This window comes from Coregonus clupeaformis, chromosome 33, assembly GCF_020615455.1.
Source record: "Coregonus clupeaformis isolate EN_2021a chromosome 33, ASM2061545v1, whole genome shotgun sequence".
NCBI classification, from domain to species: Eukaryota; Metazoa; Chordata; class Actinopteri; order Salmoniformes; family Salmonidae; genus Coregonus; species Coregonus clupeaformis.
Genome location: NC_059224.1, coordinates 10,438,470 through 10,561,847, shown reverse-complemented (window position 1 = coordinate 10,561,847; position 123,378 = coordinate 10,438,470). Strand labels below are relative to the sequence as shown.

Below are 123,378 nucleotides of genomic sequence, written 5' to 3'. Positions count from 1 at the left end.
TAGCCTACTCAAACACCCGGCTCAAACAGAGAGATGCTATGTTAGCTAGCTGGCTATGACTAGGTAAGCTTTTGGGTTTACTAATTTATTGCCACCGGGGCCCGTCTGTGTAACTGCTAAACTGTTACTGACTGTACGCTGTATTGGATGATTGTAGCGGGTTTACTAACATGTTAGTTCTATTAGCTATGTTGACTATGACATAATTTTAGCTAATATGGTGACAACGATGTAGGCTGTGTGTAGAGGTTAGCAGTTATGATATGGTTTGGCTTGGAAAGGTTTTATTGCCTGGTTACAGAAAGCTGATGTGTTGTGCATTGAAGTCCACAAGCGAACGGAAAAGGCGAGAGGAGGAGAGCAAGTGGATACGAGGAATACAACAAGCTGTTTGTATGTGGCTGCTATGAAAGGGAACTGTGTTTATGTGTGATCAGGAGTGTACTCATTCCACCGATTCTGTTGAAAAACCTTTCAAATGGAACAAAACGGAGACAAAAATACCTGGATTTGTCCAATAGAAACTCTTGTTTGCAACTGTTGGACTAATTATTACACACTAGATTAGCTAGATGCAGGCAAGAGTGTGCAAGGCGGTATTGAATGTGTCACTGTCTGTCACCTAAAAAACGTATCTCGACCTGTGTGCACCTATGTTCATAGGCTAGGTAGTAGCAACCTCATGATGAGTATAGGGAAGATTCGAGTATCATGTAGTTGCCTAAACCTATCGATATTATATTGAACTGGGTGAATAGAATATGAATGACAATCATCCAATACAGTGGCGATTTTAGCATATAAATCTTGGTGGGGCAAACTAAACAAAAAAAAATTGATGCATGCCAGCAAAGCCACCACACAACACAACACTAAACAATACATTAATTGCACTATAACGGTGATAAATGGTGCCTACAAACATAAAGGGGGCATACAAGCAGACAATGAAAGCTCTAACAATATTCGATGATGACATTTCTCTAAAACAGGCTATAGACTACATGTCCCCTTAACTCCTGAGTGGCGCAGTGGTCTAAGGCACTGCATCGCAGTGCTAACTGTGCCACTAGATCCTGGTTCGAATCCAGGCTCTGTCACAGCCGACCGGGAGACTCATGGGCGGCGCACAATTGGCCCAGCGTCGTCCAGGGTAGGGGAGAGAATGGCCGGCAGGGATGTAGCTCAGTTGATAGAGCATGGCGTTTGCAACGCCAGGGTTGTGGGTTTGATTCCCACGGGGGGCCAGTATAAAAAAATATATATATGTATTCACTAACTAACTGTAAGTCGCTCTGGATAAGAGCGTCTGCTAAATGACTTAAATGTAAATGTCCACCACCAAGTCAGAATAGTAGGCTAAGTTATGAGTGGGAAAGGGACCAAAGTATTAGGGTGAGGTACATGTGCTACTAACAACTTACAACACAACATACACTTAGTATTACTTTCTTAGCTACAGTATACATATCTCCCTGGCATATTACGTCATTTATGCAGCAGCATCCAATATATTATTGGACTCACCGTTGTGCTGTGCTCACTTGAACAGGAAGGTGGCACGGGGGTCCTTCTTGTGGGCAAATTTTGTCATGAAACTTTGTCATCAAAGTCTGGCATTCTCTGGATTGATGGTGCTTTCAACACAACTGGGAACTCAGAAAAAAGTTGAATCATGATGTCAGTGATCTTCAGGTCGGAGCTCTAGAATGAGGCCCGAGTTCCCTACTTGGAATTCCGAGTTGGATGACCGTTCAAAACGTATTTTCCCAGTCGGAGCTCGTTTTTTTCTGAGTTCCCAGTTGTCTTGAACTCACTGAAGTCTGAGATTTCACAGTTCTGAGTTTCCAGTTGTTGAACGCGGCAGAAGTCATGCTGGACTGACAGCATGTCCAATGTATTCAACCTTTTCTGGCCCATGGTGTTGCGTTTTAATGTTTATCCTTTTAAGCTTGGAAAAGAGACCCTTAAATCCAGACTTGGACCACACACCCTCTCCACCAAATATCAGGGGAATCAAAATAGTGATTGCTTTGCAACATTTGCAGTTAGCCACTGATTCCTTCCAGACCACTCATTGTTGAATTTGCGATTTCCAACCTGTTGTGTAATGTTTATGTAAAATGGCCGATGAGCACCGATATGTTTTATCTATAATTTCTCTTCACATGACAAGGATTGAAAAGGATTTGCCAGTAGATTGTCGACGTGATTCATGATGATGACTGCTTGTCTATCTTCCTAGCTAAGATTTTGAAAGTATGATGTTGACATGATCAGTCCAATCAAAGCTACGGTAGATATAGTGTGATTTGACGTCATTTTATCTGTGGCCAATGACCTTGATCCTTCTTGGATGGGCACTTCTAATGTAACTCTATGGCAGCACCCAAGGGGGCTTGAACTTTCGAGCTCTCTCTGTAGATTTTGTGGTGACGTAGTGTCCCAATGAGTGACAGAACACTGAGCCAATCACGGCGCAACTAGAGAAGCTTACCAACCCATACGCTCTGTATTTTCCGCTGGCTGCCCCTCCACCACAGATAGCACTGAGCTAGGCTGAAACACCTGCATTTTGGAGCTGCCTTACTCAAGAAAGCATCTTTGTATGCGGCTTTATTAACTCAATAAAACATTTTTTTACATTGTTTGCACACTGATATGTGACACGTGTTAATGCCAAAATAACATGCAAAACAGGCAAATGTTTTATTATTATCCAATATGCTGTAATAGAAATAAGGCATGCTCATAAAAAAATGTATCTTCCTCCCTCTTCTTAAACGGCACCAACCCCCGCTGCATTCTATACAAATGGTAGTGGTGCCTGTGCAATAAATGTGTAATTACCATTTGACCATTTGATCATGTAATTTCTCAAATAAATAAATAAATACCGTAAAGTGCTACCCACCAGTAAACAAGCCCTCCTCCAGTCTCCTCACTGTGGTTGCATCCCAAATGGCACCTTACACACTATATAACGCACTACCCTATGGGCTCTGGTCAAAACTAGTGCACTAAATAGGGAATAGGGTGTCATTTGGGATGCAGACGGTGCCATTTACAGCTTGGATGCTCCCTGCATCGTGACTGTGGGTCGTGATCACTTAAGCACAGTAAATGATAGGGTGTTGCTGTCTGAGTATGTGGTTTTCAGATACAGAGAATGACAGTTGTATGACTGAAGTATAACATATGTGTGACTGTGTGTAATGGGGTTGCGTGGTTGTAAAATAGATGGATTAAAATGTTGTGTATGGGGTGTGTGCGCGTGCGCATGCGTGTGTGATGAATGACAAGTGCACTCCCTGCAGTGCAACATTGCTGACTTCTTCCTTTCAGCAGCTCCTGTCTGGTACTGCATGCTGTGTATAGTCTACATCTAGGGTGTGAGCTAATTACACACATTCTTCTCCCCTTCTCTCTCTCTCTCTGACTGTCTGCCTGACTGTCTGTCTGATAGATACACCACCCAGTCATTTCCCAGTTTGTGCTGATGCTGATGGCTACTATGTAGTGTTTAAAGATTGTGATGATTTATAATAGAGATGTGTCTCATCCCAAACAGTACTGAGAATTGGCCTCTTCCCTAGAATCATATCTCCTTCAGTGTTTGGCATCCCCCATACGCTGTCTCCCACGGAATCTGTCATCTCATGCTCCCCCTCCCCATCCCTGGCTGATTTTTAATCCCACACACACTCAGAACCCACTCTGACTCTCTCAACATCTAACACTTTCCCTCCCTCATCTTCTGTACCCTCATCTTCTGTACCCTCATCTTCTGTACCCTCATCCTCCTATTATCTTTATTCTCTTTCTCTCCCCACCCCCCTCTCTCTCTCAGCTGTGGCGGATGCTGCAACCTCTCTCTCTCTCTCTCACTCTCTCTCTCTATTTCTCTCTCTATTTCTCTCTCTCTCTCTCCCTCTCCCTCTCTCTCTCCCTCTCTCTCCCTTTTGTTCTCTCTCTCTCCTCTCGCTCTCTCCCTCTCTCTCTCTCTCTCTCTCTCTCTCTCTCCCCCTCTCTCTCTCCCTATCCTTCTCTCCTTTCCTTTCGTTCTCTCTCTTCCTCTCTCTCTCGCTCTCTCTTTCTCTCCCTCCCTCTCCCGCCCTTTCTTTTTCTCTTCCTCCTCTCTTTCTCTCCCTCTATCTCTCTCCCCCGTATCTCTCTCTCTTTCTCTCCTCCTCTCTCTCTCTCCCCCTGTCTCTCCTGACTCCCCACCCATCCGTTGCTGACACAGTCTAGGCCCAGTTTAATAGTCAGCAGACCAAGCCTGGAGAAAAACATCACAAAGCCTGCCTGCCTGCCTGGCCTGCTAGCACTCATTCTCATTTACAGGGGCTATATCTGTCCCCTGAAATGTATTCAGGCTGTCCGTAGTAAGCAGGCCACAGCGACAGTCGCATCTGAGCAGCCCTTGTAGAAAAATAACCACTCAGAATTTAATGCAATCTAACAGAGCTGTTCTTACAGCCAGGGAGGGGCAGAGTGGGAGGGAGGGAGGAAGGTAGGGGGAGGAGGGAGATGGAAGGGGGGAGGTTTCAGAGAGAGAGATGCACGGAGGAGGGGTAGGAGGGAGGAGGGAGATGGAAGGGGGAGGTTTCAGAGAGAGAGATGCATGGAGGAGGGGAGGGAGGGAGAAGGGAGATGGAAGGGGGAGGCTTCAGAGAGAGAGATGCATGGAGGAGAGGTGGGAGGGGAGGTTTCAGAGAGAGATGCATGGAGGAGGGGAGGGAGGGAGGAGGGAGATGGAAGGGGGAGGTTTCAGAGAGAAAGATGCATGGAGGAGGGGAGGGAGGGAGGAGGGAGATGGAAGGGGGGAGGTTTCAGAGAGAGAGATGCATGGAGGAGGGGAGGGAGGGAGGAGGGAGATGGAAGGGGGAGGTTTCAGAGAGAGAGATGCATGGAGGAGGGGAGGGAGGGAGGAGGGAGATGGAAGGGAGAGGTTTCAGAGAGAGAGATGCATGGAGGAGGGGAGGGAGGGAGGAGGGAGATGGAAGGGGGAGGTTTCAGAGAGAGAGATGCATGGAGGAGGGGAGGGAGGGAGATGGAAGGGGGGAGGTTTAAGAGAGAAAGATGCATGGAGGAGGGGAGGGAGGGAGGAGGGAGATGGAAGGGGGAGGTTTCAGAGAGAAAGATGCATGGAGGAGGGGAGGGAGGGAGGAGGGAGATAGAAGGGGGGAGGTTTCAGAGAGAGATGCATGGAGGAGGGGAGGGAGGGAGGAGGGAGATGGAAGGGGGAGGTTTCAGAGAGAGAGATGCATGGAGGAGGGGAGGGAGGGAGATGGAAGGGGGAGGTTTAAGAGAGAAAGATGCAAGGAGGAGGGGAGGGAGGGAGGAGGGAGATGGAAGGGGGAGGTTTCAGAGAGAAAGATGCATGGAGGAGGGGAGGTAGGGAGGAGGGAGATGGAAGGGGGGAGGTTTCAGAGCGAGAGCTGCATGGAGGAGGGGAGGGAGGGAGGAGGGAGATAGAAGGGGGGAGGTTTCAGAGAGATGCATGGAGGAGGGGAGGGAGGGAGGGAGGGAGGAGGGAGATGGAAGGGGGGAGGTTTCAGAGAGAGATGCATGGAGGAGGGAGGGAGGGAGGAGGGAGGGAGGGAGGGAGGGAGGGAGGGAGGGAGGGAGGGAGGGAGGGAGGGAGGGAGGGAGGGAGGGAGATGGAAGGGGGGAGGTTTCAGAGAGAGAGATGCATGGAGGAGGGGAGGGAGGGAGGGAGGAGGGAGATGTAAGGGGGAGGTTTCAGAGAGAGAGATGCATGGAGGAGGGGAGGGAGGGAGGGAGGAGGGTTATGTAAGGACTGGGCTGTGCTGCTGCTATCGGAACACGAGACATTCTCCTACAGAGAGAAACAACAGTCCTCTAGAGACGAGAGAGAGAGGACAGAGAGAGAATGAGAGAGAAAGAGAAGACAGAGAGATAACAGAGAGAGAGAAATAGAGAGGAGAGAGAGAGGACCGAGAGAGGACAGAAAGAGAAAGAGAAGACAGAGAGATAACAGAGAGAGAAATAGAGAGGAGAGAGAGATGACTCAGAGAGAAAGAGAGAGAAAGAGGGAGGACAGAGAGAGGACAGAGAGAGGACAGAGAGAGAAAGAGAGAGAGAAAGAGAGAGGAAGAGAGAGGACAGAGAGAGAGAAAGAGAGAGAGAAAGAGGGAGAGGACAGAGAGAGAGAGAAAGAGAGAGGACAGAGAGATTGAAAGATAGAGGACAGAGAGAGAAATAGAGAGAGAGAGAGAGAGAGAGAGAGAGAGAGAGAGAGAGAGAGAGAGAGAGAGAGAGAGAGAGAGAGAGAGAGAGAGAGAGAGAGAAATGCACACATCAGGGGAATGTAAGAGAAGGAGAGACAGCAAGAGGATGAAAGAAAGAGATAGAGGGAAGGAGAGGAAAGATAGAAAGCCAGAGGAGAGAGAGAGAGGAAGATAGGATCATAGAGACTGCAAGAGAGGTATAGATGGAGAGAGGGAGTGTGTGTGTTAAAGAGAAAGAGTGAAATAAATTGAGTGAAATCGGTGTCTGTGGGGATGATAGGGGTTTTGCTCTGCAGCCCATTCTAAGCATCCTGCGTCTGTCTGTCTGCTAGGGTGGAGTCTGTGTGCTGTGTGAGGGACTGATGAAGGGCTCAGTCAGAAGAGGGGAGGAGAAGAGAGGATAAAAGAGGAGATGGAGAGAGAGAGTGGGAAAGAGCAAAGGAGGGGTAAAGAGACGGGGAGAAGAGTGAGAGATGAGAGGAGAGAGGAGTGGACAGGAGAGGAGAGGAAAGAGATGAGGGAAAAGAAGAGGGACGAGGCAATGAGCTGGCTAAGGTGAGGGAGGTGGCATGAATAACAGCACACCCACGATGGTGGGATGCGGAGGAGAGAGAAAGGAGGGCAGGGGAGAGGAGGGAGGGAGGGAGAGGGGTGGGGCTCCTGTAGCCTATACGCATAGGGAAACCACTGCATTCTCCTCTGTCTCTCTCTCTCTCACTCTCTCTCATTTTCTCAGTCACACGCAAGCAAGGTGCACCTTACAGGGTTCTTAGCTATGCTATACACCCTGTACTTAACCACTACTTAACATAGAAATTACCCTCCCGCAGGTTTATCAATGAAAGAGCCTGTCTATTTCCCTCTGCATAGCTAGAACTAGGACACCTCTCTCTCTCTCTCTCTCTCTCTCCCTCTCCCTCTTGCTCTCCCTCTCTCTGTGATGCTTTCCTACCAGAGCTGTTGTGATGGTGGTGGGGGGAGGAGAAAGACAAAGCTGAAGAGGGAAGGGAGGCTGAGTCACAGTCTACAGACAGACGATGCCTCCCAGGTCCCTCCAACCTTGGCCCTCCTCCCTATTCACATAACCACATCTGCTACCCACGATAACCCCCCGCCTCCCCTCCTCCCTCCCCCCCCGCCCCCGTCCTCCTCCATTCATTCTGTCTAAAAGTGTATACATCGCCTTTTAATTACGTGCCATGCCATGCCTCCGAATGACCTCTACTGTCAACTTAGCTTGTTGGTGGCGTGTAAATATTACGTGGGAAGGGATTGTGGAGTAAGATAAACACCACCACCTAGTGGGGGAGGTTGGGTCCTGCATGTGGAGATGGGCGTTGGTAGACTGCAGTTGTAAACATGGTTTAGGTTGAGCAGTCTGAGGTGTATTTTGTTGTTACATTTTCAGGTTACCATATGTGTGTGTTTATACGTGTACAGAGCATTGTGTACTGCTTTCTTGTTATTTTTCTACAACACAAAAACAGAATATCACCACGTTTATAAATCACTGGTTTTATTCTGAAGTATCTGAAACACACAAGGTCTCACACACACACACACACACACACACACACACACACACACACACACACACACACACACACACACAGTGGGCCAAATATGTGTATTAAAATGTGATTTAACACACACAGAATGAAGACCTATCATCTACAGTCCGTTGTTGGTTATAAGACCACACAACAGCCCATAGACTCCTATACTTCACTAAATCCTATTGTGAAGTATAGAGCTGTACTCTGGGTCACTCACTTACATAGCAACAGTACTCATAAAAGTCACTTGTATTATAGACAATTGATTTGAAACCCACTGAGGGATTGACTGACACCTCCGACACCGCTCTACGACATTCAGATCAAAAGCCTAAAAAAGGACAGTTCAAATGGGCCATGAGAGAGATATACGGACGTCATACTAGAATGGTAACAATGTGGCCAGCTGTCTGAATGACAGTCCCCTTAGCCTGATAAAAATTGCATTCCATCTATTGTACAGCCTTGAGGGGAGCCAGATCCTGCTTTAAGTGTATGAGGTTTGTCCATTTGGCCTAATATTGACATCCAGTATTTCCTCTAACATAGACCACAGCAGTCATTGTGTAAAGCTCTCGATTCACAGAGAGCTGTTGGGACTAGGGGTGATAGGGGGTTAGAGAATTGCTCAGCTAGGAGGTTAGAGTATTGCACAGCACCCACTCAGCTCTACCCAATGGAACTTCATGTGGATCTGAATGGATTGGATTGGTATATAAGCAATATGGTGAACATACTTAGCCCATCACAGGGCTAAGTGGAGCTATCACCAATTTCAATATTACAAAAAAAATAAACAGTCCAAATCCAAACCTCTCAGATCTACAAGAAATGCCCCCACCACCAAAGCAGGAAATGCCCCCACCACCAAAGCAGGAAATGCCCCCACCACCAAAGCAGGAAATGCCCCCACCACCAAAGCAGGAAATGCCCCCACCACCAAAGCAGAAAATGCCCCCACCACCAAAGCAAGAAATGCCCCCACCACCAAAGCAGGAAATGCCCCCACCACCAAAGCAGGAAATGCCCCCACCACCAAAGCAGGAAATGCCCCCACCACCAAAGCAGGAAATGCACCGGAATTTAGCAGCCAAACAAAAGTCATAACTCCTAGTTGTGGGGGTCCATTTGGGATTGGTAACAGGAGTCCTCTTCTCAGACCCTGGCTACATCACAAATGGCACCCTATTCCCTACATAGTGCACTACTCTATAGGAAATAGGGTGCCATTTCTCTTTAAAATCTCTTCACTGAGACGACGAGGCCATGTCTGCTGAGGTGTGTTAGAGAGAGAGAGAGAGAGAGAGAGAGAGAGAGAGAGAGAGAGAGAGAGAGTGAGAAAAACACTTGATAGGAAGGAAGGAAGGAATTGTGGTTAATTCAGAATGGTGATAGCTGTCTGTACCATAGCGACAGGCGTGGCTACATACAGAGCCTTATTGTAAACTATATTGAATAAAATATGTTTATAGTTATCTAATCAACAGTCTACAACACCTGCATCCAAAACTTGAATAAGCATAAAACATTTATGGAGGTTCTTCTCACTAGACATGTGGCTGACTGGACCATTCATGTAACTGTCTCATCAGGCCTGAGTCGACTACAGCACCTGCTTCCTGCTGGGTCCAGCCTTGGTGAACACGCCAAAGGAGAAGAACTCTGGAAACTGAGGAGCAGAAATATCAACCAATTAACTGGAAAATGTAGCTCATTAACTTAATGTCCAACACAGATCTTGTCTCTCTCCTCTGCCCTCCTTTCACTACCCTTAATTAGGCCAACCGACTGTGACTGTACATTTATTTTACAAGATTGGTAACCAAGCTACCTGATTAAGCTAATTACCACAGACATCTAATGTGGAGAAATACACTGTATGTGCCAATATGGGCTCTGGTCAAAAGTAGTGCACTATATACTGTAGGGAATAGGGTATTAGGGCCTGGTCAAAAGTAGTGCACTATGTAGAGTATAGGGTGCCATTTTGGGCACATTATGGACACACACCGTAATGAGGAACTTCCTTCTCGGGCCAAACTTCCCTAGGAACCAGAACAGCAGACCGCCACAGAACATTTTTATCAACCACCAGACGCCACCAACACCTACATGCACAGAGTCCTGGAACTGGGGACGGAGGAAAGGAGGGGGAAAGAAAGAAAGAGAGAGAGAGAGAGAGAGAGAGAGAGAGAGAGAGAGAGAGAGAGAGAGAGAGAGAGAGAGAGAGAGAGAGAGAGAGAGAGAGAGAGAGAGAGAGAGAGAGAGAGAGAGAGAGAGAGAGAGAGAGAGAGAGAGAGAGAGAGAGAAAAACATAGATGAATAACATTTAAGCTCCTGTAAGCTACTGGTGCCAGGTGAAAGGTAGAGTTAGGACACATCACAGGCATTATATTCCCTAGTGCAGTATTGTTGTCCAGAACCAGTGTTGAGAAACCCCACAGACATAATGAGGAGAAAGATGATGAATCACCTGAAACTGCTGAATGACTCATTATCTCTCTCCACATAAAGAAAAACAGGGGTTGTTTACAAACTTTTTTTCTCTCCACATTGGATGTTTGTGAGTAAATGAGGCTTCACCAGAAACAATAGTTTCATCTGAAGCTAGTAATTGGAAGAAAATGTGGACAGTCACTGTTGCTTGACCTAATTAGCTGTAGTGAAAGCAGGGAAGGGGAGAGAGATTAAGATACTGAGGTAGACTATGGACATAACAGGAGTTATACCTATAATATAATAATAAGATATGCCATTTAGCGGACACTTTTATCCAAAGTGTCTTACAGTCATGCGTGCATACATTTTACATACTGGTGGTACCCGGGAATCAAACCCACTATCCTGGTGCTACAAGCACCATGCTCGACCAACTGAGCTACAGAGGACCACGTACCTAAGTGGATACAGTATGCAGCAGCAGATGTGCTTGAACAGTGGGCTTGGTATTGAGCAGTAGATGTGCTTGAACAGTGGGCTTGGTATTGAGCAGTAGATGTGCTTGAACAGTGGGCTTGGTATTGAGCAGTAGATGGGCTTGAACAGTGGACTTGGTATTGAGCAGTAGATGTGCTTGAACAGTGGGCTTGGTATTGAGCAGTAGATGGGCTTGAACAGTGGGCTTGGTATTGAGCAGTAGATGGGCTTGAACAGTGGGCTTGGTATTGAGCAGTAGATGGGCTTAAACAGTGGGCTTGGTATTGAGCAGTAGATGGGCTTGAACAGTGGGCTTGGTATTGAGCAGTAGATGGGCTTGAACAGTGGGCTTGGTATTGAGCAGTAGATGGGCTTGAACAGTGGGCTCGGTATTGAGCGGGTTGGGTAGGCTAGCCATGAGGGATAAAATACTGGGCAAAGAAGGGGTTGCCTGGGTACCAGTCAATTTCTGCTTTGGCAAAACTGGTCAAAACAGCTACTCATCAGCAAGACAACAATGTAGCATTATTGAGTAATTGAATGCAAGCAGACACAGTCAGGTCCAGAGGGTCAAGATTTGTTGTTGTGTTACATCCTTATGGTGACTCCTCCTCATACAGGAAGCGCTGGGATCTCCTGACCACCGATGGGTCTAAGCCCATGAAGGGTATGGCATACTGGACACAGCGTACACAACAGCGTACACACACACATACATACATACATACATACATACACACACACACACAAACACACACACATACATACATACACACACACACACACACACACAGTCATTGTACTTCCAAATACACTCTCGATTGCACCATCAGCATCCCACAGAATTCAACACAGACAGATGCCATTAACTAATTTCATCTATACTGATAATCTAGTCCTCTAAATCCACTTCAGCATTGCCAAGAACCGACTGTCCCATTCCAATAAAATGCAATTACTTTGAATGGGAATGCATTGAACACAGACAGTCTGTACATCAGAGATCTGCCAATACCTCTTCTTGACTTTGGAGAAGTCAAGGGGTCTGAATACTTTCCGAAGGCACTGTAGTGCACTACTTTTGGCCAGATTACTTTTAACCAGACTATGTTACATAAAGCTCCTACTATCCTTGTCTTTGTGAAGTGCAATGCCTTTCATAGACAGTAATAAAACTAGGTTGGTGTTAGAGGCTATCAAACCGATCAAATGTATAAAGCCCTTTTTATATCAGCAGATGTCACAAAGTGCTTATACAGAAACCCAGCCTAAAACCCTAAACAGCAAGCAATGCAGATGTAGAAGCACGGTTGATAGGAAAAACTCCCTAGAAAAAAAATAAAAATAAAAATAAATTGGTCATTTAGCAGACGCTCTTATCCAGAGCGACTTACAGGAGCAATTAGGGTTAAGTGCCTTGCTCAAGGGCACATCGACAGATTTTTCACCTAGTCGGCTTGGGGATTAGAACCAGCGACCTTTCGGTTACTGGTACAACGCTCTTAACCACTAAGCTACCTGCCGCCCCAGGAACCAAGGAAGAAATCTAGAAAGGAACCAGGCTCTGAGGGCTAGTAAAGGCAGCTAATAGAACCATAAAAACAGACAGTTAATATGATGGTGTTATATAACGATACTCTACCTGAGGTTCTCCACTGATGTCTATACAGGCCTTGACCACTGACTCACCATAGAACCTGTACTAGGGAGACAAGAAAAAGGGACTCAATAAGATTTGGTGTCAATAGGGGTATTGGCGTATGTGTGTGGCCCAGCCCCCGAAGTGACTCTCACCAATTGTGTGCAAGGATTATTCTGTGTTGTGTTAGGAATTCAGCCTTCTCTGTGTTGATTTCACCAACCCCCATTGTTCTGTTGTTTTTATAGGTCTGTAGGTCTGATATCTGATTGGAGGTTAACTTTACACTAATACTATTGGTCAACAGCTCAGATTTTGAATGCAAACAACTCAGATGTTATGAAAGGGTCTTGGGTTCAGTCTTAGGTTCATTGCCTCTTTCTCTTTTGTGTGTGTGTGTGTGCATGTGTGTGTGTGTGTGTGTGCATGTGTGTGTGTGTGTGCATGCATGCGTAAGTCATCAACTCATCATCACCTTATCAAAAGTCAAAAGTATACCATCATCTCCCTATATAATTCCCATATCTTTGCTTTTGCCAACATATTATTATGGTCCATACATACTGATAGAGCAGAGTCTATTGTACTGTACTGCAGTACCCAGGACACAGCTCCACAGTCAGCATATTCCTAACAAGCTTAATGCGCAGTGACAGTTTTCCAATTATATCATTGGGGACAAGAGTACCTTGGGAGTCTGGACGAATGACAACTCATGCCCACAGTTGTGAGAGGCCAGCCAACCTTCTCCTTCCTCCCAGGTCTCAACAACAACAACACTCATTATAACTGGCCCCACACAGTTGAGAACAACCAGTCCTTGTTGGCACATGATGGCCAATGAGTCTGCTTCGGAAACATCAGCCATGATTATTTCAACTTCAGTCCTTTAATAACTCTGGCTTACCTGGAAACTGAGATCAAAGTTGTGCTGAATGCATGCATTGGTTAAAACTCACACATTTATAATGAATCATAGTAGCTTAATTACATTTTGAAATAGGCATTTAGACTGATCATACAGTTTGGAAATATTTGCATTAATTGACCAGTTTGCACTATTAAGTCACAAGGCAGTGGGATCAGTCCTAACTCATACAGTGATTGGTTTATTCATTCATTCATTCAGACTTAGTCATTATAAATCACATACAGCTATGACACCAACTGGGATTAAACTGCAGCAGGCACCTAGTTAAATATTGAGACACGTGTTTAAATGTCAAGTTCAGCAGTGTTGTTGTTTGCACGTAGAGAACAACTACTGTGTGTGCATCCAGCATATGCCTAGTCGTTTGAAGGTAACTGATACTGTTGCCGCTGTAAATCATTAGATAGTAGCCTAGTCAAACCATGCTTTACATTACATCTTTATTTTACTGGCAGCAGGCAGTATACACTTGCTTCTCTTTTCTGGTTAGGCTAGTGGGGGATGGTTCAGAACTCCCTCCAGCCACTGTCTGCTCTGCCCGGCCGAGGCCCATTTCAGAGACCCGCTGGGTCCTTCGGCGGCGCCCCTGGCCTCTTCCACCACAAACTGCCTGATAAAACCAGAGGCTCCGAATATGATAATGTTGTCAGGGCTGGTAACGGTTACAGTCACCATTGTGCACTAATGCCCGTTTACTGTAGGCTAGTTTACTCAGTGCAACGTGTAAATGGACCTGGGGAAGGGCAGACTACTGTAAAACACCCCTAGTGTTACTAAGGCTATCTGAAATAACTCAAACATTGTCTGAAAACATATAAGCTATGCAGCAATCTTGTTTGAGTCGACTGAGCTGTAGTCCAATGCTTAATAGTATGCAGTATAATTAATAATAATATTTCTAGATTCATAGTGGCTGGTTTGGTTTCATGGTTTACTGAGACATCTTGTGACCAGTTGGTGATATTACATCACAGTGTGTAGGCTACAACGTTGCACAACTCATGCCAGTGAGAACAGTAAAATAACATCAACATACCAAGTTTCCTTGATATAATTTATATTCCATTGAGAAAACAAGTCAACAAAAATACTGCAACATATAAACATGGATTGTATGATGCAACACAATAGTAAACAACATAGAGTGAAAATTAGAGGCAGCATTCATTGACATTACTCAACCACAGCCATTTAGAGAGCACAGAGAGAGAGAAATAAGACTTTGACCAAAGACACCAATGCCAGAGGCAATGGATAGAACAGAAGTCTGGGACATTCCAATGATAAACTGTGACTTCCTGTCTGATCTCCATCAAACACAGATGTGTGTGCTCTCTGTGCTGTCTGAACCAACGACGCACTGGGTTTAGCTCAGGGTTCTCCAACTCTGGTCCTGGAGAGCTACTGTGTGTGCAGGATTTTGAACCAGCCCTGCAGTATCGTCTTCAGATCGGACCACAGTTAGCAGAATCAGGTGTTACTGCTGGGCTGGAATGAAAGCCTGCACACCCACTAGATCTCCGGGTACTGATTTGGAGATCCTTGACATACAGTAGATAAAAGCAAACAAAGTCTATTCACAAAAGCAAGGGAATGGATTTGTATTGAATACATTAAAATAGACTCCGAATAAAATGCAAATAAAGGACATTAGTGCCTGAGATGTTGAGTAATCTGTACAGTACTGAATGTCATGACTACATTAAAATGCATTGACCTTTGTTCATATTGTCATACCAAGAGCCATACATACAGTATCGGTCATGCATATTTGTATTGATATCGTTACTCGGTGATCAGCAAATTACTTTACAATGTGCCAATTCCAGAGAGCCATCCTTCACAAATGAGGACTTTGGTTTGCAGTGGTCAACAACCATGAGTTCCTTAAGAGGAATGTAAGAGTCATTCTAAACCCGTCTCCACATACAAAAACATCTGCAAAATGTATAACATGTAGGCTACATTTGACAAGTCAAGGAGTCGAGGCGTTTTTTAATAGCCTACTGTACCCCAAGTTTTACCATGAGGCTCTCAAATGCAGATAAACATCTTTACTGTTTATCTGAATTGTATCTGTTTTTCAGATGAACATCTTTACAAATTCAGATAAACATATTTTCTCATTAAAAATTCCAACTGGAATATACTGGTAACTACCAAAATAAAGGAAACACTTGAGTAAATGAGGGATACAAACTATATTGACAGCAGGTGCTTCCACACAGGTGTGGTTCCTGAGTTAATTAAGCAATTAACATCCCATCATGCTCAGGGTCATGTATAAAAATGCCCAGTTGCCCATTATTTTGGGGTCTCAATGACGTTGAAAGATGGGTCTCAAAGGAGCATAGGGGGTTTAAAGTGTGTCTGTGTGTGTGTGTGTGTGTGTGGCTGTGTGTGTGTGTGTGTGTGGCTGTGTGTGTGTGTGTGTGTGTGTGGCTGTGTGTGTTTCTGTGTGTGTGTGTGTGTGTGGCTGTGTGTGTGTGTGTGTGTGTGTGTGGCTGTGTGTGTTTCTGTGTGTGTGTGTGTGTGTGGCTGTGTGTGTGTGTGGCTGTGTGTGTGTGTGTGTGTGTCTGTGTGTGTGTGTGTGTGTGAGTGTATGTGGCTGTGTGTGTGTGTGTGGCTGTGTGTGTGTGTGTGTGTGTGTGTGTGTGTGTGTGTGTGTGTGTGTGTGTGTGTGTGTGTGTGTGTGTGTGTGTGTGTGTGTGTCTGTCACAGTCTCCAGATCTCAACCAAATTGAACATGTGAGATTCTGGAGTGTTTTCCACCACCATCAACAAAACACCAAATTATGGAATTTCTCGTGGAAGATTGGTGTCGCATTCTTCCAACAGAGCTCCAGACACTTGTAGAATCTATGCCAATGTGTATTGAAGCTGTTCTGGTGGCTTGTGGTGGCCCAATGCCCTATTAAGACATTAAGACACTTTATGTTGTTGTTTCCTTTATTTTGGCAGTTACCTGTACTTTACAATGCTATGTTTTGTTCCTCAGTGGTTTTGGGAGGTCTTTTGCGCGGCGTCCATCTTGAGGTTAAAAACAAGAGGTTAAAAACAAGATGGGAAGCAGTGTTCTGGAAACAGTTTGGTCTCTATCTGAAATGTCAGTCGTTAAAAATGTCTGTAACTGTGTCTCCTGTTGGGTCAATGATCATAAGCCCGTTCAGTCTCTATTTCAGGCTCTTCCCCAAAGCATCAATGACCTTATGACCTTCTTCAATTCATACTGAGACATTGTCAAGTCCTCCCTCTTGTTCCAGTCTCAGAGCAGTTCAAACAGTATATAATACACTTCTATGCCCTGGCTAGGACAGCACTGGGAGCCTGTGTCTGACTTCACCTAAACCATTCTCTTCAACCAGTAGTGTGTGACCAGTCTTACACTATATCCTTGCTTATCTTCCACCCAGGGTTTCATAAGAGTCCATAGACTGCTACAGTAGGTAGGCTTCTGTATGTTTAGTCCATAGACTGCTACAGTAGGTAGGCTTCTGTATGTTTAGTCCATAGACTGCTACAGTAGGTAGGCTTCTGTATGTTTAGTCCATAGACTGCTACAGTGGGCTAATGAGTCTATATCGTCTGCAGCAGTAGGTAACTGACTATATGTCCTGACTGCATGTCCTGACTGCAGCAGTAACTGACTGTATGTCCTGACTGCAGCAGTAACTGACTGTATGTCCTGACTGCAGCAGTAACTGACTATATGTCCTGACTGCAGCAGTAACTGACTGTATGTCCTGATTGCAGCAGTAACTGACAGTTTTATTTATTTTATTTATTTAACCTTTATTTAACTAGGCAAGTCAGTTAAGGACAAATTCTTATTTACAATGACGGCCTACACCGGCCAAACCCGGACGACGCTGGGCCAATTGTGCGCTGCCCTATGGGACTTCCAATCACGGCCGGTTGTGATACAGCCTGGTATCGAACCAGGGGGTCTGTAGTGACGCCTCAAGCACTGAGATGCAGTGCCTTAGACCGCTGCGCCACTCGGGAGCCAGGACTGTATGTCCTGACTGCAGCAGTAAGTGACAGTATGTCCTGACTGCAGCAGTAGACTAAGTCCTGACTATGATCGTATGGGCAGCCAGTGTTTGAGCCTGTCCAGGAAGCGTTGTATGTGCACAACGTAAAAGTCTACATTGTGAGAGAAGTCAATGCAGATGCTACTGTATGTATCCACTAGGGTGCAGTACAGAGCTGTCCCGCCCAGACTGATCACCACGGTTACCAGGCACAACAACAGCAGGATCAAAAACGAGTCTACGCCCACCTCGTCTGCACAGAGAAAAAAAAATACAGATTAATATTTTGAACAAGATAATGGTACATGGTGCAGATGGTAAACACAGATAATGGTACGTGGTGCAGATGGTAAACACAGATAATGGTATGGGGGGGGGGGGGGTTGCATGTCTCTTGCACGCCAGGGTTATGGGTTCGATTCCCACGGGGGACCAGTATGAAAATGTATTCACTCACTACTGTAAGTCGCTCTGGATAAGAGCGTCTGCTAAAATGTGTGTGTGTGAAGACAGAGGTTGTTTTTGGGCTGATCCTACCTGGCTCCATGCCATCCTCTGGCTCGCTGAAGCGCACCTTGCGTTTGGAGTTCTGTTTGGCTGCATCGGGACCCTCGGGGGGCAGGCCATCTAACGACGCCCTCCTCCTCTTTAGAATGGACACCAGGCCATCTGGTGAGGAGCTCTGGAGGGGAGCAGAGTGGTGGGAATGAGTGGTATTATTACAGGGAATAGATGGAAAATCCCAGGCTATATCTGAAATGGCACCATGTTCACTATATTGACCAGGTCAAAAGTAGTGCTCTGTATTGGAAATAACGCCACCTAGAGGTGAAATTAATTGTATGTTTGCACAACAAACTGCAATGATGCACAGATGTAGGATCTTTATTTGATCACCCTGTTGTTGCAGGAAATGCAAACTGTATTCGAGGTTTAAAAAAGCTTCTAATATTTTGTAATTTCAGGACGTCATTGTCCAAACCATTGTCTGATTTATTTAGGAGGACCTGTATGTGAGCTATTTGTTCTACAGGCGTCTGTTGTGGCCCTTTAATGACATCATAGCCTCTGTGTCCTGTCCTCAAATCTCACAGAGTTCCACCCATGGCCACGTCGCTTGGTGTAGCTCAGCACATGGAATGAAGTAACAAACACAGCCAATTCCGATTACAGACCCAGCTCCTCTACCAAGACTTCTCCGGGCTCCCTTGAGCCTGTCCAGGGCTGTGTGTCAATCCAAAATGTGTGTCCCCTCCCAAACAAGACAGAGAAAGAAAGACAGAGAAAGAAAGACAGAGACAGAGACAGAGAAAGAGAAAGAGACAGAGAAAGAGACAGAGAAAGAGACAGAGAGCGAGAGCGAGAGCGAGAGCGAGAGCGAGAGAGAGAGAGAGAGAACGAGAGAAGATAACTGAGAGAGAGAGATAAGGCGGTAAACATGAGGCCGTTAATGTTATGAGGCCGTTAATGTCTCTATCACAGTGTTTTCTCACCTCCTCCACTTGAGACAGTTTGACCAGGTCTTTGGCTGAGGCTTGGGGAACCCCCGCTGGCCACTCCACCACCTGCACCTCCTCTTCTGGACTCTCCTCAAACACCTCCTCTTCATCCACCCCTTGCCCTTCCTCCGCCATCTCTTCCTTTCCTCGCTCTCCCTCCTCCGCTCCTCCCTCCTCCTCAGCCATGTCAGGGACAGCTGATGACGTGGTCTGCTCAACATCCTCCTCACTCTGTCTCACAGGGTTGTTGACTCTGACTGCAGACAAGAGAAGTGTTGCTTAAAGCACGGACACACCAGTAGCATTTGCCAGCCAAGAGTACTCAGCACCTCTGAACAGAGTGTCGGACGTAATTTGCAAACCGAGTGCAAACCGGTTCTACATGTAGAATCGAACGAAAATGTAATCAGTCAGACGGCCACCGGCAGGGTGGTCCTTAAAACACACCGCGCCGAACGAACAGTGAACGAACAGCAGATGAAGAGCAGATGAACAGCAGATGGACATTCGGTGTGGTGTGTGTGATCCATCACCTGGCTTCACCATAGATAGACACACACTAACACACACTAATAGTAGATATAGCTGAGACAGTATGGAAGCATCATCTGGCATCAGATTCCATATTATGAGCCCTTATCGATTAGAACCAAACTTCCAGTGAACAAAGTGGACGATATCATCAACCTCAAGTGGCCATTCTATAATATTGATTTAGGAATTCATCTGATGGGTTTTGTGTTGACCTTTTCCATGGTGGGATGGTGACCTTTCTCTCTCTCTCCCATCACACTGCCCCCTGGTGTTGTGGCTGTCTTTCAGCACCGTGTCTGCCATGCTCTGGAAAAAAACAGATCTGTCATGAATGCCATGTCACAAAAACACTAATCTTATGTGATGGACTAAGAAACATGATCAAAAGGGTGGTGTGTAGTGCTATGTATTTTCTTACCATTTCCGCACTAAGCATTGGTCTATTACGGGGGAGGGAGAGAGAGAGAGGGAGAGGGAGAGGGAGAGGGAGAGGAGAGGAGAGGAGAGGAGAGGAGAGGTCAGATTGGGTAAATTGATGTTTTGAAGCCATTTTATTTTAAAATGTTAAAGCTAAATCAATCTACATCAAATTGCCACAAGCTACTGGGTCGTTCAACCAATTAGGTGCCTTTTGAGTAGTTTAATCTTACTGTAAATCAGCCATAAATCCCCTTGTGACAGGGGGAATGGACACTTGTTGTGTGCAACAGGGAGGGGCAATTGAATGCATGCTTCACCCCCCAATTTTTTTTTTAAACATTTCTAGACTTTCTATCTTTGGGTAACCAAAAAAAGAGTAGAACCTGCTCACCTGCTTTTACACTATGATTTGACTATTAGATGTTCAATGTTTTTTTTGAAAAAAACATCGAAAATGAATAGTTTCACGATATTAAAAAGGAAGTTCAGTTCACGTAACAGGGTTGAACTTAAAATGAGGGACAGGTTGTTGTTTTTTTCCTTAAAATGAATCACTAATCACATGAAATAAATAATAATCTTCAGAAATGACTAGGGCTTTATAATATTGGTGAAAACTTAGGGTTAGGGTTACATGGGTTAAAATCTTCCTCGAAGTCACAGGGGATGCACAGAGGGACAATTGTAGCAAGTCTTCATTGATATTCAAAATCAGATTTATTGAATTTTCCATGTGGTCTATTTTAAAAGGACACTTCATTTAATAATACAGGCTTTCAAAATGTTATATTTGTGCACAATTTCTACTTGAAGTACCAAAGGGACGCAAAAGGCACTCATTTAGTGGAACGACCCTACTAACATACCAAGAGACATGGGCGGGGTTCTGTGACTGAAAACATATCTGAGTCTAAAGCTTAGTAGAGTAAGTAAGGAGAAATATTTGATAATTAAATGAGCGTTAGTTAATTAAGGTGTTGTTTCATGTCTAGAGTAGAATGCTTATGTTCAAAGTTCAAACATAGGGTATGATCTCACATATTATGACTTTAGCTAATAAATCATGTTTTAATTAAAATATGCATTTAAATGCAGACAGTGTTTGTTGTTCAAATTCCTTTGATCCCCATATGGAGAGTTACTATTGTGGGTGGTGACAGAATGTGACAAACTAAAGTAAATAGGCATGCTTTGCTTTCCCGTCTACTGCCACAATCAGTACCGTTGCTGCAACTAACTGTCCAAGTGATTGTGCATTTAGTCCCAGTTCTAGAACAGCACTATGCTACATCAGTATGTCATGGTCCACCAGTATCTATCTCACCTCTGGTGCGTCCTGCAGATCTGTCGCAGCATCTCTATGTTCTCCTGTCCAATGCTGTTGGTCTCAGCTTGGGAGGGGCTGTCTGCTGCTCTGTTACGCTCTCTCCACTGGCTCTCTGGAAGCACACAGGTTAAGATTAACACACACACACACACACACACACACACAGACACATACACACACACAGTGGAATTGGAAGAATGACATGGTTATATTTAGTAAGTCATGGGTTCAGGACTTCAGGCTGCAGTGACAGAACAGATGTGTGGAGTAGAGTGCAGTACCCCAGTCCTCCTGCAGGGCAGCGAGGTTGGACAGGAGGCGCTCATGGTACAGTTTCTCCAGCTGCAGGAACTGCACCGCCCACTGGTCTGATAACCATTAGCAGTTAAGGAAACCAGACACCCCAACAGCCAATAACAGCTGTCTCTGAAGCTGTCAACTCTGGGATTCAAAAGACAGGATCATATTAACAAAATTCTGACAAATATATACAGCATCTGGTGTTTTGAAGATGACATCACTGAGCTGCCACACTTGTGCGAAAACCACAGAATTCAGATAAAATGGATGACGCTATAAACAAATACTGGAATTTTGAAGCTACTCCAGGGCATGTTCTGCTGCTCAAGAAAAAATATATATGACCAGAATATGTACAGTACCAGTCAAAAGCTTGGACACACCTACTCATTCAAGGGTTTTTCTTTATTTTTACTATTTTCTACATTGTAGAATAATAGTGAAGACATCAAAACTATGAAATAACACATATGGAATCAAGTAGTAACCAAAAAAATGTTAAACAAATCCAAATATATTTGAGATTTGAGATTCTTCAAATAGCCACCCTTTGCCTTGATGACAGCTTTGCACACTCTTGGCATTCTCTCAACCAGCTTCACCTGGAATGCTTTTCCAACAGTCTTGAAGGAGTTCCCACATATGCTGAGCACTTGTTGGCTGCTTTTCCTTCACTCTGCCGTCCGACTCATCCCAAACCATCTCAATTGGGTTGAGGTCGGGGGATTGTGGAGGCCAGGTCATCTGATGCAGCACTCCATCACTCTCCTTCTTGGTAAAATAGCCCTTATACAGCCCGGAGGTGTGTTGGGTCATTATCCTGTTGAAAAACAAATGATAGTCCCACTACGCCCAAACCAGATGGGATGGCGAATCGCTGCAGAATGCTGTGGTAGCCATGCTGGTTAGGTGTGCCTTGAATTCTAAATAAATCACAAACAGTATCACCAGCAAAGCACCCCCACATCATAACACCTCCTCCTCCATGCTTTACGGTGGGCACTACACATGCGGAGATCATCTGTTCACCCACACCGCGTCTCACAAAGACACGGCGGTTTGAACCAAACATCTCCAATTTGGACTCCAGACCAAAGGACACATTTCCACCGGTCTAATGTCTATTGCTCGTGTTTCTTGGCCCAAGCAGGTCTCTTCTTTATCCTCTGCAGCAGAGGTAACTCTGAGTCTTCCATTCCTGTGGCAGTCCTCCTGAGAGCCAGTTTTGTTCATTGCGCTTGATGATTTTTGCGACTGCACTTGAAGAAACTTTCAAAGTTCTTGACATTTTCCATATTGACTGACCTTCATGTCTTAAAGTAATGATGGACTGTCATTTCTCTTTGCTTATTTGAGCTGTTCTTGCCATAATATGGACTTGGTCTTTCACCAAATAGGGCTATCTTCTGTATACCCCCCCTACCTTGTCACATCACAACTGATTGGGTCAAATGCATTAAGAAGGAAAAAGAATCCACAAATTAACTTTTAAGAAGGCACACCTGTTAATTGAAATGCATTCCAGGTGACTACCTCATGAAGCTGGTTGAGAGAATGCCAAGAGTGTGCAAAGCTGTCATCAAGGCAAAGGGTGGCTATTTGAAGAATCTCAAATATAAAATATATTTTGATTTGTTTAACACTTTTTTGGTTACTACATGATTCCATATGTGTTATTTCATAGTTTTGATGTCTTCACTATTATTATACAATGTAAAAAATTGTTAATATAAAGAAAAGCCCTTGAATGAGTAGGTGTCCAAACTTTTGACCGGTAGTGTACTTTACTATTTTGCAGTTGACTGTGTTTTACTCTGTGTGTGTGTGTGTGTGTGTGTGTGTGTGTGTGTGTGTGTGTGTGTGTGTGTGTGTGTGTGTGTGTGTGTGTGTGTGTGAGATTCTTATTTCAATGGGAATGAATTGGATTACTTCCAGTAGAACACATTTCTCTCCCCCCAACTTCCACACCCAATCCTCCCAAAAATCACCCACCACTATGGTTGCATCTTAGGGAATAGGGTGCCATTTGACATGCACCCTATGTCTCTGGACACAGCCACACCCACACACAATTATCTCTATACCAAGGGGCCCAGTTACTATGGTAACATCACAAACAGAGTGACAGAGTAGACTCCAGCTAGTAGACTCCAGAGGAAACTGCAAGGGACCAAGGGAAATCCACCCATGACAGAACAGGCCAAATACTAACAACCTCGCCACACAAGAAAATACCCCACCTATAGAAACTCGGAAACTAAACATTCATATTCCTCTCTGCCCAGCACACCTGGAAACACTTAATCTCGGTTACCCAGAGGTCAAATTCTCTCGCGAAAGTTTGTCATTTCCTATTTTACTTCTGGGGGAAATGCCGTTAACAATTGTGATTACCTTTGTGCAAAGGAAGGAAGCGAAGTCTCCTCCCTCTAAAATGGAAATTCTAGGACAAACCCCTCCCTTCTGCTAATTTCACCGGTGTTCATAATGGCCAAACCCCTCCCTTCTGCTAATTTCACCTGTGTTCATAATGGCCAAAAGGGGAAATTTTTGTTTTCATGAATTTTTACGATACAGCCAATTTTGACTTTGTGTCTGTGGAATCTAGTGGAAACCATTTATCATCCACATCTGCTTGAAAACCTCTGCACAAGCACCGCCTTCGCCCAATCCTGATTCGTTCAAATAATCAATTAATAAAACCCAAAATCAGGAACTGCTGCTGCTCGTAATCACATAATTCTATGTGAGCCTTGACAGATTCTCGCCGTTTCGTCTGTCCTCAAGAATCTGTCCACGAGAGATTAAGAAACACTGCAAAAACACTGTTTTACTTTCCTTCAGTCAGTCCCCACAGTGGCACCACAGTCCCCAAAGCTTCGAAAGAAAAACACTGCTATTCAACAGCTCTATTAAAACAAAAGACAAAGTGGAGATAAGTATTAGCAATAAGTGATGGAAAGGATACAGTCCTCATCCAGGGAGTAGGCCTCTGCTATCTGTGAAGAACAAGACAGAGACAGAGACAGAGAGACAGAGAGAGAGAGAGACAGAGAGAGAGAGAGAGAGAGAGAGAGACAGAGAGAGAGAGAGAGAGAGAGCGAGCGAGCGAGAGAGAGCGAGCGAGCGAGAGAGAGAGAGAGAGAGAGAGCGAGCGAGAGAGAGAGAATAAAAACATTACAAACCGACCTGCTTATTCTGTTACTTGGATCACTCACTCAGAATCAGACTTCAGTACTGTATGCCAGGGCCTTACTTAAAAAGAGAATGTGTTCTCAATATCTTACATAAATGAAATACATTAACTAGAAAGGTTACTTTAGAAAGTAATTAATTGAATTGAATTAGAACGGTTTTTGCTGAAGAAAAATGGTGTGCTTGCTTTAGCTGCAGACTAGAATAGATATTCTCGTGCTTGGAAATAAAGTATAGGAAAGTATAGGGGGAAAAGACTCAAGGTGGGACTCAGATGTCACGAGGTGAATAACAAGCCACTGTGTCTCAGTTTCACTTATAACATGACGCACAGCAGAACTCAAAACAACTCTGCCCGCCCCTGCCTCAACTCTGTAGAGCGACACACATACTCAAGATGCCATGACATTTCCTATAGAGGTCAATGCCTGTTTACAAGGAGTTTACTTCTCTTGGCCAGTTATTCTGCCAATGCTCCACTGATTGTACCAGTTTGATCACAGAGCAACCCTTTCTTCTGTATCAGTGTATAAGGGGCCCATCCCAAATGGCACCCTGTTCCCTGTATAGTGCGCAACTTTTGACCAGGGCCCATATGGAATGGCCATATGTAGGGAATAGGGTGCCATTTAGGATGCAGCCTCAGTGTATCAGTGTTGCCTGTCCTTTCTTGGGGCGTCTAAATCATAGCTGGCTCTTTGTTCCATGATGACCAGAATTGGCAAAGAAACAAAAACAACTACAAGGCTATTACAGAACTATGAGGGCCAACGCTGTAACAGAATAAGATTAGAAAAGTGTACAGATAAGGGGCATCAAAGAGTATCTGAAATAAATCCCACTGAGAATCTTTTAAAAATGCACTAGTCTTTTCCTACCGGCACTGACTTTGCTGATAACTACTTTACTGAGGGAAAATGTGCTTACTACGATGATATGTTGTTGTCTCACCTAGCTATCTAAAGAGTAATGCACTAATGTAGTCATCTGCTAAATGACTAAAATGTCAAATGTAATGATTACAATTCTTAAAGCTTGATTTTGCTCCCTACAAATGAAAAGAAACCAGAAGGGAAAGGCAAGATGTTTCAGAGGCAAAACATTGGTGACAGAAGAGGATGATACAAAACACAATCAGCCAATCCACAGAGGACCAATCCACAGAGGACTTCTGCTTGTGAGGGTGAAAACACACACACACACACACACACACACACCTGGTGTAGAGACTGTGGCAGCAGTGTGTGGTCATTGTGTTCTCCCAGAGACTGTAGTGAGGCTAGCAGGTCAGGGCTGGGGCCTGGGGGGCCTCTGGGGCCACTTCCTGAAAGCACACACAATGTCATGTGCAATACACAGTTGATGAATAGAGATGTAGTAGAATTAATAGGTGTAACATTTTAAAAGGCATGTAGTAGAATGTATGGGTGTAACATTTTAAAAGGCATGTAGTAGAATATATGGGTGTAACATTTTAAAAGGCATGTAGTAGAATATATGGGTGTAACATTTTAAAAGGCATGTAGTAGAATGTATGGGTGTAACATTTTAAAAGGCATGTAGTAGAATATATGGGTGTAACATTTTAAAAAGGCGTGTCGTAGAATGTATGGGTTTAACATTTTAAAATAATCTGTTAGATGTAACATTTTGAGGCTACTCTTAAGGTCTTATCATGGCAGCCATAAAGAGTAAGGACAATCTAGTGCTCTAGTCGCAAAGATCAAATTTGTGCTTGTCTTTTGAAACAGCTTAGGTAGGTGACGCAAACATACTACACTGTAAATACAGTGCATTCAGAAAATATTCAGACCCCTTGACTTTTTCCACATTTTGTTACATAAAAGCCTTATTCTAAAATTGATTAAATTGTTTTTTTCCCTCATCAATCTACAAACAATAGCCCATAATGACAATGCAAAAACAGGTTTTAGACATTTTTGCACATTTATTACAAATAAAACGGAAATATTACATTTACATAAGTATTCAGACCCTTTACTCAGTACTTTGTTGAAGCACCTTTGGCAGCGATTACAGCCTCAATTCTTCTTGGGTATGACACTACAAGCTTGGCACACCTGTATTTGGGGAGTTTCTTCCATTCCTCTCTGCAGATCCTCTCAAGCTCTGTCAGGTTGGATGGGGAGCGTTGCTGCACAGCTATTTTCAGGTCTTTCCAGAGATGTTCAATTGGGTTCAAGTCCGGGCTCTGGCTGGGCCACTCAAGGACATTCAGAGACTTGTCCCGAAGCCAGTCCTGCGTTGTCTTGGCTGTGTGCTTAGGGTTGTCCTGTTGGAAGGTGAACATTTGCCCCCAGTCTGAGGTCCTGAGCGCTCTGGAGCAGGTTTTCATCAAGGATCTCTCTGTACTTTGCTTTGTTCATCTTTGCCTCAATCCTGACTAGTCTCCCAGTCCCTGCCGCTGAAAAACATCCCCACAGCATGATGCTGCCAGCACCATGTTTCACCGTAGGGATGGTGCCAGGTTTCGTCCAGACGTGACTCTTGGCATTCAGGCCAAAGAGTTCAATCTTGGTTTCATCAGACCAGAAAAACTTGTTTCTCATGGTCAGAGTCTTTAGGTGCCTTTTGGCAAACTCCAAGCGGGCTGTCATGTGCCTTTAACTGAGGAGTGGCTTCCGTCTGGCCACTCTACCATAAAGGCGTGATTGGTGGAGTGCTGCAGAGATGGTTGTCCTTCTGGAAGTTTCTCCCATCTCCACAGAGGAACTCTAGAGTTCTGTCAGAGTGACCATCAGGTTCTTGGTCACCTACCTGACCAAGGCCCTTCTCCCCAGATTGTTCAGTTTGGCCGGGTGGCCAGCTCTATAATGAGTCTTGGTGGTTCCAAACTTCTTCCATTTAAGAATGATGTAGGCCACTGTGTTCTTGGGGACCTTCAATGCTGCAGACATTTTTTGGTACCCTTCCCCAGATCTGTACCTCGACACAATCCTGTCTCAGAGCTCTACGGACAATTCCTTCGACCTCATGGCTTGGTTTTTGCTCTGACATGCACTGTCAACTGTGGGACTTATTATAGACAGGTGTGTGCCTTTCCAAATCATGTGCAATCAATTGAATTTACCACAGGTGGACTCCAATCAAGTTGTAGAAACATCTCAAGCATGATCAATGGAAACAGGATTCACCTGAGCTCAATTTCAAGTCTGACAGCAAAGGGTCTGAATACTTACGTAAATAAGTTATTTCTGTTTTTTATTTGTAATACATTTGCTAACATTTCTTAAAACCTGTTTTCGCTTTGTTATTATGGGGTATTGTGTGTAGATTGCTGAGGATTATTATTTTTTAAATCCATTTTAGAATAAGGCTGTAAGGTAACAAAATGTGGAAAAAGTCAAGGGGTGTGAATACTTTCCGAAGGCACTGTATGTCCCGTATAATACACATACAGTACTGAAGGAGACGTGTGCTATGTGCTGAGTGCTGTAGGCTACCTGAGGCAGTCCCAGTGTTGTTTCTCTCCTCTCTCTGAGTCGTCTCAGTGAGACGTGTGCTATGTGCTGAGTGCTGTAGGCTACCTGAGGCAGTCCCAGTGTTGTTTCTCTCCTCTCTCTGAGTCGTCTCAGTGTCTGAGTCTCTGGAGGGGCTGGTACTCTTGCTGCCCATCCTCTCCTCCACACTGTTATTCTCCTCCAACTCAGTGGTTCCCAAGCGATGGGTCGGGGCCCACAGGAGGGCCGTGGCAGGCTGCTTTAGGGTTACCACTTACTAGGATTGGATTATGGCTAGAGACATTGATTTGGTTTAGGATAACTCTATGAAAAACTCCAAAAGCTTTACGTCAGCTTAATAAAATGTATGATCCAATGTTCTAGGTTTACCAGCTTGTTGTTGTTGTTGTTGTTGTTGCAGTTGGGAAAGTATGAGTAGAAGGTTGAATCATCAGTGAGTGGATAAGGTCTATTAATCCATCTCTTTGTAGTCTGGTATTCTTGTTTGGGGTTGTTTGGGGCTCTCCCTCAAAAACCCTCGAGCAGGTCACCAAGGAGCTTCTTCCTCTCCTCTTCAATACCCTGCTGGATATAAACACATTGTATAGCGTTAGTATCAGCGTGTCTTTCCAAGCCAGGGATAAAATGCATTATTTTTTCACTGACTGCACTCCTCCTTGAGTTAGTGAGAAAACAGAATGTGAAGAAGAGTGGTACTGAAATTATAGTTATTTTGCTGAGTGAATCTTTTCAGATATAACTCTTTGTGTTACAAGCCTGAACTCCAGGGGGCCCCAACATAAACAAATCAATCTTGGTTCGGGGCCACCTGGAGGTCGGGAGCCCACCAGATTGCATATGAACACGTCATAAGCAATGGCAAAATGTGTAGAATCGCAGGGAATTAGCTTTAAAACTGCACAAATGTCTCTCCTTCCCCATGGCAAAATGTGTAGAAACACACACACAAAGAGAGAGAGAGAGAGAGAGAGAGAGAGAGAGAGAGAGAGAGAGAGAGAGAGAGAGAGAGAGAGAGAGAGAGAGAGAGAGAGAGAGAGAGAGAGAGAGAGAGAGAGAGAGAGAGAGAGAGAGAGAGAGAGAGAGAGAGAGAGCGAGCGAGAGAGAGAGAGAGAGAAACAGAGAGAAATAGAGAGAAACAGAGAGCGAGAGAGAGAGAAACAGAGACAGAGACAGAGACAGAGACAGAGACAGAGACAGAGACAGACAGAGAGAGAGAGAGAGAGAGAGGAGGTAAGCCAGTTGACACAGTGTTTAATAAACACAACCACATCATAAGACCTAGCCTACATTTAAGCATGAATGAATGACCAGGTGACAAAACTCACAGGAAATGTGCACACGTTGCTCAGCCATGTTTGTATCATCCAACCTGAAACTGACAGACTATTGATTAGAATGAACCTTTTTGGTATATAGAATAGAGTAATGTGCTTATGTAACAGAAATGCTGTCATTTCAGAGGTCTATTTGGTCTTACTCAGATCTCTTTCTTGTGGTCATGCTTACTTTTATTTTTGACGTTTACAGGTCATTGTATTTAAATGAAGGCTACTTTATGTTGCCAACAAATAGTGAAGAATTGATGCTGAAGCTGATGCGTTCTGCTTTCAAGTGCGTGTTCTGCTCAGTGTAGTCAAAGGGATCAGTCCAAGCCTTTCATGTTTTATCAATTCATTTAAATACTGTAGAAGTCTACACAGTAACAGCAATAAACAGGATTCATGCGCTACAATATCGCAATTTACAGCATACATTTTCACCTAATAAACAATTTCATGTTTATTATTCAGGAATGAAGAGCAAACATTTCAGGCTAGTCTAATAAAATTAGCAGAATCAAAAAGCCATTAATACAATATTTAGGCTATAGCTTTATATGCTAACATGCTGTCATCATAATAATATACCCGAAGAGCACTCAATGGTAACAACAGTAAAAACTGTGGTAGGCTACCCCATCACGCTGATGTATCCATACTCACACATTCAATAATGTCCCAAGGTAGACAGAAGATTCGTGGGTGACAATCAGCGGAACGGTCATCAACTGTCATACAGCTCAATCCCTTCTATTCTGAACGCGATGTTGTAAATGCACTTGATGATATAATCGTGAGTGGCACCGTGGGTAGTGATTTTTATAATCTGTCAACTAAAGTGATGCTCTCTGCGGATCCATGGTTGTTTACGATCTAATCCGGGCATTTTCTGTGTTGCAGTCAGCCCCTCGTTGCAAAATATATCATTTTATTGTCCAACGGAGGCAATGGGGCCATCTTCTGGCTGAACTCTTATATCGCTCACCGAGTGGCCTGCAGTTACTGTAACTAGAGGAAGTTATTTATATGGGCTGGTATGTGTTGTTTTTTTGCCCAGTTTTTACAAAATATGGGAAAGTATTGTGTAAAAGGCATCTCCTTCTTAGAAACAGATGTTTTCAAATATCTATTAGAGAGCTTTGGTATCATTCTCATGGAAAGCTTATTCAATATCTGACACTTGATATTGCACTGGTGTATCATCAGTATAGTAACTGAGTCGGTGTTCTTCTAGCCTACTCCCATATGTATGTGCTTGAAACCTCTGGGGGTCCTTGGGGCCCTCTGTGCAGGTTTCCATTACAATTAAATGGTTAAAATGTATTTGAAGAATCCCATGGATAACTTGCTATTTAAAAAGACGCATAGCCTTTGTCTGTGTATATGTAGACAATATTTCTATAATTGGTGATTCAAAGTGTGAAATCCAACAGTCACAGTGTAGAGAGATACGTTGAGAATCCTTTGTGACAAAGTGGTGACACATCCAACACAGGCAGCGCAGTAATATTAACCCTTTGAATGTCCTCTTCATACTGTATGTCTGTCCTTTCTAGAAAGAGTTGCCCTGTTCACATCTGCATTGTTATCTTCATGGGGATTTCAAATTAGTCCTAAATGATGGTAAAGTAGAGTAGAAAGAGGGAAAGGTTGGAACAGGGAGTGATCTCTGTGTGTGTGTGTGTGTGTGTGTGTGTGTGTGTGTGTGTGTGTGTGTGTGTGTGTGTGTGTGTGTGTGTGTGTGTGTGTGTGTGTGTGTGTGTGTGTGTGTGTGTGTGTGTAATGAGTCTGACTTTGTAATGGGCTACCTTTAGAAGTGAACTCCGGCTGACTGGGCATCCTCATTACCTTCCCACTGGAAAACATCCGTGGCGACAGCAGCTAACGTCTAAGCTGTTGCATCATGTTACAATAATGTACCTTAAAGGCCCAGTCCAGACAAAAAACATGATGTTCCTGTGTTTTATATCTATTTCCACACTATGAGGTTGGAATAATACTATGAAATTGTGAAAATTATGAAAATACCCCTTTAGTGTGAGAGCTGTTTGAAAAGACGCCTGAAATGTCAGCCTGTTTTGGTGGGATGGCATTTTGAGGTAAATTAGTTAATAGACCAATAAGAAAGATAGTTCCAAACCTCTCTGCCAATAAAAGCTAGTTTTCAGTTTTCCTCTCTCCACTCAGACCACTCCCAGACAGTCCTAGCAAAATTCTTGCTTGAGAAATTGCTCTTTGCTAAAAATCTAATCACATTCTGCAAATACAACAGAGCCCCACAGTGGAGTTCATAAGACCCATAAAACCTAGTGGTCAAACAGGGAAATGGTTCCAATCATTTTTTCACCATTCATTTTTCCCATAGGGAATTTTTGAAACACTTAAAATAAGGTCTGTGTTTCGTGTAGGCTTACCCTGGCGTGACGTTTTGATAACCATGTAAATCTTTCTCAGACAAGATTACTTTTATCAATATATTCGGCTCTATTTACTCTCAGATTCAAAAAATGCTAATTAGCAGCAGAATAGACATCATGCAAAACTACAAATCCCTGCAAGCTCCTGCACATCATCTCTAGCTGACAACTTTGCTAAGAGGTCAATGTAAAACTTGCACAAGACAGTTCACAGAATTGTCAATTGAAAGAAATGTTGCCAATTTATTCATTACTAAATTTCGCTACCATTAGATAGTTAATCCAGAGATTCTTACCTTTGCCTCGATTCGGCAGTCTAGTCCAGATCCTCATGGCTTTTGTAGTTCTTTATGATAGCCACATTAGCAGCTAATTAGCATTTCATTTTGGGGGGTTAAATACAGGCGAATATATTGATAAAAGTTACTTGTCCTAGAGAGATTTACATGGTTATCAAAACGTCACGCCTAAATAAAAAAGGAAATAGTAACACAATAAAAACAATAACGAGGCTATATACAAGAAGTACCAGTACAGAGTCAATGTGCAGGGGTACGAGGTAGTTGAGGTAATATGTACAGTACCAGTCAAAAGTTTGGACACACCTAATAAATGTACTTGTTAAAAGTTTGTGCGTGATGACGTAGTGCACATCAAAATAACTTTTGCGGTTAAATTCCCATAAAAACTTAAATGGCTTTCCATCTTATTTTCAACTCTAATGATGGTTTTGTCACAAAAAAAATTTGTGTTATATTGCGCACGGGTTCCCAAACTTTTGCAGTTTTAAAGCTCATTATCATTCAATTGTACACATTTTTCCATGTCTAATGTGTATTCATGTGATATTTGAGTGACTCAAACATTACAACAAAATCTATGGGCTATAATTCCTAGCTAAAAAACGTTAGCTGACATGGGCTAGTTGATCTGGACATTTCTGACAAGTTATAAATAGCTCTCTAAGGTTCACAGAATTGTCAATTGAAAGAAATGTTGCCAATTTATTCATTACTAAATTTCGCTAACATTAGATAGTTAATCCAGAGATTCTTACCTTTGCCTCGATTCGGCAGTCTAGTCCAGATCTTCATGGCATTTGTAGTTCTTTATGATAGCCACATTAGCAGCTAATTAGCATTTCATTTTGGGGGGTTAAATACAGGCGAATATATTGATAAAAGTTACCTTGTCCTAGAGAGATTTACATGGTTATCAAAACGTCACGCCTAAATAAAAAAGGAAATAGTAACACAATAAAAACAATAACGAGGCTATATACAAGAAGTACCAGTACAGAGTCAATGTGCAGGGGTACGAGGTAGTTGAGGTAATATGTACAGTACCAGTCAAAAGTTTGGACACACCTACTCATTCAAGGGTTTTTCTTTATTTTTACTATTTTCTACATTGTAGAATAATAGTGAAGACATCAAAACTATGAAATAACACATATGGAATCATGTAGTAACCAATAAAGTGTTAAACAAATCAAAATATATTTTATATTTGAGATTCTTCAAATAGCCACCATTTGCCTTGATGACAGCTTTGCACACTCTTGGCATTCTCTCAATCAGCTTCACCTGGAATGCTTTTCCAACAGTCTTGAAGGAGTTCCCACATATGCTGAGCACTTGTTGGCTGCTTTTCCTTCACTCTGCCGTCCGACTCATACTAAACCTCAATTTGGTTGAGGTCGGGGGATTGTGGAGGCCAGGTCATCTGATGCAGCACTCCATCACTCCCCTTCTTGGTAAAATAGCCCGTACACAGCCTGGAGGTGTGTTGGGTTATTGTCCTGTTGAAAAACAAATGATAGTCCCACTAAGCCCAAACCAGATGGGATGGCATATCGCTGCAGAATGCTGTGGTAGCCATGCTGGTTAAGTGTGCCTTGAATTCTAAATAAATCCCAGACAGTGTCACCAGCAAAGCACCCACACACCATAGCACCTCCTCCACCATGCTTTACTACACATGCGGAGATCATCCGTTCACCCACACCGCGTCTCACAAAGACATAGCGGTTGGAACCAAAAATCTCCAATTTGGACTCCAGACCAAAGGACCCATTTCCACTGGTCTAATGTCCATTGCTCGTGTTTCTTGGCCCAAGCAGGTCTCTTCTTCTTATTGGTGTCCTTTAGTAGTGGTTTCTTTGCAGGAATTTGACCATGAAGGCCTGATTCACAAAGTCCCCTCTGAACAGTTGATGTTGAGATGTGTCTGTTACTTGAACTCTGTGAAGCATTTATTTGGGCTGCAATTTCTGAGGCTGGTAACTCTAATTAACTTATCTCTGCAGCAGAGGTAACTCTGGGTCTTCCATTCCTGTGGCGGTCCTCATGAGAGCCGTTTCATCATAGCACTTGATGTTTTTTGCGACTGCACTTGAAGGAACTTTCAAAGTTCTTGACATTTTCCGTATTGACTGATCTTCATGTCTTAAAGTAATGATGGACTGTTTTTTCTCTTTTCTTATTTGAGCTGTTCTTGCCATAGTATGGACTTGGTCTTTTACTAAATAGGGCTGTCTTCTGTATACCCCCCCACCTTGTCACAGCACAACTGATTGGCTCAAACGCATTAAGAAGGAAATAAATTCCACAAATTAACTATTTGGCTATTTGAAGAATCTGAAATATTACTTTTATTTGGATTTGTTTAACACGTTTTGGGGTACTACATGATTCAATATGTGTTATTTCATAGTTTTGATGTCTTCACTATTATTCTACAATGTAAAAAAATAATAATAATAAAGAAAAACCCTTGAATGAGTAGATGTGTCCAAACTTTTGACTTGTAATGTATGTTTCCAGTTATTTTTTTGTTGACATTTAGGAAGTTTGCATAGAAAATATGTGTGAAAATTGCCTGCTAGGGTGCGTTTCCATTTAACTATCTATCGTTAAAAACAGCTTGATGTAATGACGTCACAACTAAAAAGAATTTTTTTTTTAGCAAAAACCTAGTGTCGAATAAAAATGTTGTTGTTGTTTAGGCAAATTGTGCATTAATAAATTGACGACAGCCTGTATGCCCTCCCACCTATCTGTTTCATGTCTCAGATAGTCTGCGAAAGCCAGCATGGATTGAATGAAATAATTATCATGTGCCAACGTATCGCCACGGGCTGTGCCATGGTGAAACTTGCTCTCCTGTAGATCTAAAATAATTGGATGGTGAAACTTGCCAGCCAACCAGAAAAGCAAGCCGAAGCAATTCAGGCATTTTTAAAAGTCAGGACAATCCTTGTCCTGCAAAGAAACATTATTTTTATAGTTGAAAAAATAGATTTTGCAAGCAGTAGGCATTTAGAATTCAATGTGGAGTGGAGTTTATAGTTATGTGATGACATCATGTGCCCCTAGTACCTTTAAAAGTATTTGGCAATAATCATTTATTCGAATAAAAATTGGTCCCAATAAAGAAAGTTAAACAAAAGAAAAATCCACCACTGTCAAACGGGTAAAAATGTTGTCAGTAGCTAGGTTTTCCATCCAATTGAATATTCAAAAATTCGCATAAATAAAATATGCGCATATTCCCACCAGAGATGTTTCCAATAAATGTACTTGTTAAAAGTTTGTGCGTGATGACGTAGTGCACATCAAAATAACTTTTGCGGTTAAATTCCCATAAAAACTTAAATGGCTTTCCATCTTATTTTCAACTCTACTGATGGTTTTGTCACAAAACATTTTTGTGTTATATTGCGCACGGGTTCCCCAAACTTTTGCTGTTTTAAAGCTCATTATCATTCAATTGTATAAATTTTTCCATGTCTAATGTGTATTCATGTGATATTTGAGTGACTCAAATATTACAACAAAATCTATGGGCTATAATACCTAGCTAAAAAACGTTAGCTGACATGGGCTAGTTGATCTGGACATTTCTGACAAGTTATAAATAGCTCTCTAAGGTATAGTATGCAATGACTGACATGACAAGGGGAAAAACTGATGATTCACTACCCAACTTCGAAATTGCAACTTTCAAGAGTAAGACTGAGTTTCTTTTTATGATGTTTGGGGACCACTGATTTAGTGAATGTGCCCACTCTGGTATTGGCACGTGCGCTCTAGCCAACAACTCGCAGATATAGTGCAGGTATAGCCTACAAACATGATGACATTATTATGGACAAAAGAGTGAGATTATTTTAATTTGTCAAACGGCAGCCAATCAATGATCATCATGTCACCAGAATAAGACCCTCGATATTTACTGTAAAGGATCAACTCATCACCAGCTTGCATTTTCACCACCCTGTGAAGTTCATCATAATCTATTTAATCTGTAGCCCAATACACTGCATGGTTTCCCGTCGTAGTTGGAGGACGACACACCATATCATCGCGTGACAAGTTTACTTGGATATGATGGTTATTATATCAATATTTGCACATAAAGGCGAAACGCCTTATTATACATTGACATAATAACCATGATTAAAACCGCCATTTCTCGCCTAATTAATTTTACCGCCGACACAAAAAGATCCCGCCATGTCGAACGAACAAATTGTCTGTCAGCATTTATAAAATTGTACAGATACTTTCTGTTTCCATCACAGCTGTCGTGATTTTTTTTATATGGTGTGACTTTACTCACATAAGAACTGTTGATGGAAGCGTGGTCAATCTTTAGAAAATGTATCCTTTATCTGCCGTTTCCGTTAGGGTAACGTGGGGTAACTACTCCGAATTTGGGAAAAACGCCCCTTTTCTAAGAACAACATTTCATAAAAGAAAAGTGTAAACTCTAGCCACTTATTTCCCTTCATAGTTTATTTGCCTAAGCATTACCATCATCCACATAACTATTTTTTTTTTTTACCAAACTCTGCTTTTTTTGTGCCAGCAATTGGACATTGTTCTTAGGGTAACGTAGGGTAACGTGGGGTAACCAGCCACGTCACCCTACACATCCCACGTTACCCTACACACCACACGTTACCCTACACATGTTGCAATGTTTTTTTGTTGCAACATTGCTTTTGTCAAATAAACATGGGTCAATGGAAACCTGCCTACTGCTACTCTTGTTTACTGTGGTAGTGTTTTGTCACCCTTCTCCAACTAGCGTTTAAAACAGTAGTCTGTGTTGGCATTAATAACACATCAGCATGCCGTGCCAAGCTTCCAGCTCTCACACAAAGCCATTAGACTCAGCTGAATGAACAAAGCACAAAGGGGTACACAACCACCTTAGAACAGTTTAAACTTTGGCATGAAAGTTGTAGGATACAGTACATAGCAATACCATAATAAAATGCAGAGAAATATGAAGACCTGTAGCTTATAAAGAGTTGACATACAACATGCTGATGCTGTAAATAGGATTCATAAAACAAACATCATGGAGTGTGTGTCGGAGGAGGCTGGTGGGGGGAGCTATAGGAGGACAGGCTCAGTGTAATGGCTGGATTGGATTCAATGGAATGGAGTCTAACATGTTGCTTCCATGTGTTTGATGGATTTGGTACCATTCCATTGATTCCATTCCAGCCATTACAATGAGCCTGTCCTCCTATAGCGCCTCCCACCAGCCTCCTCTGGTGTGTGTGTTTCATCCAGGTGAAGCTGTGGTATATGTATCAGTGAGTCATTGTGATTAGTTGGAGTGTCTGTTGGAGTGTCTTGAGCTGATCTATCAACAAAACAATGAATATTGATCTGTATGAGTCAGAACATACATCATTGAGAGTGAGTGCTCTGTGGACTTCGAAGATGTTGATTTCCCTCCCTCTTCTTCATGAGAAGTCCACACTGAGTGATACTTCTCACTACTGAAATTCAGATAAGCACCAAAAAAAGATTGTCAAAACTTTTCTATGACGGTGCTAATCCATCATGTTCTCTCTCTCATCTATTAAGAATGGGAACCAAATTACACAAAATGAACTCTAAATTTCCATGAATCCTTGCTGCTGTTCCATCCGACGACATCTCCTCGCTTGCCGGCGCTTGGTGGCAACGTCGAAGCATGTGACCATCATGACGTTGGCCTTACAGAGGTTGACCCTGCTCTCCAGCTTTGCCGTAACCACCTCCAAGGCTTCCAGGTGCTCCAGAGAGTCCACCTCAAACGTCTGCCACAGGTCAACTACAGAAACACAACATGAGGTTAATTTAGCTAGCCATCATCTCAAAATAACACGAACTACGGAGGCCCCTGAGGATCAATATTAGCCACATAACATAACATTCCCTTACAAACACACCAGACAAGCACAGGAGAGAAGAAGAGGTTTAAGGGCCACAGTAGGATGGAATATTCTATCTATTAGACTGATTCTATGGCAATACCAAGAGTCAATGCAACGGTTGCTGAAAAGACGGTTTTGTACGGTTGCTATTGCTTTGGTCATTAATGAAAAGATGAATGTTCACACACCTTGTAGTGTAAGTCCAGTTGCTAAGAGAAATAAACGGACTAGTTAATTAATGTCTGATGAATCTATAGAAAACACCCACACTCCTGGTTCCATTTCCCTGGCTCCAGCCTAAGGTTCTGTTTGGCCAGCTCCAGCTCTGTCTTCAGGCTGTTGTACTTGGCTCTCACCGCCTCCACCCTCTGCTGACGGTGCTCTAGGAACTTGAGTTTGGCACTGAAGCAAGCTATCCCCTGTTAACAGCAACACAGCCATTTAAGGGCAAGGTGAGCTTCAGCTAAATATCAGATTCAACTCAGAGAAGAGTTTCCTCACAACAACAAACCTAAGTATTCTGGATGTGTCCCAAATGGCACCCTATTCCTAATACATAGTGCACTACTTTTGAACAGAGCGCTATGGGCCCTGGTCAACATTTTTCACTATATACACTGCCAGTCAAAAGTTTGTACACACCTACTCATTCAAGGGTTATTCTTTATTTTTACTATTTTTTGCATTGTAGAATATTACTGAAGTCATCAAAACTATGAAAGAACACATATGGAATCATGTAGTAACCAAAAAAAGTGTTAAACAGATTTGAGATTCTTCAAATAGCCACCCTTTGCCTTGATGACAGCTTTGCACACTCTTGGCATTCTCTCAACCAGTTTCATGAGGTAGTAACCTGGAATGCTTTTCAATTAACAGGTGTGCCTTCTTAAAAATTAATTTGTGGACTTTCTTTCCTTCTTAATGTGTTTGAGCCAATCAGTTGTGTTGTGACAAGGTAGGGGGGTATACAGAAGATAGCCCTATTTGGTAAAGGATCAAGTCCATATTATGGCAAGAACAGCTCAAATAAGCAAAGAGAAACAACAGTCCATCATTACTTTAAGACATTAAGGTCAGTCAATACAGAACATTTCAAGAACTTTGAAAGTTTCTTCAAGTGTAGCCACAAAAACCATCAAGCGCTATGCTGAAACTGGCTCTCATGAGGACCGCCACAGGAATGGAAGACCCAGAGTTACCTCTGCTGCAGAGGATAAGTTCATTAGAGTTACCTCAGAAATTGTAGCCCAAATAAATGCTTCACAGAGTTCAAGTAACAGACACATCTCAACATCAACTGTTCAGAGGAGACTGTGTGAATCAGGCCTTCATGGTCGAATTGCTGCAAAGAAACCACTACTAAAGGACACCAATAAGAAGAAGAGACTTGTTTGGGCCAAGAAACATGAGCAATGGACATTATACCGGTGGAAATGTGACATTTGGTCTGGAGTCCAAATTGGACATTTTTGGTTCCAACCGCCGTGTCTTTGTGAGACGCATGTGGATGAACGGATGATCTCTGCATGTGTATTTCCCACCATTAAGCATGGAGGAGGAGGTGTTATGGTGTGGGGGTGCTTTGCTGGTGACACTGTCTGTAATTTATTTAGAAATCAAGGCACACTTAACCAGCATCTCTACCACAGCATTCTGCAGCAATACGCCGTCCCATCTGGTTGGGCTTAGTGGGAATATCATTTGTTTTTCTACAGGACAATGACCCAACACACCTACAGGCTATGTAAGGGCTATTTGAGCAAGAAGGAGAGTGATGGAGTGCTGCATCAGATGACCTGGCCTCCACAATCCCCCGACCGCAACCAAATTGAGGTTTGGGATGAGTCAGATGGCAGAGTAAAGGAAAAGCAGCCAACAAGTGCTCAGCATATGTGGGAACTCCTTCAAGACTGTTGGAAAAGCATTCCAGGTGAAGCTGGTTGAGAGAATGCCAAGAGTGTGCAAAGCTGTCATCAAGGCAAAGGGTGGCTATTTGAAGAATCTCAAATATAAAATATATTATGATTTGTTTAACACTTTTTTGGTTACTACATGATTCCACATGTGTTATTTCATAGTTTTGATGTCTTCACTATTATTATACAATGTAGAAAATAGTAAATATAAAGAAAAACCCTTGAATGAGTAGGTGTGTCCAAACTTTTGACTGGTACTGTACAGGGAATCTTCTGACTGCAAATAGTAAATAATTATATGTATTTATGAATGTATTTATGCACAGTATGTACAGTGCCTTCAGAAAGTATTCATACCCCTTGACTTATTCCACAATTTGTTGTGTTACAGCTTGAATTCAAAGTTGATTAAATTGATTTGTTTTCTCACCCATCTACACACAATACCCCATAATGACAAAGTGAAAACATTTGTTTTGACATTTTTGCTAATTTATTGAAAATGAAATACAGAAATATCTAATTTACATATGTATTCACACCCCTGAGTCAATACTTTGTAGCAGCACCTTTGGCAGTGATTACAGCTATGAGTTTGAGGAGAACACAGATGCCATCTGTAAAAATGGACAGCAGCAGCTTTTTTTTCCTGAGAAATATTAACTATTTTAATGTCATCAAGAAAATGATAACACTGTTTTACAGGAGTTTTATTGACTACATATTGATGTTCTCAATGGTGGCCTGGTTTGGCCATCTTAATGTTTGCAACAAAAATAGGTTGGACAGGGTGGTTAAGGTGGCCAGCAAGGTCATCGGGGTGCAACAGGCACAGCTCTTAGTGACATTCAGAAAGCAAGTGGTGAGGAGAGCTAACAGTATCCTAGACTGTCCTGATCACCCCCTCCTTGACCATTTTGCGCTTCTCCCCTCAGGTCGTCGTTTTAGACTTCCCAAACTCAATAGCAACAGATACAAGAACTATTTTATCCCACAGGCCATAAACTTTCTGAATCTGCACGTGAAATGAAATAATGTCTAGTTATTGCTGCAATGCTCCTTTTATTGATTTTAAGATTGTAACCGATCTCATTATTTTATGTTATGTGTATATCGGTTCTATGTTTGTCACTGTCAAGGGGTGTGAATACTTTCTGAATGCACTGAATGTAGTGCACATGGAGATTATGTACAGTGCCTTGCAAAAGTATTCATCCCACTTGGCGTTTTTCCTATTTTGTTGCATTACAACCTGTAATTTAAATTTATTTTTATTTGGAGTTCATGTAATGGACATACACAAACTAGTCCAAATTGGTGAAGTGAAAATAAAAAAATAACTTATTTCTACATTTCTAAAAAATAAATAAAGGAAAAGTGGTGCGTGCATATGTATTCACCCCCTTTGCTATAAAGCCCCTAAATAAGATCTGGTGCAACCAATTACCTTCAGAAGTCACATAATTAGTTAAATAAAGTCCACCTGTGTGCAATCTAAGTGTCACATGATCTGTCACATGATCTCAGTGTATATACACCTGTTCTGAAAGGCCCCAGACTGCAACATAAAAAAATATCAGAAACTTTGAACATCCCACGGAGCACCATTAAATCCATTATTAAAAAAATGGAAAGAATATGGCACCACAACAAACCTGCCAAGAGAGGGCCGCCCACCAAAACTCACAGACCAGGCAAGGAGGGCATTAATCAGAGAGGCAATAAAGAGACCAAAGATAACCCTGAAGGAGCTGCAACGCTCCACAGTGGAGATTGGAGTATCTGTCCATAGGACCACTTTAAGCCGTACACTCCACAGAGCTGGGCTTTACGGAAGAGTGGCCAGAAAAAAGCCATTGCTTAAAGAAAAAAATAAGCAAACACGTTTGGTGTTCGCCAAAAGGCATGTGGGAGACTCCCCAAACATATGGAAGAAGGTACTCTGGTCAGATGAGACTAAAATTGAGCTTTTTGGCCATCAAGGAAAACGCTATGTCTGGCGCAAACAAAACACCTCTCATCACCCTGAGAACACCATCCCCACAGTGAAGCATGGTGGTGGCAGCATCATGCTGTGGGGATGTTTTTCATCGGCAGGGACTGGGAAACTGGTCAGAATTGAAGGAATGATGGATGACGCTAACTACAGGGAAATTCTTGAGGGAATCCTGTTTCAGTCTTCCAGAAATTTGAGACTGGGACGGAGGTTCACCTTCCAGCTGAACAATGACCCTAAGCATACTGCTAAAGCAACACTCGAGTGGTTTAAGGGGGAAACATTTAAACAGTGGCGCTGGCCGATAGAGGGCGCTAGGCGCCGCCCCCTTAAATAAAATTATTTTAAAAAATAAAAAAATAAAAAATAATAATAATAATAATAATAAAAACATCAGTATGTCAATATTTGTGTGTTTGAAATATGGAATGCACACAGTAATATGTGTAAGATATGATAGAAAATCATATTCGCAACCTTTCCTCTGCCTGTCAAACGCCTCGTCAGCTCTGGGCGATACAGAAAGTGCCCCGAGGAGGCGGGTCTACGTAGCAGTTAAGCCAATTGCTAATTTAAGATATGAATGTATGACATAAAATGTAGTCAATAAGCGATCTTAAATCGAATCCAAGGAGGGGCGATTATTTTACCGCCCCCAAGCTCGCTCCCCTGATAAAATAAGGACCGGGGTCCAGTGACGCCATTTTTACTAGACAACAATGGCGAACGCAAACGTTACTCCTCCAAGACCCAACCCTAACTCGGTGAAATCTCTCCTCCAAGATCCGTTTGAGAGGAGAACTTTGTCAGAGAAAGTTCGGGTGAAAGAGCTGGGCCCAGATCAACCTGACCTCTCAATCAGACAGCAGGCTAGCGAGAAAGGGAAGCAGTATATGCGCGGCTTCTCCCGTAGCTGGTACACCAGGAAGGCTTGGCTAGCTGGGTGCACTGATGCTAATGCTTTATTTTGCTTTCCGTGCTTGCTTTTTAAAACGACGGGGTCAGATTCAGCATGGACAGGTACCGGAGTGAGGGATATGAAGCACCTGTCAGAGAAGGTAAAGAAACATGAGAACACCAGGGCACACATGGACAACTCTGTAAAGCTAGCTGTATTAGGAAGGGTGAACATTGCTACGCAGCTGGATGACGGCCACAGGATTGCGGTGAGGAAACACAATGAGGAGGTGGATAAAAACAGGCACATTCTATCCAAAATTATCGATTGTGTGAAGTTCTGTGGGGCTTTTGAGTTGGCCTTGCGTGGGCACGAGGAGACTGACTCCTCAGACAACCCCGGCATTTTCCGGGGCTTAGTGGATTTTGTTGCCTCCCTCGACAGTGTGCTGGAGGAGCACCTGAAGACAGCTACCGTTTTTAAGGGCACGTCAAAGACGATACAGAACGAGCTGTTGGACTGTATGCTGTCAATGCTTAAGGATTACATCCTGGAGGAAGTAAAGAGTGCTGATTTTATCGCTATTCAGCTGACGAGACGACTGACGTTTCCACCCACTGCCAGTTGGTGCTTGTGTGAGTGATTATCATAGAGCCGTCACAATTATATTTGTTTTTAGTATTTTAAAAGGAAAGAGAAGACACAATCAGGCGTTGATAATAATGCAGGAAGAGTACTACACAGTTTGTAATAATTATTCAGGTGTCCACCAGGTCAATTTCTAGAAGAGGCCTAGTTGTTATTGAATATTAACTTTATTGCTAAGTGAACAGCAGAACAAAATTATGTTGCATCCCTCTCACAAATGTAATAGAAAAAGGCTTTAAAACGTAATAACATCAGTTAATTATGTACATCACAGGTTAAAAGCAGTTACTAGACATAGTTTGTGTGTATATACACACTGTCTGTCTGTCTGTCTGTCTGTCTGTCTGTCTATATATATATATAAGTCACTGGTTGTGTGTTGAGGGGGAATTACAGTGAGTTAAGAAGTCTGATTGCAAGTTATCAAATTAAACTTTATTTTTGGACCCAGGGCCTCAATTCCCCTCTTTGTGTGGGGACAGCGCATCTGACGAGCAGCAACAGCCCATCAAGCGACGGAGGATGCTGGGACCGGGAGAACAACAGAGGTTGGCTATAGAGGTAAGTTGTGATGTAATTGTCAGTGTTTCCCACCTAGAACTTTTTTTCAGGCCTGGTAGTATGTAGCCAAAACCCTGAACAATCAGCACCTTGGTAATCATATACTTGAGTTGGACATAGGCATGTGTCAGTCAGGATCACTTGCATCAAAATAGCTTAATTGCAAATTAAAGCTGATGATGTATCTTTTACAGGTATGTGATACCATCCTGAGTCATGCCAAAGAGAGGTTCTCCTTCACCCAGCACCTCATCAGCGCAACACTATTGCACGGAGAGTTGTTCCCACAACACAGTGTGAAGTTCCCCGATACAGCGCTTGAAACAACCGTGGAGGCGTACCCCATGTTGAACAAGGCCAAGCTCAAAACCAAACTGTCCCTCATCTATGAGAACAGTGAGTTCAAGGCTTGTAGTGGTGCAGTGCCCCTGTACCAGTTCTTCATGGAGAACAACCTTCAGAGCACTTTCACAGAGACTGCCAGCCTCCTCAAGATCCTCATCACCACACCCATGACAACTGCTGAGTCAGAAAGGTGCTTCTCTACACTGAAAAGGATCAAGACCTTCCCTGAGAAACAGCATGACACAGGATCGCCTGAACGCTCTGGCCATGCTCTCCATGGAGAAGAAACTTGTCAGGGACATTCCTGACTTTAATCAAAGGGTCATTGAGAGGTTTGCCACTCAGAAGGACAGACGGGCAAAATTCCTGTACAAATAAGATGACAGACACACACACACAGAGCAGCTCTGGCCGCATGTTTCTTTGTATATAGTTGACCTTAGCATAAAAAATCCAGTTATATATGGTACTCTAGAAAGTCTTAATAGTGTCTTTGCTAATATTACTGTATATATGTTGTTTTGTATCAATTAATTGTTGCAGTTCTGGAGCACATTAACAATTAGTCACATTTAGTATGATCATAAAATACTGTATGCTATTCTTCCAGTCAAAGGTTTGAGTTCATCCACTTGATATCCATTTCTATATTATACATCCTTTCATACAGTGTAAGATTTCCTATAAACTTTATAATAATTTCATGTTATTGTCCACTTTCCACTCTGTTCTGACAGCATGCCTGTTGCGTTGCCTGTTTACTACCAATGGTGAAAAGTTCACTTTAAATGCAAATGAAAGGCTTGGGTTTGTGTAATATGTTTTTGTGTAAGAATGCCTCAACTTTTTAATATTGGCATTAAATAATTACTGAATGTTTCACTGAGCACTGCTGTCCTGCAGTTTGTGTTAAAATATATCGCGATGGTTACAGGAAAAAAAAGTATGGCACAGCCCCCACCGAGAATATTTTCACCAGCCGCCACTGCATTTAAAATGTCTTGGAATGGCCTAGTCAAAGCCCAGACCTCAATCCAATTGAGAATCTGTGGTATGACTTAAAAATCGCTGTACACCAGCGGAACCCATCCAACTTGAAGGGAGCTGGAGCAGTTTTGCCTTGAAGAATGGGAAAAAATCTCAGTGGCTAGATGTGCCAAGCTTATAGAGACATACCCCAAGAGACATGCAGCTGTAATTGCTGCAAAAGGTGGCTCTACAAAGTATTGACTTTGGGAGGGGGTGAATAGTTATGCACGCTCCAGTTTTCTGTTTTGTTGTCTTATTTCTTGTTTGTTTCACAATAAAACATATTTTGCATCTTCAAAGTGTTAGGCATGTTGTGTAAATCAAATGATACAAACCCCCAAAAAATCAATTTTAATTCCAGGTTGTAAGGCAACAAAATAGGAAAAATGCCAAGGGGGGTGAATACTTTCGCAAGCCACTATCGTGGTCAAAAAGTGGAAGAAAAGTGATCATCGACTTGAAAATGAAGATTATGGGCTTCATTTAATTCAACACATTAGCTATTTTTCCAATAGTCAAATTAACTCAGATGGGTTTTGGGTACTGTATAAAAACCTACAAGGACTACCAGGGCAACCCCTCTCACAGGTATGGTTTCACTTTTCAGAATTAGAAGTGTGTGGGTTTAAAGGACGTCGCGCTGCTTGCTTAAAGGCGCTGCATGGTCAATCTGCTGTCTACAGTCGTGGTCAAAAGTTTTGAGAATGACACAAGTATTGGTCTTCACAAAGTTCGCTGCTTCAGTGTTATGAGATATTTTTGTCAGATGTTACTATGGTATACTGAAGTATAATTACAAGCATTCCATAAGTGTCAAAGGCTTTTATTGACAATTACATTAAGTTTATGCAAAGAGTCAATATTTGCAGTGTTGACCCTTCTTTTTCAAGACCTCTGCAATCCGCCCTGGCATGCTGTCAATTAACTTCTGGGCCACATCCTTACTGATGGCAGCCCATTCTTGCATAATCAATGCTTGGAGTTTGTCAGAATTTGTGGGTTTTTGTTTGTCCACCCGCCTCTTGAGGATTGACCACAAGTTCTCAATGGGATTAAGGTCTGGGGAGTTTCCTGGCCATGGACCCAAAATGTCAATGTTTTGTTCCCGAGCCACTTAGTTATCACTTTTGCCTTATGGTAAGGTGCTCCATCATGCTGGAAAAGGCATTGGTCATCACCAAACTGTTCTTGGATGGTTGGGAGAAGTTGCTCTCGGAGGATGTGTTGGTACCATTCTTTATTCATGGCTGTGTTCTTAGGCAAAATTGTGAGTGAGCCCACTCCCTTGGCTGAGAAGCAACCCCACACATGAAGGGTCTCAGGATGCTTTACTGTTGGCATGACACAGGACTGATGGTAGCGCTCACCTTGTCTTCTCCGGACAAGCTTTTTTCCGGATGCCCCAAACAATCGGAAAGGGGATTCATCAGAGAAAATGACTGTAACCCTGTCCTCAGCAGTCCAATCCCTGTACCTTTTGCAGAATATCAGTCTGTCCCTGATGTTTTTCCTGGAGAGAAGTGGCTTCTTTGCTGCCCTTCTTGACACCAGGCCATCCTCCAAAAGTCTTTGCCTCACTGTGCGAGCAAAGGCACTCACACCTGCCTGCTGCCATTCCTGAGCAAGCTCTGCACTGGTGGTGCCCCGATCCCGCAGCTGAATCAACTTTAGGAGACGGTCCTGGCTGGACTTTCTTGGGCGCCCTGACGCCTTCTTCACAACAATTGAACCTCTCTCCTTTAAGTTCTTGATGATCCGATAAATGGTTGATTTAGGTGCAATCTTACTAGCAGCAATATCTTTGCCTGTGAAGCCCTTTTTGTGCAAAGCAATGATGACGGCACGTGTTTCCTTGCAGGTAACCATGGTTAACAGAGGAAGAACAATGATTTCAAGCACCACCCTCCTTTTAAAGCTTCCAGTCTGTTATTCTAACTCAATCAGCATGACAGAGTGATCTCCAGCCTTGTCCTCGTCAACACTCTCACCTGTGTTAACGAGAGAATCACTGACATGATGGCAGCTGGTCCTTTTGTGGCAGGGCTGAAATGCAGTGGAAATGTTTTTTTGGGATTAAGTTCATTTTCATGGCAAAGAGGGACTTTGCAATTAATTGCAATTCATCTGATCACTCTTCATGACATTCTGGTATATGCAAATTGCCATCATCAAAACTGAGGCAGCAGACTTTGTGAAAATTAGTATTTGTGTCATTCTCAAAACTTTTGACCACGACTGTACATGGTAGTATCATTTAATGCATTGTACGTTTGCCATTGTGCTTGAGTTGTGTTTGGCTATTTATGTGTTTGTACACAAACTCAAGAAAATCCCTGTTTTCCCCTGATAAACTAAACATGTATCCAAGCCTATCCTAAAACACCAACACTGACATCTCGTCCCCTCACCTGTTTTCCTGCTCCTCCTCTCCTCTGCAGCCTCTCCACGTCGTCTATCTCATAAACCTTGATCTCGTAGGCCTCTGGGATGCCACTCTCTACCCAGCGAGACCTGGGGCCACTGGCTGACCTCCTCAGAGACAGGGACGTGTCATGGGACAGACGCCGCGGGTGGGAGCCTGCAGGTCAGGTAGAATGGAATAGAATGGAGTACAGATGTAGGATCTTAATTGGACCTGTATTGTCGCAGCAAAATAATCCTGCAGCAACAGGATTTGAATGTTTAGTCCATATTGTTGCTTGTCAGTGGTTAGGCTATTAGCTGGTCAAAATGAGGCTACATGAAAAGTGGAATACAGTTAATATAAGTGCAGGTTTTCAGTGAATTTACAGTATGTAAATCACGAAGCTCATCTGCATTTCCTGCGGTGCAGGAAACTTCTCAGCAACAAGTGATCAAATTAAGATCCTATATCTGTACAGTAGAGTCGAGTAGACTTGAGTAGAGTAGAGTAGTGTAGAGTACAGTAGAGTAGAGTAGAGTAGAGTAGAGTCATGTAGAGTAGAGTAGTGTAGAGTAGAGTAGAGTAGAGTAGAGTAGAGTAGAGTAGAGTAGAGTAGAGTAGAGTAGTGTAGAGTAGAGTAGAGTAGTGTAGAGTAGAGTAGTGTAGAGTAGAGTAGAGTAGAGTAGAGTAGTGGTGTAGTGTAGAGTAGTGTAGAGTAGTGTAGTGTAGTGTAGAGTAGAGTAGAGTACAGTAGTGTAGAGTAGAGTAGAGTAGAGTAGAGTAGTGTAGAGTAGAGTAGAGTAGAGTAGAGTAGAGTAGAGTAGAGTAGAGTAGTGTAGAGTACAGTAGAGTAGAGTACTTTAGAGCCAGAGGAGGCAGGAGACAAATACCCCAATAAGCCCCACTAATATCTAAGAGTAATACTTTCACTTGGCAATTCAAGCACTTTTCTCATTGGGCTCATTTAAAATGATGGCAAATAAAAGGACAGGAAATAGTAATAGTAATCTGTGTAACAGCAATGAATGACATAAAACGCTAATTTTTCTGTCACAGGCATTACAACTCTGAAAACGTGAGTTGCACACATATCTTTTCGTCACTTTTTTGCACATGAGTGTTTTTAATGTTGTTAACACAGAGGACCTTGTTTACTACATCTGCACCTGTCTACAGCTCACACCTGATATTTTAACACAGCACAAAACGCTAAGCGGAAAATGGAAAACATGAATCAGGCACTTGTATCTACAGCGACTTACAATATGATCAGTGGGCGAAACTGGTTGAAATTACATAATTATCACGTCATTTCAACCAGTTTTGTCCAGCTTTGCTCACTCGGTGTGCATTCAACTAAGGAATTACCCAGATCAGATCTTACCGTTGCTACTCCTCCTCTTGGGGTTCCTCCCACTATGGGCCACACTGATAATAGAACAGTCTCTGTTGGATGTGCTGCTACCTGTGGCCTCGCTGTCCCTTACCATGCTCTCATAGCCACTGCTCACCACGCTGTTCCTATTGTTCAATAACGCAGTCTTCCCCATGGCTGGGGGCAGCTCCCCGCTCAACACGCTAGTGACATCACTGGCGTGCCCGCTGAGGTGGTTGGGCCTGCGAGGGGCGGTCATCCTGGCATAGGGCGAGGGTACAGGGTGAACAGGGTGAGCCTCTCCCATGGATCTACAGGTAACTCCAGCCGCTGCCGCCATCTTGTCTAGATCTAGTCCTCCGGAGGCCCCGCCAGAGGCGGAGGGCTCTCTGCCGATCTGGAGCAGCTCTAAGATGCGCCCATTGATGACCCGGACGGGGGACTTTGGTGCGAGGCGCGGTGGTGGGGTCTGAGGCGAGGGGGTCTGGTTACGGCTTAGAGACTGAGTGGACCAGGGTGGACTTTGCTCAGGACTCTTCCCATCAGGGGACAGACTGGTATTCCTGTTGATGGACTGACAGACCTCCTTGAGAGAAAAGCGGAGGTTCTTGGTACTGGGGATGGATATCCGGCGGGCCTTAGAGCTGGCCGTCATCAGTTTCCCCACTGCAGAGAGCTTAGACCGGCTGGATCTTGGAGACTGGAGGGCTGTGTTGGGGTCAGTTATAAAGGTTGACCTGCTGGTTTTGGGAGAATGGGCTGTGTTGGGGGTGTTGTTATCTGTCAAGGGAATGGACCTAGGGGCCCTCCTGGGGCTCCTGCTGGCCCAGGGTAGGGTGGGGTGGCTGGACTCCCATTCACAACTCTTGGACCCCTTGGAGCTCACAGAGGACAGGCTACTGCCTCGGTCCAGAGTGTGGCGCGCCAGCGGTATTCTACCTAAAGAGTTGGTCCTGCTAGCCAACTGCTCTAGTTTAGCACTGAACAGCCTATTGCTTTCCTCTACGGAGGATTTCAGCTTCCCGCTATCATGTCTAACACTCAGAGTGGATGGCATGGGCTCCAAAGGCGAACTACTGGCTGTGCTGAGAGGACTGTTACTAGTTCTCTGTCTCTGAGTATGCTGCGCCAGGCTGTACTTCCGAGCTGGTGAGAAGGGGAGAGGGACGCTCTCCCTGGCCCAGGAGAAGATCCCCTGCCTGGCTGAGGACGGCCTCCTCTCCAGGGTCACCCTGGGACTACCAGGGGTGGATGATGTAACGTCTGGTTCCTTATATGTATACTCCTCTCTCATCAGACCGTAGCTCTCCTGCTTGTTGATATTATACCAGCCTCTTGGTAGACTGGCTGTTCTGTGTCGTGTAACTGCAGGGTAACCAGGGATACAGTTCTCTGGTGTATTCCTGCTGCTTTCATTACAGTCCCCAGACAGCTTTGGAGTAATTAGGGAAGAGGGAACAGGTAGGACTCTGTCATGACAGGTGAGGGAACAGGTGGTAACGTCCCTTCGTCTGGGATAGCTCCTGTCTGCTTGGTTACCACCCCTCCCACTGGCCCTATTCTCTGATGACATCATCTCATAGCAACCGGCCTCCTTCCAGGCATGTGTGTCACATGATGCTGTATCACTAGTTTGACCCAGGAAAGACATCAACACGCTCTCGTTGGTCTTCCTCTCATGATTCCTTTCATTTCCTTTTAGATTATCTTTCTTCTCAGGTTCAGCTGAAGCATCCACTCGCATGGAGAGAGTGTTAGAAACCTCTCTGGGATGAGACCCCTCCACATCACTACCCCTACTAACATCAGCGAACGAGGGGTTTATAAAGGAGGGCAAGAATCTGTTCTCCACCCTGTAAAGAGAAGACATGGCCTTGGGTTTGGTGTTGACTTCCACAGCCATGGTCTTAGTGGTATTAGCATGGTCCATGGCCTTGGGTTTGGTGTTGACTTCCACAGCCATGGCCTTAGTGGTATTAGCATGGTCCATGGCCTTGATAGTGGAGTCTGTAGTAGAAGCTGGATCTTCACTGAAGTTACTGATAATCCTGATGGGAAGGGAACCCAGTACAGACCCTGAAGAAGCTTGGCCAGAGGAGGAGTGGGCATCCCTGATATTGATGATGTTCCTCGCCCGGCCTCTACTCTCCAGAGCCCCACTGATGGTCACCTCCTCTGCCATGGTTAACACTAGCTCGTCCTGACCCATCTGGCCCAACGGCTGCTGGACCGTCACCGTGATGGTTGCCGTCATATCCTTTAGGTCTAACTCTGTGGTGGACAGCTGTGGAAGCTGGGGAAGGATCATCTCTCCTAGGAGAACACTGGTAGCCAAGGAGGAGGTGGTGGAGGAGGAGGGGGAGAAGAGGGATGGAGCGCGAGAGGGGGATATCGGGGAGCTCTTGCCCGTTGGAGAGGTCCTGGTCTTGGGTTGCAGCCAGTCATTCCTCCCTGGGTATCCAGCTGGCTCCAGAGACAGGGGAAGAGGAAACAGAGGAAGAGGAGGATGTGAGCTTGGCACAGGGCTGATCTGAGAGTAGATTTCATGGTGCTGTGGTAGATCGCTGTACTCAGGGGGGTTGCCCTGGCTCAGGCTCTGGCAGACTGGATGTAAACTGATAGAGCCACAGGGGTATGGTTGGTCCTCGTTGGAGCTGGCTGCACTGCCCTCCTCACAGTCATACAGACCAGAGTCCTCTCTCTGAAAACTGTCGACCGGAAGACTGCCATCTGTCACCAAGCTCTCTTTCTCAGCCACAATGGAAAACTCACTACACTTCAAATCCATATTCAGTGGTTTAAAGAAAGAGGTATTCTCCCCAGTCTCAGGTAGGCCTGAGCAATCTTGGGGGACTGGAGGGGACTCAGTTGTGGCAGAAGGTTCTTTTAAGGATGATTTAGTAACTGTCTTGCTCCCATCAATGCACCCGAGTCTCTCCTGCAGCTCGGCGAATGTGTCACAATTAACACTGAAGTCCCTCACACACTGGCCCACAAGTTGTTCTTGGATTATGCTCTCACTCCCCTTCCTTTCTCCTTCCGGTCTGGGCATGATGTTTAGAAGGTGCAGCAGTAGCTCTTGCTGTAGAGCAGAAAGCTCAGCCTCTGATTCCTCTTCAGCCTTATGCTGGTGTAGAGAGGGGATGATGGGGGTAAACTCCGGCTGGCCCTGACCCTGCTGGTACAGCTCCGTACCAGGCTGCTGGACAGAGCCATCGGGGTTGATGTGAATGACCGTGTCACAGGACTGGTCATCTAGCAGGTCACCACTGAGCCTGAGCTGGGGCAGGTCACTGAGGTCAGAGTCTACAACACTGGTGGAGTGGTCATCTAGCAGGTCACTGAGGTCAGAGTCTACAGCACTGGTGGAGTGGAATGCTCTGAGAGAGAAGAGACGACTCCCTCCACTCCTCTCTCTACTCAGGCTTCTACCACTGGGAGAGCAGGTCATTGAATGCTGGGGGAGGGGGAGAGAGAGAGAGAGAGAGAGAGAGAGAGAGAGAGAGAGAGAGAGAGAGAGAGAGAGAGAGAGAGAGAGAGAGAGAGAGAGAGAGAGAGAGAGAGAGAGAGAGAGAGAGAGAGAGAGAGAGAGAGAGAGAGAGAGAGAGAGAGAGAGAGAGTGTTAATTTTTTATTTTCTATTTCACTTTTGTTTATTATCTATTTCACTTGCTTTGGCAATGTAAACATATGTTGCCCATGCCAATAAAGCCCCTTAAATTGAAATTGAATTGAGAGAGAGAGAGGGAGAGGGAGAGGGACGGACAGAGAGAGAGCGAGCGAGAGAGAGAGAGAGAGGGGGGGGAGTAAAGTTAGTGATTCCTTTTTGCCCATTCAAAAATAAAATGGGCAAAATTGCTACTAAGCTTTAGAACACCCAAGGTTCATTAAATAATACTTCAGGGCACCATTTTCACCAAATAATTTTATGGTAAGAAATCTATAATTCAGTAGATGATTGGTGGGGGAGAGAAAATCTGTCATAGTGATAACATTTTGCCTCCTCAGAAAAATGTTCTGCTAAACTGTTAAATTGTCTACTAAGAGTTAGGCCACCCAAGGTTAATTGAATAATACTTTTGGCACCATTCTTGGCACCATGGTAAGAAATCTCTAATTCAGTCATTTACATACTTTTGCCTTCTTCTGTGTCCTACGAATGAGTGAGGCGATCTGGACAGTGGACAGTGTCTCTGAGCAGTGTTCTGGTGAGTCAGTCACATGGGCCAGCACGGTCGTACGACAGTTAATATTACCCAGAGACTCCTGTAGCAGCATGGTCACTTTACTGTCCCTGTGGTGAGCACAAAATAAAACCATCATCGTCATTACCATCATCATCACCAACATCCTCATCACCATCATACATTATACATAAAGAATACAATTATAGTATATACCAGTATTATACATACAATTTCATTATCTACTGCATGAATCAATCATTTCCTGTTTCATTGCAATGTAATACAATCAATGTTATAGTCTCCAGTATCTAACCTGTTGGGGATGTTTTTGTTTCCATTGTTGAGTAGGGCCAGGATAACACTGCCCAGCTCTGACTCAGGACATCCAATTCTGCTGTCACTGGTTCTACTGGACCCGTTTATACTGTCAGCCAGGTCTATCATAATCAACCTGCTATGACCCCCTGGTACTGAGAGAGGAGAGGAGAGAAAATGAAATACAGGAAACAACGGGGGAAAAGACTGAGATCGTCAGAGAGAATAGTTGAGAATTGAACAAAGAAAATAATAAAAATAAATCCAAGCTATTCCAAGTATTCTTGGAAAACAAATTAGGTACAGTTTATTCAGTCAGCCGTATGCAAATTAAATCTCCAGATGCGTATTAGTTGGATAGTTTACTCACAAGTCCGTAGGGGGACACATACAGTTCAAGTTACGCACAGGTCACTGACCAATAAGCAAATAAATAAATAACTAAGAATGTGTTACTGTCTTGAAAAAGGTCTCTGAACGAAATGTTTACACATTAAAGGGAGGTAGCATAAACGTAGCCACATGTAACATATGGATTTGCATTAGTATGCGCATCAAAAGTTCAATGCAAAATTACACCTAACTTTCAATTTTTTCGAGTTATTATATAAAAACGATCAGTCATGTCGGTAAATGTTTTTCCGGGGTATGATGTAATATGGAGGACCCGGCAAGCCAGCCTATTCCCTATAATGTAAACTCCAACAGAAATAACTTCAAATATATAACTTCAAATTAAACCAAATTGGTTTCAATGTAAGTTTCAGCCAACTTACAAGCAAATACTTTATGAATGTATTGTTACAAATCAACTCTGAGTTAGCCAACATAGCCAACTAGCCTGCTAATGTTAGCCCTACTAGCCTGCTAACGTTATCCCTACCAGCCTGCTAATGTTACGTTAGCAGTGCATGAGTCAGACAGTTGCTATCAACACCTAGCTTACAGCTACATTAAAGTAAACCAACGTTTTGGAAATACATAACACCATCTAACGAGTTATCAAAGAATGTTAGCTATATAGAGTTATCTTAGCCAGCAAGCTAGCCAGCCAGCTAAAGTTAGCTATTTAGCCAACTAGCAGAGCTGCCAACTCTCACGCTTTCGCCGTGTGACACACGTTTTTGCCTGTTTTCACACGCACTCATGCCACACATCCAATTTCTCACGCAAAGAAAATCGGCCGAGACTCGTTTGTTCCTTTTTTCAAACTCCTCGACGGTAGATGGCGCTGATGAGCGCCACTGAACCATATGCACTGCACCCCGAAGTTAGCGACAGAAGAAGAGATACCATTGCCGCGAAAGTCAACAGTAAAAGAAACGGTCACTACCTCAAGAAGTCTGATAAGAAGCTGAGCTGAGACTAGGTATGTAACAATGAAATGTCGTCCAATTGAGTACTCACTCTCTTAAACTTTAAATCTTGAAAGAAATTATTTGTTTGTGCGTGTGAACATGATTTAGTGTGGTGAATGTAAACTCAGCTGATTTCGAACAGGTAAGATGTATTCCAAAGAATTTAACATAAATACAGGAAATGTGTGCAATAGAAGTAGGTATGTTTTTGTAACTGAGTGTAGAGTTATTAAACCAACATGACCATTTGAATTGTTTAAGGTTTCAAAGATGTCCCGTAAGAGACCTTTGCCAGGACAAAAGTGAAACCTTTTATTTTATTTAAAGAACCAGCCAAGTGAGAAAAGACAGACAAACACACTGACAGAACAGCCAGAACGATTGATAGAAACGACAGGACAACAGACAGAGGAGCAACACAAAGGACAGAGAGAGCAGGAGACAGGACAGACTGACAAACAAGCAGAGGAGCAACAGACAGGACAAATAGAACAACCAACAGGGCAGATGGATGAAGACACAGAGGGACAGACAGAAGAGACCTCCCCAATCCAACAGCAGGGCCAGAAGAGTCGTGCTCTGGCTGGAGCAGCAACATATAGATCCATTTTCAAAAATGAGTGGACCTCTTCATGGCCATTTATTACCAGAGGGAGCCTCAACACGCACTACTGGTGTGCAGTCTGCCGTATTGAAAACTCATGTTGCCACCAGGGTGTGACAGATGTAGTGCGCCATATAAAAAGCAAAGGCCACCAAGATAAGCAACGAGCTCTCCTGTCCACAGCCACAATATCCCAATATGCAATGGCCGTTCCATCTGTTGGGGGTATGTCTGCACAAGAGGTTAAGGTATGATATGTGTAATGATTCTGTCAAGGTTCAGTCAAGAGTTTTGTGTTCTAGTTGATCACGGTAAAGTCATGGTTGATAGTTTTGACTAATTTGTGGTTTGTATTTCAGTGTAGTACAGTCCAGTTTTCTTAATTTGAGATCTTAGTTGAATGTGTTTTTTACCTGTGCCTTATTATCGCAGGCATCTATTTTAAATAAACTATGGTCTTTTTGGGAGGATTAATAATTTTTAATTTCTTACAGACAAGAAGGGCTGAGGTCAAAATGACAGCTGGGTTGGTAGTTCACAACGTCCCCCTAGCCTTTGCGGACCACCTGGGGCCTCTCCTAAAAGAATGTTTCGGAGATTCGAAGACAGCGCAGGAGTCCAGGTGTGCCAGGACTAAGTCATCCTGCATTACCAATGAAGCACTCGCACCATATTTCACACAGGAGCTTGTGAAGGAGATGAAAAAAGCCCCGTATACCCTTGTTACGGATGGGTCGAATGACACTGGTATTTCACAAACTATTTGAGATTTTTCTCCTCTGCAAAACATGTGCTTTGTGTATTTTTAAACATCTAATAACATGAACATCTGTATGATTCTAACTTGTCATTTTAGGAGTGGAAAAGATGAACCCGCTTACTGTCCGGAGTACATGGAGGTCCTCCTGCATATCTCGGTCCGTTGGCTAAGCCTTGAACGTTGTGTGACCAGGATCCTGAGGCTGTATGAACCTCTGGCCAGCTACTACAAATCTGCTAGTATGATCATCAATTTTCAATTTCATTATGCAGCAACTACATGGATTGTTAGTCACATACTTGTATTAATGACAACCTCTTGTTTTGTGTTATTTATTGATTGATTCAAGATGAAAATCAGGCCAGGTTCAAGAGACTTGTGCAGACATTCACTGACCCCATGACAGAAGTGTACCTGCTGTTCTTCCAAGCCACGGTACCAACTTTCACTTCTTTCAACTTGCTGCTTCAGAGAGAGCAGTCATCAATATTTTTGTTACATGATGAGGTGGGATTGGATTTTGCTGTTTTTTTCCATTCTGTGTTTCTTGCTGATATCTGCAGGGATCCTCTAAAACAGGTTTCACCTACTATTTTTGTAAATGTCTGTTATAGATGGTGAAATTCGTACGCAAGCTATGTTCCAAGTTTATGGTTCCAGCAGCTCTGCAGTGCCATGAGGAGCCTTGTGAAATTGCCTTTAAAGAAAAGGCAAACCATTTACCAGGTTAGTATTTGACTATTATTATGATCAAACACTGTGATATGTGATATTTAGCCTTGTACCTTATACCGATATGCTGTATCTGTGACAGGAAGAAAGTTGAACATTGGGTTCACAACCAGGGCTAAACTTAACAGATTACTCGACGAGGGTGACATCACACCACAGCAGGTGGATTCATTCCATGAAGCTGTGTTGTGTTTCCTGACAAGTGCTGTGGACTATGCACTTTAGAAGCTGCCACTGGAAGAGCCACTGATCAAGCACGCACAATTTGTAGATGTACGGCAGAGGGCTGAAAGTGACATCGAAGATGTCCTGTACTTTGTTGAAAGGTTAGTTTTTTTTCTCTAATTATTGTCTATCATCTTAGCTAAAATACCCTGTGTTTTATGATGAGGTGTGTTCACTCCTAAACTGCACATTAGATATTCTTATGTGGCTTCTCCTCAAAGATGTGTATGAACTGCTGCTGGTTGATGACTATATACCTAAAACGTAACAACTTGTAACTCTACTTTCATAAATAGGTTTTCCCATCTCCTCCCATACCATGGGCCAGAGGAGCATGACCTTCTGGGTGAGGAGTTTCTAAATTATCAGACCATGCCAATGATATCCCTGCAGGACTAAACTGAAATGGAAAGCTTCTGGGCTGAAATGGCAACCCGGAAGCATAAGGTAAACATTTTTTCATTTTTTGTCTTTCCTTTTGGCAGGTGTGGCTTGGCTACATCTGTTGCTTAAAATTGTTGCATGCATATACAGTGGGGAGAACAAGTATTTGATACACTGCCGATTTTGCAGGTTTTCCTACTTACAAAGCATGTAGAGGTCTGTAATTTGTATCATAGGTACACTTCAACTGTGAGAGATGGAATCTAAAACAAAAATCCAGAAAATCACATTGTATGATTTTTAAGTAATTAATTTGCATTTTATTGCATTTTATTGCATGACATAAGTATTTGATCACCTACCAACCAGTAAGAATTCTGGCTCTCACAGACCTGTTAGTTTTTCTTTAGAAAGCCCTCCTGTTCTCCACTCATTACCTGTATTAACTGCACTTGTTTGAACTCGTTACCTGTATAAAAGAGACCTGTCCACACACTCAATCAAACAGACTCCAACCTCTCCACAATGGCCAAGACCAGAGAGCTGTGTAAGGACATCAGGGATAAAAGTGTAGACCTGCACAAGGCTGGGATGGGCTACAGGACAATAGGCAAGCAGCTTGGTGAGAAGGCAACAACTGTTGGCGCAATTATTAGAAAATGGAAGAAGTTCAAGATGACGGTCAATCACCCTCGGTCTGGTGCTCCATGCAAGATCTCACCTCGTGGGGCATCAATGATCATGAGGAAGGTGAGGGCTCAGCCCAGAACTACACGGCAGGACCTGGTCAATGACCTGAAGAGAGCTGGGACCACAGTCTCAAAGAAAACCATTAGTAACACACTACACCGTCATGGATTAAAATCCTGCAGCGCACGCAAGGTCCCCCTGCTCAAGCCAGTGCATGTCCAGGCCCGTCTGAAGTTTGCCAATGACCATCTGGATGATCCAGAGGAGGAATGGGAGAAGGTCATGTGGTCTGATGAGACAAAAATATAGCTTTTTGGTCTAAACTCCACTCACCGTGTTTGGAGGAAGAAGAAGGATGAGTACAACCCCAAGAACACCATCCCAACCGTGAAGCATGGAGGTGGAAACATCATTCTTTGGGGATGCTTTTCTGCAAAAGGGACAGGACGACTGCACCTTATTGAGGGGAGGATGGATGGGGCCATGTATCGCGAGATCTTGGCCAACAACCTCCTTCCCTCAGTTAGAGCATTGAAGATGGGTCGTGGCTGGGTCTTCCAGCATGACAACGACCAGAAACACAAAGCCAGGGCAACTAAGGAGTGGCTCCGTAAGAAGCATCTCAAGGTCCTGGAGTGGCCTAGCCAGTCTCCAGACCTGAACCCAATAGAAAATCTTTGGAGGGAGCTGAAAGTCCGTATTGCCCAGCGACAGCCCCGAAACCTGAAGGATCTTGAGAAGGTCTGTATGGAGGAGTGGGCCAAAATCCCTGCTGCAGTGTGTGCAAACCTGGTCAAGACCTACAGGAAACGTATGATCTCTGTAATTGCAAACAAAGGTTTCTGTACCAAATATTAAGTTCTGCTTTTCTGATGTATCAAATACTTATGTCATGCAATAAAATGCAAATTAATTACTTAAAAATCATACAATGTGATTTTCTGGATTTTTGTTTTAGATTCCGTCTCTCACAGTTGAAGTGTACCTATGATAAAAATTACAGACCTCTACATGCTTTGTAAGTAGGAAAACCTGCAAAATTGGCAGTGTATCAAATACTTGTTCTCCCCACTGTATGTGTCATGCATGTTGCAAATGATGCATGTTTTTATCTGAACTTTGTTAATGGATCAACCTACAGTATACTTACAGTATTAATCAATCAAAAATCAAGGTATGTTTTTCCATTGTGTTTTGGTGCATTTTCCATAGGTGACAGGAGCCAAAGAATTCGAGAGGCTTGCTGCCGTCGCCAAGCTTTTCCTGGTGTTGCCCCATGCAAAGGCAGATGCTGAGAGGGTGTTTTCAGTTGTGGGACTGAACAAAACCAGGAGAAGAAACAGCCTAGCAATGGATGGCACCCTGTCCTCAATAATGACCATAAAGATGGCCAATCTGGAGCCCTGCTTCAAATGGGAGCCCCCCTCCGATATCATCAAGGCCTCCAAGAAGGCCACAGGCCAGTATAACCATGCTGACAGATCATAGACAAGAGGCTCATTTGAGATGAGCCAGGTCTGCGCAGAATCGATCACCGGCGATCACCGCCCAATGCATGCTGGTTAGGTTTGTGTCCGACTTGATCCCGACTTTCTCGGACGTCATGCACACGTGGGCAACGATAACCTCATGAGATCAAGGCGGCCGCAGTTCTGAGACGCAGGCAGTGCAATTGCTTTTCACCGACTGCAGGACCCAGGCGGACCCAGGACAAAATCTCACTCCAAGGTTTTTTGAAAAGTTGGCAGGTATGAACTAGCTATTAGCCTAGCCAGCCTAGCCAATCACCACAGTTATGTTACCAGCTAGAACACAACTAACACAACACAACTAAAACATAACCGCAGATTAAAAGCAAAGAGAGAGGAGAGATTGACAGCTAGGGCCCATCCAGCTGAGTTAGCTACCAAAGCGAGGGGGAAGTGAAGGCGGGCGCTTCACCAGGAATCAGGGAAATCCAGCACTTGGTCTGGAATGTAATTACATGCTAGCATGGCTAGTGGCTAACGTTAGCCAGCTTGAGCTAGCTACCGAGCTAGCATACGAATTTGGTAGCACAGCGTAGATCCTCCATATGGCATTGAGAAATAGTGCATTGTGGGTAGTTTAGAAAATATCCATAAATAAGTTATTAAATATGTAATAACCCAAAAACATAACTATGTTTGTACTTATAGGTAACCAGATCGTGACTGCAACTAAGTTACTAAGTCTTTGACCACACTGTGTTGTTACATTGGTGAGTAAAAACTCCTACCCTTTAAATGAAGCAACATGCAAAGTTAATAATGTGTGCATCCCAAATGGAACCCTATTCACTATGTAGTGCACTAGTTTCAATCAGAGCCCTATGGCCTCTGGTCAAAAGCAGTGCACTATATAGGGAATAGGGTGTAACCATAGTTTGTGCAGGAGTTCTCTTTTCTACAATGTAGAGAAATAGAAACCTTTGGCGCCGCCCTCTGCGAGCTGCTGTTGGACGTGCAGAGTAAAGAACATATGGGAGCCGCTGCAGGAGGACAATGGTGTGCTGATGTCACTGCGAGTTACGCTGTTCGGGCCGTTGGCACGGTGACGTGATGCGATGGCTACATCCAGGAGGAAAGCAGCTTTCTCTGCGTTGGGGGCAGAAACCACATTGGTGTGCTGAAGCTGCAGGGAAGGAAGACAACATGGCATGTTTTATTTTATTTTATTATTTAGATTTAAAAATATATATACAGTGGGGAGAACAAGTATTTGATACACTGCCGATTTTGCAGGTTTTCCTACTTACAAAGCATGTAGAGGTCTGTAATTTTTATCATAGGTACACTTCAACTGTGAGAGACGGAATCTAAAACAAAAATCCAGAAAATCACATTGTATGATTTTTAAGTAATTAATTTGCATTTTATTGCATGACATAAGTATTTGATCACCTACCAACCAGTAAGAATTCCGGCTCTCACAGACCTGTTAGTTTTTCTTTAAGAAGCCCTCCTGTTCTCCACTCATTACCTGTATTAACTGCACCTGTTTGAACTCGTTACCTGTATAAAAGACACCTGTCCACACACTCAATCAAACAGATTCCAACCTCTCCACAATGGCCAAGACCAGAGAGCTGTGTAAGGACATCAGGGATAAAATTGTAGACCTGCACAAGGCTGGGATGGGCTACAGGACAATAGGCAAGCAGCTTGGTGAGAAGGCAACAACTGTTGGTGCAATTATTAGAAAATGGAAGAAGTTCAAGATGACGGTCAATCACCCTCGGTCTGGGGGTCCATGCAAGATCTCACCTCATGGGGCATCAATGATCATGAGGAAGGTGAGGGATCAGCCCAGAACTACACGGCAGGACCTGGTCAATGACCTGAAGAGAGCTGGGACCACAGTCTCAAAGAAAACCATTAGTAACACACTACGCCGTCATGGATTAAAATCCTGCAGCGCACGCAAGGTCCCCCTGCTCAAGCCAGCGCATGTCCAGGCCCGTCTGAAGTTTGCCAATGACCATCTGGATGATCCAGAGGAGGAATGGGAGAAGGTCATGTGGTCTGATGAGACAAAAATAGAGCTTTTTGGTCTAAACTCCACTCGCCGTATTTGGAGGAAGAAGAAGGATAAGTACAACCCCAAGAACACCATCCCAACCGTGATGCATGAAAGTGGAAACATCATTCTTTGTGGATGCTTTTCTGCAAAGGGGACAGGACGACTGCACCATATTGAGGGGAGGATGGATGGGGCCATGTATCGCGATATCTTGGCCAACAACCTCCTTCCCTCAGTAAGAGCATTGTAGATGGGTCGAGGCTTTGTCTTCCAGCATGACAATGACCCGAAACACACATCCAGGGCAACTAAGGAGTGGCTCCGTAAGAAGCATCTCAAGGTCCTGGAGTGGCCTAGCCAGTCTCCAGACCTGAACCCAATAGAAAATCTTTGGAGGGAGCTGAAAGTCCGTATTGCCCAGCGACAGCCCCGAAACATGATGGATCTGGAGAAGGTCTGTATGGAGGAGTGGGCCAAAATCCCTGCTGCAGTGTGTGCAAACATGATCAAGACCTACAGGAAACATATGATCTCTGTAATTGCAAACAAAGGTTTCTGTACCAAATATTAAGTTCTGCTTTTCGGATGTATCAAATACTTATGTCATGCAATAAAATGCTAATTAATTACTTAAAAATCATACAATGTGATTTTCTGGATTTTTGTTTTAGATTCCGTCTCTCACAGTTGAAGTGTACCTATGATAAAAATTACAGACCGCTACATGCTTTGTAAGTAGGAAAACCTGCAAAATTGGCAGTGTATCAAATACTTGTTCTCCCCACTGTATATACAGTACCAGTCAAAAGTTTGGACACACCTACTCATTCAAGGGTTTTTCTTTATTTTTACTATTTTCTACATTGTAGAATACATTTACATTTATTATCAAGAGCGACATACAGTTAGTGAGTGCACACATTTTCATACTGGTCCCCGTGGGAAACGAACCCACAACCCTGGCGTTGCAAACGCCATGCTCTACCAACTGAGCTACATGGGACTAATAATAGTGAAGAGATAAAATCTATGAAATAAGACATATGGAATCATGTAGTAACCAAAAAAGTGTTAAACAAATCAAAATATATTTTAGATTTTAGATTCTTCAAATAGCCACCCTTTGCCTTGATGACAGCTTTGCACACTCTTGGCATCCTCTCAAACAGCTTCATGAGGTAGTCACCTGGAATGCATTTCAATTAACAGGTGTGCCTTGTTAAAAGTTAATTTGTGGAATTTCTTTCCTTCTTAATGCGTTTGAGCCAATCAGTTGTGTTGTGACAAGGTAGGGGTGGTATACAGAAGATAGCCCTATTTGGTAAAAGACCAAGTCCATACTATGGCAAGAACAGCTCAAATAAGAAAAGAAACAACAGTCCATCATTACTTTAAGACATGAAGGTAAATCTGGAAAATTTCAAGACGTTTCTTCAAGCGCAGTCGCAAAAACCATCAAGCGCTATGATGAAACTGGCTCTCATGAGGACCGCCACGGGAAAGGAAGACCCAGAGTTACCTCTGCTGCAGAGGATAAGTTAATTAGAGTTAATTGCACCTCAGATTGCAGCCCAAATAAATGCTTTACAGAGTTCAAGTAACAGACACATCTCAACATCAACTGTTCAGAGGAGACTGCATAAATCAGACCTTCATGGTTGAATTGCTGCAAATAAACCACTACTAAAGGACACCAATAAGAAGAAGAGACCTGCTTGGGCCAAGAAACATGAGCAATGGACATTAGACGGGTGGAAATCTGTCCTTTGGTCTGATGAGTCCAAATTGGAGATTTTTGGTTCAAACCGCCGTGTCTTTGTGAGACGCAGAGTAGGTGAACGGATGATCCCCGCATGTGTGAAGTATGGAGGAGGAGGTGTGATGGTGTGGGGGTGCTTTGCTGGTGACACTGTCTGTGATTTATTTAGAATTCAAGGCACACTTAACCAGCATGGCTACCACAGCATTCTGCAGCGATACACCATCCCATCTGGTTTGCGCTTAGTGGGAATATCATTTGTTTTTCAACAGGACAATGACCCAACACACCTCCAGGCTGTGTAAGGGCTATTTGACCAAGAAGGAGAGTGATGGAGTGCTGCATCATATGACTTGGCCTCCACAATCACCCGACCTCAACCCAATTGAGATGGTTTGGGATGAGTTGGACTGCAGAGTGAAGGAAAAGCAGCCAACAAGTGCTCAGCATATGTGGGAACTCCTTCAAGACATTTACATTTTAGTCATTTAGCAGATGCTCTTATCCAGAGCGACTTACAGTTAGTGAGTGCATACATATTTTTTTCATACTGGCCCCCCATGGGAATCGAACCCACAACCCTGGTGTTGCAAGTGCCATGCTCTACCAACTGAGCTACATGGGACCTATCATGAAGACTGTTGGAAAAGCATTCCAGGTGAAGCTGGTTGAGAGAATGCCAAGAGTGTGCAAAGCTGTCATCAAGGCAAAGGGTGGCTACTTTGAAGAATCTAAAATATAAAGTATAAAATATATTATGATTTGTTTAACACTTTTTTGGTTACTTCATGATTCCATATGTGTTATTTCATAGTTTAGATGTCTTCACTATTATTCTACAATATAGAAAATAGTAAAAATAAAGAAAAACCCTTGACTGAGTAGGTGTGTCCAAACTTATGACTGGTACTGTATATATTATGACAGAACAAAAAGGATGTGCCTTCAGAATGTATTCTCACCCCTTGATCTTTTCAACATGTTGTTTTGTTACAGCCTGAATTTAACATTTATTACATTTAGATTTTGTGTCAATGGCCTACAAATAATAACCCAAAATGTCAAAGTGGAATTATGTTTTTAGACATTTTTACAAATTAATTAAAAATGAAAAGCTGAAATGTCTTGAGTCAATAAGTATTCAACCCATTTGTTATGGCAAGTCTAAATAAGTTCAGGAGTAAAACTTTACTTAACAAGTCACACAATAAGTTGTATGGACTCTTATTGTAATAACTGTGTTTAACATGGTTTTTGAATGACTACCTGTTACCCCACACATACAATATTCTATAAGGTCCCTCAGTTGAGCAGTGATTTTCAAACACAGATTCAACCACAAATACCAGGTTGGTTTTCCAATGCCTCGCAAAGAAGGGCACCTATTGGTTGATGGGTTAAACATTTTAAAAAGCAGACACTGAATATCCCTTTGAGCATGATGAAGTAATCAATTACACTTTGGATGGTGTAGCAATACACCCAGTCACTACAAAGATACAGGCGTCCTTCCTAACTCAGTTGCCAGAGAGGAAGGAAACCGCTCAGGGATTTCACCATGAGGCCAATGGTGACTTTAAAACAGTTACCAAGTTTAATGGGTGTGATAAGAGAAAACTGAGGATAGATCAACAACATTGTAGTTACTCCACAATCGTAACCTAAATGACAGGGTGAAAAGAAGGAAGCCTGTACAGAATAAATATATTCCAAAACATGCATCCTGTTTGCAACAAGGCACTAAAGTAAAACTGCAAAAAATGTGGCAAAGAAATTAACTTTATGTCCTGAATACAAAGCGTTATGTTTGGGGCAAATCCAACACAACACATCCCTGAGTACCACTCTTCATATTTTCAAGCATGGTGGTGGCTGCATCATGTTATAGGTATGCTTGTCATTGGCAAGGACTAGAGAACAGACCTAAGCACAGGCAAAGTCCTAGGGGAAACCTGGCTCAGTCTGCTTTCCAACAGACACTGGTAGACAAATGTACCTTTCAGCAGGACAACCTAAAACACAAGGCCAAATACACACTGGAGATGCTTTCCAAGACGACATTAAATGTTCCTGAGTGCTGTCACGGTTTCGGCCGAGGCTGCCTCTCTCCCTTGTTCGGGCAGGCTTCGGCGTTCGTCGTCTCCGGAATTCTAGCTGCCACCGTTCTATGTTCTGTGTTTCCTGTTTGATTAGTTTTGTCTGTTAGCCACACCTGTTTTGTGTTAGGTCTCATTATGCACCCTATTTAGTTCCCTGTTTGTGTGTATAGTGTTGTGTGTAATTGTCGCTTGTCAGATGGTTGCGTAGCTGTGTTATTTTTCCAGTACGCCAGTATTAGTAGTGTCCTCCTCTGTTTAGGAGAGTTTTGCGCACTGTGTTTTCGTGCGATCGTGTGTTGACGCCTGTGCGCGTCTGTTTGGCCTCCTGCCGTTTGTGGATTATTTTGCATAGTAAAGTCTTGTTGGACTGTACCTCTGCTTCTGCGCCTGATTCCCCACCACACCATCACTACATCGTTGACAGAATTACACACCTTAAACATGGAATCAGCGGGAGCCGAAGCAGCGCCGACGAGACTGGAGGTCCAGGTTCGGGAGCAACAGGAACAGATCCTCCAGATGGGAACCGCCCTGCAGGAGGTAATCACCACGCTCCGAGGCTGGGGCGCACCTCCAACACCTTCCTCACCGCCAGCCCAGCCAGCACCATCGGCCAGCCTGCCCATTCCAGCGCCAGAACACCGAGGGATCCGACTCGCTCTCCCGAGGGCCTACGACGGAACCGCGGCTGGGTGTCAGGGATTCCTCCTCCAGGTGGAGTTGTACCTGGCCACCGTACACCCGGCACCCTCGGGGCATGAGAGCGTGTCTGCCCTGATATCCTGCCTGTCCGGGAAGGCGTTGGAATGGGCCAACGCGGAGTGGAGGAAGATCGACGCCGCGAGTATCACCTACGACGAGTTCTCCCGCCGCTTTAGGGCGGTGTTCGACCATCCCCGGAGGGGAAAGCGGCGGGGAGCGTCTGGTCTTCCTCCGGCAGGGGAGGAGGAGTGCTCAGGAATTCGCGCTTGAATTCCGTACTCTAGCGGCTGATGCAGGGTGGAATGAGCGGGCCCTCGTCGATATATATCGATGTAGCCTAAGAGAGGACGTCCGTAGGGAGCTGGCCTGTAGGGACACCAGTCTCTCTTTCGACCAGCTGGTCGACATGTCAATCAGGTTAGATAACCTATTGGCCACCCGCGGACGTCCTGAGGGGGTCCGTCCATTTCACCCTCCAGCGCATCCGAGCCGTGTCCTATGGAGCTCGGGGGCGCTGGCGCTAGAGATAGGAGGAGTCGGCAGGTGAGGGGGTCCATCCACTGCACCAACTGTGGTCGGGGAGGACACACCGCGGCTAGGTGCTGGGGATGGCCTCCTCGGGGAGATGACGACAGGTCCCGCACTGGGGATTCCCTCCAGGTGAGTAGGCGCCCCACTCACCCAGAGCTCACTGTTGCCCATTTTTGTATGCCTGTGCGTTTTCCGCAGGTGGCACCTCAGTATAAGGCGCTGGTAGATTCAGGCGCGGCTGGGAATTTTATTGATAAGAAGTTTTGTTTAGAGTTAGGGTTTCCCCTTCTCCCTGTTGATGTTCCTTTTCCCGTTCACGCCCTAGATAGTCGTCCGTTGGGTACGGGCTTAATCAGGGAGGTCACGGCGCCACTTAGGATGTGTGCGCAGGGGAGTCATCAGGAGATAATTCAACTGTTTCTGATTGACTCTCCTGCGTATCCGGTGGTGCTGGGCATGCCCTGGTTAAGTACCCATAACCCCGTTATTTCGTGGCAGGAGAGGGCTCTGATGGAGTGGTCTGCTCAGTGTGTGGGTAGATGTTTGGGCGTTTCCATAGGGGCTACCTCGGTGGAGAGTCCAAACCAGGTGCCCGCATTGCACATTCCACCTGAGTATGGGGATTTGGCTATTGCGTTTAGTAAGGCGAGGGCGACGCGGTTGCCACCCCATAGGCAGGGGGATTGTGCGATAGACCTTCAGGCAGGAGCTGCGCTCCCACGGAGTCATGTGTATCCTCTGTCTCAGGAGGAGAAGAAAGCTATGGAGGTTTACATAGACGAATCACTGAGACAAGGATACATACGGCCGTCCACTTCCCCCGCGTCCTCGAGTTTCTTTTTCGTGAAGAAGAAGGATGGGGGTTTGCGTCCGTGCATCGATTACCGTGGTCTCAATCAGATTACGGTGAAGTATAGTTATCCACTCCCGCTGATTGCGACCATGACTGAGTCGTTGCATGGGGCGCGTTTCTTCACGAAATTAGATCTCAGGAGCGCGTACAACTTGGTGCGCATCAGGAAGGATGATGAATGGAAAACAGCCTTTAGTACCACCTCGGGCCATTACGAGTATCTAGTCATGCCATACGGGTTGATGAATGCTCCGTCAGTTTTCCAATCATTCGTGGATGAGATCTTCAGGGACATGCAGGGACAGGGAGTCGTGGTGTACATAGATGACATTCTCGTGTACTCACCTACCCGTGTCGAGCATGTGGCCCTGGTGCGCAGGGTGTTGCGGAGGCTGGTGGAGCACGACCTGTATGTGAAGGCAGAGAAGTGTCTGTTTTTCCAGGAGTCGATTTCCTTTTTGGGGTATCAGTTGTCTGCGTCAGGGGTGAAGATGGAGGTAGACCGAGTGTCAGCCGTGCGTAATTGGCAAACACCAACCACTGTGAAAGAGGTGCAGCAGTTTTTGGGGTTTGCGAATTACTACCGGAGGTTTATCCGGGGTTTTGGGCAAGTGGCAGCTCCCATCACGTCTCTCTTAAAGGGGGGCCCGGTGCGTCTGCAGTGGTCAGTCGAGGCGGACAGGGCGTTTGAGAAGCTGAAGGACCTGTTCACCTCGGCTCCGGTGCTGGCGCATCCGGATCCCTCTTTACCATTTCAGGTAGAGGTGGACGCGTCTGAGGCCGGTATTGGCGCCGTGCTTTCCCAACGGTCAGGCGCGCCACCTAAACTCCGCCCCTGTGCCTTCTATTCCAAGAAGCTCAGCCCGGCGGAGCGAAATTATGACGTAGGGGACAGGGAGCTGTTAGCTGTGGTACAGGCCCTTAAGGTGTGGAGGCACTGGCTTGAGGGGGCTCAACACCCTTTCCTCATTTTGACGGACCACCGTAACCTGGAGTACATCCGGGCAGCGAGGAGGCTGAACCCTCGACAGGCTAGATGGAGTATGTTTTTGACCCGTTTCTCTTTTAAGATCACCTACATCCCTGGGTCACAAAACGGTAAGGCAGATGCGCTGTCTCGGCGGTATGACGGGGAGGAGAGGTCCGTGGAGCCCACTCCCATACTGCCGGAGTCGTGTCTAGTGGCACCGGTGGTGTGGGAGCTCGATTCTGAGCTCGAGCGGGCATTACGCACCGACCCTAATCCACCACAATGCCCGGAGGGTCGGAAGTATGTTCCGCTCGAGTGTCGGGATCGATTGATCTATTGGGCTCACACGTCACCCTCCTCTGGACATCCGGGTATCGGCCGGACAGTGCACTGTCTTAGTGCCAAATATTGGTGGCCCACGTTGGCCAGGGATGTGAGGGTTTATGTTTCCTCCTGCTCGGTGTGCGCCCAGTGTAAGGCGCCTAGACATCTGCCTAGGGGTAAGTTACTGCCCCTGCCCGTTCCACAACGACCATGGTCCCACCTCTCGGTGGATTTTATAACTGACCTTCCCCTCTCTCAAGGGAATACTACACTCCTGGTCGTTGTGGACCGGTTCTCTAAGGCCTGTCGTTTGCTCCCCATGCCGGGTCTTCCTACTGCCCTACAGACCGCCGAAGCACTATTCACTCATGTGTTCCGGCACTACGGGGTGCCCGAGGACATTGTGGCTGACCGGGGTCCCCAATTCACCTCCAGAGTCTGGAGAGCTTTTATGGAGCGGTTGGGGGTCTCGGTGAGCCTCACCTCGGGTTACCACCCGGAGAGTAATGGGCAGGTGGAACGCATAAACCAGGATGTGGGCAGGTTTCTCAGAACATACTGCCGGGACCGGCCGGAGGAGTGGGCGAGATATGTGCCCTGGGCCGAGATGGCACAGAACTCTCTCCGCCACTCCTCCACCCAACTAACCCCTTTTCAGTGTGTTTTAGGGTACCAGCCGGTTCTGGCACCATGGCATGAGAGCCAGATCGAGGCCCCCGCTGTGGATGAGTGGGTGCGGCGCTCGGAGGAGACGTGGAACGCTGCACACGTCCATCTGCAGCGTGCCATACGTCGACAGAAGACGAGCGCCGACCTACACCGCAGTGAGGGGCCTGTGTACGCACCTGGAGATCGAGTCTGGCTCTCTGCCAGAAACCTGCCCCTCCGCCTGCCCTGTCGGAAACTGGGTCGGCGGTTTGTAGGGCCATTTAAAGTCCTGAGAAGGTTGAACGAGGTTTGTTATAGATTACAGTTACCAGTGGAGTATAAGTGTATTAACCCCTCGTTCCATGTGTCCCTTCTCAGGCCGGTGGTAGCGGGCCCACTCCAAGAACATGAGATCTTGGAGACTCCTCCGCCCCCGTTGGACATCGAGGGGGCACCGGCGTACACCGTGAGATCCATCTTGGATTCTAGACGTCGGAGGGGGGGTCTTCAGTATCTAGTGGAGTGGGAGGGGTACGGTCCGGAGGAGCGGTGCTGGGTGCCGAGGAGAGACATTTTGGACCCGTCGCTCCTGACGGAATTCCATCGGGGGTATCCAACGCGCCCTGCGCCGCGGCCTCCGGGTCGTCCCCAAGGCCGGAGTCGGCGCGCGTCTGGAGCCGCGCGTCAAGGGGGGGGTACTGTCACGGTTTCGGCCGAGGCTGCCTCTCTCCCTTGTTCGGGCAGGCTTCGGCGTTCGTCGTCTCCGGAATTCTAGCTGCCACCGTTCTATGTTCTGTGTTTCCTGTTTGATTAGTTTTGTCTGTTAGCCACACCTGTTTTGTGTTAGGTCTCATTATGCACCCTATTTAGTTCCCTGTTTGTGTGTATAGTGTTGTGTGTAATTGTCGCTTGTCAGATGGTTGCGTAGCTGTGTTATTTTTCCAGTACGCCAGTATTAGTAGTGTCCTCCTCTGTTTAGGAGAGTTTTGCGCACTGTGTTTTCGTGCGATCGTGTGTTGACGCCTGTGCGCGTCTGTTTGGCCTCCTGCCGTTTGTGGATTATTTTGCATAGTAAAGTCTTGTTGGACTGTACCTCTGCTTCTGCGCCTGATTCCCCACCACACCATCACTACATCGTTGACAAGTGCCTAGTTACAGTTTTGACTTTAATCTGCTTGAAATTCTATGGCAAGACTTGAAAATGGCAGTCTAGCAATGATTTTTTTGCAAATACTTACAATCCAGATGTGCAAAGCTCTTAGAGACTTACCCAGAAAGACTCACAGCTGTAATCGCTGACGAAGGTGATTCTAACATGTATTGACTCAGTGGTGTGAATACTTATCTAAATGAGATATTTCTGCATTTCCTTTTCAGTAAATTTGCAAAGATTTCTTAAACATGTTTTCACTTTGTGATTATGGGGTATTGTGTGTAGATGGGTGAGAAAAAAATATATTTAATCCATTTTGAATTCTGGCTGTAACACAACAAAATGTGGAATAAGTCAAGGGGTATGAATATTTTCTGAAGGCACTGTATGTAGAGAGGGAGAGAGGGGGATAGAGGAACTCTAGCACAGAATCCGGCCCTGCACAGCATGAATTGTAATATTAAATGTTGTTCAATGTGACAATGCCAATGTCATTATGTAACTGGGACTATGTAGCGTAAATACGTTAACTCCCACTACCTGGCTTTTTTGACAATACATCTGAATAAGGGATGAACTAGTGTATTTAGTTCATGACTGGGGCATTAACAAACAAAACACAGTCATTATACAAGATACCCTTAGTGTGACATGACACCTTAGTGGCATACTGTATGTAGTGATAACAGTGTAACTACAGCAGCACATGTTTTTCAATGTTCTTAAGACCTGGGGCTTCATTACGAAAATGTACTTATGCACAGATTTCACACTAATGCTGCACATAGAAAAGTTAAATGCAGAACTGACGATTCCATGTTCAGCATAACAAAGACTCAAGTCTGTTCTATAAGCGTTTCAAATTTCTATCTGACCTGAACAGTCCACAACAATAATACCATCGATCATAATTTACCTGCATTCCATAGATGGGGTCCCCATAGAAATATAGGTCTGCTGGTGGGCTGTCCTGGAGGTTGCCTGACAGTAAGTCCCTGATGACCTCGTCCTCCCCACAGACCTCCATAGCAGAGACAGACACAGCCAGGCTGGCCCCAGTCCTCTCCCTCCTCCTCTCCATGTGACTGTAGAACCAGGAGATGGCACAGGGGATGACCCCTAGACTCTGGCTACTGCTATCACTACCCATCATGGTGTGGGACTTCTCTGTTAAATACAGCAATAAGGCACACACAACACAGTCAGTTTGGGTTCTCTCTCTCTCCCTGCGTGTGTGTGTGTGTGTATGTGCGTGTGTGTGCGCGCGCGTGCGTGTATGTGTGTAAGTGTGTTTGTGTGTGTGTGTGCAGCACGCATGTGTGTGCGTGAGAGAGAGAGACAGAGAGAGAGAGAAAGCGAGAGCATCTTGGGAAACAACTTGTGGGAAGGGGGGCAGGGGTCAGAGTTGGTCTAATACCATGTTTCTTAAGACGAACATGATCTAATTACACAAATCACAACAGGCTCATTGGAACTGGCAGTATTTACAGTACTAGAGACCTTCAACTGCACTGCCATCCAGCATCATATTATGTCCCCATTGTACAGTTAACTTGGAGGACAGAGGGGTTGGAAAGGGCAGATTTCCCCCAAATTAAGGTTCTAACTAAGCAGTGTTAATTGTCCTCACCCAAAACAGTCAAAATACAGTCCTCTGAAATGGCAGTATTTACAGAACATATTTAATAATAATAATAATAATATGCAATTTAGCAGACGCTTTTATCCAAAGTGACTTACAGTCATGTGTGCATAAATTTTTACGTATGGGTGGTCCCGGGGATCGAACCCACTACCCTGGCGTTACAAGCGCCATGCTCTACCAATTGAGCTACAGAAGACCACAATATTTCCCTGATTTTCAGAAGAAAATGTATTAATAATAACATATTGGATTTACAAACAGCACTTTACATTGTATACCACTGTCACTTATTAGCAGACCCTTATCCTCCTCCATTACACTCATTGAAAAAAGATGCCACTTAAATCAAAAAGGGTTCTTCCCTGATGCCCACAACGAACACTTTCGGAGCTTTTTTATGTAGTTTATTTATTCAGGGAAATCCCATTGAGACAATGCTCTCATTCCCAATGGTGCTCTGATCACAACAACCAATACAATGTAAAATAAAACAGAAATCAATATAAAACACAACATTTATGAAAAACAGTTACAATCCTCAGCTACTAGGTTAACACCCTAACACCCTAATTGAGATTAATTAGACTATCCTTACAAACAGGTCACCAGCTGAAGAAAAATGGTCATTAAAAGCACCACAAGTGTCCATTTTGTCTAGTATGGGACTAGAGGCTGTCAAAACCTGCTGGGGCAAAGAGGGGGTGGAGTTTTGTTTAAAAGATTTGACCACTTTCCAGAAATAAGATGGATTACCACCACTCTCTGATACACAATTCAAGAAATATGTTGATTTTGCTTTTCTAACAAGAGATAGACATCTATTTCTCAAGTGTCTGAAGGACCAATAAGACGTAGAATCAGTGAGCACGGTTAGATGCACACAATAATGCGATATTGTGGATAGTCAGATTAATATAATAGTTTGTTTAAAACGTTTACATGCTTTGCAAGAACGATTTCCCTAATAATCGTGTTTACATGGAAACATCTGAAATCTGGCTACTGATGGGACTTTTTATCAATGTAAATCACCAATCAAAACAAACGTTCTACCACAGTGACTATGTTATTTTTGCGAAGACTATTTGAGATGCGTTCTTTCAGTTTTTCTGAACTCACTTCACTCACGCATAAGAGGGAAGCTTGCGCTACCTGGTGCTGGCACATGTGCAGATCAAATATACCGCTGGAACGCTGATTAAGCTGTTTACATGTCCTAATGATGTGAAAGAATGCTTAGAAAACAAGCTGTTTAAATCAGCGTATGCTTACTTCAATTATGACCTGACGCCGATTAAGATAAACAGAGTAAGGTGTTTACATGACTAATGCCATATTCGGCCTTCTGCCATAATCAGGATAATATCAAATTATTAGTGTGCATGTAAATTTACTCAGTCAGTCTTGCTTTTAGCCCAAGCTACATTTCTTTCCTGTAATTTCACAGACAACTCATGCGTGAACCAAGGATTAGATCTGTCTTCACCCTTAGCATTTTGTGCAGCGCATGTTTATCTGCAACAGAGTTAAACAGGGATATAAAACAATAGGGCCTGATCCGAGTCAGTGATAGTTGACACAACCCACCAGTCACTCAACCTCAGCTCAGACAGAACATTTTGCTCATTAAAAGATTTATCTTTATAATAATGCATGAGCGAGATTTAGGTATCTTAACATCTCATATGCAGGCAACTGGAGAATGGTCACTGAACTCATTGGAAAATATCCCATTGACTGTAAACTTATGAGGGGTATTTGTTTGAATAATTTTTCGGGTTGTTTAAAGTTGGATTTAGCATAGTTAGACAGCAGGTCAGACAATTTGTTAAGAGCACATAAGGAGACTGAGGAAGGGCGATAAATTCCCATTAGTGTCAAATGGGCATTATTACCAAGGCCCACGTTTGGGACTAGACATTCAAATTGCTTAGGGACAGAGGTGGTACTGGATACAGGGGTCCCCTGTAGCTCAGTTGGTGGAGCATGGCGCTTGCAACGCCAGGGTTGTGGGTTCGTTTTCCACGGGGGGCCAGTATGAAAAATGTATGCACTCACTAACTGTAAGTCGCTCTGGATAAGAGCGTCTGCTAAATGACAAAAAAATTTAAAATACAGAAACATTCAACGTTTTTGTTCGTTTTGGACTTCGCTGAGGGGTTTTTCGGCTGTTCGGGGACACAACATTTTTTCTGGAGGCAAGCCAAAGTTCGGAGCCGAAGTCTATGCCCCTTCGTCGGTGATTGGTCAACAGTAGGGATTCTTCAATAATGTTTTTGTTGTCATGCACGAGAGACGACTTGTTTTCATGCAATTTTTTTCATAGAAAAATAGTGCACCAAACATCTTATGTAGTCAGATGTAAAATTGCGTGACTAAGATCTCTTTGGCAAAAACAGATTTCTTGAGTTATCTTAGATTAATTCTGACTATTTTGAGGAAGTCTATACTGTCTTTGGCGTCTCAAAATGGAAAAACAGTACTATTGACGCTTTTTTCTCATTTTTCAAGCGAAGTTATTTTAAAGGAGTATGCGAGCACACTCGTTAGGTTCGGCTAGCAGAGTTCGGCTAGATTCCAGACGAATTGAGAATTGATTTAGTCCATTATTCATTGCAGAGGTTCATTCTGCGGAGGGAGAGAGAAAGATATCCCCTGGCAGCCGACCAGCCGCCATCTACACCACCTGACTAATTCAATCTGATTTATGGCTAGTGACGTCATGTGTAGTAGAAAGAGAGGGGGTTTATTTATTTGTGTAACACTGACAATCGTCTATTAAAAGCCTCCTCCTGCTTGACAAAATATTTTTGGTCTCGCCTCGTCGTGTTGACATGTTTCACGTGCGAAACATAGGTGGAAGAAGCTGGAAAACACTTGGGATTCATTATGGATGAATCTCCCGCTTTTACTTGTTGAAGAGGTGGAAGATGAACGAAATGGAAGAAGGGATAAATGAAGGAAGAGAGAATGGATGGGAACACCTCCATGTCACCACTGCTCCCAAAGGGAAGTGAGGGATAAAGGGAGATGGATGAAGCACCTCCCATGCCACCGCTCATAGGAAATAGATGGATGGAAGGGATGTATGAAAGAGATGGATCTGTTCCTTATGTAAAAGGGGTTGTGGTAATACCATCCTCCATATGAGGGTTGGCCATCCTGGCCACATACAGTCATTACTTACCCACTTCACCATGTCCAAAACACAGAATGCAGCCGTCTGCCCCGTTGACCACAGAACAGATGACGTCAGGCAGAATACCTACACACACCTCCGCCTGGAAGAGACAAAAAGGAGGGTGAAAAAATGAGAAAAGGAGGGTGAATCCATCCATCCACCTTAGCATTTAACCTGCTGTTAAAAACACAAATAAAACAAAAGTTGAGAAGAATGAATTAATAAAATGCTCTGGCTTAATGTGTCCGATCCATCAAACAACACTAACCCACAATGCTAGGAAAGGGAAGAGGCTGAGAGTCTACGACATAGCGATGGCTATCTGGAAACTGCATTTAATGTCCCTTCAGTTTTCAGGTCAGCAGACAGAGATAACAAACCAACTGTACTGTACTGTATCCACGGACCTGGGTTGACTCTGAGGGGTAGGCTGCGTCAAAGACATATGTCTTAGAGGGACCCATGGCTGCCCCAGCGTGTGTCGGTGTAGAGTTTGAGTGTAGCTGTTGATTGTGGTTGGTAGCTGGGTCCATCATGGTGACCCTTCTTTTAGCTGTGTCCACTCTGAGAATGGGTGGCTGGGGCTGGGAAGGGGGTACGGAGGAAGAGGGGCAGACTCGCAGCACCACTTTGACCTGTAGGGAGAGATTAAACCCGATGGTGAAGATTTGTCAAGTTCTTTTTCGGTGGGACGGTTGGGAGCTGGGATGAATGGATGTTGGGCAGAGGAGGGAAATGATGGACCTACTGTATGCATGAAGTTCTGTCGCCTGACTTTCTCTCCGTCGTAAAAGCTAAAAGAGTACTTAAAGAGGCAAGCAGCAGCTGTTGCATCCATTTTTGGACTTGTAAATTAATGATATGTACCCATTGATTCTTGAAGTATATACTGTAACTTATAAATGCCTCATGAGCTTAGTTCAACTGTTGTACCCCATCAGAACCCAAAATATAAGCTTGTTTTACTTCAATGTTTGTAAACAAATAACATGGTTCAAACTATCATTTTGATATCATGGATGGTCAGTCCTTGCATCTATAGCTCTGTCTTTGAATTTGAGAGTGGTTACATTTTTCCAGCGCCATCCCTCCACTTTCTCCTGAAACAGTGGTGGGGAGGACTCTTTGCTATTGTTTCAACTACTGATTGCCGCTTTAAATATTCCATATGGGAAAAACATCAGAAAACCGATAGAACCAAAAAGGCATAAAAATCCATGCATTATTAAATAATCTAAATCCTAAACAATAATGCCTAAAGCATCAGATGTGATTGTAGAATAGTCAAAGCAGCTGTCAATATGGGTCACAGGGAGGATCTGAAAAAGTGATCGTTATTAAAGCAGGTTGGAAATGACAGACACAGCAGTTGCTTTATACCTTGCCAGTCTCCCAGCTTTCCGGATTGTATTCGCTTCTATCCCCTGCTATTTATATGTTTCCTTTGAAAAGGTGTAAGAAGACGTTAAGCTAAACGTAAAAGGGATTTAGCACGGCTAGGCATCTGAGGAGAGATTTCGAACGTCACGTATACTGGTGAATTGTATGAAATACGAAGGCAGCATACTTCTACAGCTCTGGACCCCTGCTGTTCACGAGATGGTATCTCTTTTATACTAACTTTGTTAAAAGAGAATTAGTATGTAGAGGAAAACCTGTACAGATGAAAGCAAAGTGTCTGTCACTCTGACTTCGACACCCATAGAGTAGTGGTAGAGAGGACAGAACTGGATTAACGGTTCATATAGGCTACACATTGGTGGTGGATGAGGTGAGTTTATGTACTATAAAGCATTGAGATCCTATAATTCGGTGACGTGATTCTATTTGTAATTGTATGCTCTAAAGTGTGAAAATAACTTTCAGCGTCTGTAAAAGCACTACATAACTCCAATCAATGATCAATTATTATTAATTCATTAGGCTATATCCTATATATCCTGAGTAAGAATGCTACGTTAACAGATTTCCACAGGTCCAGAGATTAACTCAGGAACATGGTGTATTTAAAGGCTCTGGGAGGTTTTATGTTCAGTTAGCTAAGACCCCAACAGCCACTTCACTAAGATCCCTCTGTGGTCTGACTCTGCACATGGACAGGAACAGAACCTCACAGAACCACTATATGAAGACAATGAACCACATAATAATGCTAAATGAATTTAACTGAACTTATAAAACCTGTAGCGGGTGATTTGGACGGAGTCAGGCGCAGGAGGTTAATACACAGAATAAATGGTTTATTCGGCAGATACAGCAGTATGCAGCAATGCGTAAAACACTACAGTGCGGTATAACGGCGCACTGGAGAAAAACAAAACACAGGGGTGAATATCCCGGCGATACCATACAATAAAGCTCCACCGAGATATCATCACCTCTACAGGAAAACAATCACACACAAAGACGTGGGGCAGAGGGAACACTTATACAGGTACTGATGAGGGGATATAAACCAGTTGTGTGTAAAAACAAGACAAAACAAATGGAATTATGAGATGAGGAGCGGCAGTGGCTAGAAGGCCGGTGACGACGAGCGCCGAAGCCTGCCCGAACAAGGAGAGGAGGCAGCTTCAGAGGAATTCGTGACAGTACTCCCCCCTTGACTTGCAGCTCCAGCAGCGCGCCGACACCGGCCTCGGGGACGGCCAGGAGGACGCGGAGCAGGGCGAGCCGGATGGCGACGGTGGAAATTCCGCAACAGGGAGGGATCGAGGACATCCCTCACCGGGACCCAGCACCGCTCCTCCGGACCGTACCCCTCCCACTCCACGAGGTACTGAAGGCCCCCTACCCGACTCCTTGAATCCAGGATGGAATGGACGGAGTATGCCGGGGCCCCCTCGATGTCCAGAGGGGGTGGACGACCTCCCGCACCTCAGACTACTGGAGCAGACCAGCCACCACCGGCCTAAGGAGAGACACGTGAAACGAGGGGTTAATACGGTAATCAGGAGGGAGTAGTAACCTATACGTATACTCGTTTACTCTCCTCAGGACTTTGAACGGCCCCATAAACCGCAGGCTCAGCTTCCGGCAGGGCAGGCGGATCACCCGGTACAAAGACCGGGGCTTCACTGCGGTGGCGGTCATCATTGGCCTTCTTGCGATGCACGGCACGCTGGAGGTGGACGTGGGCAGCATTCCACGTCTCCTCCGTGCGCTGAAACCAGTCATCCACCGCAGGAGCTTTGGTCTGGCTCTGATGCCACGGTGCCAGAACTGGCTGATGACCTAAAACACATTGAAATGGAGATAGGTTAGTGGAGGAGTGGCGGAGAGAGTTCTGGGCATATTCGGCCCATGGCAAGAACACCGACCACTCCCCCGGCCGGTCCTAGCAGTAGGACCGCAGGAACCTACCCACATCCTGATTCACCCATTCCACCTGCCCATTAGATAAGGGGTGAAACGCAGAGGTCAGGCTGACCGAGACCCCCAGACGTTCCATGAACGCCTTTCAGACCCTGGACGTAAACTGGGGCCCCAGTCAGACACTATGTCCTCTGGCACCCCGTAGTAACAGAAGATGTGAGTAAACAGGGCTTCCGCAGTTTGCAGGGCCGTGGGGAGACCGGGCAGAGGAAGGAGATGGCAGGCTTTAGAAAAGCGGTCCACAATGACCAGGATGGTGGTGTTACCCTGAGAGAGGGGAAGATCAGTTAGGTAGACAATTGATAAGTGGGACCATGGCCGTTGTGGAACTGGTTAGGGATGTAACTTACCTGCTGGAAGGTGCCTAGGTGGCTTACTCTGGGCACACACCGAGCAGGTGGAGACATACACCCTCACGTCCTTAGCCAAGGTAGGCCACCAGTACTTCCCGGTCAGGCAGCGCACTGTACGGCCGATGCCTGGGTGACCAGAGGAGGGGGACGTGTGTGCCCAATAGATAAGACGATCACAGACAATAGATGTCATGTACCGCAGCCCAGCTCGGCACTGAGTTGGAGATGGCTCTGTGCGTAATGCCCGCTATATGTCCGCGTCCACGGCCCACACTACCAGCAACTCTGCCTAGAAGGTCAGCATCCCGGAGTCACCACTTCACTGTTGACGTTGTGACTGGTGTTTTGCGGGTACAATTTAATGAAGCTGCCAGTTGAGGACCTGTGAGGCATCTGTTTCTCAAACTAGACACATGTATTTGTCCTCTTGCTCAGTTGTGCACCGGGGCCTCCCACTCCTCTTTCTATTCTGGTTAGAGCCAGTGTGCGCTGTTCTGTGAAGGGAATAGTACGCAGAGTTGTACGAGATCTTCAGTTTCTTGGCAATTTCTCGCATGGAATAGCCTTCATTACTCAGAACGAGTTACTCAGACGAGTTTCAGAAGAAAGTTATTTGTTTCTGGCCATTTTGAGCCTGTAATCGAACCCACAATTGCCGATGCTCCAGATACTCAACTAGTCTCAAGAAGGCCTGTTTAAACAGTTTTCAGCTGTGCTAACACAATTGCAAAAGGGTTTTCTAATTATCAATTAGCCTTTTAAAATGATAAACTTGGATTAGCAAACACAACATGCCATTGGAACACAGGACTGATGGTTGCTGATAATGGGCCTCTGTATGCCTATGTAGATATTCCATAAAAAATCTGCCGTTTCCAGCTACAATAGCCATCTACAACATTAACAATGTCTACACTGTATTTCTGATCTATTTTATTTTATTTTAATGGACAAAAAAATTGCTTTTCTTTCGAAAACAAGGACATTTCTAAGTGACCCCAAACTTTTCAACGGTAGTGTACATACAGTGCCTTCGTAAAGTATTCAGACCCTTTTACTTTTTCCAATTTTTTTTACGTTACAGCCTTATTCTAAAATGGATTAAATCAAAAGAAATCCTCAGCAATCTACACACAATACCCCATAATGACAAAGCGAAAAAAGGTTTTTAGAAATGTTTGCAAATGTATAGAAAATAAAATAATAAAATACCTTATTTACATAAGTATTTAGACCCTTTGCTATGAGTCTCGAAATTGAGCTCAGGTGCATCCTGTTTCCATTGATCATCCTTGAGATGTTTCTACAACCTGATTGGAGTCCACCTGTGGTAAATTCAATTGATTTAACATGATTTGGAAAGGCACACACCTGTCTATAAAAGGTTCCACAGTTGACAGTGCATGTCAGAGCAAAAACCAAACCATGAGATCGAAGGAATTATCCGTAGAGCTCCGAGACAGGATTGTGTCGAGGCACAGCTCTGGGGAAGGGTACCAAAACATTTCTGCAGCATTGAAGGTCCCCAAGAACACAGTGGCCTCCATCAATTCTTAAATGGAAGAAGTTTGGAACCACCAAGACTCTTCCTAGAGCTGGCCGCCCGGCCAATCTGAGCAATCGGGGGAGAAGGGCCTTGGTCAGGGAGGTGACCAAGAACCCGATGGTCACTCTGACAGAGCTCTAGAGTTCCTCTGTGGAGATGGGAGAACCTTCCAGAAGGACAACCATCTCTGCAGCACTCCACCAATCAGGCCTTTATGGTAGAGTGGCCAGACGGAAGCCACTCCTCAGTAAAAAGGCATATGACAGCCCTCTTGGAGTTTGTCAAAAAGCACCTAAAGACTCTCAGACCATGAGAAACAAGATTCTCTGGATTGATGAAACCAAGATTGAACTCTATGTCCTGAATGCAAAGCGTCACGTCTGGAGGAAACCTGGCACCATCCCTACGGTGAAGCATGGTGGTGGCAGCATCATGCTGTGGTGATGTTTTTCAGCAGCAGGAACTGGGAGACTAGTCAAGATCAAGGCAAAGATGAACAGAGCAAAGTAGAGAGAGATCCTTGATGAAAACCTGCTCCAGAGCGCTCAGAACCTCAGACTGGGGTGAAGGTTCACCTTCCAACAGGACAACGACCCTAAGCACACAGCCAAGACAACGCAGGAGTGGCTTCGGGACAAGTCTCAATGTCATTGAGTGGCCCAGCCAGAGCCCGGACTTGCACCCGTTCGAACATCTCTAGAGAGACCTGAAAATAGCTGTGCAGAAACGCTCCCCATCCAACCTGACAGAGCTTAAGAGGATCTGCAGAGAAGAATGGGAGAAACTTCCAAAATACAGGTTTGCCAAGCTTGTAGCGTCATACCCAAGAAGACTCGTTGCTGTAATCAGCGCCAAAGGTGCTTCAACAAAGTACTGAGTAAACGGTCTGAATACTTATGTAAATGTTCTATTTCCATTTTTTATATTTAATAAATTAGCAAACATTTCTAATAACCTGTTTTTGCTTAGTTATTATGGGGTATTGTGATGGGATGGGATGGGATGGGATGAGATGGGATGGGATGAGATGAGATGGGATGGGATGAGATGGGATTAGATGTGATGGGATGAGATGGCGCCCTGGCCTGTTATCTGTAACTCTAGACTAGCCGCAGCAGACCAATTTCCTCTACAGCAATGGCTATACCCCAGAGGGGGAGGGCAGAAACCGAAAGGGCATCAGCACCACATTATAGCATATGATGTTAACATTATAAGTGGTGATATAGAAACTTCTTCACTCCCCCACACAGCCACTCGCTTTATGACTCTGGAAACACTTCTAAGCAAATGGTTGTGGGAGAACTATTTATTTATTAATTTGTTTGTTTATTTATTAAATGTTTTATTTAAACATGCATTTTAACATTTATTTAGTCAGGAAAGTAATTGAGAACAAATTATATTTTACAATAATGACCTGGTTGGTCAAGACTGAAGTAAACCATTGAGTACAGTTGGTTACCTTGCTAACATTAGGTGCATCTTTGACTCTGTTGGCAGCTTGAAGGAGGCAGGTGGGGATTGGGGGTGGAGACCTTTGGATGATGCCCCTGTAGCAGGTGGTGTAATGGGGGCGAGGACCCACGGGAGAGGGGGCGGACCTTTGGCCCTTCCTCCTCGACGTCAGGTTCATTTTCTGGGCTGCCCTGTGGAAAGACAGGATGTGGACCTTTCAAAAACACAGTAGGTACATTCTCAATGATGATTGAGAAACAGATTGATTGAGAAACAGATTAATTATGTAAGATTTGTTTTAATCATTCATTTAAAAGCTACCTGAAGGAACCCATGTCTACTCTGTAGACATCTAACTGACCAGCTTTACACATACAGTACCTGACCAGAAAGGACAAGGTTGCAGGAGTCATTGGACTGCTCTGAACCGGCACAGTCTCACTCTGTCCCTCTGAGAACTCCTCTGAAAACTGTGGAGAGAAGGAGAAGGATCATCTTTAGGTTTAGAATATCCATAGCCTGGCGGTCCTGTCTGTTTGGGCTAGTAGCCAACTCCTCTTTGAGTTTGTTCAATGTCATGCCAAAGTATGGCTTCACAATGATAGAAGAATTGGCTGGTATGGGACCAGGCTAGATTAGTCAGAAGGTTAAAATTGGCATTTTGCCTAATACCAACCGAGACTGAATAAAAGCTCACAGAGTAGAACTAAGGCAATTAGACCAAGAGTGGCTCATCAGTGGTTCATCTGTAGATGTGGGGCATTAGGATGAAAGCACATTGGGTTAATGGGACATTCATCATATAGCTCTACATATAGACTAGTAGTGTCACACATGGGACATATAGATAGGTTGAATTGAGACATGACTCAGACATTCAGACTCAGTGCCCCTACTGAACATACTCTGAACGTACTGCATCTCACTATTACACAGCACATACTCCCGAGGCAGAGGATGTGTGTGAAGAGTCCCACTCTGAACTCAATGCTGCTTTCCCTTCCCTCCAGCCCTGGTGTGTGTGTGTGTCTGTGTGTGTATGTGTGTGTATGTGTGTGTGTGTGTGTGTGTGTGTGTGTGTTACATTGACAGGAAGCTGTGGCCTTCTCTCTACTCCCTGTATGTGTTCATATGAAGTCTTGGCTGAGAGCGAAAATGACAGCCAGAGACTTGTTTTATAGTGGCCCCCTCTGCAGCTCTACTGTCTCATCAATGTTTCAGCTTTCTAGGGCAAGATAACAACCATGTTCTCCTCTCTCTACTGCTCCTGGAGACATCCAGCCATGTAATACCAATTAGAGCCATGACGGACCCTGGGGCATGACTGACATGTGGAATGAGATGGGGGGGGTTGGAGGGTGCAGGGTAAAGTTAAGTTCTTCCACTACTCTTCTTTTTTGTTTTATACCCCTCCCCAATGAACTGATGGAGATATAGGCTGAGTCCCAAATGGTACTCTATTCCCTATATAGTACACTATTTTTGACCAGAGCCCTACCATAGAGCGGTCAAAAGTAGTGCGCTAAATAGGGAATAGGGTGCCATTTGGGAAGCATGCATAGATACAGTATAAGCATCTCTGTCTGAACAAGCTACTGTAGCCTACTAAAGGCCCCTCAAATGCTTTCCATCCATCCACTCCCGTCCTGGCTGTATTAACCGGCTAGCACTGTGGGGGTTATAGTACTGCATAATGAATATTTCACCAGTCGTTTTTATATGAGCCGGCTGGATCTAATTGGGGCTGATTGGACGCCATAAATCACATGACTGACAGTGACAACACTCTCTATAAGAGTATCCTTTTAATCCTCCTCTCCTCTCCCCTCCTCTCCTCTCCTCTCTTCTACTCTCCCCTTCACTCCTCTTCCCTCCTCTCCTCTTCCCTCCTCTCCTCTTCCCTCCTCTTCCCTCCTCTCCTCTTCCCTCCTCTCCTCTTCCCTGCTCTCCTCTCCTCTCTACTCCTCTTCTCTTCCCTCCTCTCCTCTCTCCTCCTCTTCCCTCTTCTTCCCTCCTCCTCCCTCCTCTCCTCTTCCCTCCTCTCCTCTCCTCTCCTCCCTCCTCTCCTCTTCCCTCCTCTCCTCTCCTCCTCTTCCCTCCTCTCCTCATCCCTCCTCTCCTCCTCCCTCCAGTCCTCCTCTCCTCTTCCCTCCTCTCCTCCTCCCTCCTCTCCTCATCCCTCCTCTCCTCTTCCATCCTCTCCTCTTCCATCTTCTCCTCTCCTCCTCCTCCTCCTCTCCTCATCCCTCCTCCTCTCATTTCCTCATCTTGTCTCTCCTCCTCTCCTCTCCCCCCTTTCCTCTCCGCTCATCTCCTCTCCTCTCCTCTCCTCTCGTTTCTCATCTCCTCTCCTCTCCACTCCTCTCATTTCCTCCTCTTGTTTCTCCTCTCCTTTCCTCTCCTCCTAATCACAGGCTGACAGTGACAACACTTTCTATAAGAGCATTATCTCCTCAGGCCTTACAGATAGCTAAGTCCATAAAAGGATGTGCAAGCAGGGGATGTGCCATGATCTACTCTGTTACAGCATTCTGAAAGTATTCAGATCCCTTTACATTTTCCACATTTTGTTACGCTACAGCCTTATTCTAAAATGGATTAAATTACTTGTTTTCCTCATCAATCTACACACAATACCCCATAATGACAAAGCAAAAACAGGTTTTTAGAAATTTTAGCAAATGTATTAAAAACAGAAATAATATATCTATCTGCAGCATTAAAGGTACTCAACAATACAGTGGCCTCCATCATTCTTAAATGGAAGAAGTTTGGAACAACCAAGCCTCTTCCTAGAGCTGGCCGCCTGGCCAAACAGAGCAATTGGTGGAGAAGGGCCTTGGTCAGGGAGGTGACCAAGAACCCGATGGTCACTCTGATAGAGCTCCGGAGTTCCTCTGTGGAGATGGGAGAACCATCCAGAAGGACAACCATCTCTGCAGCACTCCACCAATCAGGCCTTTATGGTAGAGTGGGCAAATGGATTCCACTCCTCAGTAAAAGGCACATGACAGCCCACTTGGAGTTTGCCAAAAGGCACCTAATTTATACATTAGCAACATTTTCTAAAAACCTGTTTTTGCTTTGTCATTATGGGGTATTGTGTGTAGATTGATGAGGAAAGAAAAACAATTTAATACATTTTAGAATAAGGCTGTAATGTAACAGAATGTGGAAAAAGTCAAGGGGTCTGAATACTTTTTAAATGTGCTGTAAGTCATATTAACGGCGGATACTACAGTCGTCAGAGCAATGTCTTGATATACAGCTTTTAGATGTACAGTACCCTTACCTGGTAGAGGATGTGTCATGACATTGTCTTGCAATGGTTGATATAGCCTCCATTATAATCCATAATAATGAAAGCTACAACCATATCAGAGCAATGTCATGATATACAGCTTATAGGCTTTAGATGTAGACTGTAGAGTACCTGGTAGGGGAAGATTGGGACTCCGTTATTGCTTGACATTGATATGGAGGAGGCCAGGTGCTGCTGCTCCTCAACCCATCTATCAATCCTGGAGGAGGGCTTCAAGACCCTCTTAGGGTGTGTCTTGGGGGAGTTTTGGGTCCTGCTGGAGGCTGAGAGGTGGGGGTTTGGTGCTACTGTGTTGAAGGTGGTGGATCCAGATCCAGGGGAGGGCTTGGCAGGGGTGCTCTGGCTCCTGGAAAAGGCTGAGAGGTGGGGGCTAGACTGTGCTGTTTTGGTGGAGATGGATCCAGGAAGGGGCTTGGCGATAGGTGGAGTGGCCCACTTGGCACGCTCCTCCCTGGCTAGGATCAGGTGGATGGCCTCCTGCTTCAGCTGGATCAGGTGGGCACCACAGACGTCACAGCCACTCTGCTCCTCCTCCACAGCCCAGTTGCCTATGGTAGTGCTGTGGGCTTGAAGGTTGTCGTGGAGATAGGCTGACAAGGTTGAATCCTATAGAGTGAACGTAAAAGGGATATATAATATGGTTCTATGCATCGAGTCTAATTAAATCACAAAAATAACCCAACACAGTGAATTACAAAAGTGGAAAACGTTGATAATTGATCACCATTGAAGACTGACATTGAGGAAACTATGTATCAAAATGTGGCACGGTAACAAGTACCCTGATTTCCAGAATCAATCATTATAATGGCATCTGTCATAGAACAGAGATGGTGGCATGGCATACATTCATTTCTGTGTCCTTGTACTCCCTTAACTTCCGTTCCAAAACGTATCTCTCGCAAGCTGTTAACGTCACTGAACCACATTCTGAGTCCCAAACTACTGTACTATTGCAAAAAAACAAAGTCAACCAGAAAAAGCAGATGTGCCCAAACAAACTCCAACCTAAAAGCTGAGACATCAGAGACCTAGCCTGGTCCCAGATCTGTTTGTGCTGTATAGACAACATCTGGTTGTTTGTTTGTCATAGCAAAAAGACAAACAGATCTGGAACCATGCAAAACAACGACCATAGGAGTTGGTAAACAGCGGAAACAGACCTCGGACCAGGCTGTCAGAGACCTGTTTCTCCCTCCTAAATATTTAAGGAAGTATTTTCTTTCTGATTCATAACAGGACAGATCTCATTATGGCCCTGGTCTGGAAGTCAATACACTACAAGAAGCCATTATCAGATTTCTACTGACTGTCTTTGTCTGAAAAATGAGGTATTCTCTCCACATATAAATGGCCTGTGGTTTATTTTAAAACATCCTGTTCTATTTCATGTCCCTCTCTGTAGGAGAGGTAAGCAAATGTTTTATGTTGCCTCTGCTGATGAGGTTATAGGGGTTTCAGTTGTTTTATTAAAATATTTATATCAGTTTGAATCAGTTCACTCTAGGGATATCCTCTATGAGTCTGAATGACTAGAACTGGTGTCTGCTACAAATTCAAAATCAGAAAAAAATGTCTAAGTATGTGACAATCAATTTTGATTAGGCTTTGTTAATAAACAGCTCAAATGTGTGGCAAATCCTAAAACCTATGGCAAATCTTTGGCAAATCCTCTAAGTCACATTTTCTGACCATTTAAATTCAAAACCTCTTAAATTGTTCCTATATGGCATTGGTTATAAAGTATATTGTATCACTACAAGTATGCTACTACTTACTACATAGAACACATTTCCAGAGAAAGTGATGCAGTGATCAGCCTACCTTGCATAAGACATATTGAGGAATGATGAGGCTCAGTGCCTGTCTCTTCAGTGCAGCCACAGTTGCAGTGCAATGCTCACAAATAACTTTTCCGTCAGATTTCCGAACACTCCAACTTCCCACCACGGTGTGTCCAACAGTGCCAAATCCACTGGCACTCACAGGACATCTGGAACCGGCGCAGGGTCCCGCCAGAGACCCCCTGGATAGGAAATCTGTCCTCGGACACAAAGCTCCATGAGGGTCGGTGTTGGATCCTTCGCCCTCTGGAGAGGGGCGGTCTGTTGATTTCCAGTCCTCGTGCAGTACTGTACCGCTCACAGTCTGAGTCTCAGAGTAGAATCTGGTTGATTTACATTGAGCAGCATCTGTTGTCTGTGAAATATACACAAATACCTCCTTAATAAACTGCAGACAAGAAAACAATCATGACTACACTCTTAGAAAATAGGTTTGAAAAAGGGTATGGGCTGTCCCCATATGATAACAAAAGGGTTCCAGGTAGAACCCTTTTGGGTTCCATGTAGAATCCTCTGTGGAAAGGGTTCTACATGGAACCTAAAAGGGTTCTTCAAAGGTTTATCCTATGGTGACAGCAGAATAACCCTTTTAGGGTCTAGATAGCACCTTTTTTTCTGAGTGTACCATGATATCATCATAACATAAATTCAACCTAATGTTTTCAAAGCATATTAGTCATCAAATAATAAGTAGATACTTAGGCTGTGGGTTGCACAGTTCTATCTAAACTACTTAAGATAAATACTGAATGTGAAAAAACATGTTTGTTCATATTAAATCAAGCGTTCCTTACCCAATACCTTCGGTTCCCTGCTGTGGGACATCTCTCCTTCTCTCTCCTAGTGAGAGATGCCATAGCAATAGGTTGTTGACTATAAAGGAAAATGTAACAAAGCCAAAGACAAGGATGAAGGATATGCTGTCTACTTTAGTCAGTCATGTTTTTTTTTTTGTACATGGGTAAAAAAAAATTAAGTAAAGATATTAAGCAATTATGTTATTCTAACCCAGTCCTTGAACTTGCGCGACTTGTCATGTTGAGCTAGTGGTGGCGATGTGAATGAAGGCGAGCGTGCGGGCACACTACTGATTGCGTTTCTTTGTGCATTCCCCTCGTTGTCCACAGGGAGGCAGTGAAGTGCAAACTATAAACACAGCTAGAACAATGTGCCAGATATTTCACCAGATGTATAAATGTGAAGCATCCGGTTGGCGTTTCCACTCCCTACCAAATATGGTGATGAGAGGAAGCCCAGTGGCCAGCAGTGGGAGAAGATTTAGCGAGATGGACTTTGGCCAACATTCTGCTAATTTTCTTAACGATGAAAATTTGATTTCGATACAGTTTTCTGTTTCCAAAACTAGATTATGTAACAAAGAGAGTGGACTGCGTTTTGTAGACTTTACCCGTTGCCCAAGTTTTTTTTAAATTGCGTTGTTTAGTGGGGCCTCTGTAGCTCAATTGGTAGAGCATGGCGCTTGTAACGCCAGGGTAGTGGGTTCGATCCCCGGGACCACCCATACGTAAAAATGTATGCACACATGACTGTAAGTCGCTTTGGATAAAAGCGTCTGCTAAATGGCATATTTATTTAGAAGGAGTGCAAGGTAAAATTGAGTTATTGCACACGCGCACTTCACAAAGTAGGCGTTCCTTAACGGAAATATGCAAATAATTGCTAGAACACGCCAATAGTATCTCACTAGCTCGTGCTTGGCTCTGCCCACCTCCTTGCTTGTTCTGCCCACTATGATTAATTTGCTCCCATTGGAAACAACAGGCTCTGGTCTATCTTGGGGTAGTTATACAATTATCTTTGCTATAGACGTGGCACTTAGGCCTGTTATTTATTTGTATTCTGGTCTGTATGTGAAATAAACCGATTTCATGTCCATTCGGCTGTTTCTTAACGGTTTGTGGATATGATTGTGCCTAACATAATGCTTGTTTAGATATTAGCGGACATGTTTTCAGACTGGAAGATAAGTTATGTGAGTGTGTCTAGAGGACATTCCATGAACCAGGGCTGCATTCAGTACATAAAAACCTGTGGAGGCTGGTGGTAGGAGCTATAGGAGGACGGGCTCATTGTAATGGCTGGAATTGAATTCATTTTACATTTACATTTTAAATTGAATAAATGGAACGGAGTCAAACATGTGGTTTCCATATGTTTGATGTGTTTGATACTCCATACCAGCCATTACAATGTGCCCGTCCTCCTATAGCTCCACCCACCATGCAAACTCCTCTGATAAAAACATAGTAGGACTTTCCCAGAAAGGATGCTGTACTGAATGACCAGCTGAAACACAGGGAGGGGTTGGGTTGTAGCTTCAAAACGCACCTCTGCCCTTTAAAGAGTAACTTTAATGACACCAGATGTTTTAGACTTAGTTATAGTGAAAGATGTCAATTCTGGTCATCATTTTTGACAGTTCATTGCAAAAGTTATACATTTTGGTTGTTTACTAGTAAATCTAGCTCTTTTGCCCCTAGCAGGTCAACTCTATCATTGAAATCATGATGTGGAGGTGTTCAGTATGAAATACACTCCCTTCTAGATGTGCTGGGTGGTAACACCCAATGATTTCTATATAAACTAGATTACTAATAGGGGCGCTGTGTTGGCACTCCCTTACCTTTGTACGAAATATTTTGGAAGCTATAGAAATAAATGAATTAATGTCTACATTCACTTTTTACACATTTATTCTATTACAGACACCTTCAAATGTTGTAGGGACGCAGAGGGCTCCATATAGCGTTGTATAGCTCCGCATCTACATGATTGGTTGGCGGGAGGTCCTTTATATACACAAACTCATTTCCTTGACAACTTCCATCACAACAGCTCTGCGATGCTCCGTGAAGCGCAAGAAGTATAAATGCCCTAACTCTCCAGAGGCCGTATCACCGTAAATGCTGCACGGCCAATGTACAGTCGTGGTCAAAAGTTTAGAGAATGACACAAATACTAATTTCACAAAGTCTGCTGCCTCAATTTTGATGATGGCAATTTGCATATACTCCAGAATGTCATGAAGAGTGATCAGATGAATTGCAATTAATTGCAAAGTCCCTCTTTGCCATGAAAATGAACTTAATTCCAAAAAAACATTTCCACTGCATTTCAGCCCTGCCACAAAAGGACCAGCTGCCATCATGTCAGTGATTCTCTCGTTAACACAGGTGAGAGTGTTGACGAGGACAAGGCTGGAGATCACTCTGTCATGCTAATTGAGTTAGAATAACAGACTGGAAGCTTTAAAAGTAGGGTGGTGCTTGAAATCATTGTTCTTCCTCTGTTAACCATGGTTACCTGCAAGGAAACACGTGCCGTCATCATTGCTTTGCACAAAAAGGGCTTCACAGGCAAGGATATTGCTGCTAGTAAGATTGCACCTAAATCAACAATTTCTCGGAGCATCAAGAACTTCAAGGAGAGAGGTTAAATTGTTGTGAAGAAGGCATCAGGGCCCCCAAGAAAGTCCAGCAAGAGCCAGGACTGTCTCCTAAAGTTGATTCAGCTGCGGGATCAGGGCACCACCAGTGCAGAGCTTGCTCAGGAATGGCAGCAGGCAGGTGTGAGTTCATCTGCACGCACAGTGAGGCGAATACATTTGGAGGATGGCCTGGTGTCAAGAAGGGCAGCAAAGAAGCCACTCCTCTCCAGTAAAAACATCAGGGACAGACTGATATTCTGCAAAAGGTACAGAGATTGGACTGCTAAGGACTGGGGTAAAGTCATTTTCTCTGATGAATCCCCTTTCCGATTGTTTGGGGCATCCGGAAAACACCTTGTCCGGAGAAGACAAGGTGACCGCTATCATCAGTCCTGTGTCATGCCAACAGTAAAGCATCCTGAGACCATTCATATGTGGGATTGCTTCTCAGCCAAGGGAATGGGCTCACTCACAATTTTGCCTAAGAACACAGCCATGAATAAAGAATGGTACCAACACATCCTCCGAGAGCAACTTCTCCCAACCATCCAAGAACAGTTTGGTGACGACCAATGACTTTTCCAGCATGATGGAGCACCTTGCCATAAGGCAAAAATGATAACTAAGTGGCTCTGGGAACAAAACATCGACATTTTGGGTCCATGGCCAGGAAACTCCCCAGACCTTAATCCCATTGAGAACTTGTGGTCGATCCTCAAGAGGCGGGTGGACAAACAAAAACCCACAAATTCTGACAAACTCCAAGCATTGATTATGCAAGAATGGGCTGCCATCAGTCAGGATGTGGCCCAGAAGTTAATTGACAGCATGCCAGGGCGGATTGCAGAGGTCTTGAAAAAGAAGGGTCAACACTGCAAATATTGACTCTTTGCATAAACTTAATGTAATAATCAATAAAAGCCTTTGACACTTATAAAATGCTTGTAATTATACTTCAGTATACCATAGTAACATCTGACAAAAATATCTCATAACACTGAAGCAGCGAACTTTGTGAAGACCAATACTTGTGTCATTCTCAAAACATTTGACCACGACTGTAGACAGCAGATTGACCATGCAGCGCCTTTAAGCAAGCAGTGCGACGTCCTTTAAACCCACACACTTCTAATTCTGAAAAGTGAAACCATACCTGTGAGAGGGGTTGCCCTGGTAGTCCTTGTAGGTTTTTATACAGTACCCAAAACCCATCTGAGTTAATTTGACTATTGTAAAAATCGCTAATGCGTTGAATTAAATTAAGCCCATAATCTTAATTTTCAAGGTGATTATCACTTTTCTTCCCAACACAATACCGCAATAAATGTGACATTACGAATAATTTATTTTGCAGCCTGTAGGGGATTCGAATCTACACCGCAAGTGGCAATACATGTCAGGATTTCGGCGCCTTATCACTGTGAGCTAACTCACAGTTCAGAGCTGTATTTCTTAATGATGCACATATATATATTATTAGAGCGTGGCAGTGGACTTCTGGTAAGTGTGCTTTAGTGAGAAAATGTTGGGATCAGGTACAACTTTGTTTACACAACACCAAAATGAATATTATGAGAAATTCCCCCACCTACAACTTCTCACCTGAATGCATTTTTTTAAGATTTGAAGGGATTGGGCAACGGCTGAAATTGGGGTTGAGAGTTAACCTAAGTCATTGCTTCAAGGCACACACCGGTACATCCACCGAACTTAGCAAACGTACCTCAAAGTCTGTTCAAGAATGTTCAAGAATGTACAAGAACGTTTTGGGAAAACGTGTCATTCAGTACAAGCCGTTCCGCAACATAGTAAACGTTCAAGCGAACTGAACGCACCCCATGCTGCCCCAAGGTCATGTTGTGGGTTTTATGGTTGGAGTGTCTGGGAAGCAGTTGGAGTGATTCTCTGTGATCTTTTAAGGAGGAGTCTGGGAGAATCTCAATTGCATACTCCTAACATCCTCTCTCCTCGCCTCCTTCTCAAAACCCATTGGATGAGAAAGCGAGAGGTCGGCGAGAAGAACATCTATTCTTAGAACGGTGGGGAAACATATTTTACTGTAGGTCTACTGTGTTCTTGTGGATATGTTACTTCAATAACCTGACATTCAGTATCAGTGGAGGCTGGTGGGAGTAGCTATAGGAGGACAGGGTCATTTTAATGGCTGGAATGGAATAAATGGAACGGTATCAAACAACAAACATATGTAAACCACGTTTGACTCCTTTTCATTAAATCCTGTCCAGCCATTACAACGAGCCCGTCCTCCTATAGCACCTCCCACCAGCCTCCACTGTTCAGTATAGGTCTGGAAATGGACAGATAATTGAATGTGTGTGTCTCCTTGAGGTCATGTTTAATATATTTATTTATTTTCATGGCTAAAAAGATGTAGCCTGCAGTGCTTGGTATCTCCAACATGCGCATTGGCAGCTTGGATATTGTTAAGTCTTTTAAGCTGCTCTATCAGTTATTACGGTAACCCACGCCCAAGTCCTTCCCCAACACTTGAATACCGGAGGGGTCTGGTACCACCATTTGCGCCGACAAACCCTTCTGCCATTGAAAAGTGCTAGTAACGCTACTGCCATTTGGCGCAGTTAAAAATAGCTAGTAGCTACATCAATTTGCATAGCGTGGCGTCCTTACAGAATTTCCCGTATTTGTCATTTTAAACCGTGTTTCAGTTTAGTATTTTTATACAGATATAAAAATGAGTTCAATTAACGTAAAAAAACTGAAAGTGAACGAGTTGAAGGACGAGCTGAAAAAGCGTCAATTGTCGGACAAGGGACTGAAGGCCGAGTTGATGGACCGGCTGCAGGCCGCGCTTGACGAAGAGGCCCTGGCTGGAGACGATCCCATTGGGCTGGAGGCCGCGAAGGGAGACAGCCCTGAGGCCGCTGATGATCAAGAGGACATGGGGGAAGACGAAGAAGACGAGGATCCGGTCGAAGAAAGCATGGAGGCCAACGAGGAGGAGAATGGAAACGGAGAGGGAGACGCCGCCGTCGAATGCGAGGAGAACGCGACTCAGGAGGACGAAGAAATGGGTGAGGGGGAAGATGAAGAAATGGATCCAATGCTGAAGGAAGGTGTGGATGACATGGAGAAAATAACATTAGACGCAGAGGATGGCGAGCCTGGAGACCAGCCAGTAGAGGGTGAGTCGCTGGTTCCATTTGTAAATGCCTGGACTGGGTGTCACATGTTTTTGCTATACGGGGTGTTTTCGCGAAGCCGGTTTGATGTATATTGGCTAGTGTAGCTAGCAAATTGGGGTAATATTGTTTAACTTGGTCTTAACGTACTGCATGGAGACTACCATTGGGCTCACGCTTGAAGTAATTTTAGATGAATGGGTGGTTAGCATAGCTAACAAAGTTAGCATTCTTTTGTGTAGTTGCTAACTAGAATAGCTAGCTCGCGACTAGCAGACGGTGGACAAGATTCGGCAGTTGCTCGTTTAGGTAGGCTCGTGGTTCTAAATGGTTAACTATATGACTCAGAGTATCCAATATTCTTCTACAAACGGGTTCTCATAAACGTAGCTAAAGGGAAGTGTTTGATAACCGTAGTTAGCTAGTTATCTGGTTAGATAACAATAGCTGGTTAATATATTTTGAATGAACGAGCAAGAATTGGCTAGCTAGCTTTTAAGCTAGCCGCGAATGGTATTGTGGGGGAAGGGGGTCAATTTAAAATAGTCTGCAGTTCAGGTTTTCTTGTCTGACTTGTCGCAGTATGCTATTGTATTGACCGCAAAATCTGTGACGAGTGGACAACGGAATATTTCCCTGATCTTTTTTAATAGTAACTCTAACCTTAGCTGGGATATTGCACCCATTTTACTCGTAACGTTACATCTCCTAACGTGTGATCTCCAATTGTTGGCCAGCTACAATGTAACCAACCCTACTCTGGTCAAAGCAGCCTTAGTGTTCTACTGTCTTCCATCACATTCAATGAAAGTATTGAGGTCCTAATGGACAAGTAGTTAGTCGTCTGTGTGGGCCAACCCTACCACAGCCACAGTGCGACCTATCCTTTCAATAAAGGAGCACCTCATTATATTTTTCTTTTATTTCCAAAGGGGATGCGGACAAAGACACGAATGCTGATCAGAAGAATAAGAAGGGTGTTAAGAGACGCCGGGAGGAACATGGAAGGGGCTACTTTGAATTTATTGAAGAGAACAAATACAGCTGGTAAGGATGGGAGACAAAATGGCCTTCGGTATGTCTGAAGCGCCATCACAGCTATGTGAACTGTATTGGCTTTAAGCGCCAATGCATTAACTAGCGACAAAACCCTCACTTAACTTACTTTTGTCAACATTACTTTAGTTTCATACATGTTTGAATTGAGGGTCATCCCTGACTTTTAAATTGACCTTACCATTTAACCCATGCAGTGACCACATGCACCCCTAAATGGACTGCATAATGTAGCAAGAGAAATTAACAGTAATTTTCTATTGTTCCCCATTCATTCTCTTTGTGCAGGAAGGTTTACTGTGTACACTGACAAGGTGACGCAACGCTGATAAAAAAAAATATAAAAAACACATGAGAGTAGCAGGTGTGGGGGGGAATCGCGTAAGGGCACTAGAATGTAGCACTTTTTTCTGGACGCTCGAGTTGGAGATTGGTACTATCCACGGACCGCTCATTGTTCCTGTTCGCACTGTATTTGTCTTTTCTGAATGTGTCTCTCTCTCCACTTTGTCATTTTATTCAGTGTGGTTGATGTTGTTGTTTTTTACAGGAATGCTTTCTTGATGTACAGTCACACTGTGCATCATGGGCTGGTTTCCAGGGCACTTAAACCTACTGCTGAACCTTAAAAGTACTTCAAATGGAGATTCCATTGAGCTTTTTAGTCCAGGACTAGGCTTGATCTGTGTCTTGAAAACCACCCCCATGTTTATCTGGAACCCTATTTTGTTTTTTTAATTGACCCAGTGGACTGTTATCTTGTCATCAGAATGTCACACTAGCCCAGGTTTCTCCAACCCTGTTCCTGGAGAGCTACCCTCCAGTAGGTGTTCTCTCCAACCCTGTTCCTGGAGAGCAACCCTCCTGTAGGTGTTCTCTCCAACCCTGTTCCTGGAGAGCTACCCTCATGTAGGTTTTCATTTGAACCCCAGTTGTAACTAACCCGATTCAGCTTATCAACCAGATAATTATTCAAATCAGGTGCGCTAGATTAGGGTTGGAATGAAAACCTACTGGACGGTAGCTCTCCAGGAACAGGGTTGGAGAGCCCTGCTCTGGCCTGTGTAAACTAAGAAACCATTGACTGTGCAGCAGAGGCCTTAGTAGCTGTTGGCTAAACCAATCATGGAATCTCCATCACACACCACCCTGGATGACCCCTGGCAAGACTATATGCTCCTTGGTCTGAGTGTGGTCTGACCAATGTGTAGATAAGCCAAAGATGGTACAATTAGTGTTTCCCTGACTACACATGGGCAGGTCTAGTATGAAGAAGAAGAAGAAAAAAATGGATAAGAGCGTCTGCTAATTGACTGAAATATAAATGAAGTGGCCATTTGTATAATCTAAGCATAGTGCATTTGAGGACAGAGTAAAATTACCAACCAGTGTTGCTACAAATAATGTGAATATCACCCCCCCCACTACTATCTCTTGTTCTAATTGGTGCAAAGACTCACATTTTCTATCAACGCTGCATTATCAAATCAAATCCAATTTTATTGGCCACATGCGCCGAATACTACAGGTGCAGACATTACAGTGAAATGCATACTTACAGCCCTTAACCAACAGTGCATTTATTTTTAATAAAACAACAACAAAAAAGTGTTGAGAAAAAAAGAGCAGAAGTAAAATAAAATAACAGTAGGGAGGCTATATATACAGGGGGGTACCGGTGCAGAGTCAATGTGCGGGGGCACCGGCTAGTTGAGGTATTATTATGGTGTTTCTCTTCCTGTGCCTGAGGCAGTGTTTAGTCCTGTAGACAGACATTTATCCTCATGTTGTAATCCTCGCCAGTGTAAATATTTTTTAAGCTAGTTTCATAAACACAACTCTTCCCCCTGGGCAACAGCTTGATTCTGATTCTGAATGCCTTCAAGTTGGTAAGTCGGTGTAGCACAACATTCAGCTTGTTATCTCAACAGTCCCTAGAGTATTAGAATCTCTCAACACACAGTTGAAGCCCCTCTAGGCTATGTGGAAATAGCTTGTATGCCTCTGTCTGTTCCACGACCATGAGGCTGCAGCTTCAGTGGGATTTGACCTTTAGTGAGAGCAGCTCCACACACAGTTAAATACATCCAGCAGCCCTTTATACTTCATGACCCTCCCAAGAATCTCCAAAGCCATAAACACAGTTTCTGCCCACAACAAGGTCTATTGGCTGTTAAGGCTTTTATAATAAGAAATATAGCCCTAGGACTAGTTTAAAAAATAATTATCCATTGCTTTGAGGCACCAGTGGACCACTGCAGGTATGCATTTGTCTTGTCGTGATTTCTTAAAACCACCAGACTCCAGTAGCTTAAATGTTGGGGTTCTATTTCCGCCCATAGTCTTCTTGCCTCTTTCCACTGTTGCCCTCTTCTTCAGAGGGGTCATCCCAACCGGATGGCCACCATGGTAGGGCATTCTGGTTCCGTGTGAATGGTTCTAATTCTCTGACATTGTTACTGACAGGCTGTGTTCTCTTTCAGGTCTAGTCTCAAGTCTCCACTGCCACCCCTGGAAGAGGAAGATGAAGAGTTCGATGATACAACAGTCTGCCTGGACAACTGTGAGTCATGTTTGGTGTATAGATGGGCGGACAGTGCTGGGTTTATTTAATCACTCTACAAACACCTGCTCAGAAGTGATAGCTCCACTTCGCTGTCTGATGTTTACCGTATTACCAACACGCGTTCAATATTCTCAGATCTCGGCAAGTGCATAGGAATACGGCTTAAAGGCCGATGTGTGATAGGACACACTAAATGCTATGTCAGGGGACTGAGAAGAGATCCGAAGAATTGATGCCTTTGTTTCTTTGTCTCAGATAACTGTGACCTGCACTTCAAGGTGTCCCGGGACCGTTACAGCGCCTCCTCTCTCACCATGGAGAGCTTTGCCTACCTTTGGTCCGGGGGCAGGGCCTCGTACGGCCTGACCCAGGGCAAGGCCTGTTACGAGATGAAGGTAAGGAGAAACTCTGCTTCTCTTGTCTAGCCCAGTTGTCATTTCATTAGTAATTGTGAATTCGTAACATTCTGACCTCAGAAACCATTATCATTTGTCTCCATTTTATAATATATATGCACCATTCAATTTTATCACCTGGTTGTGCTATCAAATGTCTACTTAAATAATTAGATTTGCAGGCCATCATACTATCTGCTGCTAACATTACCAATGTAATATTGTGGTTCTAGTTAACTGAGAAGATTCCAGTGAAGCACATCTTCAGTAAGAACATGGAGGTCCATGAGGTCCAGGTTGGATGGTCCCTGGCTACTGGCAGTCTGCTCCTCGGTCAGTATTATGTTGTTTTTCAAAAAGATAATGGTTCTTATGTGGTGTTGGCGCTCTCTAAAGGCTGTTAGGAAGCATGACATGGAACTGGAAGTGATATAGCCTGCGTCAGTTGAAGTTTGCAAGTCGACTATGGAATGACTGCAGAAACACTGAAATCCAGAAATTATTTATATAAAATAATTTTATGACAATTCTAATTCTAGAGTTTTAGTTCCCTGAACCAGTCAGCTCTGTATCATGTCTGATGTGAGTTGTATTGTCATTGCAGGTGAGGAGGAGCATTCTTATGCCTACTCTGGCAAAGGCAAGAAGACTACCAACTGCGTGACTGAAGATTTTGGAGAGACTTACGATGAGAATGACGTAATCTGCTGCCTCATCGTAAGTAACCTGTCTTAATTTATCCTTAATAGTTGCGATAATGTAATATTCTCAAAATGCGCAGGCCGATTTTAAAATAATATTCAGACTTTCTGTGATGTCAATGAGGCAAACTCACACAAACATTTTTTTTTACATTTATATAAAAACATGTTTGTCAAATGATTTGTCTTCTATGTCCTCTGTTCATGGAGTAAAAAATGTCCACCAGAACCCTTCAAAACCAACCAGTGACTTTGTTTTGTATTGGGGATTATACGTGTGGTGTGACAACTTCCTTGTTGATATATATATGTGTGTGTGTGTATATATATATATATATATATCTATATCTATATCTATATCTATATCTATATATATATATATATTTAGATATAGTACCAGTCAAAAGTTTGGACACCTACTCATTCATGGGTTTTTATTTTATTTTTACTATTTTCTACATTGTAGAAAAATAGTGAAGACATCAAAACTATTAAATAACACATATGGAATCATGTCGTAACCAATAAAGTGTTAAACAAATCAAAATATATTTGACATTCTTCAAATAGCCACCTTTAACTTGACAGCTTTGCGCACTCTTGGCATTCTCTCAACCAGCTTCACCTGGAATGCTTTTCCAACTGTCTTGAAGGAGTTCCCACATATGCTGTGCACTTGTTGGCTGCTTTTCCTTCACTATGCCGTCTGACTCATCCCAAACCATCTCAATTGGGTTGAGGTCGGGGGATTGTGGAGGCCAGGTCATCTGATGCAGCATTCCATCACTCTCCTTCTTGGTAATATAGCCCTTACACAGTCTGGAGGTGTGTTGGGTCATTGTCCTGTTGAAAAAGAAATTATAGTCCCACTAAGCCAAACCAGAGGGTATTGCGTATTGCTGCAGAATGCTGTGGTAGCCATGCTGGTTAAGTGTGCCTTGAATTCTAATTAAATCACAGCGTCACCAGCAAAGTACACCCACACCATAACACCACCTCCTCCATGCTTTACGGTGGGAACTACACATATGGAGATCATCCGTTCACCCACACCGTGTCTCATAAAGACACGGCGGTTTGAACCAAACATCTCCAATTTGGACTCCAGACCAAAGGACAAATTTCCACCGGTCTAATGTCCATTGCGCATGTTTCTTGGCCCAAGCAGGTCTCCTCTTAGTGGTTTCGTTGCAGCAATTCGACCATGAAGGCCTGATTCACACAGTCTCCTCTGAACAGTTGATGTTGAGGTCTGTTATTTGAACACTGTGAAGCATTTATTTGGGCTGCAATCTGAGATGCAGTTAACTCTAATGAACTTATCCTCTGCAGCAGAGGTAACTCTGGGTCTTTCTTTCCTGTGGTGGTCCTCATGAGAGCCAGTTTCATCATAGCGCTTGATGGTTTTTGCAACTGCACTTGAAGAAACTTTCAAAGTTCTTGAAATGTTCTGTATTGACTGACCTTCATGTCTTAAAGTAATGACGGACTGTAGTTTCTCTTTGCTTATTTGAGCTGTTCTTGCCATAATATGGACTTAGCCCTATTTGATAAAATAACATCTTCTGTATACCCCCCTACCTTGTCACAACACAACTGATTGCCTCAAACGCATTAAGAAGGAAATAAATTCCACAAATGAACTTTTAACAAGGCACACCTGTTAATTGAAATGCATTCCAGGTGACTACCTCATGAAGCTGGTTGAGAGAATGCCAAGAGTGTGCAAAGCTGTCAGCAAGGCAAAGGGTGGCTATTTGAAGAATCTCAAATATATTTTGATTTGTTTAACACTTTTTTTTTGGTTACTACATGATTCCATGTGTTATTTCATAGTTTTGATGTCTTCACTATTATTCTACAATGTAGAAAATAGTTTTTTTTTTTTTTTTATAATAAAGAAAAACCCTTGAATGAGTAGGTGTCCAAACTTTTGACTGGTACTATATATCTATCTCTCAATTAATTATTTTCTATTGCAGGACTTTGAGGGCGAGGAGGTGGAGATTTCCTTTTCTAAAAACGGTAAGGAGCCAGTTGTGGCCTTCCAGGCCAGTAAGGAGTCCCTGGCAGGGAGAGCTGTCTTCCCCCACGTCATCTGCCATAACTGTTCTGTGGAGTTCAACTTTGGCCAGATGGAAACGCCCTACTTCCCCAAGCCAGAGGGCTACACCTTCCTGCAGCAGGTCGCCATGGACGACCGTGTCCGCGGACCCAAGGGACCCAACACCAAGAAGGACTGCGAGGTAACTATGGGAACCCATAACATCACTAGCAGTGATTTGTTTGACACAAAGGCCTCCCTAGCAATGGGCTCTATCCTTCGGTTCAACCAGTATTTCATAATAAACGGCTTGTAAAATGTGTTTCAGATAAATGTATCACTTTGTTTATTGTATGTGCATAACCCCTTCCCCCATTGTTACTGATCAGTTGTGAATATGTGTGTTTTAGGTGATTGCTATGGTAGGCCTGCCCGGCTCAGGAAAGACCACCTGGGTGAACAAGCACATCCAGGAGAACCCTGGGAAATATTACATCCTGGGCAGCGACACCATCGTGGAGAAGATGATGGTCAGTGTTATACTGAGTCATGGTTTTTGTATCCACCAGTATTTTAGAATGTATTCTCTCTGCACTCTTCTTAGAATGAGGTTATAGTTGTCTGTCAATTTAGTTTGTGAAATTTAACTTCCAGTCCTATCCAATGTTCCCTCAAACATTTAGGCACTGAGCAAATTTCAGGTCTGAGCGCAAACTTGAATGTTGTGAAAATTCTGTACAACGTCCAGCGCACGTTTACTGTGAACACTGAGCCGCTTTAAGTTAGTTTCAGACAGTGGTCAAGTAGGCTACTGTAGCTATTTGCTCATAATGTAGACCAGAGTGGCCAACCATAAAAAACAATGGAGAAAATGCATCCCATAACATTTTAACATGGAAATAGCTGTTCAGTCATTCAGCCTACAGTAGCCGACAATGTGGGGTGTTCAATATAGACCTACATTCCATGACTTTTGAAAAAAACATGCAGTGCTTGACATTAACCTGTTTATCCACTTGTCCTTCAGACAAAGAGGTGACTGAAAATGTTGTTTGATACGAGAAACCACTTTACAAAATAAAATGCATTATTAATCCCATACCATTATTACAGAGAATCAGACAAATTATGCTACCCTCTGCCTATTGGCTACATAGCTTATTCAAACCCGTCTCAAAATACAACACTGCCCCATTAAGACAAAGAAAAAAGCTCATTACCTGACTCGCTTTTCAAAGATGTGTACACATTTTGTGCTCTTGTAGGAAGCAATCACTCCACCATTGCTGACTACAAATGATCTATAACTGGGCTAATAACTAACTAGCAAAGGATATGAACAAATGATCTGTAACTGGGCTAATAACTAACTAGCAAAGGATATGAACAAATGATCTATAACTGGGCTAATAACTAACTAGCAAAGGATATGAACAAATGATCTGTAACTGGGCTAATAACTAACTAGCAAAGGATATGAACAAATGATCTATAACTGGGCTAATAACTAACTAGCACAGGATATGAACAAATGATCTGTAACTGGGCTAATAACTAACTAGCAAAGGATATGAACAAATGATCTGTAACTGGGCTAATAACTAACTAGCAAAGGATATGAACAAATGATCTGTAACTGGGCTAATAACTAACTAGCAAAGGATATGAACAAAATGTGCACGTGGCTACATGCAGCTCTCGCTTTGATCTCAAAACAAGCGCATCTACTCACGACTGCTCATGCTGTAAACGCAGTTCAGTGAGTGGCACAGATCCATATATGGCAATGGTCTATTTGTAAATGGGTCTACTGCAGCTCTGATTTGTTATGCTGCAACGGTTTGTGTAGAGCACGTTTGAGTCGTGCGTGTCAATAGAATCCTGCTCCGATGCGTTCTGCATACAACAAAATCTCTTGCATAGTTAGTTTTGCATACCAAGTCTTGCATAGTTTATTTTGTTTCGGTATGTTGCATTGAAAGTGACTATTGCGTTGACTCGATCACAATTCCCACGGTAAAGGTGAATGTTGATAGTGTTAACAAAGGCTGATATTTCTTCTGCGTGGCAGTCCCAGGGGAGCTGCCATCAGCTTAGAGGGAACATTGGTCCTATCCTAATCGTTGTGTAAGCAGTCCCTGGTCATCATTTGGCACTGTAGGCCTATATCCTGTCCTACATCTGTGGTATCTTGTGGCACAGCCATTCATTTTTGTCTATGTAGATTGGCAGCTTGAAGCGTCAGGCGAAGGACACAACTAAGCTCACGGCCATTTCCCAGCGTGCACCTCTCTTCCTGGGCAAGTTCATTGAGATCGCTGCTCGCAAGAAGAGGAACTATATCCTGGACCATGTAAGACTTCATATTCTATTCAATCACAGCCAATGATTTCTTACACGTTAAACACTGACCTTTAGTCAGTCTTATAGTGAATAGAGTATTAGTTATTTGAATGCACATGGAACATACAGTATAATGTAGGTAAATACAGGTAGAATAGTCTCATACAAATGAGTACGTCATGATATAGGGTAGGAAGGCTAGTACTAGATGTAGACAAGATGTAGGCTAGTACAAGACGTAGGCTAGCACAGGTCTATATAAAGTGCCAACAAAGCAGCCCAAATCCTGGTTATTTATAATCACACAATCAGTCAACATTATTATAAGTAATTCCCCCATCCTTCCTCACCTCTCCCCAGACCAACCTGTCTGCCCCGGGCCAGAAGAGGAAGATGTGTCTGTTTGCTGGGTACCAGCGGAAGGCTGTGGTGGTCTGCCCCTCAGACGACGACTACAAGGAGAGGGCCCAGAAGAAGGCAGAGAGCGACGGCAAAGACGTGCCCGAGCACGCTCTCCTCAAAATGAAAGGTAACGACGTGAGCTACTATACCAATAAAGATGTTAAAAGTAGAATCTTCTCCTTTGCTAAACAGCTAGCAACTTCACATCCTTATCACTAATCCAGAAGCCTTCAGAAAGTTGATGTAGTAATACGGTAAGGACACACCACTTTTTTTTTTTTTTTTTTTTTTTTTTTTAAGCTCCCAAAAAACTGTAGTTTTGTTTTCATGTAAGCATGGCTAGCCCCTCTACGCTTTGCCCACTCGTGGCTGTCTGTGTCGCACGTGGCCATATCAGGGGGGCAGAGTGACCCTCTCTCCTAAACTCTGGTTCAGGGGCTCTACCCCTGCCTCTGGACCTGGTGGGAGGAACACAGCTGTATAAATGATCCTCCATCACTACAAATCTAGTTTTGCTATGGTTGACATCATAAGCTATTATTCATACGCTAGTCTTTCATTGGGGCTGTTATTTTTGACCATCGTTTTAATAATCCTTGGCTCTCTTCCCATGTAGGATTCTTCACCCTGCCAGAGGAGGGCGAGAGCTTCGCTGAGGTGAGCTACGCTGAGCTGCAGAAGGAGGAATCCTCCAAGCTGGTGGAGCAGTACAAGGAGGAGAGCAAGGCGGCCCTGCCGGCTGAGAAGAAGCCCAACCAGGGGGCCTTGACCCCCAATAGAGGAGGTGTTGTCCGGGGCGGAGGCAGAGGCAAGAACCAGTTCAACCGCGGAGGAGGACCCGGCCAGAGAGGAGGTGTACGAGGAGGCTTCCAGCACAGGGGCAACTTCAGAGGAGGTGGGTTACGATTGTTGGCCATATTGGTCAGATTATTTATTTTATTTTTTGTCATTTAGCAGACGCTCTTATCCAGAGCGACTTACAGGAGCAATTTTGGGTTACGTGCCTTTCTCAAATGCACATCGACAGATTTTTCACCTAGTCGGCTCTGGGATTAGAACCAGCGACCTTTCGATTACTGGCACAACGCTCTTAACCACTAAACTACCTGCCGCCCTAGATTAGGGATTTGCATGGCAGGTTTTAACCCTGTTTTAGCCTCGCAACAAATTGCTAAAACGTTCCTTGTTTAGTCTGCACTGATCTGATGGAACTGGACAGGAAGTCCAATCAAACAAAATGTTTTGCAGTCAAAGGCCTCTGCCCTTTCACTTTAATTTCTACTGTAGTAATTGAAAAGTAGAGATGAGCAGAGGATTAGGAAGCCATTTTACATCATTAAAGATGCATCGGCAGTCTAATGTATGTGTCCAACATGTCTGCCTCACCCAGCTCCAGGCCCACGTGGTGGGTTCACTCGCCCCCCTCGAGGCTTCATGCCCCCTCCAGCCTTCAGAGGTGGATTTGCCAACCGGGGCAACTTCAACAGGGGCGGTGGCCTCATGGCCCCCCAGCGAGGGTCCCCAAGAGGAGGACCAATTAGGGGCAACATGGGCTACAGGGGTGGAGCCATGAACAGAGGCGGTCCACCAATGAACAGAGGCGGCAACATGAGCCGGGGAGGTGGGGCTAACATGAGCCGGGGAGGTGGGGCTAACATGAGCCGGGGAGGTGGGGCTAACATGAGCCGGGGAGGAGGGGCTAACATGAGCCGGGGAGGAGGGGCTAACATGAGCCGGGGAGGCGGAGCTAACATGAGCCGAGGAGGTGGTGGAAACAGGGTCAACTTTAACCAGGTGGGTTGGGTCGAAGCAATGGAGAAATACAAGTTGATCCTGCTTTATTTGGATATTCTTCTATAGAGGGTGTGTAGATGCTCAAACGATCAACTGCAACTCGTTGATATTAGCAATTTGCAAGGATTAGGGTTGGTGGATAGTTGAACATTTATAAACCATCTTTAGGAGACTATCCAAATAGTGTTACAAAAAGTTAGTGTTACAATAGCGTATTTAATAGGGAGATGTTAATAAGTGTTGTCCCTCTCCCCAGGGGTTCCAGCCCAGAGGAGGCAACAGCCGTGGAAACTTTGGCAACAAGAGCGCCGGATTTGGGGATAGCAGGAACGCTGGAGGTCGTGGTGGCGGATTTGGGGACAGTAGGAACTCTGGAGGACATGGTGGGGGATTTGTGGACAACAGGAACGCTGGAGGTCGTGGGAGGGGATTTGGGGACAGTAGGAACGCTGGAGGACGTGGAGGCTTCGGATTCGGCATGGACAAGGCTCAGGCCTTCAACCAGAGCTGGCAGCAAGGGGTGAGTCTCCGTTTGAGGTCAAAGGGCAAATCCTAACTTGTTAACCTTGTACTACAATTGATACCACTGAAATTGCTGGTAACTACTTTATTGAGGGAAAATGTACTTACTGCGATATGTGGTTCTCACCTAGCTACACTACAAAAGTATGTGGACACCTGCTCGTCGAACATCTCATTCCAAAATCATGGGCATTAATATGGAGTTGGTCCCCCTTTTGCTGCTATAACAGCTTCCACTCTTCTGGGAAGGCTTTCCACTAGATGTTGGAACATTGCTGCAGGGACTTGCTTCCATTCAGCCACAAGCGCATTCGTGAGGTCGGGCACTGATGTTGGGCGATTAGGCCTGGCTCACAGTCAGCGTTCCAATTCATCCCAAAGGTGTTCGATGGGGTTGAGATCAGTGCTCTGTGCAGGCCAGTGAAGTTCTCCACACTGATCTCTTAAACCATTTCTGTGTGGACCTCGCTTTGTGCATGGGGGCATTGTCATGTTGAAACATGAAAGGGCCTTCCCCAAACTGTTGCCACAAAGTTGGAAGCGCAGAATGTCATTGTATGCTGTAGCGTTAAGATTTATCTTCACTGAAACTAAGGGGCCTAGCCCGAACCATGAAAAACAGCCCCAGACAATTTCTCCTCCACCAAACTTTACAGTTGGCACTATGCATTCGGGCAGGTAGTGTTCTCCTGGCATCCGCCAAACCCAGATTCGTCCATCGGCCTGCCAGATGGTGACGCGTGATTCATCACTCCAGAGAACGTGTTTCCACTGCTCCAGAGTCCAATGGCAGCGAGCTTTACACCACTCCAGCCGACTTTTGACATTGCACATGGGGATCTTAGGCTTGTGTGCGGCTGCTCGGCCATGGAAACCCATTTCATGACGCTCCAGACTAACAGTTCTCGTGCTGACGTTGCTTCCAGAGGCAGTTTGGTAGCGAGTGTTGCAATCGAGGAGCTTGTGTGGCCTACCACTTTGCGGCTGAGCCGTTGTTGCTCCTAGACGTTTCCACTTCACAATAACAGCACTTACAGTTGACCAGGGCAGCTCTAGCAGGGCAAGACATTTGACGAACTGACTAGTTGGAAAGGTGGCATCCTATGACGGTGCCACGTTGAAAGTCACTGAGCTCATCAGTAAGGCCATTCCACTGCAATGTTTGTCTATGAAGATTGCATGGCTGCGTGCTCAATTTTATACACCTGTCAGCAACAGGTGTGGCTGAAATAGCCGAATCCACTAATTTGAAGGGGTGTCCACATACTTTTGTGTATGTTATTTTTTTCTGTCTGCATCTAACTCCCTGTATGTCTGTCCCCAGTTATGGAACCAGAAGCCATGGAGACAGCAGTATCAGCCAGGATACTATTAAAGACTTTCTGATCAAAAGGACTGGTGGCCGATAATGGAAACCCACCACTAGCCACAGATGTCCGTCTCTCCCACCACCCTGTTGTTTTTCTAGATCCAACTTTTAAATTAAAAACTAAAATACGACAAGACTATGGAGCAACATTCCACATGAGGAAAGAAGTCTCTTTGAAGCTTTATGTGTTTTTTCATTTGATTTTGTACATTTTATGATATTTTTCCAAATTTTAAAGATATCTCATGCTTTTAAAAATCCCATGTTTGAGAAATATTCCACATCAGGAACCACAACATTTTTGCTCTGCTTCAGCGACATTTGTTTGAAAGATTTTCATTGTTGTGCATTTTCTTTTGTTTTCTTTTTTACTAAATGTAAATATTGTTTGTTGTGTAAGGAGTGAGAACACTTACTAACTGAAAGAACCATCTTTTAAGGTATGGTAGCAATAGTATTGTTAGTGATTTGTATATGTAGTCCGTAAGCAACAAATAGTAATTTCGCGTCAAACGCCATTATTAGATTTGTCTTGTGATTTTTCATTAAAACATCAAGCATGTAATCTAAACTCCGTAGATCTACAATAAACAACATATTTGCTTTTTTACAAACTTCTATGGCTTATGACTTTTAATTGAGTTCAAAGGTTACCTAAAATACCTTTTTGAATGGGCAATGGCCTGGTTTGCTACTTCAAACAACAAGGACATCCGCCCTCATCTCTCCACAGTTAGCGCTTCACATAATGCTACTTATTGATGTAATTCAATCGTTGATGCACAACTAGCTTTTCTTTTTATCTTCAATGATACAGGTTATTCTCATTGAGAATCTTTTGCAAGAGCGACTAGGGGTGTATTCACTAGGGAGCAAATGAAACTGTGAGGGACCTACCGAAGTTCGTCCAATAGAAACTAGATTTTCATTGCAAAACGTTTTCAGTTTTTGATTACACCCGTGTTCATCTGGATGCATTGTACTTTGAATAACTATTTGAGCAAAGCCATTTCTGTAGGATATTAGAAGCTGTTTCTGTAGGATATAGGAAGCTGTTTCTGTAGGATATAGGAAGCTGTTTCTGTAGGATATAGGAAGCTGTTTCTGTAGGATATAGGAAGCCATTTTAGCACTACATTATGTCTTTTGATATTGTCATTTTGTGATTTTGTATTTGTCTTGATATTTAGGGCACATTACTGATTGTGGAACCTGATGAGGCTTGCTTCTCATGTGTAGATTGAAGAGTGCTTCCTTTATTTAATTTGTCCATACGTTTATTTGGTTGAATGTTGTGGCATTTTTATAACCTGGTTAAGCTTTGATTGGTGCATTGTAATTAAGACTACACATTAAGCTAGTCCTACATGACCACACAACACGTTTTTCAATTGTTTACATTTGATGTTCTGTGCTATTTGAACCTAGCCTGAGTGCCAGTCTGTTTGCTATCATGCCAACTCCTTGTCAATGGAGTTGGCAAGAGCACAAACAAATCTGTCACCAGGCTAAATTAAACCACTGTTTTAATGGAAGAGTATATATTCTGTGGCTGGTTTAGCATGCATGTTCAACACTCAGTTGTACGCTATATTGAAAATGGGTGGGGGTAAAAACTACAGTGGTTTGCATTTACACCAGCAATTAAAGGGCTACATATTGACAGTATAACCCACCAATACCTTCACTGCTGCTAGAAGTCAGTGACATTGAAACGTTCAAAGCTCTCGGTCTTCTGTAGTGTGTGTGTGATGGAGGTTCCTGAACACTTGCGTTAACTCCCGAATGCTACTGCACTGGCTTAAGATCAGTGGGCTAACAGTCTTAAGTCACACAGACGATCCAGGTTCAAACCAAGTCAGTCAAATATGGTTGAAGTGTGTGAACCCTCTGATCAAATGAATTGGTGGCGGTGTAGCTGGACAATCGCAGCTCTTGCATGTAACCTCTTACAGCTCAGGCCAAGTAGCCTACCAGCAGTGTTAGTGATGTGTGTTCCACTATAACATTGTGTTGCTAGATCATTTAAAACAATTAGACACAATTGTATTGAGTCCATTTTGTAATTGTTTCATTAGCTTATTTAACATTTTATAAACATGGTGTACTGTATATAGTTGACCACCTTTTTTTCCTTCTCTATCATGCCAAATTGTATGGATGACCATGAACTGATTTCCGGTATGCTGCGTGATAATGCAAGTAAAAAATAACCCAATCAAACAGAGATCAATTTTTCATTAAAGTCATGTGTTTCAGCAATTTGTATTACTTCTCAACTGAGTACTTCTCAACTCAATATACTCAAGTTGTAGGTAACTTTGGGCTCGTCTCCCTGCTGAGATCTTTTTTTTTTTATTGAAAAATGTTTTGATATTTGTTTCAGTTATGTTTAAGTATTTTTGTCAATAAAGTGAATGACGCTGATGAAATTGAGTTTTATTATACAAACTAGTGCTTCTCCCTCAATCTCCAAGGGGAGGTTTCCCGGACATCGTTAATCCTAGTCCTGGACTAAAAAGAAAGATCAATTTAGAATCTCCCTCCGTTAAAAGTGCTTTTTAGTCCAAGATTAGGCTTAATCTGTGTCTGAGAAACCGGCCCTAAAGCTTAACTTTATATCTGAACGTGATGTAGGACGAAACCTAGCTGCCTATTGCTGCTGAAACTAACATTTCAGAAGTCTGGCTGACACCAGCTGCTTTTCCAAACCAAGAGCACACAACAGGGTGCCTGGGATTGTCTCTTGGTATTGACTTTGAGATGTGTACCCAGACTGCCCTCAGCTCTAAAGCCTTATGTACCCCATTAAAATGACAAGACCCCCCTCGCAGGCTGCAAATTGAGCCTTGATATTGTCTATAGAGTTCTCTCCGCATGACTATGTCTGGTGCCTATTTATCTGCTAAGCCAGATGTAAACATGGTGATGTAAATATGCGCTCTGGGTTTTTGTGACAGTGTCTGCTCCCTGTGTGGCCACTGGCTCACCCTATTGGAAGCAAACAGCCAGCACACTCAGTCAGGAAGCTGATGTGAATGGTGCTCACCAAATCTGTTTAACCATGCCAGCGCATGCTTAATGCTCTTTCACTGAAACAAGTTACTAGTCATTAGATCTGTTATTGACTTAGTACCAACTAAATACAGTGCTAAATAGGGTGACAAGGTGTATGCTTAGCTGGAGACAAGTGTACTGAATGTGTGATGGGTGTAAGGATACCTTGATGGATATAGCCTGACATAGTGTGGTGGGGGTAAGGATACCTTGATGGATACAGCCTGACATAGTGTGGTGGGGGTAAGGATACCTTGATGGATATAGCCTGACATAGTGTGGTGGGGGTAAGGATACCTTGATGGATACAGCCTGACATAGTGTGGTGGGGGTAAGGATACCTTGATGGATATAGCCTGACATAGTGTGGTGGGGGTAAGGATACCTTGATGGATACAGCCTGACATACAGTGGGGAGAACAAGTATTTGATACACGGCCGATTTTGTAGGTTTTCCTACTTACAAAGCATGTAGAGGTCTGTAATTTTTATCGTAGGTACACTTCAACTGTGAGAGACGGAATCTAAAACAAAAATCCAGAAAATCACATTGTATGATTTTTAAGTAATTAATTTGCATTTTATTGCATGACATAAGTATTTGATCACCTACCAACCAGTAAGAATTCCGGCTCTCACAGACCTGTTAGTTTTTCTTTAAGAAGCCCTCCTGTTCTCCACTCATTACCTGTATTAACTGCACCTGTTTGAACTCGTTACCTGTATAAAAGACACCTGTCCACACACTCAATCAAACAGACTCCAACCTTTCCACAATGGCCAAGACCAGAGAGCTGTGTAAGGACATCAGGGATAAAATTGTAGACCTGCACAAGGTTGGGTTGGGCTACAGGACAATAGGCAAGCAGCTTGGTGAGAAGGCAACAACCGTTGGCGCAATTATTAGAAAATGGAAGAAGTTCAAGATGACGGTCAATCACCCTCGGTCTGGGGCTCCATGCAAGATCTCACCTCGTGGGGCATCAATGATCATGAGGAAGGTGAGGGATCAGCCCAGAACTACACGGCAGGACCTGGTCAATGACCTGAAGAGAGCTGGGACCACAGTCTCAAAGAAAACCATTAGTAACACACTACGCCGTCATGGATTAAAATCCTGCAGCGCACGCAAGGTCCCCCTGCTCAAGCCAACGCATGTCCAGGCCCGTCTGAAGTTTGCCAATGACCATCTGGATGATCCAGAGGAGGAATGGGAGAAGGTCATGTGGTCTGATGAGACAAAAATAGAGCTTTTTGGTCTAAACTCCACTCGCCGTGTTTTGGAGGAAGAAGAAGGATGAGTACAACCCCAAGAACACCATCCCAACCGTGTAGCATGGAGGTGGAAACATCATTCTTTGGGGTTGCTTTTCTGCAAAGGGGACAGGACGACTGCACCTTATTGAGGGGAGGATGGATGGGGCCATGTATCGCGAGACCTTGGCCAACAACCTCCTTCCCTCAGTAAGAGCATTGAAGATGGGTCGTGGCTGGGTCTTCCAGCATGACAACGACCCGAAACACACAGCCAGGGCAACTAAGGAGTGGCTCTGTAAGAAGCATCTCAAGGTCCTGGAGTGGCCTAGCCAGTCTCCAGACCTGAACCCAATAGAAAATCTTTGGAGGGAGCTGAAAGACCGTATTGCCCAGCGACAGCCCCGAAACCTGAAGGATCTGGAGAAGGTCTGTATGGAGGAGTGGGCCAAAATCCCTGCTGCAGTGTGTGCAAACCTGGTCAAGACCTACAGGAAACGTATGATCTCTGTAATTGCAAACAAAGGTTTCTGTACCAAATATTAAGTTCTGCTTTTCTGATGTATCAAATACTTATGTCATGCAATAAAATGCAAATTAATTACTTAAAAATCATACAATGTGATTTTCTGGATTTTTGTTTTAGATTCCGTCTCTCACAGTTGAAGTGTACCTATGATAAAAATGACAGACCTCTACATGCTTTGTAAGTAGGAAAACCTGCAAAATCGGCGGTGTATCAAATACTTGTTCTCCCCACTGTAGTGTGGTGGGGGTAAGGATACCTTGATGGATATAGCCTGACATAGTGTGGTGGGGGTAAGGATACCTTGATGGATACAGCCTGACATAGTGTGATGGGGGTAAGGATACCTTGATGGATACAGCCTGACATAGTGTGGTGGGGGTAAGGATACTTTGATAGATATAGCCTGACATAGTGTGGTGGGGGTAAGGATACCTTGATGGATACAGCCTGACATAGTGTGGTGGGGGTAAGGATACCTTGATGGATATAGCCTGACATAGTGTGGTGGGGGTAAGGATACCTTGATGGATACAGCCTGACATAGTGTGGTGGGGGTAAGGATACATTGATGGATATAGCCTGACATAGTGTGGTGGGGGTAAGGATACCTTGATGGATACAGCCTGACATAGTGTGGTGGGGGTAAGGATACCTTGATGGATACAGCCTGACATAGTGTGGTGGGGGTAAGGATACCTTGATGGATACAGCCTGACATAGTGTGGTGGGGGTAAGGATACCTTGATGGATACAGCCTGACATAGTGTGGTGGGGGTAAGGATACCTTGATGGATATAGCCTGACATAGTGTGGTGGGGGTAAGGATACCTTGATGGATACAGCCTGACAGTGGTTTTCCCAATCTTGCCTTGTGGAAAATAATAACAAAATCAGACTTCTTAATAACATTTTTTATATTTAATTATGAAATCATCCATAGTATTTACAGCTCAAAAATATAACATTTGAGACAAAATCAGACTTTCTTCTGAGTAATACAGTATACAACTCATAAAGTCTAAATTATGAATTCATTATTTACAAAATATAATACAAAGTGCTTGTGAATAGTTTGTCTCAAGAAATCTGTCATCCTCCCTCTTATTATAGACTAGCCTTAAACTCTCCCAGAGAATTCCCATTTTAAATAGAAAAGTACTTTAAGTTCATTTGGAGGTGCCCTGCCCAGTCCGCAACGCTTGACTTCAAACTATGGAGATGTTGTCCATAGTGCAGGCACACGACTCCACGATCATGTTGGGGAACTCGGCCACTTCTATCTCGGTGTAGTCACCCTTCTTGACTAGGTACATCATGGGCAGCGGGGCGCTCTCCGCGATGGTACACTTCCGCTCCCCGTAGCCGTAGTTGCGCTTTGGCTGCTTGCACCCCCCAGCGCATCGGTAGGCCTGGTAGCCCGCGGGTTCGATTATCCAGTACTGGGTCCACGTGAGCGCGCGGAAATTTATGAAGTATTTTTCTCTGCAGCACGTGTCCTTATCTGGATTGGTTTCACAGTCGCCTCTAGACCTATGCAAACAAAGAAATAGGGACTCGTTAGTTAACTTGCACTAATTGAAGCGTAAAGGTAGGGTCATTGTCACTGGACCAACGTAACAATATTTTTAAAATATTCTGAATCTGCATAACAAAGCGCGCCTTACCCAAACTCTTCGAGGTTGAGTGTGTAGAGGATCAGTTCAGGTTTTCCCAAGGTGTTTTCCGTCTGGTCCTGGGTGGTAAAGTGGACACTCTTGGCCATTTCTGCCGCGTAGCTGCCAGGTCTCTCGCCCTCGATCCACACCTCCAGGTTCATAGGTGTTTTCTGCTGCGTCTTTGACCAATAGTGCACACCCTGGGTGACATCAAAGCTTATCCAGCCAGTCTCATGGATGGGAATCAACCTACAGGAAATAAATGGTTGATTAAAAATCTTGCACATAGGTTCTAAATTATAAGAACAAAGAACAACACATTGCCTAACGGAAATGATCTGGACATGACATGGCTTTGCGTAAAATCTTACCGTGAGTCCACCAGAGATGTTGTGTTGGAGCCGTTCTCCAATATCTCTACCCAGTAGATGGAGACTCTGGCGTTGTTAACCGGACGGTGGTTCATCTTTTCGGGCATGGAGCGCTTGTGAGGAGGGGCTTTTTTGTACAGTTTCAGTTCGGCCATGGTCACCTCGCTGTTATGGGGGATGCGGGTGTCCATGTCAAAGACCACCCGTTGCCGAGTGGTGTCCGAGTACACAAACTCCCCATAGATGTCTTATGAAACAGAACATATAAATTATTAAGTATTGAGTCTAAAATGCTGACTAGCATGAATGGGCTGAAACTATGAGGGCGCACAAAATGTGTACAAAACAGTCATTTGTGCACCTGTGCCAAAATCGGTCTGCAACAAGTAAATATAACATCCAAGCAATATATTGCTATTTTTATATATAAAAAATACAATTCGGTTGTATTTATGTCTCAAGCAGGCCTACTAGAAAATGATCTTACCTGCATTTCCTGGGATTCCTCTCAGAATCCTCGCCAAGCTTGGCAGAGACCTGCGCCGCCTTTCGTGGTGCAGCTTCAGCATTGACAGGTATTTATTCTTAATGTGCGCAGGCATTACAAGATTCTCCAAATCCCTTTTGTGAATTTTCGGAACTTCATCCAGCCCAAGTTTCTGAAGCAGGGCATCCTTCATGTCCTTGTGCGTGAAAGCCTTGGAGACGGTGAAAAAAGCAGCAACGCACAAAACGCAAGCACGGAGAAAATCCATCGTAAATCTTCCAAAATGGTGTCTTGTCCAGCAGAGAGAAGAGAACTACAGTAGCAGAGAAGCTCAGAGAGAGAAAGTGGTCCTCTGACATCAGGGGGCCCTTATAAGCACCTGGCCCTCCCAGTCATCAGTCATTCGCACATTGAGAATGAGGGGGTTGGGCAGCGGGAACGATAGACTATCTCAACAAAAGTGTGACATTAAAAGCCACGTCCCCGTCAGGACATCAGAAGTGCCATACTTTAAACGGCAGCTATCTCCCCAAATTATATTTTATCAGTTTCATTTATAGATTCATTTAAACACCATTCCTCTAAAATCATACAGGGATTTTATACAATTTATATCCTACAATTTTATACAAAGCATTTGTAAAATCCAGTCTCCTCCATATCAATGGGAAGTCTAATGATGCTTGTCGCAAAAAAAAAATTCTTTGCAGTGATAGTTTGCAGTAAGAAAACTCCTAAACACAGCATAGTTATTGGATTGTTTAAAAAAACTCCTAAACACAGCATAGTTATTGGATTGTTGTGGGTTGAGAATATTGAATTGATCCTGAGGCATACATGTAGTAGCCTATTTGTAGTATAGTTCTAAGTAATGTTAGTTTGCAGGATGAGATGATTACAAATTGGTTGGAGTTAAACGTTCCTATATTTTAAAATCACCCCAAAGGATGGACACTTGATTGATGCAATATTTTGGTCAATACTAAAGTACATTTAATAAAATATTTTCTAACAAATGCCTCCCCATTGACTGTTCTTCTTGTTGTCTACATCTGCACAGGTGTTCCAGACAGCCCCTGCCCATGTGAACCTGGGCTGCACCCTCTCAGCCTAATGTGTACATTCCACTGGACAATATAAAGCAAGACCAGTCTGGCAACAGTCTGTCAGTGTGCTTATTTCTGTCTGTCTGGCAGCCATTTTAGTTGATCAGGGGTGCCATGTATGGCCCATCACTGGTGTGGGGACTCTGGGGAGGAGGAGGCAAGGGGATTAGATGTTTATTCCAAACCCATCACCCCTTCTTCCCCTTCAACAGATTAAAATTATTAGCCAAACAGACAGTTAATCCAAGGGCCAGGGTGAGGATGTGGATTGGGAGGCTCTTCACATGTTGGTGATTATCTGATTCCACTGCAGGATTTGCCTTGCCTTTTTTGTCACACAAACATTAGAAGAGGGGCTGGTTTTCCTAGAGTGGGCCCTGTCTGTGTTTGTGTATTGGGGCTTATTTGTTTCGGAGATGTCAGACAGACTAAAGGAGGACACAGGAAGGGCAAATGACAGATGACTGTCAGGGGGACATTGTTAGCCGCATCTGAAGACCACACTCAATGCTCTGCTCTGGAACTACTGTTTTCAAGGCGATTACACTCAAATGTTTATTCTATTCTACTGAGCCATTTATTTTATGTTCGTATTCTTATATTTTATTATAGTTGTTGCATTGTCAAGAAGGAACCTGCAAGTAAGCATTTCGTTGGACGATGTATACCATGTGTATCCTGTATATACAACTAATAAAAGCTTGAAACTTGTTTCACATTTATTAGTAAAAGTACCTGAAATGTATGGCTACATATTTGGATCAAATACACTTGGCAAATACCTAAACTAGGCATGATAGTACACTGTCCATGGAATGTGCACCAAATGATATGACATACAGTATAGATATATTTGACCCAAGTCTGCATACATAAATCACTACATCCTAAAGTCTACATAAAAATAATTATTGACATTAAGAAATATTAAAATCAGTACTACTTATTTACATTATAGGCTACAATCATTTCCACACCAGTGAACGTGTGATCTTTTCACTAACAAAGTAGTTTGTAATATGCAATAAGACTGTCTGATGATTAGAAACACCACAGAATGTGAATTCAGACCAGATACATTGGGTCAGCCTATACATAGCATATGGATCTCAGTGATCTCTTGAAAGCACAAAACTTTGCCTTCCATTTGTACCCCTAATGTAGTAAATTAAGATTCCTCGTGTGATATTTGGCAGTCTTTCCCCCTTCCCTTCCCGATCACAGACAAGACAGGCTGCTGGTTCAAAGCACAGATGCATCTGATTCTCCCAATGTGCCATTCCTCTTCAATCAAAGGCCTGCCAGCTCCTACAATCAACAACAGAAGTGTTAATTAACATCTCACATCTGCATTAGAAAAGCTGTCCAATTTATCTGTGATCTGCTTTCTTTTGTGAAACATAAAATCTCCCTCCCTATGCATCTTGTGATGGGTGAGTTGAAGGAGTCAAACGCAGTAGGGTATTCACAGAAATAACAGGATTTATTCCAGAAAACAGAGTTTACATTTTTACATTTTAGTCATTTAGCAGACGCTCTTATCCAGAGTGACTTTACAGTTGAGTGCATACATTATTATATATATTTTTTCATACTGGCCCCCCGTGGGAAGACCATTATGCAGTAATGCGTCAAAAGAGTCCAGTGCGCACTGGAACCAACAAAGCACACGGGGAAAATAACCTGGCGATACAAAATACAAGGAGCTCCACTATCCTCACAATAAACAATCACACACAAAGACAAAGGGGCAGAGGTAACACTTATACAGGTACTGATGAGGGGATATGAACCAGGTGTGTGTAATGAACAAGACAAAACCAATGGAATGATGAAATGAGGAGCAGCAGTGGCTAGAAGGCCGGTGACGACGAACGGCGAAGCCTGCCTGAACGAGGAGAGGTGGCAGCTTCGGAGGGAGTAGTGACAGTACCCCCCACTTGGGGACGGCCAGGAGGACGTGGAGCAGGGCGAGCCGGATGGCGACGGTGGAAATCCCGCAAAAGGGAGGGATCGAGGATATCCCTCACCGGAACCCAGCACCGCTCCTCCGGACCGTACCCCTCCCATTCCACGAGGTACTCCGGACCGTACCCCCCACCCGACGCCTCGATTCCAGGATGGAACGGACGGAGTACGCCGGGGCCCCCTCGATGTCCAGAGGGGGCGGAAGAACCTCCCGCACCTCAGACTCCTGGAGTGGACCAACCACCACTGGCCTGAGGAGGGACACATGGAACGAGGGGTTAATACGGTAATCTGGAGGGAGTAATAACCTATATGTAACCTCGTTTATCCTCCTCAGGACTTTGAACGGCCCCACAAACCGCGGGCTCAGCTTCCGGCAGGGCAGGCGGCGGGGCAGATTCTGGGTCAAGAGCCAGACCCGATCTCCCGGTACAAAGACCGGGGCCTCACTGCGGTGGCGGACAGCGTTGGCCTTCTGGCGACGCACAGTGCGCTGGAGGTGGACGTGAGCAGCATTCCACGTCTCCTAGGCGCGCCAAAACCAGTCATCCACTGCAGGAGCTTCGTCTGGCTCTGATTCCACAGTGCCAGAACCGGCTGATAACCTAAGACCCATTGAAAGGGAGTTAGGTTAGTGGAGGAGTGGCGAAGAGAGTTCGGAGCATATTCTTCCCATGGCAAGAACACTGACCACTCCCCCGGCCGGTCCTGGCAGTAGGACCGCAGGAACCTACCCACATCCTGATTCACCCGTTCCACCTGCCCAATACTCTCGGGGTGAAAACCAGAGGTCAGGCTGACCGAGACCCCCAAACGTTCCATGAACGCCTTCCAGACCCTGGATGTAAACTGGGGACCCCGGTCAGACACTATGTCCTCTGGCACCCTATAGTGCCGGAAGTAAACAGTGCCTCCGCAGTCTGCAGGGCCGTAGGGAGACCGGGCAGAGGAAGGAGGCGGCAGGCTTTTGAAAAGCCGTCCACAATGACTAGGATGGTGGTGTTACCCTGAGAGATGGGAAGATCAGTGAGAAAGTCAATACACAGGTGGGACAATGGCCGTTGTGGAACTGGTAAGGGCTGTAACTTACCCGCTGGGAGGTGCCTTACTCTGGGCGCAGCCAAGGTAGGCCACCAGTACGTTCCGGTCAGGCAGCACACTGTACGACCGATACCTGGGTGACCAGAGACGTGTGTGCCCAATAGATCAGACGGTCACGGACAAGAGACGGCACGTACTGCAGCCCAGCTGGACACTGAGGTGGAGATGGCTCTGTGCTTAAAGCCCGCTCTATGTCCGCGTCCATACTACCGGCGCCACAATACAGGAGGCCGGGAGTATGGGGGTGATGTCTATGGGCCTCTCCTCTGTGTCGTACAGCTATGACAGTGCGTCTGCCTTCACGTTCTTCGTACCCGGGATGTATGAAAGAGTAAAATCAAACTGGGTGAAGAATAGGGCCCACCTGGTCTGGCGAGGGTTCAGCCTCCTCGCTGTCCGGATGTACTCCAGGTTACGGTGGTCAGTCCAGACGAGGAAAGGGTGTTTCGCCCCCTCGAGCCAGTGCCTCCACGCGGTCAGGGCTCGGACAACAGCCAACAGCTCCCAATCACCAACGTCGTAGTTCTGCTCCGCCGGGCTGAGCTTCTTGGAGAAGAAGGCACAGGGGCAGAGCTTGGGTGGCGTGCCCGAGCATTGAGATAGGACAGCGCCTACCCCTACCTCGGATGCATCCACCTCCACTACGAACGGTAGTGATGGATCGGGATGTGCCAGTACCGGGGCTGAGGTGAACAGAACCCTCAGGTTACTGAAGGCCCTGTCAGCCTCAGCAGCAGCGGAGCCAGGACGGCCCACCCTTCAACAGAGATGTGATGGGAGCTGCGAACTTGCCAAAGCCCCGGATAAACCTCAGAGAGTAGTTGGCAAAGCCAATAAAGCGCTGCACCTCCTTAACCGTGGTTGGAGGCGGCCAATTACGCACGGCTGAAATGCGATCTCCCTCCATCTCCACACCTGAGGTGGTAATGCGGTATCCGAGGAAGGAGACTGACTGTTGGAAAAACAGACACTTTTCTGCCTTGGCATAAAGGTCATGTTCCAACAGTCGGGCCAGCACTTTGCGAACAAGGGACACATGCTCGGCGCGCGTAGCGGAATACATCAGAATGTCATTGATGTAGACCACTACACCGCGACCAAGCATATCCCGAAACAACTTGTTCACAAAGGACTGGAAGACTGATGGAGCATTCATCAAACCGTACGGCATCACCAGGTATTCATAATGCCCCGTGGTTGTGCTGAATGCGGTCTTCCACTCGTCCCCCTCTCGGACACGCACCAGGTTGTACACACTCCGGAGATCTAATTTCATGAAGAAGCGCGCCCCATGCATTGACTCGATCACAGATGGAATGAGGGGTAGAGGATAACTATAACGTATTGTCCCCTTGTTCAGTGCTCGGTAATCAATGCAAGGGCGCAGACCTCAGTCTTTCTTCTTCACAAAAAAGAAACTTGAGGAGGCGGGCGAAGTGGAGGGACGTATGAACCCCTGAAGCAGGGACTCAGAGACGTAGGTCTCCATCGTCTCCGTTTCAGCCTGTGGCAGGGGATACACATGACTCCTGGGAGGCAAAGCGTCTACCCGGAGGTTTATCGCGCAATCCCTCGCCCGATGAGGTGGTAATTTGGTCTTTTGCATTTTGGAAAACGTGTGCCCCAAATCGAGGTATTCGGGGGGAATGCGCACGGTGGAGGTAGTGTCTGGACTTTCCACCGTGGTTGTACCAACGGTAACACCTAGACACCTACCCTGACACTCTCACGACCACCCTCTGCGGCCATGAAAAGGTGGGGTTGTGTAGTGCTAACCAGGGAAGACCTAACACAACAGGGAAATCAGATGATTCAATAATAGAAAAGGTGACTTGTTCTCTATGGGTCTCTTGCGTAACCATAGTGACTGGTGCTGTAACTTCCCTAACGAACCCGGACCCTAGTGGTCGACTGTCAAGGCAGGCCCCTTCCAGGACGTCCTCTAGCAGCCAGCAGATTGTCCAACCGGATGGCAATGTCCACCAGTTGATTGAAGGACAACATGGTGTCCCGGCAGGCTAGCTCCCTTCGGACGTCCTCTCGTAGATGGCACCGGAAGTGGTCGATGAGGGCCCGCTCGTTCCACCCAGACCCAGCCGCTAGAGTCCGAAACTCCAGGGCGAAGTCCTGCGTGGTCCTCGTCCCCTGCCTCAGGTGGACCAGCCGCTCGCCCGCCTCTCTACCTTCGGGCGGGTGATCGAAGACGGCCCAAAAAAGGCGAGCGAACTCCCCGTAGTTGTCCAACGCGGCTCCTCCTTCACTCCAGACCGTGTTGGCCCACTCCAGGGCTTTCCCCGAGAGGCAGGCGACGAGGGCGGACACCTTCTCCCGCGCCGATGGAGCCGGGCTGATGTTTGAATAGTACAACTCCAGTTGTAGGAGGAATCCCTGGCAGAGAGCAGCTGCCCGTCGAAATCCTGTGGTCGGGATATATGGATCCCTCTGGGTGCTGGGATGTAGGTGGCTGGATCCGGTCGGCCAGCTGCTCCCGAAAGATCGGGTCCTCTCCTCTCCAGGCGTTGGACGACCTGGAGAACCTGATCCATCGCTTCTCCCAAGCTGGCTAGCATTGTCGAATGCTCCCGGACCCGTGCCACGACTCCAGGCATGTGCTCCTCTCCTGCTGACTCCATGGCGGGTGTGTAATTCTGTGATGGGTGAGCTGAAGGAGTCAGGCGCAGGAGGGTAAATCACAGAAATAACAGGATTTATTCCGGAAAACGGAGTTACGCAGTAATGCATCAAAACAGTCCAGTGTGCAAAACAGGCGCACTGGAACCAACAAGGTACACAGGGAAAATAACCCAGCGATACAAAATACAAGGCGCTCCACCGAGCTTCACTATCCTCACAATAAACAATCACACACAAAGACAAGGGGGCAGAGGGAATACTTATACAGGTACTGATGAGGGGATATGAACCAGGTGTGTGTAATGAACAAGACAAAACCAATGTAATGATGAAATGAGGAGCGGCAGTGGCTGGAAGGCCGGTGACGACGAACGCCGAAGCCTGCCTGAACAAGGAGAGGTGGCAGCTTCGGAGGGAGTCGTGACACATCTAAACATTACAAAATGGTGTAATGATGCACATGACTGTAAAATCAAACGTCCGTTCTCCTTCCATGGTTTAAATTGATTATAGAGAAAGAGCTTAAAATTACATTTACCAAAATGTAAAGTGTATGCCTTCTGTACATTTGCATGGACTTCACTTCAGCATAAAATCAGCAGGCTAGGCCTATTATTTTAAGCATCTCAAATGAGAGAATGAAGCTGTGTGTAAAAGTCAATATTGAAGTTGTAGCCCAAATTATTTACATGACATTACATTATTGTCACTAACTTCCTGATGATGCTATATCCTGCTTTATCCTGCCTTATCTCAACATCAAATATTTGAAGAAATGCAATGCTTTGCACGTGAATGCTCTACTTGTAGGCTAATTGCCCAGAGTTCAAGTGGCCAATGTTGGCCAATAATCATCGAGCATATCTGTGCAGGGACCGACAGACCAGGCTGGACAGTCAGTCATATAGGCTATTTAATTGACCCGGCTATAGCCTAATTGTGTTTATTTTATATTTTATCCCAGTTAATAGCGTCCCCAAACGAATATAACTACTTGCTTTTATCATAGTAGTTTATTTCCGTCTGTTCAGAGACTATTGGACACTCATTTTGAATAGGAATATTGTATCAAACTGCGTCTATGCCCAGGCTTCAATAGTATACATCTGCCTACTGTAGATGCTTACTTGACAGGTGAGATTCCATATTTGACATTGTTAAGAAATGATTGACAAACTTGATGTAAATCAATTAAAGTAACTTTTTAATTACGTTATGGATGATTGTCAAATCTACAATCGGTATCTGTATGCAACTCTTTTCGATTCAAAACATCAGTAAAAGGATTCGGTAAAGTTCCAGGGCTCGCCAATCCTGTTCCTGGAGAGCTACCCTCCTATAGGTTTTCAATCCAACGCGAGTTGTAAACTAACTAACCTGGTTCAGTTTATCAACCAGCTATGTATTAGAATCAAGTGCGCTAGATTAGGTTTAGAACGAACGTAAGTAAATAATATCCATGAATCAAGCCAACCGGTACAAGGTAAACATCCCCATTCATTAATTCCACAGAATTGATGGCTGTGAAGATTCGCCAGGGGGCGCGATTGTTCCAAGTAATGTCATCAGATCCAATTTGCCCACTTCATTTGCCTAGTACTAGCGTGTGTGGAAATTATAATAATAAACATGTTTGCTTT

General features: G+C 44.4%; 4 protein-coding genes and 1 long non-coding RNA gene across 9 annotated transcripts; 2 read left to right on the top strand and 3 right to left on the bottom strand.

The window, feature by feature from the left end:
• Positions 1-17,246: 17,246 nt before the first annotated feature.
• On the bottom strand, positions 17,247-30,268 carry LOC121549237 (consortin-like). Its single transcript, XM_041861091.2, has 11 exons — positions 30,070-30,268; positions 28,070-28,651; positions 25,823-25,929; positions 24,379-24,409; positions 21,392-21,478; positions 21,108-21,222; positions 19,782-19,803; positions 19,576-19,669; positions 18,824-19,086; positions 17,868-18,012; positions 17,247-17,583 (listed from the first exon to the last, which is right to left on the bottom strand). Exons 2-11 carry the CDS (start codon positions 28,239-28,241, stop codon positions 17,375-17,377), a joined length of 1,245 nt encoding a protein of 414 aa, XP_041717025.2. The 5' UTR covers positions 28,242-28,651; positions 30,070-30,268; the 3' UTR covers positions 17,247-17,374.
• Positions 30,269-37,358: 7,090 nt separating this feature from the next.
• Positions 37,359-88,600, bottom strand: LOC121548662 (kinesin-like protein KIF26B). Its single transcript, XM_041860181.2, has 14 exons — positions 88,577-88,600; positions 86,043-86,537; positions 82,991-83,079; positions 82,617-82,800; positions 76,285-76,512; positions 75,884-75,977; positions 71,968-72,218; positions 60,920-61,124; positions 53,718-53,874; positions 53,352-53,511; positions 49,228-52,675; positions 47,848-48,017; positions 38,312-38,462; positions 37,359-37,940 (listed from the first exon to the last, which is right to left on the bottom strand). The coding sequence occupies exons 1-14, from the start codon at positions 88,598-88,600 to the stop codon at positions 37,741-37,743; spliced, it is 5,856 nt and encodes a 1,951-aa protein (XP_041716115.1). The 3' UTR covers positions 37,359-37,740.
• On the top strand, positions 55,049-57,371 carry LOC123482455. Of its 5 annotated transcripts, none has more exons than XR_006657724.1 (4): positions 55,049-55,088; positions 56,791-56,948; positions 57,056-57,167; positions 57,256-57,292. It is a non-coding gene; the product is annotated as an uncharacterized LOC123482455 (long non-coding RNA). The 5 variants fall into 5 exon arrangements; XR_006657727.1 differs by lacking the exon at positions 55,049-55,088 and adding an exon at positions 55,116-55,277 and having other exon boundaries at positions 56,816-56,948; XR_006657726.1 differs by lacking the exons at positions 55,049-55,088; positions 57,256-57,292 and adding exons at positions 56,573-56,680; positions 57,333-57,371.
• A 5,016-nt stretch (positions 88,601-93,616) lies between the features above and the next one.
• On the top strand, positions 93,617-110,008 carry LOC121548621 (heterogeneous nuclear ribonucleoprotein U). Its single transcript, XM_041860138.2, has 14 exons — positions 93,617-94,387; positions 95,317-95,431; positions 97,924-98,003; positions 98,262-98,401; positions 98,635-98,734; positions 99,006-99,118; positions 101,085-101,348; positions 101,557-101,676; positions 103,371-103,499; positions 103,850-104,018; positions 104,508-104,786; positions 105,282-105,685; positions 105,942-106,205; positions 107,532-110,008. The coding sequence occupies exons 1-14, from the start codon at positions 93,937-93,939 to the stop codon at positions 107,580-107,582; spliced, it is 2,679 nt and encodes an 892-aa protein (XP_041716072.1). The 5' UTR covers positions 93,617-93,936; the 3' UTR covers positions 107,583-110,008.
• A 3,360-nt stretch (positions 110,009-113,368) lies between these two features.
• Positions 113,369-115,242, bottom strand: LOC121549248 (left-right determination factor 2-like). Its single transcript, XM_041861104.2, has 4 exons — positions 114,930-115,242; positions 114,443-114,689; positions 114,081-114,320; positions 113,369-113,946 (listed from the first exon to the last, which is right to left on the bottom strand). Exons 1-4 carry the CDS (start codon positions 115,195-115,197, stop codon positions 113,622-113,624), a joined length of 1,080 nt encoding a protein of 359 aa, XP_041717038.1. The 5' UTR covers positions 115,198-115,242; the 3' UTR covers positions 113,369-113,621.
• Between the last annotated feature and the right edge of the window lie 8,136 nt (positions 115,243-123,378).

Excerpts from the sequence above, each read along its gene's own strand:
- LOC121549237 (XM_041861091.2), bottom strand. The coding sequence starts at position 28,241 with ATGGGCAGCAAGAGTACCAGCCCCTCCAGAGACTCAGACACTGAGACG. Across the intron at positions 25,930-28,069 it reads CAACACTGGGACTGCCTCAG|GAAGTGGCCCCAGAGGCCCC; the intron begins GTAGCCTACAGC and ends GTGTGCTTTCAG. Across the intron at positions 21,223-21,391 it reads TGCCCTGCAGGAGGACTGGG|AGAGCCAGTGGAGAGAGCGT; the intron begins GTACTGCACTCT and ends GTGTGCTTCCAG.
- LOC121548662 (XM_041860181.2), bottom strand. The coding sequence starts at position 88,600 with ATGTCCCACAGCAGGGAACCGAAG. Across the intron at positions 86,538-88,576 it reads CCCACAGCAGGGAACCGAAG|GATTCAACCTTGTCAGCCTA; the intron begins GTATTGGGTAAG and ends TTCACTCTATAG. Across the intron at positions 82,801-82,990 it reads ACCTTGTCCTTTCTGGTCAG|GGCAGCCCAGAAAATGAACC; the intron begins GTACTGTATGTG and ends GTCTTTCCACAG.
- LOC121548621 (XM_041860138.2), top strand. The coding sequence starts at position 93,937 with ATGAGTTCAATTAACGTAAAAAAACTGAAAGTGAACGAGTTGAAGGAC. Across the intron at positions 98,402-98,634 it reads AGGCCTGTTACGAGATGAAG|TTAACTGAGAAGATTCCAGT; the intron begins GTAAGGAGAAAC and ends TTGTGGTTCTAG. Across the intron at positions 105,686-105,941 it reads ACAGGGTCAACTTTAACCAG|GGGTTCCAGCCCAGAGGAGG; the intron begins GTGGGTTGGGTC and ends CCCTCTCCCCAG.
- LOC121549248 (XM_041861104.2), bottom strand. The coding sequence starts at position 115,197 with ATGGATTTTCTCCGTGCTTGCGTTTTGTGCGTTGCTGCTTTTTTCACC. Across the intron at positions 114,690-114,929 it reads AGGAATCCCAGGAAATGCAG|ACATCTATGGGGAGTTTGTG; the intron begins GTAAGATCATTT and ends CTGTTTCATAAG. Across the intron at positions 114,321-114,442 it reads ACATCTCTGGTGGACTCACG|GTTGATTCCCATCCATGAGA; the intron begins GTAAGATTTTAC and ends TATTTCCTGTAG.